Source organism: Podarcis cretensis (genome assembly GCF_951804945.1).
Source record: "Podarcis cretensis genome assembly, chromosome: 4".
NCBI lineage: Eukaryota > Metazoa > Chordata > Lepidosauria > Squamata > Lacertidae > Podarcis > Podarcis cretensis.
The window spans coordinates 70,927,505-71,071,683 of NC_137173.1; the positions used below are offsets into that span (position 1 = coordinate 70,927,505).

The window sequence follows — 144,179 nt, forward strand, 5'->3', positions numbered from 1 at the left end:
TTTCTGATATGCAAAATTGAAATCTTAAGCTTGCTGACCTGGGTTTACTGCTAAACTGACATGTATAAGAAAGCACATAGTTCAAACCACCTTAGCACTCCTGGTTAGAGCTCCACCTGCCCACACTTAAGCAGCCGCGGCTCTCACCTTTTGCATAATACTACTTTTGGAACACGCTGCCTTCACGCTGACCTGAAAACACCCCGAAGTTAAGCGCTATTGTACCTTAGCGCTGCGTTCCCAAATTCATTTACTTGGGATTAAAACCTGTGGGACCTAAAACGCCGCTTACTACTTCCCTGTATCCATGCCCTAGCGTCGACCTGTTATGACTCTTTGGGGTGCTTCTGGTTTATACGACGCAACTCCATTTGAGGCGTGCATTGTGCATTTGTGCATTGTGTGTCGATGGCGAAGCCCCCCCTTTCCCCCTCCTCCAGTGCAGCATTTATTCATTTATTTATCTATCCCCCTCCCCCGCAGCCTCGCCTCCCGAAGGCGCGTTTGCAGCAGCGGCCGCCGAAATGCTAATGGTCCCCATCCTGTGCGCACGCGCGCAGCGAAACCGGACGCCCTTCCAGTTCCTCCCCATCTTGAAATTGCCACCGCGACGCTTAAGCTCCTCGTCTCGGAAAAAGCCGAGCCGCCGGGCAGCGCAGGCACGCATGCGCAGCAAGCCAGCAAACCACCGCTCGGCGTTCCCTTGTCCCCCCCGCTCCCTCCCCAACAATCTGCGGGACGCGAGTGGAACCGCCAGAGGCGCACGCGCACTTCAGAGCCTCTCCGGCCGCCCATCTCCTCGCCGCAGCGCTCCGCCCCCTTTCCCTGGCGCTCTCTTTTATCGCGCTTTCTCTCTCTGCTGTTGGCGGGGGTCGCTGTTGCAGCGCTATGGCCTCGCCCGCTTGCCCTCCTCCTCCTCCTCCGACGTCGCCTCAGCCCGTCACTCACCTCATCTTTGACATGGACGGTCTCCTCCTGGGTGTGTAGCGCGCCGCCCTCCTCTCCCTTTCCCCCTCCACTCTTGCTGCCGGGTATAGTAATAGTAACTGGGACTTAAGCAGTGCGCGCTTCCTCTCGCCGCCGCCGCCGCGGGGCTTGTGGAGAGCTCGGGCGCGTGGCTTTCGGGCTGCCCTTGGCGGCGGGGTCACGGAGCAAAAGTGCAAAGAAGGGCGGCGATATCCCTCCTCATGTGGTGCTTCAGTTCCCCACCCCGCACCCACTTCCCATTTCTTTGGCGCTGGTCTGAAAATGCAGATGAGTAGTGTGTGGACATGCTCACTCTCTCCCCCCCCCCCCCCGCGCGTGCCCAAGTCCAGGAATTTTAATGAATTTGCCCAGGCTGTCGTCGTCCTACTGCATTTATTTAGGGGCTGTGCAAATGCGTCTTGTGCGCGCGCCTATCTAGAGCGTGACTTCCGCAAACAGGAAATCAAAGGAAGGGCAGGTTTTGGAGAACGGTGCTAACGGGGGGGGGGTGGATGGGGATCGCGATAACCCGGTTTGGTCACTTGGGGTGCTTCTTGCATGGTTTTATTTATTTGGGTGGGATTCGGTCACGTGTCCACAAAAGCAGCTTGCACGATTGAGCTGGAATGAAAGGGAGCTGCTCTCTCTTTCCTGCTCCTCGCCTCCCTCTCCAAATCGATCTTTTTATAGCAAAGAAAGGTGATGGGGGTGGGTGGGGAGATAGCACGGGATAACAGTGATTCATGAAGCAGTGCCCTCTCACCTTCCTGCAGACCCTCAGAATGGAGGCTCAACAAAGAGCTGATTTAACGCAAGGTTTGACAAATTAATAAATGCATGATAAACTGGATCCGGAAAGGTGTCACATAATACTTGTTCTGCATTTATAAGAAATCGGCCTTTTAGTGTGTCCGCTCTCACACTTTGGAACTCACTTCCTATTGACCTCAGGCAGCTGCCTTCACTATACTCTTTTCGGCACCTGCTAAAACATCATTGATTATATAGGCCTACTCATAAATGTAGATTGTTGACAAGTGTTTTAATTTGTTTTTAGCTTATTTTCTTTATTTTCTTTTGAATGTTTTTAACTCTTTTTATTGATAATTTTATTCCTTTTGTAAGCTCTTTTGATTTTTTTTAAACAATCTAGCAGCATCTAAATTTTATGAAATAAAATAATAAATAAATGAGTCATCTGGAGGCGACTTTAGACTTTAAATATGGTAGTTTTAGTTCTGCTGAAACGAACAAGACTTTTGATAGCAATTACGTGTCTAGGATTGCAATTCTAAAGGGATACTGTAATCCTATACTGTATTCACTTGTTCACATAAGGTTGTGAAGTAGGCAGCAATGGCAGCTTGTTTCCTGTTATTTGATTATAGAGTTGTAAACAGAAGGATAGTCTTGCATTTGTTTGGTATTGATCACAATGAGAGCGCTTGCTTGAAAAATTTGCAGTTGCGATTAAATGGCCTTCAGGATTGCAATGCTAACCAAGGCATTGGTTCACATTGGGAATAGAATATTAGTGTAATTGTTTGCTGGATGGGACTCCTGTAGTAAGTATGTTGTGCCCATAGAATACACTGAAAACAAGTTTCTCCCCATATATACTTAACATGGAAATATTAGCAAAGCTGTTTGCGGAAGATAGAAATTTTGTATGGCCGATACTTGTCAGTATGTTATTACCCTGTTATTTAGGTAATTTATTGACCCGCTCTAACTTAAGTGGGGTAGCAGCAGTATTGCAACAAAGGAATATTTATTGTACTTGATCATTCATAATTACTACAAGATTTTTACACATTGCATCTGGTTTGAAGGCTGCAGCACATGGTTTACAGATATGGCTTAAAGTTCTCTAAAGTGGTAAATTATAGGGCTAATTCTTGCTGTCCTTTGAAAGACCAGCTGCATTTGGAGCCGGTTTTCCCTTTTGTACATTCTACAATGTATGTTTGTTTTGTGCTTGAGGATATCACCTCAAGTCCAAATAAAAAGCCTTGGGTAAACCCATGTTGGGTGTATAATTACTAGTGATTTGTGAGTACTATTGAAAGACACACATAAATTAATTGGATTGTAATGGGAAACAGTTTTTATTAATTGAATTAAATAGGCAAGGTATTAATTACACAATATTTGCCCAAACAATTTAGGCCATTGATGGAGCTCTTGCCCCTGTGGCCTGGCTGTCCCACCAAAAATGGCCTCCAGGGGCTGGCACAGAGCTGAGCTGCTCCTGTTGACAAGCCTGCTAACATTCTGTGAACATATGACAGCCACCCAGCAATGCTACCTGTCTGACATTTTCCCCACTATCAAAGCAACAACAGGTCAGCTAGCTGTCCTAACTTCTATATGCCACAAGTGATATTTCCTGCCTTTTAATCAGCTCCCTGGCTCTTCATCCACCACCAGCGCATCTGCCAAGTTGTGATGAATTATTAGGCAACCAAGTGCAACTGAGTCCTCCTTGGCCCTGGGAAAGGTGAAAATGTGATGTGTCCAGTGCTAATTAGCTGGTTGATTTTTTTTAAAAAAATCCTTCCAGGTTCCAAATGATATGTCATCTTCATTGCCAGGGATACAAACACAAGGTGGGTGCAAAACTTAAGACAGTAGAAGCGAACAAACAACTTGAAATCTCCCCCTCCTCCTCAGATTTTAATAGCAAAGAGAGTGTCTGTTATTGCCAGACTCTTGCTATAATATAATAATACTCAGTTAAAGTTGTACAAAAAGTGTAGTACTGTACCACCTAAGAATGTCCACAAAATTGACAGCGTTGGACCTCAAATATTGCCCCCTCCCCTGCAAAAGTTTTAAAGGTTAATGTATAATGCCCAAGCCATTCAGCTTCCAGGGGAGAGGCTTCTTCTCATCCCCTGTATCTCAAGCAATCCCATACCACATGGTCAACTGTTCCTTCCAACTCACAGATGTCACAAGAAAAGTGTCAATCTATCTGACATTGAATAAATTACTCCAAAAATGTACAGTGCCATGCCAAAATCCTAAACAGGCCCACTTGTTTCATTTTTAGCTGCTGGTTAAATATCCAGAAAACTCCCCAAAGAAAATTACCTCTCACTTGTGAGATCTGCTTTCCATAATTTTTGATCATCATTCATCCGCTTGACCCAACATTTTACTTTCAGAGAGGACAAAGGCAACAAAGTGTCAAGTCTTTATACCCCAAAGAGTCCTTGGCTATCTGATCTGCTATCTCATTACTAGCAAATGCTACGTGAGTTAGACTTTAACAGAAGTTTAACAGACTCAAAGACCCATTAACTGTAATTCTGAATTCGGCAACCATATTTCCTTTCCCAGATTGCACTTGCATCCCATACTCCTAGTCTCAATCGCCAACAACCAAGACAAGGTGGGACAAGCCCAGTGCCCCACTGGGTCTCACATCCTTAGATTACTAAAAGCCAACTTTTTCTTTGAAAGGTAATATTGTGTTTCAGAATCTTCCCCCCCAAAAAACGTAACAAATTATATTTTATAACCATCACCCTCACCATTGCTATTGAAACTCGATTTGATAGTTGAATCCTAAACATTGGGACATAGAAAAGCTATACTCACCTGTGCATGCCATGGCTTCCAGGACCCATCTGTATATGTTAAACACCATTCATCTCACCAGGAAAAAATATTCTTTATGGTTATTCTTGGACCCTACTGGTCTACAATAACTTTTTACTTCTCAACTCTCAACTCAAATCAAAATCACCCATTCCCACCCATAAAACAAACAACCAGGCATTTGATGAGAAATCTGATTTAGCACCACATTATATCATACCTATACCACAGTCTTTGTATGAATAGCATTAAGTTTCCACAATAAGGACCCTGAGGCAGATACATGTGCCTGACAGCAGTACTCCTTAATAGATTGAAATATACTCAGAGTCGCAAAGTGATTTCATGCTCTTTATTCAGCTCATAGTGGTGAGGAGGAATGAATGGATGTCCCCTCAAAGTATCTGCTTTATATACATTATTTACACAGTGGGCTGCACATGATTGGCTAATTCCGGAATTCTACTGTAAGCCAATCAGGTTGTGGATTCACTTCTATCTGGAGCATGATTGGGTAGTTCCTGCCAACCAATTATACTGCTGCATTGTTCTAGGACCAATCAGACTGCTGCATTCTGAATCCTATTGTTCTAGGACCAATCAGACTGCTGCCTTTTGGATCCTATTGTTCTAGGACCAATCAGACTGCTGCAGTTTGGATCCTATTCAACTCGGTACATAACATAGATATAATAAATGCACACTAGAACATCAGTAGTGTTTTCCTATCCACCATCATGTACTACCTGAAAAGCTCTTCATTGGATTCGGTAACACTTTACATCTATTTATTGTATACAAAATATGCTGTTTCCAAGTGTGTGTGTGTATGAGACTTAGAAATTTGTAACTTGAGACTATATGTATCTGTTTTCCAAAAAAGATTCAATGTAATCCCCTCAGGTAATTTCCCTAGAATGTATTCCCTAGAAAACACCATACCCACAGTTTTGCACAGATATAATTAGAATCCCACAACCCTCTCAATTTCTCCTAACTTACTTAAATCTTCAATTTAATTTCCTCTTGGCCACTTTATCCATCTTGCTATGAACACATTCCTACTGAGTGTGTATGCAGATATTCGTGCATTCTAACAGCCACCAGCACCTCAGTTTTCTCTACATTCTCTATATGCAGTTTCTTATCCTCAGTAATCAAAGCTAAAATACTGGATAACATTCAGTTTCCTTATCTGCCTGTAAAGCAACACAGTTGGTGTATCTATAAAGAGGTTTCCACAAACTTGCCTCCAGCTATATTGTTTAGCCTTCATGAGAACACTTTTAACTATAGCTGTTTGTCATTGGTATTCCATTAAAACTTCCCCTCCAACATATGCCTGACCTTTTAGAAGGCTGCTTTGTGCTCCTTACTGCATTAATCTGTCCACCATGGAATTGTATTCCAGTTACTTCTCCTATTCAGGAGTAGCCTGAAAAGATGCTTCTAGTATACCTTGTACCAATGTTTTCAGAAATCTGCTCAGGACCTTGAAACTCAACTCAAGACCCAACATTGTCCGGTTATTTATGCCTAAATGGTTCTGAACCAGCCTTCTTAAAAATCCACATAGAAACCATGTCTATGCCAATCCTGAATCCCAAACAATGATCATTATTCATATTGGTTTCCTCCACAACTTCCCAAACACACTGAGCCACAATAAACCTTGACACTTTCCTACTCATTCAGTGTATGAATTAACACGGGCTTCCTCAACCTCAGCCCTCCAGATGTTTTGAGACTACAATTCCCATCATCCCTGACCACTGGTCCTGCTAGCTAGGGATCATGGGAGTTGTAGGCCAAAAACATCTGGAGGGCCGAGGTTGAGGAAGCCTGAATTAACACAAAGTTAGGTTGAAATAGTGTTCTTTCTTCCTTCTGTTTGGGGGGTTCTATATTTGAGGAACTGATTTACTGTACTAGTTTTTCCATTTTTATGTACCAAAAATACATTATAAACATAATTAAACCAATATTTATGATGGAGAAATGAGAGTGTTCATAACTGGGGATAGAATGTACCACATGATTCCAAATACACAGACACAATGGGATGCTGTGATGATGACTTAAATATATATCTAAGCAGGTACTAAATAACATATGGATTATTTCAGCCTCTGTTTTGAGCTCTTTGACAACTTCAACCAAGTATCTATTTGTAAGTAGGTAAGATAAGGATTTGATGTTTCTGCAAAATGCGGCGCATCCTGGACTATTCCAGTGTTGTGAAAACCTGTTCGGATGTTCGGATGTTACAGAGAGCTGGTTTCTAGTGAATCTTGTATTAGTGCAAGTGTTGCAGCATATTCTTCAATAAAGAATGTACATTTAACGAAAATATTTGCATACATTAATTAAACAATATGTGCAATGGTTAAAAACAACAACCCCTTTGTTTAAATCCAATGTTGAAGAGAGTGCTATATTGTCAGAGAATGAGATATGCTTTTCACAGATGTTTCCCTTGTGGTTGTGGGAGTGCAGTTTGGATAAATTAGTTATTTAATTTCCTAATATCACTTAATCTTTCTTACTGAATTTATACACACCCAGTGCTTCTCAACTATGATGCTGATTGAAAAGTCCATGTTTTCCATCTTCTCAGTAGCCAGTGTTTGCCTCCCTTTCCCTTTTCTTCAAGCTCAGTCTGCTAGGGGTTCCATAACTGTTTGGCATTTGGTTGCTCTCTGTATTTAAGCTAGCATCTCTCTTTTTCATTCAAACTGATTTCTGATCTTTCCATACTTTTGGACTTGTTTTCCAGACTTGGTGCTGCTCTGTGTTTACACGGACTTCTTTTCATTATAGGGTTTTCTTCCTGAACATCCTGGATAAATATTACATTTCTTATTCTTTGGATACAGGAGAAAAATGTTGCGACCACATTCAAATAAGGAAAAGTCAGATTTCTCTCTTTCTCCCTCCCTCCCTTAGATGAGGCACACTACCCCTAAGATATCGGATTGCACCCTTCTCATTATAATCAATAAGAAGGAACACTGGATTAAATGATTAAAAATCCTTAAACTTTTAGAGCTAAGAAAACATGCTACATCAGCTTCCCACTTTTTGTAAGATTATTAGTGTTTTATTACAAGTGGAAACCTGAATAGTTCTATAATTGCAGAACAAGTCTATCTGAATTCTAATATGCTGTTTTAAAATTCTGTTCAAAGTCTAATTTCTATAATGCATATGCAACAAGATTTAGCTAGGCAGCTTAAAAGCAGAGCACACTTTGCTGTGTAGCACAACGCCAGGGGAGTAGGAATAACTGAATTAAAATTTTGATGTACTGCTGAATAATTTTAAAGAAGAGAAGCTGATCTTTATGTATGTGTGGGCAAGGGAGAAGGGGCGGAAGAAGGAAGGCAAACATTTCCATTCTTAGTAAATACTTGTAGCATAGGTGGTAAGTTACATTTACAAGAGCAGCCCCCAACCGAGGAAAAAATTGTTAGGCTGTACTACAATTAAATTTAACAGCATATCTGTATGTTCACTTTTACTCTGTGGGCTGGCTGGATAAAATGGAATCCCAAGTAAGTGCTGGAGCTTTCCAAAGTTTGCAGCAACATATTTTTGTATAGCACTTGGAGTTTATGGAGTCTCTGGCTAATCTAGACGTTTGAATGGGTCTGTGAAACTGACATTGAAGATTTGGATAGAAAGTAGTATGATGAAATTAGCACTTGCTATATGTGTCTGGCTGCAGAGACCAACATAATGATGCACAGCAACTGCTCTTCTTCAAAATCCCTAAGTGAATGGAAATCTAAATTTCATTTTTTTAATGTTATGAAACATGCTGTCATTCAATCCCATGAAAAATTGGAGGGAATAGTTCTGTCAGTGGTATCAGTGTCAAGCGTCTAGTGGTGAGTAAGTACTAATTATATTTGTTTAGCTATAAACCTCAGCAAAATAGGAAGCAAAATAAACAAACCGGAGTTGAGTCTCAAATTTAGGTCTTAATTTCCTGGCTGTCAGTGTAAATTAAGAAGCACAAAACGTAATATAATGAAAACTATCAAAACATAAAAAACATGCAAAGTTCTTCCTGCAACTAAACTCTGGCAAGTATTTTTCATGGGGACCTTTGTAAAGTGGACACAATAATATAATATAATGGATAACATCTTGTGTGCCAGTTTTACAAAAGGCACAACGATGCTGTTCCAAGGGTAATTTCGTATAGTGGCTATCCAAAAAGCAGAGGGCATGACATTAAATGTTGGTTCTGTGAACACCTTTCTATGTAGAGCTAGAGTAATCAGAACCAGTTTTCTGCTGTCCCTAGTTAATGCATGCATACAAACTAGAGAATCTTGAGGAATGAATAATGAGAAAACCAATTTAGTGCAGGGATAGACAACATGGTCCCTCCAGATGTTGGAATCCCAGTTACTGTCAGCCATAGCTAGCATAAAAAATGGTCAGGGATGATGGGAGTTAGACTCCAGCAACATCTGGAAGGCACCACATTGGCTACCCTAATCTAGCATAAAGACTCACTTAAGTTCTTTAAAGTATTTAGTGTGAACTAGAGACACTGTGAGGAGATGTTATATATTTATTAGTAGTTTTACTGTCTGGCAGTGGTGACTGAAAATTGTTTTGAATGGAGCTATATGCCCTGCCAATGTGCGGAGACCTATCTGTAAAGTGACAGTCTCTGGCAGCATCAATAGTAAATCATTTTTGGAGCCCTGATGATGACAGGTGGGACCATTTGCTTTTAATGTATATTTGAACAATACAAAAGAAAGGTAATTTTGCAAACACGTTACTTTAGCAGGACCCCAAAAGCTTCAGGTAATGTCTGACTAAATCATACTGTGAATATACTTATTAAAATCAAAGTTAGTCATGGGTCACTTATCCATTGATTTTAGTAGGTCAAGTGAGTATAACTTAGTTGGCCAATCTCTAATGAAGCTGATAAAAGGATTGTAGCAGGAGTAATAGAGCACCTGATCAAGTTCTTCTAGTTTCCTGCTTAGAGCTACTTATTCTTAATTGATGTGTCTTTAATGAGCATCAGGAACTCCCCAAGTTCCTTGCCTTCTCAAATTAAAGAAGACCATACCTATTTCTAAGCCCTCTGCATGTTCTGATGGGCATTGCAGAATAGAGGAGTTAGCTTTAAACAATCAGCTGGTAAACCAAGTCAACATTTCTGTACTCCCTAGGGTGGAGAAGAAATTCTGGGCATTAAGAGCTGCTTTGCTTATTGAGCTATTGTGTCTTTTGGTGAAATGTGTAAGTGCTCTATGGTTAAGCTTAGATCTCAGCCTGGCCTTCAAGTTATTAGCTCACTTTTGTTGCCATAGATAATACAAAAAGAACCAGAATGGGAAAAAATTACAGCAGTCTTGTTTACAGAAATAGCTCTCTTCTGCATGTATACTTAATTTGAATTATCCATTTTCTTTTTTCTTTTATCAATACACTTACCCTACTTGACTCAAACGAATAAATTTCATTAGGCCTCTTACTTCTATGGAACTTGTGCTGGAGGCTGTTTAAAAAGGAAATGGATAGCAGTCTTATTGTGTATCGAGTTAGTATGCGTTTCTATGTGGGAGTTTGGTTCCTAGGTGAATTTTCTCCTGCAGCATAGCAAATAGTACCAATTCAGTTTAAGTTCACCTTTCTGTGTAAATTCCTCTTTATTATGCAATTAATCTTGTTAAGCTTTAAAGTAGCAGTCTTCATAAATTGTGTTCCTCATTGTCCTGTACAGGTGGCTGAATAACATAACTGTGTCCCTTTTCCTTATCTTGGAGTGAGGACCTTCTGATCCGCAGGCCAATGTGATGTGCCATATTTTTTGTTTTCAAGGCCTCTTTGCTCTTCTGCCAAGGGCAGGATTCTTTCCAGATCTAGAGCAATAAGCACACCATTGGATGAAGAATAAGTAATGCTTTATTTGCATAAGGTTAACAGATAGCAGCGGGCATACAAAACACAAGTTATAGCATACCAGACAGAAGTCACACACAATCTCCCCTTCAGCTGCCCGGAGCTCCAGCTAGAGCAGTGAGAGAGACCCCAGCCAACAGTCTCACAGCATCTGGTACCTCCATCTGTGAAGAAGCTCTCTGAGCCCCTTCGGCCTACAGCTTTTATAGCCCACTTTAATCTGATTGGTTGCACCTGGTTAGCAGGCATCATTCATGATCAGCCCAGGACAAGGGATGTGACTCAAGAGGAATGCGGAGCAGCTGAGTGTCTCCAACTCAATTCACTACACCTGGGTATCCTCCCCATTAGCCAATCAGCACTTAGAACACAGGGGACCCAGGAAACTCCTGACACAGGTGTGTGAAAAACAAATTATACTACAGTGGTACCTCGGGTTACCTACGCTTCAGGTTACAGACTTCGCTAACTCAGTACCTTGGGTTAAGAACTTTGCTTCAGGATGAGAACAGAAATCGTGCTCCGGTGGCGCGGCAGCAGCAGGAGGCCCCATTAGCTAAAGTGGTGCTTCAGGTTAAGAACAGTTTTAGGTTAAGAACGGACCTCCGGAACTAATTAAGTATTTAACCCGAGGTACCACTGTATCTTAAACCTTAAACCAGGGATGTAAAAGGGAAAGAGACATGTCATCTAACTCCTCAAAATTACAATGGTCTTCCGTGTTTCCTCTACATTTGCTATCTCGAAACAGTTCGTATTTCTCTAATTGTAAGGGATTCCCTTACTTGAAAAAACAGCCAGATTATGCTATGTAGCCTTAATTTTTCTGAAGAGCAACCAGGTAGTTCTGTATCAGAAGTAGAGATGGGAAGACCTGGAAAAACGCCAGAATTCCCCCCCCCCCCAATTTTTCTGGTTTCCCCCCAAGCCTTCCCATCTCTAATCAGAAGATAGTTCTGGTATTTTCCATAAGCATGGGAAATGGAGTTAGTTGACTTTCTGCACTTGTAGCAGAAAATTCAGAGTTACTTTTTAAGCAATGACTGACAAAAACAAAACAAAATGATCAAAAACGTTAGCAGTTCATCCGTCCATGCTGACCTATTTATCAGAGAATGATAGTCCTGGCATGCTGCTTGCCTTGCTGATAACCCTGGGCAAGTGACTTGCTGGAATGGATACAGTGTTTAATGTTCTGAAGAGGCAAACCTTTGTTGCTAATGAGTAACAGCAGCACAACTTGAAATCCCTGATAGCAGTTGGCCCTGCGGCAATGGGGATATATGTAGGGACAAGTAATGTCCAAAGCGGTCCTGGCTTCCGCTGAAATAAAGTGTCAGCCATTGAAAGGGTCGTGACTGCATCAATTTAAGGGGTTTGTAAATCATAGTTTCGCTTTCCTCTGATTTGATTTTGGACTAAGAGGCATATTTCTATACTTCGTGAAGATTTGACAGATTGCCTTACCTGTTTGTTTTTTTAAAGAAATCCGTTGAAGAGTATAGATTTGCAAAGAGACTGTAGTCAGCAGGTGAAAAGAATCAAACAGTAGAAAATGCTGTAATGTAGTATTAAAGCAAATGAAAGGGAATGAACCTAAGCCCCAATCAATAAATAATCTGACCCTCCTCAGTTATGCACTCATGGGCTCTCTTTTTGCTGTAGTTTTTACATTTTGATTTAATCTGAATACATCTCTGAGGGACTTTTCACACATTGCTTTTTTCTTTCTGGTGATTTTAAGCTTACTTTCACCATGACAATCAAAGGCATTAAAACTGACAGTGAAGTTTAACTTGTCCTAACTACAAACATCGACCCTGTACTTAACAAAGTTCTTTGTAACTGAATAAGCCCTTGATTTTCTCTTGGTGTTTACAAATGATGCAATTAAACAGCATAGGTAATTATTTTCAGGTGAGGCATTTTCATTTAATATGATCCAGAATGGGCTATTCAGTCCTTTCACACACACCTTTTCCATCCATAATCATAATTATCTGCCCCTTTACTGTACAGAAAATGCTGTGCATTGCATGTTTCCATAGTTCTCCACCTTGCCATTATGCATATATCTCAGGAAGTAAATAATAAAGTTGCTAATGGCCACCCAGCTATGTTTGCCCACATTGCCACTATTTTTTACACTTTAGCCCTAAGTTGTAGGTATAGCCATCTCTTTGATTTCTTCTAGCTTGTAAAGGGCAGAGCTGAGAAATTTGCTTTGTATGGAGAAGTTACAGTTGTAACTTCTCAGTGTAACACAGTTCTCAGTGGTTCTACCCTGAGAAACGCTTTCTTTTCCTAGCTTTGTGGTTCTGAAACAATACATAGAATCATACAACCATGGAATCTTGGAGTTGGAAGGGACACCAAGCATCATTTAGTTCAACCCCTGCTATTCCGGAATCTCAGCTGAAGCATCCATGACAGATGGCCATCCAATCTCTGCTTAAAAGCCTCCAAGGAAGTGGAGTCCACTATCTCTCATGACAGTCTATTCCACTGCTGAACAGCTCTTACGGTCAGAAAGTTTTTACAAATGTTTAGTCAGAATCTCCTTTCTTGCAATTTGAAGCCATTGGTTTGAGTCCTACCCTCCAGAGCAGGAGAAAACAAGCATGCTCCCTCCTCCATGTGGCAGCCCTTAAGATATTTGAAGATGGCTATCATATCTCCTCTCACTCTCTTTTCCAGGCTAAATACACCCAGCTCCTTCAAGCGCTTCTCAAAAGGCTTTGTTTCGAGACCCCTGATCATCTTGGTTGCCCTCCTCTGCACACGTTCCAGCTTGTCAACATCCTTCTTAAATTGTGGTGCCCAGAATTGGACACAGTATTCCAAGTGTGGTCTGACTAAGGCAGAATAGTGTGCTACTATTACTTTCCTTGATCTGGACACTAAGCTTCTGTTGATGCAACCTAGAATAGCATTAGCTTTTTATTTTGCTGCTGCATCACACTGTTGACTCATGTTAAGCTTGTGGTCCACCAAGACCCCTAGATCCTTTTCACATGTACTGCTAGTGCCCCCCCCAATCCTATATTTGTGCATCTGCTTCTTCCTGCCTAAGTGCAGAACCATACATTTGTCCTTATTGAAATTCATTTTGTTAGCTTGTGTCCAGTTCTCCAATTTGTTAAGGTCATTTTGGATTCTGATTCTGTCTTCTGTAGCATTAGCTACCCCTCCCAGTTTGGTGTCATCTGCAAATTTAATGAGCATCCCCTCAATTCCTTCATGCAAGTCATTTATAAAGATGTTGAACAGCATTGGACCCAGAACAGAACCCTGTGGCATCCCACTTGTCACTTTTTTCAGGATAATGAGGAACCATTAGTGAGTACTCTGGGTTTGGTCAGTCAGCCAAATTAACATTAACAATCTAGCCCACATTTTACCTATCATAGAGGCAATGTGTGAATTGCCTCTTATTATTATTCAATAAATTGGTATACTGCCCTATACCTCTAGATCTCAGGGTGGTTCATAACATAAAATTACAATATAAAAACCAAAAAAATGCATAATAAGAATAAGGACAAAGACAACCCAATTATTTCTCATTCCATAACACATTTAAAAGGGCATCATATGTTAATTAGCCAAAGACCTGGTTAAAGAGGAATGTTAGTTCTTAACTGAACTTTTCATTATCACCATGTTTAATGCATTAATGTTTTATGGTATATGTTAATTTGTTGGTTGTTTATTGAATTTTTAATTGTTCTATTTTTTTTTGCTGAATTATTATATTTTACTCTGGTACCCTAGGATGAAGAGTGGGTTAGAAATGCACCTAACAGATATTTGTGTGGGGTTTTTGTTTTTTTTAATGGACCTTTCAACCTCCATAGGTTAGGCTGAAAGTGAGAGAGGGCATTTAGTATACTACTAAATGCACAATTAGGAACAGTGACATGTGTATATCTTTTTCTAACCTTCAACCCTGAATTGTGCAGGTTGGGAATGCAAGGCCATATGACTCAATCCCACTTCCTTGTAAGAAAAGTTAAGACTAGGGCTTCTGTCTCTTAACTTTTCAGAAGTAAGAAGCTTCTGCTTTCCAAAGCACATATTTGGTAGCAAAAACTAATTGTAATGTAAACCTTGAGACAGTTTTAATACTTTAACCACTGTGTTGCATGGATAAAAAGGTTCACATCTTTTTGTCACTGTTGCAGTCTTTTTGTTTGGGTAGCTCTAATTTTAAGATGTGGTAAATTGAAAGGGGCATAGTAGTACTGCAAGAACCAAGCACATATTCTCTCCTGGCTTTAAAGGGCAAAGGTGTTCTCTCCACTGGCTCATTACAGCAAGCAGCAATAATGCTTCTGTTTCCACAGCCTTCTCAAATACCTGTCTTGGCTTGATGGGTTTGGAACTGTTGGGCTGACAGTCTGCATTGTATGGTGGGAAGGGAAGGCAGAAGTTCATGTTGACAATAGGCTAATTATCTGTGGGCAATTACATTTCATCTCATGCAAGGAGGGATTTTGAATAAATTCTTGAAACAGAATGAGTTGGGTTTAGGCTTAGCCATGCTTAGGAAAGACCCACAGAAATCAGTAGGACTTTAGTTAGTTGTGAGTAACACACTGTTAAGACCATATTCATGGAAGACAATCTTACTTGGCTACGAATGATCGCCAAAGAAGAATACAGTATGTCATAAGCCACACTGATTTCAAAGGGAATGAATTAGTGCCACACACTTTGAATTGTCCCACCAACACAAACATTTCATGTTCTCTGATTGCTATGGGGGGGGGGGGGGAGGGAGGCTTCATTTTACCAGCTCCTTCTAGCATACCTAAATAGTTGAATTCGGCCCCAAAAGTCTACTCTGTACATAACCAATCCTATAACAAAACATCTGATGATCTGAACTTGAAAAGTATCCTCTGGAGCAGGGGTGTGGAATCTCCAGCCTGAAGCCTAATTGGACCTCCCAGTCCTCACCATTTAGCCTGCAAGGCTGTTTTGGCCGAGCCACATCCATCTGTCCTGCTTATGTCACCAGTTGCTTTGCCCAAAGGGGGTTTGCACTGGCAGTCAGTGGCTCAGGACCCCCTCACCCCATATAAACCAACCAGGAATCTGCATTCATCATCTGAGGCCCTTCTTTGTGTATCTCCTCCACGTGAGGTCCAGAGGGTGGTAACACGAGAAGGGGAATGTAGAATTGTGGGATGCTTTCCCCAGTGAGGTTTGTCTGGTGCCTTCCTGATATATCTTAAGGACTTCCTGCCTGTAATGTATAAAGGTGCAGGAATCACAGTGGAAGGTTGCTGAAGTAGGAAATTATAGAGTCATGTCTTAAGTTGTTTTGAAATTTTATTTGACACACACTGAGAAATTCTGGTGATTTGAAATGTCCCCCAGAGTAGAATTAGTTCTTGACAGTAGCAGACAAGCAGAGCTCCACCAGTCTAGTAAATGCAGATAACTTCAGAAGCTATTTGTTGGGAGTATATCTGATAGAGAGTTGTTATAGTAAAGCAAAGCCATAAGGGTTATTCAGCTGGCTGGCTAAAATGAAGCTTATTGATCAGTTACACTGCCCAGTAAATTTTTCTTTGAAGGTTGTTGAATGGTACAGTGTAATGGTTTTGTCTATTGTGGCGATCCAGCTATCATCCATTGAGCCCTTAATCGGACTCCCATTGTAATAAGTACCAGTTAAATCAGATCTATGAATTGGATCCTTTCCCCCCTTTTTCTATACTAAAAAAATGCAGTGATGGCAGAATAATACACCTTTCTGAATTAACTAGCTTGTTTTAAATGCCTCCTCGTACTCTTAAAAATGCTGTTTTGCTTCTTATTACCAAGTGATAAACATCTTAATACAATAGCAGTTTATAAAGGACTTGCTGACACAACATCAAGGATAACCACATGAAACTGTCTGTATTGTAAAAGAAAAAAAAATGCCTTTAGAAGCTTTGAACAAAAATGGTGATTAAAATTATCCTTTATATAGCAGTAGGGAGAACAAAGTAGAAGGTTTTTCCATAATGTTCAGGTATTCTTTCTTTGTATTGTAGACATTTGTTCCTTAGAGTATACTAATATCATCTAGAGCTGCAGTTGGAAAAAGCCCTCACACTGAACAATTTTGTTAATGGAATTTGTTATAATTATTTTGTGCTTCAGTTTCCCATCTCTCTCTGAGAACTGCTGCCTAGAGGCCTAATTAATGGAAATAGATGGCCTATGAGACTCTCATCTTGTTAAGGTTAGGCCAGTAAAAGCTCTGCGTGCCTGTTTTTGAAGCAAAAAAAGTGCCTGCTGTTATTTTTCTTATTTCATTGAGTAATTTTTTGTACTGACTGTTCCCCTCAGGTTATGTTTGCATGCAGATACTAGAGTGGGGCCTCCTTGAAATGGTGGGTACATGCAAAATATTTCTAGAACATTCATTTGGTTTCTGCAAAGGAATGTAGTGCATAATTTGAACTTAGTTGATGGGACCTTTGATCCAACAGGGATTATTGGTAGTAGTATTCAATTTATTACCGGCCCTTCACTAGCAGGTTCCAGGGCAGGTTACCACAATTTAAAAATCAGTATTTAAAAACAGCTAAAAATAATTGCAGTCACGGGAATGGCGTAGTTCTTAAAAACGCACATGCTGGGAGTCAAAGGCCAGAATGAAGATTTATATCTTCCATCATTTGCTGAAAACTGTAGTAAAGGTGCCAGACACACCTATGAGGAAGGAATTCCACAATTTAGGAGCTTTCATAGATAATGCCCTCTTCTGAGCCACCACCCACCCTGAACCTCTAAGAACAGCAGAGCTACCAAGAAGGCCTTCTCTGCCTTCTCTTAATACCTGGTGGGGTCAGTACAGAAAGAAGTGATATTTCAAATATTTGGGGCCTAAGTTGTTTAGGGTATTAAACACTAGTGTGTTTAATGTAGCTGTATATAAGGTTGTGTGAAACAATTGCAATGGCCACTTACTCACTCACATACTCAGAAAAAAGGAAGCCCTTTGCTTCTCGTTCATTATCCAGTTTTCTCTCCTCTTATCCCATGCCTGAGTGCTAAATCTTCTTAAGAGCGTTTGGTGAAGGACTCTCTGCAAGTATATATTGTATACCACATTGTCCTTCCATACATACATGTTGACACTCAAAAGAATATCAACAAGTTAGTAATACGGGATAATTTGTTCTTCTGTTTGCGATCCATTTAAAACATGTCAAGCACATTTTAAAAGTAAGTTTTACTTAAGATAACTTCCAATCATGTAGTAAGTTAGCTGGCTAAAATCTTCCCTTTTTAAAATCACAAGTAATTTCATCTCTCTTTTAAGAATGTATGAATATCATTTATTTATTTTATATATTAAATTTGGGGGAATAGCCTTCCCAATTGGCTAACACGTTTTTTAAAAAACCAAAACATTAGAATAACAAAATTCAGCAATGTCAAATAACTTTCCTACTGCTCTTTGTTAATATTTAAGAGCCAGGTAAAAATACTTCAAATAAAGCTCATCTAAAAGGCTTGGTCAAATAAAAAGAATAAATGTCATATGGGTCTGGAAATGTATTGATATTGTTTTGTCACAAGTTCTTTTTCATCTTAGCTTGATATAATCCCTCCATTGCCTTCCCCAACAACAGTTATAATATGGGTTTTTCTCCAACCTCTGTCAAGATGAAGATAAACATTGAGTTTTTGTCCATCCACTCTATCCTCCTTTGTGCATTGTTATCCAGTGGTTCAAGTGGCTATTTGGTTGGTTTCTGGCTTTTGGTATAGAGTAAGCCTGCAATCTGTGCACATTTAACTTGTGCACATTCAGCTTTACAATAGCTCCCCAGTGTGCTTTGGGCTAGGGCAAATCAGCGCTGTAAGCCTAGCTTTTGAGACTTCTCGCAGTTCTTCTCCTTGTCTTACAGCACCACCGTCTGAATCTAAGTGTTAATATATATCTGTAAAAACTGTGGTCTTGCTTTCCTTTTTCTCACTTGGCTCTTTTTACTTCTGTGTGAAGGTGGATGAATCATTAGTTCCTATTAATCTGAAACTGGTTGTTTTGGCTTGCAGTGTGTGGGGATTGGGTAAGATGATTTTGACGTAGCCAGTTATACATGGGTAGAATGTGCTTCACATTTTATTATTTAAAACATTGTTACACTGCCCTTCATTAAAAGGATTTGAGGGTGGCAATCATTGTGCAATTAAACTATATCCTTAAAGTGATAACTAAATCAAAAGCACCACTGAGGCATTATGGATCTTTTAAAATGACTAATAATCACAGCTTAATATTGGAATCATAGAATTATAGAGTGGGAAAAGGACCGCAAGGCTGATCTAGTTCACCTCCCTGCAGTGCTAAAGAATCCATGATGACTCATCCCCCAAAACCTGAGCTGCAGATCTCATAGCAGAACTTGAAATCAGAGGCAGCTAGTAACAGAAAAGGTCTGCAATGATGAACAAGCTTAGGATCTCTCTCTGGGACCAGAGAGAGGAAAGTTCACCAAACTGCATAAAGGATTTAAGGGACTGAAGCACATGGCTTGTTTGCAATGTGTTACTTTGTTCTTTGGCTACTTTGTAACCAGTATTGTCGTTGTTAGGGGTGTGGTGGGAAATTTTTTATCCTACTGGAAATAATTTTTTTTTTTAAGAATAATTTTTTATTAACCAACCAATCACATCAAATCAAACCAAATTACATAAATTCCAAATTAAACAGCCGAATTTTAAATTTTTGTTGGGGGTACCCATATTTCAAGTTCCGAAGGGATCCAATCAACTTCTTGCTTCTTACTGCTGTTTTAATGTCCACAAATCTAACCTTATGATGTTCACAGTACTATCCAGTCCTTTCTTATTATTTTTCCACATCTCTTGTTGTTATTTTCATATATTTTTCCTTTCTCTTTGTGACCTCTGATAGTCTCCGCAAGCTGGTTAGAACAGTTTGTAATCCTGCATGGATATTATTTTTTTTATCCAGTAGCCATATCCAGACGTTTTCCATATAACATCACTTCCATACATCAAAACAGTCTTAGCGTCATTAATCTTCACCAATCTGCCTCCTTTCTCAAAACCTCTGAGGAGATTCACTAGGAATGCAGTCTGAAAACAAATCCGTTCTTCTTCCCGGCTATAAATCCTTTGGCAAGATGGCGACTCCAAATTAATTGCTGCGCCATTCCCAAAAGCTCTTATTGCTTCTCGGTCTCCATAAAGCATACTTTTGGTTAAAGTTTATCTCCACACAGACCTTAATCATCCTGCTTGGGTCAGTTCAACCGACGGTTCTAATGAGGAGGGGTTCTTGTAAATCACATAGAAGGAAAGTAAAAAAGGTTCCCCCCCCCATTCAGCCCCATTGTCAACATACCCCGCCTTTGGTGTATCTTCATCGTAAAATATTCCTGTTTCTCCAGCCCGTCGTCTTCTTTCGCAGAGGTCACTTAAATTAGCAGACTTCACTCCCCTTCTTCATTTGAAATATGTGCATTTGCTTCTTTTGTAATTAATTATTCCAAATTGCTGCAACTAGTGCGCGATCAGAGACAGCGTCCTGGAGAGCCGAGGTCCACACGGGGGCATTCTGCCTAAGGCCCTCACCCCCTTCTTTCGAATTAGGGGGTGATTTATGGGCACAGCAGGCAAGGGCAGTGTTCCCCATTTCCTTGGGGCAACAAGGGAGGCTGCCTACTCCCATAACAGCCTCTTAATTACCCCGTGTGGGTCGGAGAGATGGTATTGTCGGCCATCTTCCAATGCGCCCCCTAGTGTCCCCCTCAGAAATAAATATTTTTTGTGTGATTTTGTCCCAACCCTCAGATATAAGCTCAGTTGATAACGGTGGTGCAGATAGGCTTAAGGGTTTAAGTCAAAAGTTGAACCTTCATGATACCAGAATCATGACTATCCTTTACCAATGCCCCCTTGCAGAGATGCAAGTATCAAAAAGTTAGCCAAACACCATTGTATACAGTAAAAGTTGTTAAATGAATTAGTGTGAGTACGCTTTAAATATGTGTGATTATGCTTCATATTTTAAGGATTAACTATATAAGAATAATAATTCTCTGCATGAGCCTTCTTGGGACAACAGTTGGTGACAATACTACACTGTTTGAACAACTGAACTCTTGCAATCAGTAGTGAATTACATTTTTAATAAATCAAGCAAACTACTAGCATTTTTTTTTACACCCAACCAATAGTACATAATGTGCATACTGTAGCATCCATTTATAGCAAGTACTTATGCTGTATTGAATAATATGGCAAAAAACTTGTTTGCAGCAGCTAAAGCCTAAAAGAATAGAATACCTGCTCCCCATTAGGATGAGTTATAGATACTTTCATTGAATTATGTTAAGTGGTAATCAAAAAACTTAATTTCAAATCATTGCTTGATTAAATTAGTTGCAATCCTTAGTTGTTGGCAATCACATTATTATTTTTATTTCAGAAGAGATTTATAAAAAAAAAGTGCTGCAATATGTGTAGCTTACACCTGTCTTTTAATATATTGTTGGAGAATTTTGACTCATCATTCAAAGGTTGCTAATTATTTTGAGGTTCCATCCAGTTTAATGGGTTTAAACTACACTCCCAATATATGTGTAGCATGTGCTATAGGAACTTTGAAACAATACTCAGAATTCAGATATGCTTGTTACACTGGGGACAGTTTATCACACAACCCAACAGAGGAAATTAGTGTTAATCATTGTGCCTATTGGGTGTCTCTGGTGTAATTGTTTTAATCTAGCAGAAGATGCTTCTGAACAAATTTCCAAAATTATAGCCCATCTATTTTCAAGCCCAGATTCAGGAGATTCCCCTCCCTTTTCATTATGGGAATTTTGCTTCTATGAATAGGCCTGCATCTAGACTTAATATGAAATCTAGGTTTTATTGTCATTTCTGTGTGATCGTTATTTCTACTATATTTTGGTATATTATTGAAGGGTATAAGAATAGAAAGGAGTCATCCTCAATCTCTTGGTAGATCAGTGATTCCCTGCAACCAAGATAGAAGCAGAACTTTTTCAGCACTAAAAATAAGGATATACATCTTAATTATGTTGCCAGTTCCTTTTCACATAAGCTTGCTGAGAGCATCATGCAGTGCCAAATGAATAATAATAATAATAATAATAATAATAATAATAATAAATTTTATTTATATCCCGCCCTCCCCAGCCGAAGCCGGGCTCAGGGCGGCTAACAACATTAAAACAGTGTGACATTATAAAACATTATAAAAATGAATTAAAATCAAAATTGATGGCAACCATAAACTAAAGCTTTGTAAAGATTGCCAGAGGAGGGGGTCAGGCTGCGCCCTGACCAAATGCCAGGTGGAACAGCTCTGTCTTGCAGGCCCTGCGGAAAGATGTCAAGTCCTGCAGGACCCTTGTCTCTTGTGACAGAGCGTTCCACCAGGTTGGAGCCGCAGCCGAAAAAGCCCTGGCTCTAGTTGAGGCCAGCCTAACCTCTCTGAGGCCTGGGACCCTCAAGGTGTTTTTATTTGAAGATCGTAAGTTCCTCTGTGGGGCATACCAGGAGAGGCGGTCCCGTAGGTACGAGGGCCCTAGGCCGTATAGGGCTTTGAAGGTTAAAACCAGCACCTTAAACCTGATCCTGTACTCCACCGGGAGCCAGTGCAGCTGGTATAGCACCGGATGAATGTGATCTCTAAGCGAGGACCCCGTAAGGAGTCTCGCTGCGGCATTCTGCACCCGCTGGAGTTTCTGGGTCAGTCTCAAGGGCAGCCCCACGTAGAGCGAGTTACAATAATCCAGTCTGGAGGTGACCGTCGCGTGGATCACAGTGGCTAGGTCAGGGCGAGAGAGGTAAGGAGCCAACTGCTTAGCTTGGCGGAGATGAAAAAATGCCGCCTTTGTTGTAGCTGCAATCTGCGCCTCCATGGAGAGGGAGGTATCGAAGATTACACCCAAACTCTTAACGGACGGTGCTGGCACTAATTGCACCCCCGCAAGAGATGGGAGTTGCCCCCTCAGTCCCATGTCGTCCCGCCCCAGCCAGAGGACCTCTGTCTTCGAAGGATTTAACTTCAGCCGGCTCCCACGTAACCATCCAGCCACAGCCTCCAAGCATCTGATCAGTGTGTCTGGGGCCGAGTCCGGGTGGCCGTCCATCAACAAATAGAGTTGGGTGTCATCAGCATACTGATGGCAGCCCAGCCCAAAACTCCGGACAAGCTGGGCGAGGGGGCGCATAAAGATGTTAAAAAGCATCGGGGAGAGTATTGCACCCTGAGGCACACCACACACCAAGGAGTGGCGGGATGACAATTCCCCCCCAAGCGCCACCCTCTGTCCCCGACCAGAGAGAAACGAGCGCAGCCATTGAAGGACTGTGCCCTGGATCCCCACGTCGGCAAGGCGGTGGTCCAGGAGTTCGTGATCGACCATGTCGAAGGCTGCTGACAGGTCTAGAAGAATCAGCAGCCCCGACCCGCCTCGATCCAGCTGCCTGCGGAGATCATCTGTTAGGGCGACCAGAGCCGTCTCGGTCCCATGACCAGCGCGGAAGCCGGACTGGAATGGATCCAGAGCTGATGTTTCATCCAGAAACCTACCAAGCTGTTCAGCAACCGCTCTCTCAATCACCTTACCCAGGAATGGAAGATTCGAAACCGGGCGGTAATTGGATAGATCTAAGGGATCATCTAATGATGTTTTCTTTAAGAGCGGGCGCACCACTGCCTCCTTCAGTTCCCCTGGGAATGTCCCGGTGCCAAGGGACAGATTGATGATATCCCCCAGGGGGGCCCGCACCTCTTCTGGACACGCTCTAATCAGCCAGGACGGGCACGGGTCGAGAGGACAGGTGGTAGGCTTTCCAGCTCGGAGGAATCTGTCTACATCAGCTGGGGATATCCAGTCAAAGTGGTCCAATACTGAACCCGAGGACAGACGAGGGGCCTCCAGTTCCTTTATTGTATCCAAATTGGCAGGGAGGTCATGGCGGAGCAACAAGACCTTCTCCGCAAAAAAGCTCGCAAATGCCTCACAGCTGTGTGTCAAATTGTTATTTAAATTTGGCTGTCCTTCGACAGGGTATGAGTTTGTTTGTTTGTGTATTGCATGCATCATCAGGCTATCAGTCATAGCATCTTTTCCAGCCTAGTCACTAGAATAGTGCTGACTGAGACTTTGTGAGCTTTTGAGGAATCCATGATTCTGATCGCAAAAGTTGGAAAAGTTCAGGGAGAGGATTCAAGAATTGCTGGTTTTTCAGCTGTGATGATAGAGTGAGGCTGAACCCTTCTCTTCCTCCCTCTGCTGCAGCCTGATGTAATGTCTGCTGCCAGATGACAGCTTCTCAGCAGAGCTGATGGTAGCCCTGCACTTCTGTCTTTTCACTCCTCTATCACAATCTGATGTAATGGCTTCTGTGATATGGATCACCCTTCCATTGGGCACTAGCAAACTGACCTGCTGAAACGACCTCAAATGCTTACTGCATGAAATTACTGCAGCTAAAGTCAGGTTCATGATAAGAATGCAGATAAGAATCATGATAAGAATCTAGAAATGTTGAGTTGCGAGCCACTTGGGAGTTGGAAACTCGCATGAAGTAAACAGGTGGTGCTCATGCACTGTTTGTTGTTGCTTATTGTAGATTTTCGATAAATGGATTATAATACAGCAGAGGTGAGGAGAAGATGGGAAGGAAACAGGAAGACAAGCAAATTCAGGAACTAATACTTGTTAAAGTTATATGGCCATTGAGGGAGACAGTTTGAGAAGGGGAAGAGCCAAATGAGACTTCATCTAAGCAGGTCTTCAGCTCTACTGCAGCCAAATGGAATGACTGTTAATGGATTAGTTGGACATGCTTTTTGGGGAAACTATCTTTTTTTCTCCAAGGAAGTATAAGAAATGGTCTACATTGTCAGCATTCAAGGTGATGCTGAAAGTAATGAGATCCTTTGGCATCCAGTGATGTCATTTCATACTTCAAGAACTGGAAACTGACCACTGCCAGCTGCAGTGGTATAATTGAACCCTTACTGGTACATTAAGGCTATGTTAAAAAGAAGTCAAGAATGCTATGGCCAAATGTGCCATGATGATTGACTAATTGATAGCAATGAATCTTCATCACATGAACCAGCGGTGTCAACCTACCTTTGTATTTTTGTGTAAAAGGTAAAGGTAAAGGTACCCCTGCCCGTACGGGCCAGTCTTGACAGACTCTGGGGTTGTGCGCCCATCTCACTTAAGAGGCCAGGGGCCAGCGCTGTCCGGAGACACTTCCGGGTCACGTGGCCAGCGTGACATCGCTGCTCTGGCCAGAGCCAGAGCCGCACACGGAAACGCCGTTTACCTTCCCGCTGGTAAGCGGTCCCTATTTATCTACTTGCACCCGGAGGTGCTTTTGAACTGCTAGGTTGGCAGGCGCTGGGACCGAGCAGCGGGAGCGCACCCCGCCGCAGGGATTCGAACCGCCGACCTTTCGATCGGCAAGCCCTAGGCGCTGAGGCTTTAACCCACAGCGCCACCTGCGTCCCCATTTTTTTTTTTTTTTTTTTGTGTGTGTAGTAGGCCTCAAATTAAAAAAAAAAATTAGACCCCTTAACCTTACTGGGGAACAAGTGCTCAACAACTTTGCTTTTAAGAGCCGCAATAAAACTGTACCATAATGGCTATGTTTGCTTATCTTTTTCGAAACTAATGAATTCAGGAGAAGGTTGGTTCCTTGGGCTGAAACTTTATATGCATGAGTGTGGCCTGAAGAGGACTTACTTGCTCTTAAACCCCCTTGATTATAGGTTATAGGGTTGTAATTGAAATCTAGTCAGATGTAAATGTAACAGTGCCACTGGCAATATAATGCAGACTGTGGCATCTTTTGAAGAACTTTTAAAGTCCCGTTCAAAGGCTTGCAAAATAAATTACTTTATAGTTTAAATAGAATATGTAATGACATCCCTTGAGTACCAGATTTCCTTCTTCATTTGTTATCTTCAGTTCCAAGATAAAGATTACCTCCCAATTAAGGCATTCCTTTTCTTCCACAAATACGTTCCAAACACGTAATTGTGCATTGCAGCCCACAATAGTGTGTTTTGAAAATATGAGGGTTTGCCTTCTATAGCAGTGTGAATGTGAATTTATAATCTTGTTGCCATGTATTTAAGGTTAAAGGTTATGTGGCATCCTGATTTGGGTGGCCTGGCTGTGACCTTAAGTCAGAAGTTATTAGTTTTGCCTGTCAGAAAAGGCTTACATGATGTTCAAGATGAATTTCTTATGGCCAAGAGTTCAAGACCCTATTGTATTGTCTTTTATTCTTGCCAACGTGTTCACCAATAGGAGCGCTGTCTTTTCCCTCCAAGAATGCAACATAATTTGTAATTACGCCCCATTCTGACATCATGCCACTAATATTGTGTGTTTTTTCTTTCCTCAGATACTGAACGTCTTTATACTATTGTGTTCCAAGAAATCTGCAACCGCTTTGGAAAAACCTATACCTGGGATGTAAAATCCTTAGCAATGGGTAAAAAGACACTGGAGGGATTAACGATCATGCGAGATGCCCTGGACCTTCCAATAACCATAGAAGAACTACTGCATGAAAGTAAAACAAAGCAAGAAAAAGTGTTCCCCACAGCTGCATTGATGCCAGGTTGTATTTCCTCTAATCAAATGTGTGTATATCCAATTAAGTCTTGCAGTTTGAATTTGAATAGTTACATTCACAAAATGCTTTTCTCTGGTGCCTGGTTGTTTCCTCATCACCTTGGAAGATTGAACGTTTTTTTTTATTATTATTTCTCAAAAAACCCACTGAGGCGTCTTCTAAGAATAAATAAGATGCACTTTTCAGCAATGCCATCTGTATCTTGCATATGGGAGGGAGAGAACATGTGATATTGTTCTACTTGACAGCTTTGAATGCGTGTATGGTTAGTTGCCGTGTGTTTTTAAGCTGTTGATAGCTGTTTTCACAGGCCTCTCCACACCTTCTGTAGTGTCCCATGGATGCCAAAAACAAAGTTCCACTACCCTCTACCTATTAAAGGGAATACTGTCTTTAGGATGTGTGTCTGTGTTCATTTTCCACATTGTCAGGCATGATACCCCGTCAAGTGCTTTGGCATGTGCATTGGGAGGGGTGACTATTGTTGTACTGCTGGATCACTCTTACTCCCAAAGGAATCTGGGGTGGGGGGTGGGAGGGACCTGCAAAATAGGAAACAGCACAATAAAAGCATTCTAAAAACTTTTAACAACATGTTTTACATTCTCACAATTTATAATCTCAAAGTAACCAGGAACGGTGTCTCTTTCAGCCACCAAATGCCTGGGTGAAAAAGAATGTTTTTAAATTTGCCCTGAATGTTAACATTGAGGGGTTCAGCTCACCACAAATGGGAACCCAACAATGAGAAAGTCCTTTTAAGGGTCAGTGCCAACTGGGCAGAATACAGCGGTAACACAACAAATGTTGGCTGGGTTTTTGCAGAAGCAACAAGAGTGACTTGCATCATTCATGCTTTCTTAAAAACACAGCACAAACTTGGGGGGGGGGGAAGAACTTCAGAGAAGGAGAGTGTCTATTCTCTCTCTTTGTGCTGGGCATTGGAGAAGACAAGTGGTGTAAGTCCTCTTGCCCCTGGCTTCTGCCTCCTGCCATAATATGAGAGACCTGAGCTTTCCTTGCACAAGCTCTCTGCTTATGCCAGAAGACTTGGAAGAAGGAAGGCATCAGTAGTGAGCAAAAAGAATGCCACAGCTAGTATGCGATACTCAAGTTGCTACACCTTTGAATCCACACCATGCATTAATTAGGGGTTGAATAGCTATATTAAGCAAATAAACTACTGCTCTTTCATAAAAAATCAATTTATATATAAAATGAATGCAGATATATTAAGTGTATGTTAAGAAAATTGATGGAATGGGAGCTGCTTCTGTTCTCCCTTTCTGCATGTTTTCCAGTTCATGAAAATGTCTGCATTTGTTTCACTCAGATGTTTCCCCATTCAACTATGCACTCACATGCATAATCACATGGACAAAAATAGGCCATATAGCCTGTTTGTGGATTGACCCCTACATACAAATAATTAACTCTTGTCATATCCAAGAGCCACTCTTCATTACAGAAGAATTGGGAAATCAACAGTATGGAGCATTTATTCTTCTTAATTCCCCATTTATGCAAAGTTTCTACATGCCAGAATCTGAAAGCCAGTGCTATGGCCATTGCTTGCCTTCACTTAAAGAGTCATGCATAATAAAGTAATGTTTTTTGAAAGGTGCAAAAAAGACAATATGCAATAATATCCCTGTATTTGACTTTTTAATGGGAGTTTGTGATGATAATGACGATAATAGAAACAGAAAATACAGAATTTCTGGAATGGTTATTTAAGGCCATTGCACATTCCAAATAGTTTTAAGCTTATTTTACTTTGGTGATGGGAAACCAATATGCAACTCAGCACCTACTAGTCTGCCTCTCTCCAAAATGATGGAAACCTATGCCCCGCCCCCCCCCCCCCCCCCGTCACAGCTTGAACCTGTAATTGTTTTATAAAGTGGTGTTTGGCAAACTACGGGATATAGCAGAGAGCTATACCACAATACTGCCATCATTTCCATGTTTTCTGTTGCTGCTGTTTATTGTGTTCTTCTTCCTAAGCTAGTTAAAAATACAGTTGCTGCTTACTGGATTTTCCACTGGGAATAATGCTTTAATTTATATTGCTTGTTGAAATGTGAGTAACTTTCCAAATGGATGTGTTAATGATTTTCCAAGAACTGCTTTGTTCTACTTTGTCACACATTTTAAAAATGGTGGCTCTCTGCTTTGAGCCTGCAGTTCTAGGGATTTGCATAGAATTGTTGTAGATGAAGACTTTTATTTTTTATTTTTTACTTTAAAAGAAACAGAAGAAATAGATAATTGATTGTGTTCCTGTTGAGAATCCATCTCTGGTACATCTGTTTCTATTTAAGACCAAAACATAATAGATTCTACAGTTTTTACATTTTCTGTTATACTGATGTCTAAATCCCTGGGAGCTATTGCACCACCAAGACACAGTTTTTAATCATCTGTCTTAAGCAGCAGAAAATGACTAAGTGCCTCTTACACGATATTCTCTAGATTGCTAATTTTAGCAGCCCTATCTGATAGGAAATGAAGAGAGACAGAGACAGACAGAGAAAGTAAGTCTGATTGGTCAACAAGTAAGAACATGATGGAAGTTCAATGTTCCCATATTTTGTATAAAAAGGTAAAGGGACCCCTGACCATTAGGTCCAGTCGTGACTGACTCTGGGGTTGTGGCACTCATCTCGCTTTATTGGCTGAGGGAGCCGGCATACAGCTTCTGGGTCCTGTGGCTAGCATGACTAAGCCGCTTCTGGCGAACCAGAGCAGCGCACGGAAACGCCGTTTACCTTCCCGCCGGAGCGGTACCTTTTTATCTACTTGCACTTTGACATACTTTTGAACTGCTAGGTTGGCAGGAGCAGGGACAGAGCAATGGGAGCTCACCCAGTCGCGGGGATTCGAACCACCGACCTTCTGATCAGCAAGTCCTAGGCTCTGTGGTTTAACTCACAGCGCCACCCGCATCCCCATATTTTGTATAGGCCTTCCTATGTAGATATTGTTATTGAACTTATATCCTTCCCTTCCAAAGGAGCCCAGGGCAGCAAACACATCCATGTTTATGTTTTTAAAAAACTTAATAAAACAGTTAACAGTTTTAAAATCCTTTCATACAGTGTTGCCAGGAACAGCATTATTCAGCCACCAAATGCCTGAGTATTTGTCCTGAAATTGATAATGTTGGAGACATATGCACATCACTAGGGAGCGCATGCAGCCACCACCGAAAAGGCCCTGTCATGGGTCAGCGCCAACTGCACAGCGCCTTGTGCCACATTATCTTAACTTAATGTCTGGTCAAAAATTGTGCTAGAGACTAGCTTTTAATATGTTAAAGGCTTTGAATACCCTTTGAGGACTGCTTGCTCAGCCCAGTTGAATCATAAGTAAAGCTAGTAAATGGTGTGTTTTCAAGTGTCGGAAACAAATTACTCCTCTCAATATTATCTCCACTACTGTTTCTCTAGCCGAAAAAATCGACCCTTTACCAAAGTCAGTGCAATGCTGAATATGCCTGTAAGCAAAGTTTCATAGTGATGTTTGCTGTAGCTGGGAGAATCTGAACATTTGAAAAATTAAGCATCAAATGTTAATGCTATAGTGGCAGGATTTGGGGTCACCTGGTGGACTGAAAATACATGACTTGTACACATCTTATGCTCCATGCAATTCAAAGGTGTAAATGTGAGATATAATAAAGGGAAAATATGTGTAAACTAGTATTGTTAACATAACATCAGCTTGTAGAAATTGTTGTAGATCTTTCAGAATATGGCCTTTAAAGGTGTGCCAAATCTACTTTGTTTTTCACTGAAACTTGGAGATCCCCCAACCAGGCCCTTGTGCAAACAATATCCCTTTAAAGAAGAGGCATTATTGTAGCTCTAGTTCTCTAAGGAGATGGGGTACGGTCTGGGAAGAGTCCAAAGGGCTAATTGCAGAAGTCTGGGGTACTGCATTTGTGATCCTACCCCTTCTAGTTATAGTGTGGGATGTGATGCTAGTTTCATAGCCGCTTCCACTGATGCTCCAAACTGATAAATATAGAGCAAGCTATTCTCTTAGCTCATGTTAATCAGAAATCAGTAGGGCCAGATTTAGGTTTGATGAGGCCCTAAGCTACTAAAGGTAATAGGGCCCTTTATATGTCCAGCTGTCCTTTGTCAACAGCAAATTGTCGCTGTTTTTTTGTGTTGAATATATGCTATATGGTAATTTATGGACCTTATAGGTATCTAAATGCCATTTGCACATAACAAAATATGTATGTTATTAAAGTAATTGCTGAACGGAAATGCAATTAAGAAGAAGTATATTAATATTAAATTTTGGGGGGCACCCAAAAGAGTGGGGCCCTAAGCTATAGCTTGTTTAGCTTATACATAAATCTGGCACTGGAAATCAGAATTGCTTTTGTAAAAACAAAACAAAACCAGCTTTCCTTCTTTAAAAAACCGACTGTGTCCGTCCCCACCCCCCTGCAGTGAAATTTAAATTTAATGGAAACATGTTGAAGTCTATTTTGAATCATTGACACATTATAAAAGAAAGTTGGTCAAAAACTGGTTTTTCAAGAAAATGAAAGAGAAACCTGGAAGATCCATGTAAATAGATGAGGTCTGCAATATAATTAGTTTTGATTATTTGTGACTGCTAAGCAAACAAGGCAGCTATTGATTGTTGATCTCATGTTATGCCCAATAACTACAAGCCCTTTCTAGAAATCTCTTGGCACTTGCGTGCTCCTGGATTTGCTCAGAAATCCATGCATGTCAGAATTCAGCTGACCCGACTACCCAGATAGTGCAAAAGGTACATGGGGCCATATGATTAACGTTCTGCATTATGTTCCTAGGTAGTATACAGGATATATTTAGTTGCATACCAATATTCTAAAATTGCTACAGGAGCTAATTAGTATCCATTCTTGGTTGAAAAATAATATTGTGGGAAACTTGACTGGAATCATTTATTTAAAAGGGCATGATTTAAATCAACCCACCCTGGCATTAATCAGTTATGTTTCATCCCCAACAGCTTCACAGATACCACAGCATTTGAGAATACCTTAAATGTTTAACATAGACCCGCTTGACAAGAAAAAAGGTGAAAGGGTTTAAATAAATTCTAAGTGATGTGCAGACTGCATCATTTTTCATGTATGTATCCTGAGGCTTTATGTAGTAATTCTTTTATCCTTTCACCTGGGTTTGTGAAGTCCCAAGTGGAAAGACTGGTAAACATTTGCTAAACTATTGCTGTTTTGAATAAAAGTGATAGTTTTTCTTTCAAAATAACGGTTGGCAAGGAAGTTTAATGACCTCTGTAAAGTGTCACTGCATTAATTATAGTCTGCAGAGAGGGTGAAATGCCTCCTAAACATTCCCCTCCTCCTTTTTAAACAAAAGGGACCTGGATTTTCTACTGTCAAGACATGCAATTGGATTTAAACTTATCTTGCTGTTTTGGAGGGCCCCAGAAAGCATACTGATATGCATTGCAACATTAAAAACAAGGACAGACCAGTTGCTAGAAAAAAGCTTATAATACTAGCATTTCAATAAATTTATATGTCATATTGTTGAGTAGAAGTGGTATATGAATGTGCTGGCTGGTTGACAGACATAATGTATGAAGCAGTGAGTGATTGTAGTGGTTGTGCGAAAGTAGTGGTGAATGAGATTGTGTGAGTGGTTGTGCGAAAAGTTGGTTTGTTGGAATTTTACATTTTGTTGCTGTGTAAAGCTCTTCGACCTTATAGTGATACTGTGTTTAAGTATACGGTTATATTTCAGTTTTTATGTGAATAATTTGACACGGTTTTTATTGTACGTACTGTGTTTATATATGTATTTTATCAATTGCGAACTGCTTCAAGATTTTCAGGTAGCAAGCTGTCTGTATATGGAAATAATACATAAATGAACACACAATTTTGTGCATGCATTGCAGTGTAATACTGTGCATTCCATATCAAAAGAAAGCCCCATTGAATTGAGGAGCCCCATATGTATCCTTAATATCAGAGAATAAATGCAAATACATTGTGGAAAACAAAATATGTAAATAAGAGAATCGTTCTCACCAAAATAATTGCTGCTACTTGAGTTTTTAGCAGACTAGAAAGAGCAGAAGCACCAGGGGGAAAATAAAGTCACAAGAAAAAGTTTAATTTGAGTTATTTTATGTATTTTTCAGAGCTGTCAAATGGAAAATGCTGAATTATTCCTTTCTGAAAGCTTCTATTGTCCCATGAGAAATACTTCAATTCTGTCAGGATTTTTAAAAAAAATACATCTGTGTTCAGAGTTCTAAATTTGGCATGTGACTAATTATTGTTTAAAGTTCTTGAGGTTTATATATTTTGATCCTTTCAGCTTTATTAACTACATCAGACCTACTAAATATGCATTACATCCCTTCCTTTTATTTGTTTTTGTTTGGCCAGAAGTTCATGTATTACAACACAGTTCCTCTTAGTCTACAGATGTCTTCTCTGCATACTATCTTGATTTTATGTAGTATGATGCACTTCGAGGTTTCTATACACCTGCAGGGATGTGCAGTAGAAAACTTTCCTTTTTTACTTTCCTGTTTCATATTCAAAATTGTTTTTGCTATTTCTTTTTTTCATAAAAAAAATCCATCACCTTTTTTAAAAAGTTCAGATTCATTTCATTTGTACTGTGTATTTCTACTTGCTAAACAGAAGCTTAAATCAGCTTGTAGGGATGAAGGTTTCTGTTGCTTTAGAGGTCCTTGGGGGCATTTGCTCCACCAATTTTTGGGCTACAAACTCCCTCCCCCTGTGCAAGTTTATTGAGACAGACTCTCCATTGACTTAGACAGGGATTAACTGATGTATGAGAAATGCAGCCCACCACCAAGGACGTGTTAGGGCAACAGCATTCTTTCGAGGGGGGCACATTTTTCCACCACTAGCAGTCCTGGGGACTACAGAATTATTTTTTTAAAGCCTATGCAAGACTAGAGAGATGGAACTTCTGTGGACAAGGACTAAAATATATGGGTGATGGGTGGTGCAGCCAGTGAGGATGTAACGTCAGTGGCAGAAGATGCAGCCACATGTTTCCCCTCACACAGTTAAAATCCACACAAGGTTGTTGTCGTTTAGTTGTGTCTGACTCTTTGTGACCCCATAGACCAGAGCACACCAGGCACTCTTGTCTTCCACTGCCTCCCGCAGTTTGGTCAAACTCATGTTAGTAGCTTTGAGAACACTTTCCAACCATCTCATCCTCTGTCATCCCCTTCTCCTTGTCCTCTCAATCTTTCCCAACATCAGGGTCTTTTCCAGGGAGTCTTCTCTTATTATGAGGTGGTCAAAGTATTGGAGCCTCAGCTTCATGATCTGCCCTTCCAGTGAGCACTCAGGGCTGATTTCCTTCAGAATGGATAGGTTTGATCTTCTTGCAAGAGTTATACAGAGTTATACAGGAGGCAGCAACGAAAACCATCCCACACAAGGTACAAACACCCAAATAGCTCTATTATCAACCATTAGTCTTTTGATGAAGGCAGGAAAGAGAACTAACTAAATCAAGTTCAGAAGGTGGGGTGAACAACTCCAGTAAATCTAGCTCCTCTGTTTTTGCTCAAACAAGTGTATTTTAACACTTTCATATATATTTTTCTGTTTCACAGGTGTTGAAAAACTAATCCACCATCTACATCAACACAACATACCCATAGCTGTTGCCACCAGCTCATCTCGGGTGACATTTGAAATGAAAACAAGTCGACACAAAGACTTCTTTAATTTATTTCATCATATTGTGTTGGGAGATGACCCTGAAGTGAAGGCTGGCAAGCCAGAGCCTGATGTGTTTTTAGTCTGTGCAAAGAGATTTAACCCTCCTCCGCCTCCAGAAAAGGTAGGAATAATCATAGTAATAAAAGCGGCAGTGTATAATCCCAGGTCATGCTTTGAATTTCATTATTTATATAATATAGTAAGTTCTATGTGAAATTTGATAGCAACTATAAAAAAAACCAAGTGGGAAAGTATTGGCAAAGATTCTATTTCTTCATTGTGTATAAATGTTTGCAGTGCAAATGTGTATCGATTTGCTGCTGTACACTACAAATGAACAGGAGTGTTTTAAGTGTGTCCAATATATTTATAAATCTGGGTGCTAACTGTTTGGACACCGAGTTTTCCACCTGCAACATTTGAGCTCTTGTGTATGAGTGCAAGCAACCTCTTCTAAATGTTCAGAATAGGACATTTTGTAACACGTTTCATGATGTTTTTGTTTTGAGTGTTGAACATGACATTATTTCCGTATGTCCTGTATCTGAAACAGAGTAAAGACATTTGCCTCCTGAGCCCAGCTTTAAAGAAGCAAAATGCAAAATTGGGTTTTCAAATGGGCAACAACTTCATTAGCTGTAACTTTTTAAAGTATTTGTGATTGATTAGATGATAGATACTAAATTTCTGTTCTACAGTGTAGGTTTCAGTTGGCTGAAGGCAATATGGTGCTCTCAACATGGTGGACTCAAAAATCTAATCAGCCCCTTACCATCAGGGCCAGTAGTCAGGGATTTGGGGGGGGGGGGTTAATACAGCAGTATCTAGAGGGCACCAGGCTGGCTATCACTAATTCAAGACGCTGAACCAAGTCTCCTCACCGCTTTCTAGGCAAGTGTTGTCCCTGGTTTGGGGCGTCTTACTTATAGTTGGAACAAGGGAGCCCTATGCATGTCAACCCTGCCCCACAGTGCTTGAAACAGTATGAAGCTTAAGTCTAAAACTCATTTTACTTATTTATATAATCCCTTGAATAGATTGCTTTAGACTAGGGTTTCCCCAAACTTGGATCTCCATTTGTTTTTGGACCACAACCCCCACCATCCCTAGCTAGCAGAACCAGTGGTTAGGGATGATGAGAACAGCTGGAGACCCAAGTTTGGGAAACTCTGCATTAGACCAGAGAGCTGAACTGAACCACTGAATGCAAACTGGCACTAAATAAAGGCATGTTCTCCATTCCAAACCTTTTTATTTATATGCCTCTGGATGCATGGTTTGCAAGCTGTTTATAATGGGCTAACTTGTGCTGCCCTAATGCAACTCTCGTTAGTTGTATCCGTTAAAACTTCCTTACAAATACATTTCCCACTTTAAAATTTAAATCAAGTGCAAGGCTTGGTTTGTAATATGGAATGTTTTCCTCCAATATTTTTCACTGCCTCAGTTTCACAGGAGCTTGTCACTATTGAGTACTAAGAATTAGCAGAAGCTGGCAAATCGTAAACCTAATGCAGGGCACTTCAAGGAAGAAGCAGTTGTCTTACTTGGTAGCAGAGCAGAAATCTGCATTTTCATATGTTCCTTCACTATTTTTACCTTATTCATATTCAGCATAAAACTATACAATTTGTTGTATTCATTCCCATTTTAAAGATAAGAATTGAGGCACTTGGGCTTAAACCATGTGAATATCAGAGTTCTGGATACTCTATTCCAACCCAAAGCAACCTGTGGTATGCTGTGGATGAGCTGAAGAAAATGGCTTTTGAACCATTTTGTGTCCATTTTCAACTTAAAATCTCCCACCTCAAGCTGTTTTTTCACCTATAGGGAATTGATATGAAAACCCCATGTCTTTTCCCCTTGGAGAAAAAAACCATACCAGTTTTGAGCTGTCAGTGCAAAGTTTCTCTCCCCAGTTTGAGACTATTTCCCTTTTCCAATGCAACGCCTCATTCCACAACCAAATGCCCAACAGAAGAGTTATTCAAAGCTTTGCAGGTTATCTTTGTACCTGGCATTGACTTGTGTTTTAAAGCTTGCATTCATCATCATTGTTACTGCTCACACCTCATCCCAAAGCCCAGCAGCTCGCTTACCCAGCTTGGGAAGACAACGTGAGGGCATCGAATGTTGCCAAGGGCCACCAAAAAAGGTCTCAAGGGCCATGTGTTGGACCACCCTGATCTAAACTGACTCTGGAGGCATTTGCAATTTATTTCGATTATAAGACTTTCAGCTACAAAATTCCTCACCTCCAGCTGGCCTGCTTTTTATTTATTTGAGTGGTGGGATGAGATATTGCCTGTATTGAAAGCAATTTAACCATTGGCCTAGGTTCTGTTATATATCCACAATACGTCAGCCATTGTTAAAGCGAAAATATGGTCAACTTTGCCATTCTCTTAGGTGCTAGTGGTGATGTAAGGAAAGAGTTACAATTTGCTTATATTCTTTGGGGTGCCCCTGTCAAGGGGGGTGAATGTGCTTGCGCTCGTCTTGATAATATATCAAGCAGCTGGTAAGGGACTTGATGAAATATGAGGCAGAATACTAAATTACATTTTGTAACCCTCTTCCCCCTCTACGTGATGTGGGTGTGAAAGCATGCCGTGGTTGGTAAAAAAACATTACATTCAGATTAGCAGGTCGCTGGAGATATGCTACTAATTGTTTTAGGGAGCTCATTACATGTATTATCGCATATTATCCATAGGAAGCTGTGGAGAGAGGGTGGGGAAAGCAAAAAGAGAGAAAAAAAGAACATTATTTAATGATAAACTACTCACTGAGTTGTGTTTTTCCTCTTTCCAAGGCCCTTAGCACTTCTGGCATTGCCAGCAGAACAATCATTGAATAGTTAGGTTTAATTTACAGGAATTCTCTCATAAAATGTTTTAAGAGGTGCTCTGGGTTGTGGCAAGCAATGAATTAATCCTCTTCTTTAAAAGATTCAGGGTATTGATCTTCCCTCTATAGTTGAAGTTGCTTTTTTAATCGCCCCAGTGCTTGTCATAACTGCGCATCTCCACAGGTTTAGAACAAAGACCGACTAAAACAAGGAATTGCTCTGTAAGCGTTATTTTTATTGTTCTCTTAATTTATTATTCCAGAGGGGTCTGCAGAAAACTCAGAAAGGCCAAATGCATTTTGTTTTGTTGCCGTAGCCTTTATTTTTAGACCTTTTTAAAAAATAGTGATTTCATATTGCAAAAATTTGCTTTTAAAAGTATCCTGATATTTGGTTTTCCATGTTTCTCTCTTACTTGTCTTCAGTTTATGAGGTGCCAAGGCTATATTTATTATTATTGTTCTATATTACTGTCTCTCAGTTGGCAACAAAGCCGCATACAAGGTATAGTTTATTAACACTAACAAACTATTTATTGCGTAAAGAGGGCAAAGTATCTTATCTTATATTAGTTCAGTAGACAGCAGCCATGAATATAGTGCAATTATAAGCTGATTGTAAATTTGTAATTTATAAAGTACTGTTTGATGGCCAAATGCGTCCTAGGCTTCAGTTTCATGAAACCTGGGAAATTCTCTTTACTATGTACTGTATATATGGGAAAAGCCAGAAAATTTTCATAATGGGATTTGAATAACAACAACAACAACAACAACAACAACAACAATAATTTGAATAGTTGTAATAATAATCACTGAAGAGCCCAGAGATTTTCCTTGTTCCCATTTGTATAATAATACCTGATCCATCAAACCCTTCACCTTAATACTATTATCTGTGAAGCAGATTCAAGCAGAAATGCCATAAGTAATGTGTTTTGGGTGGCTGGTCCCCAGTTATGGAACGTCCTCCTATTCTGGGGCCTCCAAAATCCAAGCTAGAGAAACCTGCTTGTTTGGCCAGGGTTAAATCAGGGAATAAATATCATGGATTTTAAATTATATTAAACTTTATTTAGTTTTGCTGACAGTGTAGAGGTGTTGGTTTTCCCACCCGAACAATTCTTTTGTGTTAGATGAGTTCTAAATATAAAAAAATATATAACAGCACAATTTTAACCATGTCTATGCAGGGGTCACTTTACCTTTACCTTTATGCAGACCTAAATCCTATTGAATTCAATGGGGTTTAATCCAAGTAACTGGGATTAGGATTGGAGCCCCCTTCACTAACTCTAAACCCTACTTTATTCTGCTTGCATTGTTATCCATTATTCAGTTTTTGTGTTTGTATATAGATGTGTACATAAATATCTGGATCTGTATAGTTGTATATGCAAAATATTTGTACAAATCCCGAATCAAGAACTGAAGCAGGGCCACTTAGGAAAGATTTGGGGCTTATCTGAGCTGAAGTGGGATCTTGAGGCAAAGTGCTGCAGAGATTTGTATGTTTTAAAAATGCTGCGTATCGTGAGTCTGAAAAACCGAAACATTTTTTTTCAATCTTACTTTATAAGGAAAACACAGGAGTGAGGGGAGGGAATGCTTTTCAGTGACATAGCATCTAATCAAAGGGACCATATCTTGAATTTTCGCACCATAGAACTTTGGGGAAGGGATGTTAAAGTATGAACTTGTTCTTGTCTGTTCTGTGCTTTTTTTCCCTTCTTTCTAGTTCTGCTGCTCATTTGGAAAATGCTAGATCAGGCTTCCCCAACCTTGGCCCTCCAGCTGTTTTGAGACTACAATTCCCATCATTCCTGACCACTGGTCCTGGTAGCTAGGGCTCATGGAAGTTGTAGGCCAAAAAGAGCTGTAGGGCTGAAGTTGAGGAAGCCTGTGCTAGATAATCAAGTCTCCTGCCTCTGTGTCACATGCCTCTATATCTGCTTGAGTCAAATTAGCTTTGGACTTCTCCTCAACTGGCACCAAGAGTCACAACTAAGTCTAGTCCTCGCTCCCATTCTTCTGAAAATTTACAGATTATTTGCCTCTGCAGCTGTTGAGAAGAGGGTCGATTCCGAGCAGGGAGGCACCCCTGATCTTGGTTGGGAAGGATGGAGGAGATACAAGGAACAGGATCCAGGCTGGGGTTGGTTCCCAGGTCAACCCAGGGTGGGTTATCCCCACCCCACCCCCACACTGTTGGAGCCATGAGATGGATTGTTGCAGCGGGGAGCTGTGCACAGCCTATTAAATTCTGTTTCGCTCTGACTTTGGTGACTTGAAGGGTTAATTTTCTGACTTTTCCTGTTGAAGTCTGTTGTTGATTTTGTGCATAATTGAACATAACTTTGTGGCCATGATTGATTTGATTGATTTTATACTTTAGCTCCTTTTGGAGGAAGGTCAAGTTACAAAATGCCTCAACGAATATTTGCAAGACTTCTATTTGCAAATAGAAAGCCTCTACCAATTCCTAGCCCCGGCCTGTTGACTCCCTGAATTGCCTTATGTCATGCTGTGCTTTGGCGCTAACAGAAGTGCAGCTGCTACCTGCCCCAAAGACCAGCAGAATACGAAAAACACCCCTCTAAGTATCACAGAGCATGAAAGACCTCTCTCAATCAGCAAGTATATGCATGCCAGGGAATGTGGGGGCTGGGTGGGTGGCAACCAAAAAATGTTGATTATTGAAACAAGCAAAAATATATGGATTTTGGTTATGCTGGGTCGCATTTGTGTTGCGTATTTTAGATAATTTTTTCTAAAATTCTATCGAGCTGTTCCTTTCCTAGCAGAGTTGTTAAGATACACACAAGGAAGAAGAGAGACATGAAATGGTTTAAACCACCTCTTTCTAAACAATAAATGTTTTTGAGCAAGGAGAGTGTTGTTTCTCAAAACAGTTTTTAAAAGATCTAAAGTTCCTCTTTCACCCAGTTGTTAAAAACAGAAGCAATCGCTATGACTGATCCTTCGATTCACCATGCGAGACTAGTATGTGATTTTTTGGCTTTGCGTAAAGCGATTACTGGGAAAGCACTTCAGGCTCAATGTCACTCCAAGGATGAAGAAATTCATCTGTGAAAGTTTTATATTCTAATAAAAGGATTTTGGTGTTGGTACAGAACAAAACCTTGGCGTATAAGAATAGTAGCTTTAGGAGCAGAGCAGGTGCTGGAAGAACAAGGGATACCTGTACTTCAGTATAGTTGATATACATGTTCAGTATTCAAAATACTGTGCATGATGTTCTTTAATTGGTGCATGATGACCTAGGGATGGCCTGTGGGTACCTATTTCAATATATCACTTTAGCCTCAATCCTCTGTATGCTTACATAGAAGCAAGAACTTGAGTTGCTTCTGTGATGTAAGAATTGCTATCACTTGGCTTTTTCCCATACTCTGAAAGTTATCTGACACAGATTCCCTGGTTCTATTGATTTCTCTTCCAAGTAGGTATGTTTAGGATTACGTTGTTAATATGCCCTGAAAGCAGGCCTCTAAAATCAGAGTGGATGCTGTATTAGAAATTCTGAAAAATATAATTCAATTTATTTTAATATGTACCTTGTGGATTGCATTGCTTTTGTGTTTGCCATCCCCCTCAGAACTTTCCTATTATAGAAATTGCTTGTTTCAAGAAGAGAAACCTGAGTTTAGCCCCCTTAAAAGACAAGACTGGATGTACTGTTTATAGAGCAATAAATGTGCTAAAATGAACTGCAATTGTGTATGTTCTAAAATTGCTTTTTGTTTTGACAGGTTAATAAATCTCAATTGAAAGTCTGAGTGACTAGAGATATTAAAAGCTTGCATAGTCTGACAAAACAACAATGTTTGCTACTCTTTTTGTGTTTCTTAATAAATACACCACACAATAACGTTTGCATTACTATTTGCAGGGCTTCCGCCTGATTTGCAGTTTTGGTACAGAACACCAGATGACATTAATTGGCAAACTCTCTTAAAAATACTGCTGTTCTTGAACACCCAGATCACACATACTCAGTACAGATGTTCAAATGCTGACCTTCTGTTGACATTATAAGGTCTTTCCAGGATCAGTTGTGTTGTGAACTGTAAAAAAAAAATTAACTCTACCAACCTTTCAGAATTTGACATTACCTGTTCCAAAGGATTTGTTTTTGTCACTGTGTATGCATCTGTAGGAATGGAATTGTAACACATTTTGAGTGGTACAGAAGAATAGATCAGGAGTTTTTATTATTATTAAGGGGGAGATTGCACCAGTGTTATAAAGTTTGCTTCCATTTATGCTTTGCAAGAAGTTGTTTTGTTTGGGGGTGTTTTTTTAGCTACAAACACTTCATTTCCACCAGAAATAGAGCAGCTTGAAAAGGTGAAATAAGAAATGCTATATGTAAGTGGTTTATAGGGTTGTACTGGTGATGATTGCATGCTTAAATTGATTAGATTAATCCAAAGCTTAAAAAAAAATATTAAATAGTGGCGGTGACTAATTGAGAAAGAAGTACTGTTCACACAGTGCTGCATGATTGCTACTAACCTAATATAGCTTTAAAGGAAATTAACTGTGCAACTCTGTACATATCTACTCACAGTTCAATAGACTTGCTCCCAGGTGAGTGTGCATAGGATTTCACCCTTAGCCCAAGGTGTTAAACCAGTATAAGTTTTGCTGATGATTTAGGCACCTCGTATTAAAAAGTGTGATCTAATCACTTGCTTTAACAAGGCCAGTTTCTGTTGCTGCTATTATTTAGAGCATGAGTATACAATCGGTTTCCCCCAGGGGAAATCTTTCTTTGAGATGACATTGCACTGCAGAATATCTGGGGCTGGGAAATGAAACAGATTTATATGTTGGAGACAGAAGTACAGGAAATGCAAAGTTGGTGTTCAGTAAATGTTTCTCCTGTGGTTTTATATTTCCTTGCATAGTGGTACATTTATAAGAATGTGTAATTACAGGACAATGCTGCCTTGTGGTCACCTTGCTCTTAGTCATTTTTGTATCAATTCTGGCCATAGAATAAATCCTAGACAACTGATGTTGTCACTGTGGTCAAAGCTCATGTATCGTTACTATGAAGAATCTTGCTGAATTAACGTATTTTTCGCTCTATAAGATGCACTTTTTCCCTCCTTAAAAGTAAGAGGAAATGTGTGTGTGTCTTATGGAGTGAATGCAGGCTGCGCAGCTATCCCAGAAGCCAGAACAGTGAGAGGGTTCGCTGTGCAGTGATCCCTCTTGTTGTTCTGGCTTCTGGGATTCAGAATATTTTTTTCCTGTTTTCCTCCTCCAAAAACTAGGTGTGTCTTATGGTCTGCTGCATCTTAGTCTTATAGAGTGAAAAATATGGTACTTTGTAGGTAAACTGCACAGTGATACTAGGTTGTGTCATTCTTGTGGAGGACGGTAGCTTTGGTGGTGGGAAACCTCTGCTGGGTTAGCCCAAACAGTGTAAACATCCCTTCTTACACAAAGCAAACCTCAAAAAAAAGCTTCCACATGTGAATCATAGAATCATAGAGTTGGAAGGGATCCTGAGGATAATCTGCAATGCTGGAACTCCCTGCAATGCTGCAGTTGTCCCATAGGGGATTCAAACCAGCAACCTTGGTGTTATCAGCACCAAGCTCTAACCAACTGAGCTTTCCAGCTCATGCTTTGCTTTCTCCTTGAAAAAGCTTATACATAATATTATTTGCTACAAGCTTTAATTGTTTTGTTTCATGTATCGGATTAAATGCACTGCAGCCTGGAAAAGTTTGTTATAAAATGATAAAAATTCCGCCCTTAAATGCTGCTAGAATAACATTTGTTTTTTTAAAAAACAGAAACACTAGCACTGCTCTTTACCTGTATGTAATCATTTTTTGTTAGCCAAAGAATATTTCATTTACTTTGTAAATGTTTTTGAAAACAAGCCTTTTCTGCCCTTTAAGATGGCTAGACATGGTGGTAGAATTAATATATTTCAAGCTTTTGGGGAAAATCTTCCTAGTCGTCTACCTAAAGTGACTGATAATCAAGGCCTGCTTCAATATTCTCCCCTTGTGTGTTTGAAAGTTCCTATCTTTTTTATTATTGGTTAAGAATTTTCATCTTAAATTCTTTTGCACTGTTCAGTTACTTGATATCAAGGGGCATGATTTAGTTTGCTACCCAGACTCATACATGGGACTTGCATATTTGCTGCTTTTGAAGACTCCCTTTAGATTCAGAACACATGGCTATTTAATTTTGGGATTGCTATATGAGAAATGTAAAGCCTCATTGATCTCAGAACTGTTTTTGTAGTTCCAGGGAATCACGTGCCTAATTTCTTTTTTCTCATCCCCTTTTCCACAGCTATTCCTATAATGCTATTGGGAGTAAGGATATTTCCTTGGCAACCTCACGTTTTTGAGGGCTTAAAAAAATAAGGCTAGTCATGTTAATTTTTCCGTCACAGTTTGTTTTAGCAGCTTTTGCACGAACCTGTCAACTCTGATATTTGAGTTTTAATTTGCTCTTCAGAAAATAGTGTTAGTAAAACAGCCTCTCTTGCAACTTCTAATATTTATTCTACCGTTTCCTGCCCAGTTTTCTGCTTGCAATTCAAGATTGTTGAGTTAAAACTTTGTATGATAAGTAGGGTTTTAAATAATGAAAGAAATCATATGCTTTCTTTGTTGCTGGACAGCTTCTCATATTCAACAACATGTCATTTCCTTAATATGTCCTTCTTGAACCCAGACCATCTTCCTTATTGTTGAATTTTCTGGCCTTTGCTGCTACTTCAGTGAATGCTTGTCATCAAGCATCAAACATTCCTTATCTAAGCTAGCTTTTCCCCACCTATATTCGGGAAAATATCCTATCTATATTTGGCCACCATGGGTGGGCGTCCTGAAGAATGACAATGAGAATATGTCTATGTTGATTTTGTATCTCTCTGGGTAGTGTTCGACACAATTCTAGTATCTTCTGGACATAGCTGTCAACTTTTCCCTTTTCTTGCAGGGAATCCTATTCAGAATAAGGGAATTTCCCTTAAAAATAAGTGAAAAGCTATGCTTCTAGATTAAGATAGAAGCTGGGGCCACTGCACTTCACTTCCATTCCAGCCTACAGGAATATTCCTATAGGAGTCCTACTGGTCTTCTCCCACAAGATTTTGGGTGTCACAAGATTGACTTCTATCATAATCCTGTTTAGCATCTACATAAAACCAGAGATGGCGTCTTCCTAGGGATTTTAACTGAGGTACCATTTCCACACTGATAAACTCTACATGAAGATGTGGGTGTTGTGAACAGGTACCTGGAGTCACTAATGAACTGAATCATGTGACTTAATAAACTGATACTCAGTCCAAACAAGACAGAAGTGTTCTTGGTTGGGAGTATCTATGACTGCTAGATTCAGTTCTGCTTATGGCAGGTGGCAAGTGTCTTTCTTTCATTTTTCTTGTTTATGGATTGCTAACTTCCCTTGCTTGGGTAAGATGCTTCTGGGGGTAGCTTTCCAACTCAAAGCACAGCTGAACCTGTTCTTTGGAGATGACCAAACATTCACCTCTTCTCAAGAAGGATCCATCAGGTCCTCTTTTTGACAGTGACAAGCAAGATGCCTTCAAGAAGAGTGGCATGACAACAGTTCTTCCCCATAGTTTGTTTCCAGTACCTGATATTCGCATGTCTCTGAATGCTTCCATTTCACCTCAACAAATGGCATGACACCCATTGCTTTAAGAGTTAAGACCTTTTATCTCCTATTTATTTTGTCCCTTTCGGTAGCTTGCCCTTGTAAATGTTTAAGGAAACTTGTGTCCTTGATCCTGAAAGAAATGCACTTTGTGCCCTTTGTTAATGGCTCACTGACTTCAAACTGGCCGTAAAGGCAGCATAAAATAAATGCACCTATAAAAGAGAATAAGAATTTAATAATCCCCTGCAAGGAAGCAAATCTCTTTTGAGACAAGCAGCTGGGAAGGTCAATAAATAGACTTCGTAATAAGAAAACCCAAAACATTGAAGACTGAACATAATTGTCGTCTAAATGTTAGAGGAGGAAACTAATGAAAATTACACTGCTTTTTAGCACCATGACATTAAAATGATATAAGAATGAATGGAGAAATATGTGAAGGTCAGTCAATATATCTGCAGGAAATCCCATGACTTCCTTGCTGCAAATTTAGATCTAGGCTCCTGGTTCTTCAAGGCCACTTTCCTCATGCACAATAAAATCATATCTAAAAATAAATAAATAATGAAATGCCATAGCTTGGTGTAGTTATAGAAAGGCATTTTGATGCATCTGTTTCAAGGATGAGAAAATAAAATTTTAGAGGGATATAACTTTCTGTATGCACACAACTTTATGTACTTCTTAAACAATATTTCTTTCTGTGTAATATATTCTAATTATGTCTGCAGGCTTGGTGTGTCAAGCATAAGAGCTGATATACTTAGCAGTAAGCATTTTCTGAAGAGCAAGATGTGAATGATGGAGAACAACATTTGTTTATAAATCTCATACTAATATCAGCATGTATTTGTTCAATCTAATTTCCTGCAGGCATTAGAAGGATTCCTCTATGGCAGTTTTTATATGTGCCAGTTCTGTGAATGCTTCATATTTTAAGAATGTTACACTGTCGTTGAATTAGTTCCCACAAAGCAAGCAGAATGTATGAAGCAGTTGTCACCATGCAAACATCGAAAATTTATTCACCTAAACTAGTGGTACTGCCTCTAAGCCATCGCGTTCGAAGGTGCTAACAGTCTTGCAAATTCTGTAAGTGAATTTGGAACTTAAAATAATAGAAACCCAGGGGAGGGGGAAGTTCTCATAAAATGTTAATTATCAGAGGAAAATGTGCAAATTATTTTAAATCAAGTCATGTTTTGTACTGTGTACAGTCTGTCTTTTTCTGAAAGTTTCCTCCACCAAAAACCGGAAAGGGTGGGGGAGAGAGAGAATAAGAGGTTGATCATGGAGGGGGCTTACCCAAAATGCAGACTTCTGAACACACACACACACACACACACACACACTGAACAATGGGAGATGTTTCTTGTGAAAGCTTGAGGTTTTCTGGGAAAGCTGTCAATGTTCTGCTCAAAATTCCAGTGAAGCAAGAGACCAAAAAAGGAACAGTACCTTGGACAGCTCCAAAGGGCCATGCTAAGGTAGCTACAGGATATGTTTTCTCTGTGCAGAAATGGAAACTTGATGTAGGCAGACAAGACCTGGAATGTGGAAGGTTCTGTTTCCTTTGAGAAGCTTGGTTGGTTTGTTAAGGGGCCTTTGACTTCTTCTGTAATCTTTCCCTTCTTAAGGCCAGGGAGACTGAAGTACTGCATCAGCTGTGTTATCTGGCAGGGAGAGCCCTGCAGACAAGACAGTTCCCCCATCAACCCATGCTAGCAGCCTGAACCTTGTCTTGATCAGAGTTTTCAGTTCCTCACTTCAGGGTCCCTGGGTTGTGACATACGTTTTCCAGTATCTTTGTAAGTGGAACAAATGCCCTGATCTTGAGCCCAGGGAGATTTGTTAATTCTTCTTCAGGCCTTCCACACAGTCATCACAAACTGGCCTTCAAATCTTTCCTCCGTTTTAAAAGTAGCTTTTCATCTGCACTCATTTAAAGCAGCACCGTACCGCTTTAAACAGTTAAGGCTTCTCCCAAAGAATCCTGGGAACTGGTAGGTTATCAAGAGAGCTGAGAGTTGTTAGGATATCCCTATTCCCCTCACAGAGTAACAGTTATCAGAGTGGTTTAACAATCAAGTCCCCTTTCCAGAAGACGCTAGGAAATGTAGCTTTGGGAAGGGATAAGAGTAGCTATGACTGGTTCCTGCTGTTGTATCTACCACTGAGCTATATTCTTATCCCCTTTTCAATTCATTTAGGGCATACCCATTACCATTGGACCTCATTGTAGTTCTTCATGAACTGGTCATAAACACTGCCCTGCAGATGTGAATTCCAAGGAAAGAGCAATAGCAAGGCACCTTTCAGAGAAACATATCTGCCCCATATGCTCCTGAGAAACCCCTTTGTTTCCTGAAACACAGTTTGGAAAGCTACTGGCATAATTAAATGTTGACCCAAAAAGTCATAGCAATATTGCAGGGTCTCCTCACACGCAATGTCTCAAATAAATTTGAGAGTGCTGTCTTCTAAGCAATACATGCCAACCATCTGGAAGAATTGGGATAACCTCGTTTGTAATATGACCTCGTTACTTTAGAATCACATCATTTCTATCCAACTGCCACTCAAGAAATACATCCTTTCACTTGATTACATCCCAAATAGACACAATAAAGTTATCATTTCTTCTCCCTCCCTACACCTTTGTAAAAATACATTCTGTGAATTCCTCTGTACCCAAAAAAGCTGCTTATTTTCCCCTCAAAATGGAGTAGTGTTTATGCAACAGCGAATGTTGCCGAGTATTCTAATTAACAGCTCACTGAAGGGCATTCAAGACATGCAAATGTACAGATTTCTATTTCTGTGCTGCTGACTTGTTTTCTTCAAATGATGCTCACCTTAACCTTGCATCTGCGCTACTGCTTAGTTTGTTTTCATGGAGTTTTCCTATTGTATAGTGGCAGTAACTCAATATAGACATCAAAAGAACGATGTGCCTGTGTGCAGTTACCTAAATATCACCTTTATGTAAACATCTGAATATCACAGTAATCCAGCAGTTATGAAACAGTTTTACCTTTCTATGTTTACACATTATGAGTTGATTAGAGGAATTCCTCATTTTTTACTATTGAGGTGTGCATTTTGATATATTGGACTTGAGTTGCTGGCTGAAAGGATTGGCTGTATTCCTGGAGATAAGAGAGCGCAGCAGCTCCAGTGGATGGTCAAAAGGGCAGTGCCACAACAATGGTTCTGTGCAATCTATGGAGCCCCAAATGCACAACAAAAATGTCCTGATTCAGCCAGGCTACATTTTATACATACACGACGGCTATGGACATGGTATATAAAATATCCCCTGACAGTCACATAGATTTCAGCAATAACTTGACAGAGTATACGAAAGAAACAGGTTGAAGTCCTGTAGCCAGCTCAAGGTTTCCACAGCTTACTGTTCTTCAAACTTTAAGCCTTTAAGGTGAAGCCTTCACCTTCTAAGTTGACTCAAGGACTCCACTCACCCCCTTGTTCAACCTTCCACTTTGGGGTTATTTTAGTGGAGCACGCAGCTTCTTTATAGATGCTCTTGGAATCTGACAGGTCCCTTGGCAGTTCTGTGGAAATTGACATCCACCTCCAAAGTCTATAGGATTGTTCCCACAAACTCAAGAGACTGGTTCTGCCCATCTGTATATGAAGCTCTATTTCGGTTGCTCTTGCTATTCCTTCCTTCCTTCCTAATATTCAATCCCTTGTTAGAATGTTCAGGAACACACATTTTGTTTTACAGTGGTACCTCTGGTTACGTACTTAATTCGTTCCAGAAGTCCATTCTTAACCTGAAACTGTTCTTAACCTGAAGCACCGCTTTAGCTAATGGGGCCTCCTGCTGCAGCCGTGCCGCCACCGCGCAATTTCTGTTCTCATCCTGAAGCAAAGTTCTTAACCCGAGGTAATATTTCTGGGTTAGCGGAGTCTGTAACCTGAAGCATATGTAAGCTGAAGCGTATGTAACCTGAGGTACCACTGTATGTGGGTTTACAGACTCCTCTTGGACATGGAGAAAGTTCAGAAACAAACACACACACATATATATACACACACAAACCGAGAGACACACCCTTTGGGGAACCAAAATAAGCAGCATTTTTGTTCTTTTAAAACCTAATTCTTCAGACGCTTTACACAGCAGGAGCCCCAAATTGCAAATATTGTAGCTATTTAAAATTCATTTATTCGTTAGTACTTCAATAGGACTGCTGTTAAGTGGGTCACTCAAACACATTCTCCCTTTTTTCTAGATATTCTGTACATCAAAAGCAGAACTTGAATAATACTAAAGGTTTATCATGACATTACTAAAACTGTGCACTTTGAATTTCCATTTTGTATCTTCTTAAATAATGTACAAATAACTATTTTTGCACATCTTGGCAGCACACAGCTCTTTATTTTTAAATTATCTCAAAACTATCTTAACAGTAACCCAAAGCTCACTCAAATAGCATTTTAATCTATTGTCATATGTCTAGGATTACATAGCCTCCAGCTCCAAAATCATGTGTTGCATCTTTTAGGTTGAAATTTGACCAAATGGAACTGGGCCAAGCATTTTTGTAGTTGCTCTTGAGGAATGAAAAGATACCCAGGCACATGTCTGTACCTTTTGAATAGCAAAACATTGCAAGCAGTTAAAGGAACAAACTTGCATAGCTCTAGATTGAAACAGATTGTATAGGCTCATTTTGAAATTGCTGTTTCCAACGTCGTCGTCTTCTTTTTTTAAAGAATTTTATAGAGAATATTAAACTTCAAACTCCTGATTCTATTTTAGGTAGGAGTGTTCTGAACTATCTCCTCACCAAATATCAAATATAGTCTGTATGTGTGTGGGAGCTTATGGTTTTAACTAGTCATTTAATTGCCCATAGGTTACAGAGCACTGGCATTAAAAAAAATGGTTTTCATAGTGAATATGTGATAAGGAAAGGGCACTGAATAACTTTCTGCAGGAAGATTGTGACTTTGGTGTAATGGCTGGTATCCACAAACTATTTGAGGGGAGATGATCAATAGCTAGACCCACAAATGGTGGTGTATCCACAACGCATATACTGGGTGTTCTACAACTGTGCGCCCATATGAAGTCATACTGTGATGCCTTGCCTGTTGATGTACTCTTAGTTACAGGATCTAGGCAGCTGATTATTTTTGTCTTAATGGAATCCTTGATTTAAAAGGTAAAAAATGCATTTCGACCCTTCCCCTTTTACTTCTCTGGAGTTGGACCCAGCAGAAGATCCAAAAAGTGCTTTGATGACTAGATTGTAGCAGCCCACCTCACGGGGCTCAAGGTGGTATACATGGCTCTTTGTAGAATTGCAGGTGACATAGTAGTCAACTGGTAGGGTACTGCACTAGTAGAATTCACCAATTCCCCACACTTCACTATTTATACAGCTCTTGTTGTAAAGTACTTCAGTGATTAATAGAAAATGATACATACCGTACTATCAGTGTGCTATCATGGTTGGTGAACAAGCTGTATTTTTGATGTTGTGTCCCTGTCAACATATCCTTAGGTCTTCGTATCAGTATAACAAATTTATATAGGTGATGTATGAAATGTACAATTTTTACCTTTTAATCCATGAACTGCAAGGCAGATTGTGGAGTTTATCTGTGAATGGCACCAGGTGCTTTGTCAGTAGGCAGCTAAATGCTAATTTTATTCTCTTTGGACAGTGTTAAAAATTCATAAGGGATAACTTTTTATGCTAAAAGATTACACTATTTGATGCTGTTTTGAACAGGGATGGAAACAGATTATTATTATTATAGCAGCAGCAACAAGAACAAATGTGTCTGGGTGCGGCTTTTTTGTTTATTTCCATTATCACAGATGGTATAAACTTAATGAAAGAAGCTAGCAACTTTTTAAAATTCATTCCCACTGCTTGTGCCAGTGCTTAAATTCATCTTTTTCCAAAGTGTCTTTAAAACTTCTTCAGGTTTAAGACCAATTTTCAGATATGAATCAGCTGGAAGAATTTTCCCCACTGCAAAATTGCTTTGATGCAGTACTTCCAAATTATTGTCATAGCTGCATAGAGATGTTCATTGTGTCTGCACTCTTATCGAAAGCTTAATGGAATGTCTACTATACCTTCTCAGTGTTTATTGGGCCATTCATAAATGGCTTTAAAGACTTGAAGCAGAACAATCTTACTTCCTTAGTAATCTCACTCTTAATTTATTTTAATGCTTTCTAGACAAAAGCTATTCATATCCAGTATCAAGAACAATCTTAGCTTTCATAGCCATCAAACCATGTTATTGAGCTTAATATATATCAGCAGTGTAGCTCTATAGAAAGTAGCTACTAGGCTTATTGAAAAAAGCTGTATGCTCTGTACCTAATTTATGATATCAAGAGTAGTAGTAATAATAAAATGTAAAAATACATTTTTCACTTTTTGAACCAATAAGCCTGATTTCTATAGATCCACGATCCCGCAATTATTGCAGTATATAGTACAATTGCATCTTCGGCACAATTAACTTGCATGATTTCAACCTTGTGCAGTTAAAGCCAGCTGGTTGAAATTAGCAAATTAAATGCTTGCAAGGTGGGGAGCTTACAAGCTCTTTTGGGGCTGGGTTTTCCCAGCACAGAAAGAGCGTCCAAGTTTTCCTCCTTACTTACAAAGCAAGTCCTGATCAGAGTACAGGCTCTGGAATGCTCTTGTGAGATTCTGTGGGAACTCGGATGACCCTGTGAGGTCTTGTGAGAGCATCCCCAAGCCTGCTTGGTATTCCAGCTCCAGAAAATAAGGATGCTCACATGGGGGCAGTTCCAAGGGGCACTTCGAGTATATGTGTTTTGGCATATATGCACCATCCCCTTGCATAAGATGCAATCATATTGTATTCTGTATACCAAAACCATTTTCCCCACCCATTCCCTGGCTTTACATTTACATTTCTAGGCATCTCCTATTGCTTTTTTCAAATTATGAAAAATAATAGCTGTTAATTGTAGCACTCAAGCGGGGCTAGATGAAATCCAGTTAAACTATTGCAGTATTCTTTCCCTCCACAGAAGGACAGCACTGAAAGCTAAGATTATTCTTGATGCTAGATATGAATAACTTGCATAGAAAGCACTAAAATAAAATTAAGAGTCAGATTACTAAGAAAGTAAGATTACTGAGAAAGTAAGATTGTTCTGTTTAAGAGTCTCTTAAGCCATTTATGAATGTCCCAATAAACTAGACACCAACTTTTTCTCATTTTGTTTTCTGTACAGATATCCCATGCATCCCAATGCTGGAAAGAGTTAATATACAGCCTAGCAAAATATTTTTTTAAAGGAAAATAGTGTTTATAAATTGCTGTGGGGAGGAACTACCCTTGCTAGGTTTCACTAGTCATTTTCCCTTCCTTATATCCTCCTGCAGTTGTAAAATGGGAGGTACATAGCTACTAAATTAAATACCTATTTCTGAGTATGCTTTAGCTGCGTAATATATACATTCAAACTCTGTCAATGGTCAGTGATTCTCTTTAGGATTTTACTCTAATTGTCCCACAACTTTATTACAGTGGACCCTTGGGTTATGTTACCTTCGGGTAACTTAACTTTCAGGTTGCCAACATGGCACACCCGGAAGTGTATACTTCCAGGTTTCGCCCCATGCGCAGAAGCACCCTATCGCGCATGCGCAGAAGCAGCGCCTCATGTTGCAGTCTTTTCAGGGTACATAAGGACCCCCGGAATGAATTAAGTTTGTATCTGGAGGGTCCACTGTAATGTTATACTAAGATCTGTAATCAGTGGGTTTACATTCTTGCTTAATCAGTAACCCTATTGTACTGTCACATATTTTTCTTCTTTTATTTTTGTTGTCATTATTTTAGTTCTATTTCAAAATCAAATTCCATGAGACAACTGGAAATTGCAGAGTTTGGAGAAAATGAAGGATAAAGTGCGAGACTGGTTACACTACGCTCAGATTAAAGAAGTTTTTAAAAATGACAAAAAGCTAGGGTTCCAGGTGGAGAAATCGAAGTTGGAAACAGAACTGTTAGAGCCTAAGACTAAGGTATTATCAAGAATGTATAACTTGCTGCTGAAATGGAATACACAAGACGAAATGGTTAAATCGGTTATGATAAAGTGGGCTCAGGATATTGGGCATAATATCATGTTTGAGGACTGGGAAAGGTTGTGGACCACTGGGCTGAACTTCACTGCATGTAATGCTCTGAAGGAAAATGTAATGAAAATGATATATAGATGGTACATGACCCCAGTTAAACTTGCCAAAATATACCATTTGTCTGATAATAAATGTTGGAAATGTAAAGAACATGAAGGAACATTCTTTCACCTCTGGTGGACTTGCCCTAGAGTGAAGGCCTTTTGGGAAATGATATATAATGAGTTGAAAAAGGTATTTAAGTATACCTTCACTAAGAAACCAGAGGCCTTCCTTCTGGGCATTGTCGGCCAGAAGGTGTTAAAGAAGGACCGAACATTTTTTATGTATGCAACAACGGCAGCAAGGATACTCATCGCCAAGAGCTGGAAAACTCAAGATCTACCCACACTGGAAGAGTGGCAGATGCAACTGATGGACTATATGCAACTGGCCGAGATGACTGGCAGAATCCGAGACCTGGGAGAAGAGAGGGTCGAAGAAGACTGGAAGAAATTCAAGATTTATCTACAAAAGTATTGTAATTTGGTTGAAGGCTAAGAAGGATGCTAGATCATAATTAATTGCCTACCATTGAATTAGATTTGAAATTGACGATAAGTGAGATTGAGGGAAATATAAAATTTGTGGAGAATAGATCAAACTAATTGAACAAAATTTAAGAATATAAACAAGATGATAAATTGCTGGGAAAAATTTATAACGATGTAAGTGGGAGTGGGAGACGTGAGGGAGTCCAAAGAAGTTCTGGAAAATGTGTTATGATTCATGTTATATTGTTTATTATTTTTGCATTTTGTATTTTAAAAAAATCCTAATAAATATTTACAAAATCAAATTCCATGTTTTAAAAACTGGTGTGGGGTTTTGCCACTTGTCACCTGTGAGTGCCAGTGTGCCACCAGTATTTCTTGTGAAAGTTCTCAGTAAATATCTTCTCAGAATTCACAGTGCATGAGAGACTGTTTGCTCCTGCTGAGGTCCCATTTGCACAGGCTCAGTCTCTTCTACATGTCTCAAACCTCTTTAAACATGCTCTCATTTCATTGGATGCAAAATCAGACACCCACCTCCCTTCCATTCTGAGCAAAGGCTGGGTGAATCAGTGCAGCAGTGGTTTATGTAGGCAACTTTTTGCTGCTAATGAAAAAAACCACAAACAGCATTTTGTTTTCTTGACTTTCTTCTGCTCTTTTTGACTTGGCAGCTATTTTGTGTTACGCCACACCCGTAACACTTTCTAAATGTGCTCACTGCCCCAGAAAGCTTGGGGACTCCTATTTTAATCAATAGATGCTTTACTCGTTTTATAGCGCCACTAGATGTTGCATTTTCAACTGCAATAGAATCTGCTTTGGAGGTGGAAAGATTTTATCAACAAGAAAAACTCAGAACATATAGACTAGCTGAGAAAAATATATGCGGCTGCATACATACTTATAGCACTCCGTCCTGAACCCCTGGCCTACCTGGCAGCAAGTCGGTATGCTAAGTCCAAAGTTCAAAATCTGAGGTTTGATCCAAAGTCAAAAGGTCAGGGAACAAGGTTCAGAGTCAATTCAAGTAACCAAGTCTGAAGTCTAGCAGGCAGGATACAGTTCAGAGTCAAACCTGAAAAGCCTAACTTTTGTGTAGATTGAATGTTGTGGCACACAACAGGACAGGACAAATCTATGACAAAGTGTCAGGGATGGAATTAGCTGCTCAGCACACCTTCTGTCTCCTCAAAATCTGTTCCAGGAAGCATTGGAGGTGCTGCAGTGGCAGCAGGGAGAATTGGCAGAACTTGTGTCCCTCTCCATTCCAGTGACAGAAGCCTCAGTTGGAGCAAAGAACCTATGTGGGGACATATTTGATAATGATGCTTAACTGTCTTGGCTCTGTGCTTTGTTGTTATAAGAAAAAATGTTATTAGACCCAACTGTTATTCTTACAATAGACAAAGGAGTCATGTTGGATTCAGGTACAGAGAAAGAAAACAACAACAAACAAAATATATCAGTCTTTTTGAGGGGCAAAGTGGCATTCCAGCTTGCACTTTTAATAACTGCTGGAGTATTCTCATATCCTTGGATTTAATATATTAATAGGGAGGGGAAAAGGGCAGTTGGTCATCACTGTGAGTCCATTTTTTTTTTAGTGACCTCTGCAAGACTCCCATCATTTGATTCAAAATACTGCTGGGATGTTGACAATAGGTGTCAGTACCAGTAAAAACTGAAGGAAGATTAGGTACATTTATTTGTTGCAGCATTAAAGCCACCATAATTATGGGTCATTTTCCCAGCTTATTGGTAATTAAGTGTTTTAATTGCCTCCGGTTCCAAAGAATTAGTTAAGCTTTTCCATTATGCATATTGCATTCCACAGTCATTGTCGTTTTTCATACAATAAGCTTAATGACATCATAGAAGTCAATTAGATCTTTCAAGGGGATGTACTGAAGTATATTTATTTATACCGTGTGGATTAAAGAAAAAGTTTCTGAACAGCCTTGATAATGGTGTTTTGTGCAACGCAGAAGGATCTAAAGGCCAAGTATGTCAGAGTTGTTCCCTTTTCTGCTTTCTGAATGCAGTGGGAAATTGAAGAGTGTGGATTTATGTCTCAGACTAGCTAGATTGTTCACAAAGCCCACAGACAAGAGAGCTCTTCCAGAATTTTACAGCAGCTGTTCAGAGCCTAGCAATGTTGTTGGGTTCTTATTACTGGCAATACCAACAGTCAGTAGTCTCTGACTGAAAGAATATTAAGGCATTATCACAAGGAATTCTTCCATTATTTCCAGCGGTGTTGGTAGGGAGGGTTGGCATTTGTAATTCAAATTAAAACCCTACATTACCCAGAATGTATGTTAATATTTTAAAATTAATATTTGCCAGTGGCTAATTTGAGATATTTTAAAAGCATTCTTAGTATCTCTTGTGAAAATGTCTTTAATCTTCAACTTGAAATGAAAACTAAGTAAGAGAATTTAGTGAAAATGAAAAGATGCTTTGTGAAGGGAGAAGTTAAGAAGTTGAAAAGAATTCATATTAGCAGATTGTAAGGTATTGTGTCTCAGGTGTATTTTTTAAAAAGACTTCTTTAGAAATCAATTTCATTTCATTGTTGTTCGCTGATATATTGATGGACACAAGAGGCCAGGCCCTAGATGGATAAGGCACAAATAAATGTGCTGTGTGCAGTTTTGGGGCTGATAACCGCTGTTGGGATAGCTCAGTCAGTAGAGAATGAGTCTTAATCTCTGATTACTCTTAATCTCTGGGTTTTGGGTTCCAGCCCCATGTTGGACAAAAGATTATTGAATTGCAGAGTGTTGGACTAGTTGACCCTTGTGGTTCATTCCAGCCCTACAGTTATATAACTCTACAACTCTATAGCATTTATATCCATTTAGATGCATACTTTTGAAACCTGATGATTAAGAAATGTGTTGGTATGGGTCTGGCCTTTTTCTTCTGTTTCTCGTATTGTAATCTGAGCATGAGCAAAAGAAGCACTTGTCTGAGAGTGCCAAGTTATGGCAGGGAACAGGAAATGCCTGGAGAAGAGATGTGATGGTCTTGGGTTCTGCTTAGAAACAGGTGACATTAAATAATTTCCTGAGAGTTTTGTCAACTGAGACTAATAGCAAGAGCACCTAGAGCACCCTTCTGCAACATGATGTCTTCCAGATGTTTTGGACTTCAATTTCCATCCTAAGAGCATAAGAAGAACCTACTGGATCAGGCCAGTGACCTATCTAGTCCAAAAACATCCTGTTTTCACAGTGGCCAACCAGATGCTTGTAGGAAACCTGCAAGCACAAGAGCATTTTCGATAACTGGTATTCAGAGGCAGAACATAGTCCTCACCGCTAGTATCCATTGATAGCCTATTCCTCCATGAATTTTCCTAGTCCTCTTTTAAAGCCATCCAAGTTGGTGGCCATCATTGTCTCCTGTGGAAGGGGGTTCCACCATCCCTGACTATTGGACACATTGGCCGGTGGCTGAAGGGAGCTGAAATTCAAATCTCAAAGGTACCAGGCTGCGGAAGACTGGCTTAGATACTTGAGAGTTCCTGGGGAACACCTTAGCAAGACTGAACCTTGATAAGTCCATGTAAAAAGATTGGGCATTAAATGAAGTGGTTGTAAATAGCATGAGGACATCTCCATCCATATCCTTCAAACTTCATTTCTTTTATGCCTCTCTCGTTCCCCCTCAGCAGCTCCAGTTGTAGTTTCCACAGGTTTTCTAGATGTTGGGCTAAAACCATGTTTGAGCAATATGGGAGATATATATTTTATGGTCATGGCTGGGTCAGAAATTCATGCACCTTTTAAGTGAAACTCTGCCATACTATGACTTGATTAAGTAGACATAGCCACCATATGGTAACCACTGGTGGGGCAGGGGGAGCACACCGCCCCAGCACCATTGGGGAGGGGGGTACCATTGCAGCTGCCCCCCCACGGACATGCGCCGCGCACCCCCCACTGTGCCGGACCATGCAGCTTCACCACTGATAGTAACCTCACCAACTGGAGGATAAAGTATTATTTCCAAAGATGGTGAACTAAAATCCTCTTTATTCTCTATTCAGTATCTTCGGCTGTTTGGAGTGCATGCTTCTAAATTCCTTTGTGCTTCTCTGATTAGCCATCTCCTTGGTATGTTTCATTACTTAAAGCCATGTCCTTGTATTTTCAACATGTGCTCAGATTTGTATTGCCAGCCAAACTCAGAGACAAGTCAGTATTGAGTCATCCTCAAAGTTTGCATGGAAATTCATCAGTTTTGATTTGCAAAATTCTGTTTCCCCTAGTGTCGCTGCCAGGAATCACCATTATACTTTAAAATCAAATAGATTTATAGCTGCAGTTTTGTTTAACTGTATGCTGCTGTTCTCAGTTACTGAGCATATTCTACTCCTAGTTTGAACCTCTGGAAATTTTAGACCTGGGTGATAGAAGCAAAGCTTGCTTCCTTCCTCCCTCCCTCCCTCCCTCCCTCCCTCCCTCCCTCCCTTCCTTCCAACATGTTTACATGAGCACAAGCTTAAGGGCCAGATTCTAGCTGGATAGACTCTGATAGGCATCCAACTCAGAGGAATTGAATTTTGTCCAGTGCTGGCCCTGCCTTATTATGGTCTGCAAATGAACAGATTGCTGCATCCCTACAGCAGGCTGCACAATCACTGGAGCTAGGTTGTTGCAGGTTCACCTGTGATACAGCATTCATGAAAACAGAAGATTCATTGTGCCGTGGCTTTGTAGAAGCATAAGGAATCTTTTAATGGCAGGGGGCACGATTGTTCCTTCAGACATCCTATTACCCGTTTAGCAATGCCGTTCAGAAGTGTGGCTTCCCTGTTGGGGAGAATGCTTGCCCCGAATACATATGGATTCTAATCAGTGTCCCAGATGTCCTCTTCCTTTTCTCCAAGAATTTTTTATATGAATAATTAGTCACAATGGGGACAATTTACAGTCTGCAAGGAAAACACTTCTTACATTTATTCACAAAGGAGTCAATTTAAAGTCTGTGAGGGAAATGCCGTGTTTCTTAATTTTGATCCAGGACTAAAATACTTTCATGTATCAGTATTTTGCATCCTTAAGGGTACTGTTGACTGTGCCACATTAGGCTGTGGAAAGGAAAAGGCAAATAGTTATCAATGAGAACAGAACACCCTTTTAGCAATGCACAGATACAGACAAACATCCTACCAAACCACTAAATGGGCAAGCTTGAATTCTAGATGTTGGTTTGATTACTAATTTATTAAGGAATTCAGTATTTAAGGGAATATTATAAAGCTTTTAGAAACTTCCTCATTTAAGTGAAATTAATTACTGCTTAATATATTACACCTTTATGTACTGATATATTTAACACCTGACCTAATTAATTTGTTCTATAAAATCAATGTGAGGCGAACCACCAGAGTTCCTTAGATGCCTTCTGAACAAGGTTATCAATTTATCTATCATCTCATGCATTACTTGCCTTCCAAATAGGAGCTTAGAGCAGTGTACTTCGAGCTAGCCTATTTTTCTCAGCAGCCCTGCACAATAGGTAAGGCTGAGGGATGCTGACTATAGATGTTCAAAGCGCTTGTGCATGGCTCCCCCCACCCCAGTTTGCTTTCTCTTTTTGTGCTCTTTTCTTGCAAGCACTAAAACCAGAATTGGGGAACTGAAACCAATGCCCCCCCCCCAACAAAAATACATTTCAACACATGAAGAAATGGTTTCTGATAGACTTCTACATCTTATGCAAACCTTCCACAAGATGGTTGACCAAATGCATTTGTTGGTTTCTATTATTTTTTTCAAGAAATCAGAAGAAAAATAGACACTGAAATCTTGTCACATTGAGATGAAACGTCTATTAATATGGAATTTTTTGCTTCAGATTGGAGTATGCAATGGTAGCTAAACTGTTGTATTAATAAACCATAAGTGTGTAGTAAGTTTTACTGAAATATTTGCCTTGCATTTTCAATTTATAAATTCAGAGTTAGCACTTAAATTGTTTTATTCTGACCTTTTCTTTCTACACTCCTAACACATCATTTGAGACAAAGTGTAGACCAAGAGATGCTGTTCTCTTATGGTGATATAAATCTCTAATATTTACAACTTAACTGAAGCGGGAGGATATAGAACAGTGATATTTTAGTAACAAAATGAGCTCATTTAATTTTCACAATACAGGTCTGATGTGTATTTATTGCTTAATAAAGAATTGGTTCCCTATTAAAGAATAAGAATGACTGAAATAAAATGTCATCATCCCCCCTTAAAATTTGTATCTGGTTGAGAACTGAGGAATACATAAGTAAACAAATAAGAAATATTTCGGCTATAATGTTCTTGTTTTGTAATGACAACAATAATGCACAGTTCTAGCCACGGCACTGCAATAATGTTGTGTGAAATAGCTGCTTGTCTTACTGGATCAAATGTTTTTATGGTGAAATCTGTCATAATTGCCCATGAACACCATTGAGTGTGGAGGCTGCAGTCAGAGTCAGCAACGTAATTGGCACAAGAGCCTGGAGAAATGGGTCAGTGCTTCTGACTGTTAACCAGAAGGTTGGTGGTTTGAGCCCACCCAGGGATAGCTGTGGACAGGATTCCTATATTGCAGCTGGTTGGGCTAGATGACCCTTCTGTCTCTACGATTCTATGATGAACTGGCATGTAGGAGCTGGCACATTAATGAGCTTTGAAGGAAGTTGTTCACCCAAATGAGTCTGAAGGACTTTACTCGCTGCCTTTCCCTGCTTCTCCTGGATCATTGCCTGCAGCTGAGAAAAGAAGGAGAGCCTGTTGGATCGGGCCAATGGCCCATCTAGTCCTGTATCCTGTTCTAACGATGACCAGCCACATGCCTTTGAGATATCTATAAGCAGGACCTAAGCACAACATCACTATCCCCTCCTACATTTTTCAGCCACTGATATTTAGAAACATGCTGCGTCTGACCATGAAGGCAAAGCATAGCCATCATGGCTAGTAGCTAATGATAGCTTTATGCTCCGTGATTTTGTCCAATCCTCCTTTAAAGCCATCCAAGCTGATGGCCATCATCGTGACTGCATTCAGACACCATTTTCCCAATGTTTCCTTAGCGGATAATTTCCATTTTTGGAAATCTGGAAATTTTAGTGCTCATTTCCATGTTAATTGCTTCCCAAAGGAATCTGTTTGCAACCTGTTTAAGAAGGAAAATTGCAGGATGAAATTGGGGGCAGTATCTTGGCATATAGTTCTTTCCATGGGTGAATCATGGGGAAAGAAGAAGCACAAAAAGTGGTGACTTTTTGAATGATGTCCGCTTTTGTGTCATACTACGGCCACTAAACGTTAATGAAATTAAGTGTGACATTGCGGTATATTGATCAAAAAGCCACAGTTCCACAATTCAACAGGCAATTCCATAGGTTAACTATGCACTTGTGTGAAGAAGTCTCTTTTGGTGTATATGCATATGTTTAAAAATGCATTCTTAAACTACTGGTATTTTCTAAGTAAAGTATTCCCTGAAGACTCAAAAAATATGTGTATATGACATAGGAATTAAAGCCAAATAATTTCATTTGCTGTATATACGCAGAATCAATTTTCTGATTATGGTACTGTTTTCTTTCTACTTCTCAGTGTCTTGTCTTTGAAGATGCCCCCAATGGAGTCAAGGCATCACTGACAGCGGGAATGCAAGTGGTGATGATTCCAGATGAAAACCTAAACAAAGATCTTACGAAAGAAGCAACTCTAGTACTCAAGTCGATGGCTGATTTCAAACCAGAATTGTTCAGTTTACCACCATTTGATTGAGAATAGTTTAATTTTTAAAACATTTTAATTTAGCCATATTGATTTCAGGGGGAAAAGGCTTTTTAGACTATTGTAATCATATGTTCTACTGTTATTATTAGACTGCTGAAAATAAATCTCATTTATTAAAATTGCACAGATGGAAAGATTGTACACCAGACCCCTTGCCCTTGAAACTTAAAGCCACTTAGATGGGAACTCAAAAGGCCCACCCAGTACTAAACACAGGAGGTAGATTTTCAGAGGGATTGCAGCATATCAGCTGTGATCGCGAAGAAATGTATCTCACCCAGACAGCAGTTAGCCTTAGGCACAAAGCTCTCATTGGTGCCAGTCATTGGGATCTTGAAAATCCTCATAGGCCATCATGGAGTTAGGGATTGGCTGGGCAACTATTTCCATTCTGATTAGGTCTCATTGGCACTCAATTATTGGTCTAGCCCATCTGTTCAGACTCATTCTGTCCCACTGTACACATTTTGCCTGCCCTTTTTACATTAAGTGCACATTGTTCAGTGCTCTTCATCTGTAAAATATTCAGTTTGTACACATCTTTTACATAAATTATGTACTTTTGTGCACAGAAAATGCATTGCAAAATCTGGAGAAGTGCATAATCTGACTGGGCGTTCCGATCCACCCGCAAGTTCAGGTGTGTCAAGTTGGGTTGGACCATTCCAAAAAACAAAACAAGAAACCAGATCAATTACTCCCTCATCCCTAAAAGCAGTATAGAGAAAAGCAGTATATGCAGGTTCCTTTACTGTGTCTAAATGGGCCTCGAATTATGTCTTGTTTTTTTTTCTGCCTTGCTTAAAATTCCGCATTTCTATAATGTTCTGGCTTCATCTTGATTGGGGGATATTATGTACTATAAGCCCATGATACAAATTCTGTTGCAAAATTCTTACTTGCCTGGATCAAAGCCAGACAAACAGGTTGTAAGACTGCAGGCAGGACTCTGCTAATTTGAACGTTTCTTTCAAAGTAATTGTTTTAGTTGTGTGGTTATAATTCCTTTATACAGTTGCTACCAGCCCAACAGAATATTCTCTTGTCGTTGTCTTTGCTTGCACAGACTGGCCATGTTCCTTTGCTGTTCTGTTTTTATTTTCATTGTGCTTTTTCCTTCCCCAGCAGTGCCAATGGTAGAGAAAACGTCTCTTGCTAGCTTCAGGATCCCTCTGCTAAGTGCCAAAACAGTTCTACTTCTCCTCCTCCCTTTTTATCTTGATTAACCTTGTCTGGTGACTTCGTGATTGCATCATTTGTTCAGATTCAGTTTGCTGGGTGATGTTTTCATTGTTGCCTTTTCTGGTGCTTTGATCAGAACTGCACCATCCTCACATGTCTTGAGATGGCATCTGCAATGTTGCCCATGGAAAACAGAATTGTATGTACCTAGCACTGACCCGTATTCAAATTCTTTATCAGGAAAAAGCAAATAATTGGATTTAAATAAATTCTTCTGATCAAGGTGTTTGCATTTTTGTTTTTGTTTTTCTTTTCTGTAATTCCATTTCTGCTATCCCGGAGAGAATGAACAGTGAACCAGGTAGAGTGGTGAGGGCCACTTCCTGGATATCCTGCTCTGGATTTTTAAAGGTTCACCTGATACCACCCACATGTTCTCAAGCTTATTGCTAAAGAAAAGGAGGCATTTTTTTTTTTAAAGAGGGGTGAAGAATTGTGGATTTTATGATGTTACAATATTGTGCCTTATACCAAATCACAAAGTGTGATCATCTCAACTGAAAACTTATACCTAAAGTACCCTAAAGCTTATACATTTGTTTTCTCGCCTACATGATTATAGGCTACTTGGTCAGTACTATTTGGAGAGAGTCTTTAAAGACTCCCTCAAGGCAAATCTAAAAAAAAATGTACCATATTTTTCACTCTATAAAACGCACCAGACCACAAGACACACCTAGTTTTTGGAGGAGGAAAACAAGAAAAAAAATATTCTGAATTTCAGAAGCCAGAACAGCAAGAGGGATTGCAGCGCAGTGAAAGCAGCAATCCCTCCTGCTGTTCTGGCTTCTGGGATAGCTGCGCAGCCTGCATTCACTCCATAAGACGCACACAAATTTCCCCTTACTTTTTAGGAGGGAAAAAGTGAGTCTTATAGAGCAAAAAATGTGGTACTTTAAACACCGACAATTGGGAAACACTGGTCTGCAAGCACTCCAGTTGGAGGACAGCCTTTACCAAAGGTGTCATGGGCTTTGAAGAAGCACAAACTCATGATGTAAGGGAGAATCGTGCTAAGAGGAAGGCACGCTTGGCAAACCCTCACTGTGATCAACTCCCACCCAGAAACCTATGTCCCCACTGTGGAAGGACATGCGGATCCAGAATTGGCCTGCACAGTCTCTTATGGACTCACTGTTAAAACCATGTTCATGGAAGGCAATCCTACTCAGCTACGAGTGATCGCCAAGGAAGAAGAAGAAGACTATTTGGAATGGTGCACCCAATGCCACTCTGAGTCCACAGAGCTGAGATTTGTAGCACAGTGAAACTCAAGTGTTATCCATTAGACCAGTGGTTCCCAAACCTTTTAAGTGGTCTTACTAATTTTTCTGTCCGTTGCAGCAATTATAGCACACTGTGCTAGATGCTGTATAATATAACACTCTTTTTACACCCATAATATGGACCACTTGAATGAAGCTCCTGCATTAGGCTATAGTTCAGGAGAATGTATCTTGAGTGCTATTTTTATAGAAAAAGGGGTGCTGGAACTCACCATCAACACCTCCCTTGTTCTCTTATAATAGCAATGGCTGCCACCTCAGAGATGCTAGAACTGAGTTCTTGTGAGTTCCATCGGGGGGGGGGGGGGGGAGTCCTGGGTATCTTCATGTTGGAATGTTTTGTACTGCTTGATGCTTAATGGACATCAGTCCCTCAGTTTTTCAGAAATTCTTGAATTCAAATTTTCTTTTGGGCCCATTAACCATGCATTACCTAGGACAATTTGCCTTTAATGGAGCTATTTATATCACACCTTTATGTAGCTATTTATATAGCTTTACACAGCCTTCTGCATCTTAATTCCTCCAAGTCTGGTAATGGAATCCTTTGCAATGTGTGCATCCATACCGTTTTCTACTGAGGAGGGTCCTTTCAGATCTGCTAGGTGCAGGATTGGAAAGAAGGTCACCCTTGCTCCTAACTTCACATCCTGAAGGAAAAAGAAGTACTCACAGCCCTAAGAACACTCCTGTTTTTTAAACAAGGCTGCATTTAGGAAGTAGCATGCAAAACAGTGCCTTCTTTGCAGCATAGAATAAAGAAGTAAACCTGAAATGGAGAATGCAAGTTGAAAAAGTCTCAATGAAAAAGAAACATCCCTTAAATAGGTTCTATTATTTCATAGTATTATTGTACAATCTTACGGATTTCCTAAGTGCGGCCAGTCCCTTGCCAAAAGCAAGGTTTTCAGTCAGTACTGATGGGCAGCTTGGGTTCATGCTGGGCTGCAAATGAAGAATGGAAAGAATTGGGAGTACGGTCGTACCTTGGTTTTCAAACAGCTTAGTTCTCAAACGTTTTGGCTCCTGAACGCCGCAAACCTGGAAGTGACTGTTGCGGTTTGCAAACTATTTTTGGAAGCCGAATGTCCAACAGGGCTTCTGCAGCTTCTGATTGGCTGTAGGAGCTTCCTGCAGCCAATCAGAAGTCATGCTTTTGTTTCCAAACATTTGGGAAGTTGAACAGATTTCCGGAACGGATTACGTTCGGCTTCCAAGGTACGACTGTACACTCAAGAGGACTGCTAATTCTTTCCTTTGAATTTGGGTTATCTGACACCATGGTGATGTCAGGTGATTGGAGGTGAGAGGCCCGAGCCACCTACAGAAGAGGTCTGTGGTGGGGGATGAGGGCGTGAGCTCAGGATGTAGCCTGCTGGCTGTATTCTGTTCCCTACCCCTGATATAGGTGATGAAACACTGCCTCTTCTGCCCCCCGTACAAATTTGTTTTCTTATGGAATAGTGGACTTCTCTTACTGATATTAAAATACAGTGGTACCTCAGTTTAAGAACAGTCCTGTTTATGAACTATTCAGTTTATGAACTCCACAAAACTGGAAGTAGTGTTCCTGTTTGTGAACTTTACCTCAGTCTACAAACGGAAGCTGAACAGTGGAAGGGCACCGGTGGCGGGAGGCCTCATTAGGGAAAGTGTGCCTCGGTTTAAGAACAGATTTTGTTTAAGAATAGACTTCAGGAACAGATTAAATTTGTTAACCGAGGTACCACTGTAATTTTATAATCCTAATGTCCTTCTCAGCAGTAATTATCCACAATCTGATTATTCCAACAAAACAGTCTTTGAGTTCCTCAGAAGATTCTCTCTCTCTCTCTCTCTCTCTCTCTCATCCCCCGACACATCCTAATCAATTGGGAACAATTCTTGTTCACTGTATGTGACCAGCTAAGTATTGGAAGGCTGATTTCACATAGAGGGATTCTTGTTTTAGCCAGTATTAATTCAAAGAAAGCATTCCACTCAAATTTCAACTTTTTGTGTTGCCAGGCACAGGAATTGAATCACACTTTTCATCCATTAGCTAATGTCACTATCTGGAGAAAGCTTTCAAGTGTAAAACAGGTGCCTCTTGGGATCTCTTTCCTCCATAATTGCTTGAGTCCAACTGGGGACTTATTAAGTGGAACAAACTCTAATAAGCCAGAATTAATAAATTTACCATTTACTATGACTGGAATGCAACAGCCAGGGCATGTCTCATTTATGAACTTTTCCCAAATGAATGATTACAAAGGTATTGTAAATCTTTAGCAAATACATTCTCAATTTGTTAAATATTAGCTGTTACACACAAGAATTGCAAGGTCACCACCATACACTGCCTACAGTCAGTGTGTTCTGAATTGACCCTTGAAATGTATCAGTAACTTCTTTCTTCCCTAACATGATACACATGACAGTTATGAGGAAATCTCTTCTACCGTCGTACCTTGCTTTGTGGCCGGATCTGTTCCAGAACCCCATCCACAAGCCGAAAAGGACGCAGGGTAAAGCAGTGTACACTTTTGTGCATGCACGAAGCACGATTTAGCGCTTCTGCGCATGTGCAAGCGGCAAACTCGGAAGTACCTGTTCCAGTACTTCCGGGTTTGCTGCTGACGTTTGCTAGAATGGACGCTAGACAAGGCGGACGTTCGCAGAGGTATTACTGTACTTGGAGCTATCTCTTACTTTGTTCTTTATAAACTAAATATTTATATAACACCATAATCAAATTCAAAGGCAGTTTACAATATTTTATTAGGTTTTCCTTAAAGGTCATGATGTGTGGAGCACAGTTTGATTAATAATCAATCTACGGGGGAAATGGATTCATTACTTGGGCATCTGAGAATCTTCTGAATAAATTCTCAATGAACCTAACCTCCAGACCTCTCAGACACCTGATGCCTTCAGCATGCTCATTCACATAAGGGTGACAGCCTCATAAAATTAGAAATGGTGTGACTTGTGCTTATACATATGGTATAGTGTAGAGCAGAGCTGGGGAACCTGTGGCCCCCAATGTTAATTGGCATTCATCATCCATCAATGCCAGCCAACAGAGTCAATAGTGGTGATGGGAACTGTAGTTTAACAACATCTGGAGAACCACAGATCCCCCCATTCCTAGGCTAGAGAGTCATATTGGGAAAGGGGTTTCTGTCCGTTGCCTTTCAACAGAAAATCCCCCCAGAGCATTGTAGGGCTGGGAGTTCCTCTGCTCTACTTTCAGCTCTGTAAAATATTGGTGAGAATCAGCACCCAAAGAATGGCTTCTATGTGAGAAGACTAATAATATTGTTGGCCTTAAGATACAAGAGTGGGCATGCAATAGGTTAAGATGCAGCCAACACAAGACCATCCCTGACAAGCTCATAATGATTGCGATGATGATTGTGGGCTGTTCTTCTGTACTATAATCTCTTGTATCAACAGAGAAACCTAATCCTATTAAAGCCTGTGAATCCAAACCTGACCTGTGAATCCAGATGGCAAGCAAACACATTGCCCATATGTTTGATTTCACTACTTTTCCATGAAAAATCTTTCAGAGAATGAGCTGCCAGTTACAGCGAAACATTGGGGAGTTGTTCTCTAGGAAGATTCTACCTTGACACATTGAAACCTGTAATATTTCATAAACTAGCATTTACGAAAGGAGTGTCATCACCATATATATATTTTCTGCCTCCATTAAAATGTGGGGCCGGGGCCGGGGTAGACACTACTTTCTAAGTCCAGATGCTCCAAAATGTTTGCAACAAAGGAGCCACACAGCATATTAACTACAGAATCTAGTTTTCTGCATGCAATCCCATTCCTTGTGCAGGAACTTAACTAACTTCTGAGACCCTCCTGGTGGTCCCTGTGTAGGGTGAAGTATCCAGTGAGGGGTTTGGAAAAGGGCCTTTTTGGTGATGGCTCCACTTCTGTGAAATTCTCTCTCCACCGAGGTATCTCTGGACTCATATACACACACATTATATATATATATATATATATATATATATATATATATACCCATAGGAGGAGTGGGGTGTGTGTGTGAAGATTTGCTAATTGATTTATTTTCACAGATACATACAGAAGTGAGGAACTTTTCTTGAGTAGCCAGTCATTTTCACAATTCTGTTGAACTGCAATTAATGGTTTTAGGTTTTAAACTGCTGTACAACTGCCATGATATTTTATGAGGGATGGTCTATAAATACTTTTATAAATAAATGTAATGCAGCATTTTTCTGTTTGTTGGAGTTGCAGAACTGTGGTGCTTTTTAAAAGTTATACTTGATTTTCATTGTATTATATTTTTATTGATGTAAACCAATGTTGACCTTATTAGCGAAGGGCAATATATAAAACTTAGTGATTTAATTAAATAGTTTGCATACAGGGACCCTTCTAATTCTATTCTTAAATAGTGTATTACAATGGCTTTACACTGGATTAAAGCCCTGATCTTCCAGGTCTGAGTTCCATACTCCAACCATTACATCACACTGCCGCACAGTGATTGCAGAGTTTGTGTATGTTGCCCAGACAGTTTCTCTGGTTTGCAAATGTGACCTATAGGCACAGAAATGTTTCTGCCCCCTTGAGGGTGATGTGCTGAGTTTGGAAGTGGGAAAACCAGGTTAAAATCCCTTCTCTTTTATAAAGCATCGTTGGTGGCCTTGGGCATGGATCAGTTTCTTTCCACTCATGTCATTGTAGAATTGAAATGCACCTCTCTTAGTGTCTTCTTGGAGGATCAGACTGAAGCAGGGCATCAAAACGCCTCTTGAGTTGTGATGGGGATTCCCACTCCCAGCTGCTCCACCCGGAAGCGTAAGGGCTGCCAGTAAAAGCAGATGAGTCTGCCCGCCAATGTTCCGAACCAAGCTCGTCAATTGTAGGACAAGAGTTCAACAGCTAGACTCAGAATTTAATTTCGTATTTCAAAAGAAATGGCAAGGAAGGAATCCTGAAAGGAGTCATCTAAAGGTCAGAACCATATATATACTTTTACCACTGAACCATCAGTGATGAGGTGGGGGTTGAGGATCTTCTTGTTCATTCTTCGAGAGCCTGCCTTTCTGGGAAAATAGCATTTAGAAATCACAGCAGACAGTTGCCACCGCTTTCTTCCCATCCAGGCTTCACTGGCTTATATTGCTAGGTATTTGATTCAGTTATGAAGTAGAGCAGGGCTGGAAAGTAAGCAAGTTATCCCACCCCCATTCCACAACAGCCCATCTTCCACCAATACTACCCCAATCTGAAATTAAGTGCAAAAATTATGGCTTGAATTAAAATATTTTTAAAATAAAAATATTTTCTGTATCTATATACTTTGAACCATATGTTCAAAGTTGCATCATTAATGAGTTACTGTTATGGAGACTGGGAATTCTTTGGAAGTACAATATTTCTGAGCAGAATAGATGTACTAATCATTCTGGAGCATTATGGATTTGGGTTCTTTTCCCTTGGCACAGGAAGGGAGGGCTATTATGTAAAGGCATGCTTTTAGGGTGTGTGTTCAGGTTGAAATCTAATTATATGTCTCCATTTTTATTTTTATTTTTTTGGGGGGAGGGGTGTAGAAAGGTGAGTAAAAGGGAGCTTGTACAATGAGCTAAAATGCACCTGAGCTGTAATCTAAATTGCTTGTCCTGTATCATATGATAACCTTTTGGAACATGCAGGGGAATTATGTCTTCAAGTCTCTCCACTGATACCTTGGGCAATATCCAGAACACTGTCTGTGCCCATGAGCGATGTGCTGCACTGGGTTATTGACTTTCTGAAGTTTGACTGAAACAGCAGAAACTTGCAGGCTGTGACATGTAGTCATTCTTCTACATATAAACATTCCCAACAGGCTTCAAGCATGGAAGTGAGAGACAATAATTTTGGAACATGAGATGTTACTTTTACTATTTCATTTACCTTTGATTCTGTGCTGATTCAATAGGAAGGGCTATTTGCCAGTTTATGCTATTTTAACATCATCTGAATTGGTAATTTAGTGATTGCTGGTTGGTGGGTTGTGAAGTTCACATGAGACCTTTCTATTGGGACTCTAACTACCTGTTCATCAAACCTTGGTGGTCATGATGTACCTTTCTGAAGACACAGACAGATACATTGGAGGCAGCAGAAAATGTATGCAGGTAAATGACCCCCACTCCTCCAAAAAATCTCATGGAAGCTGCATAGCTGAGCACACATACTGCACCGCATTCTCATTTAAAGTTCTAAATGAACCGTCTGAGAACATCCTGTGAATTTGCTACCCTCTAGGGAGGACTTCAGGTTCCTTAGACTAATTGATGATTTATGAGACGTATGAAACATACATAGTGCATTATATCTGTGACGGATTAGCTTTTTCATCACTAATGATCCTTCTGCCTGGGCTAACAGCTGAGGTTTGTCATTGAATATATTCAGAGGAAGGGAGAAATGCAATGCAGATCATAAGGAACGAATAAGAGAGTCAGGAGAAATGTGTTCAATAAATAGGAATAACAGCTGCAAAATGAGAGAAGCAAAAACAAATGAACAAACTCCAAAATAAGTGCTGCCAACTTGTAAGAGGCGTTCTTATGAATATGGAAACAAAAACTCAAGATTGCTTGCTAATAGATGTAGAAAAAAGAAATCAAAAACAAAAGTGCATAGAATCACAAAAAAGATGGTAGCAAAACATTTTCATCAAAAGATATATGTTCTGAATGTTCTGCTTTTTATTTCAATCATTATACTTCGCATAGTCAAAATAGTTAAGACAATAAATTCTTAGCAGACTTATCTCTGACAACTTAGTCAAAGTTGTCAGCAGTGAACAACAATTTCTTGATAGCCCTATTTACCTAAAAGAAATTGAGGCCACCTTTAAAAACCTGAAACTACACAAAACTCCTTGACCTGATGGTTTTAGCTCCGGATTCTACAAAAGATTCAAGGATATATTAATGCCTTACATACTCCATCTCTTTAATGATAGATTAAAAGAAACTGAAATTCCCAGAACCTGGTTTCTCTCTAGAATAGTTACTATACTTATAAAGTCCTCAAAAAGATGTTATCCTTTCAACCATCAAGAAGGATGATTACAAGGATAATTACAAATCAGGATTACAAGATATTTACTTTTCTGCTAGCCAATTGTATAAAACACTTATTGAAGAAATTGGTTGCCCTGCATGAGGCTGGCTTTGTTTCATGCCAATACATAATGGACCCAATTAGATATTGTTAAATGTCATTGAAAATAGGAAAGGGGAAAAAAGGGTCCTCTATAACAGACATTCTCAAGGCCCTTGACTGCCTTGAGTGGAATTTTTTAGATACCAGGGTGTATTGATACCAAGAAATCTCAGTAAATTATATCGTTAAAATTACTCCCTAGTCTGGCAAACAAGATCTTAGGTGGGGTAGAATCACTTTTGCTCTCTTATCATAGTCACATTGACAATTCCTCCAAAGCTAATGTACCTATTCCAAACCCCCTTCCAGTCTGCTTTGTTTTTAAAATTGAATGGAAAATATAACAACAGACAAGCAAAACTTGTAAGAGGCCTTGAATATTGCCTTGAGAAACAGTGACTTCAGCTATCTTCATATTATAGGTCTCTGTACTCTTGAGTCACCATAAACAGAGGTTGTTCTATGGCACATACCTAAAGTTGCTTAAGTGGTTGACAACTGTGAATAAATATGAGCTTGTAAAACTTTATATTTTAGTAAGCATGGAAGAAACAATGGCCCTTCAAGATCAATAGGACAGAGAGAATGGAGTGGTATGCTTACAAATCGTGTTTCCATGATGACGATTGTGCTGTTATCTACCTACATGAATGTGGGTGCCTCCATTAGCTCTTATTGTTGGTTAAGATTCCTTGTCCTCATGTTATTTTGCTTTGTTTTTATTTGGAAGGCTCTGTGAAATAATTTTAAGGGTGCGCTTCAAAGGCCAATATGAGTCATCTCCACCTTCTTATACACAATCATGTGAACTTATCAGCACCCATGCTTGAGCACAGAAGCCAAGTAACCTCTCCCTTGTCTTGCCAATAAAATCACAGGTACATGATATCAAGAGGTTTCATCAAGGACACTTTGCAGGATTTCAGAGAAGATTTTCTCTTCTACTTTTCATCAGGACCCCGAAGGTGTTGGCTAAACTAAAACAAATAGTGACTCTACAGCATATAGGATTCTCAAGATCTCCAAGTCTACCTCACGGGTTATCTCACACAAATGTAATTTGCCACATCCACATTTATGTTGGGGTGGTGGTGGTGGAAATGATGTTGCTCAGTTTATTAGCCGTCACATCATCTGATGCTTTTTCATAACTTACAATATGGAAGACGAGGGAAGGAATAGTGAAGAGAGCGTTCAAGAGATTTTGCAACTTCTGGAGCAGAATTTATTTTTGTCTTTATTTGCAGGTGCAGGAGGCCCCCCTCTTCATAACTGGAAAAATGGTGTGAAATCAGAAGATCAGCGGTTCGCATCCCCACAACAGGGTGAGCTCCCATTGCTTGGTCCCAGCTCCTGCCCACCTAGCAGTTCAAAAGCACGTCAAAGTCCAAGTAGATAAATAGGTACCACTCTGGTGGGAAGGTAAATGGCGTTTCTGTGCGCTGCTCTGGTTCGCCAGAAGCGGCTTAGTCATGCTGGCCACATGACCCGGAAGCTGCCTGCGGACAAACGCCGGCCCCCTTGGCCTATAGAGTGAGATGAGTACCACAACCCCAGCGTCGTCCGCAACTGGACCTAACGGTCAGGGGTACCTTTACCTTTACCTTTAAGCCTGCTTCACATGTTAGGGTTCTTCTATGAACATTTGAAAAATGTGTGGACTACAGCAATGTTCTTGCCATCTTCTGATCGAAACATACATCTGCAGTGCGTGCCTATACATTTGATGGGTTCCACATGAAGTGGGTGAAAGGATGCACCTGCTATTGGTTATGGGTGAAGAAAGAAGATGTCCTGGGAAGTAATTATTGGCTCTCTAGTCAAGATAAGGAGAGGGCTTTCTCTTTAGTATGTGGCCTGCATTTAGTGAAGGGGTATGGTGCCTAAAGAATGTCCTGTATCCATGGTAAATATATAGTTCAAATATAACTTGGGGTAACAGACCCTTTGTTGGTTCATTATAGAAAGGAGATAATTACCATGCTTGTCATATCTCAGCAAATTCATGGGATGTCTGATTCTGCAGTTTGTAACTTAAGGCATGACAGTGTGGGCTGGCGGAGCTGATTACTGGGGAATTTATACTAGTGATTTCCTTTTTTCCTCTTCTTGCTAAGATACTAATTTGGAAGGATTAAAAATAGCCATTTTCTTCGCATGCATTGTCTTTCCATTTTGGTATCCTTGAGAGAGGATTCCCCTTTTTGCTTGAACCTTTTCAAGTAGCAAAGATTTCGCCTCCTCCTTTTGCTAATTAACAACTGGTAATGACGGTGCAACACATGTACACATTAGCATTTCTAGCCTACTTTTTCCTCCTCATTATTAAAAAAATAAAAATAAAAGGAGGTATCTTAAGTTAATTGAATGTTTACACTGTATTTTGGACATGTTAAGTACTTAAGAAGTGCTAAGTATTATTTTCCTTTGATCACAGCTACTTGATTTCTTTTCTTTCTGTGACTACAACTTTGCATGTGTGTCTACTAGTAGATGTGTGGAGAACAAAAGAACAAGAGAAGGTCCAACGAACAAGAAATTCAGGGCTCCAGAAATTTAATTTCTCACTTGCTAGCCCTTCAGGTATACTTTGCCATATTGTGACAAATCTAATTTACAGTATTCATAATTTTTATCATGTACACCCTCCAAAGATCTCAAGGTGGCATAGGTGATTCACTCCAACCCCTTTCATTTTTTTTCTTATAATTTTTTTTCTTATAATTTTTCTTATAATTTTTTTTGAGGTTTTTAAAATTAGAAGAAAATGAAAGATTTATGAAAATAAATTATGAAAGTGAAGAGGGGGAGAGAAGCAACCAGAATAAAAGCCTTATGAAGCATTAGTGCAGACATGGAACATGATGAGAGCATAAACATTGTTGTGGTTTCACAAATTCTACGTATTTGAAAAAGAAAATGCCACAGTCATTACCAATACACCGAGTGCATGGTGGAGCAAACAAAAATGTTGATCTTAATTCCCTTGCTTTTGTATCATATGTACCTCATATGAATAGAGATATAGTAAGAATAAAATCTGATAACAAACAGAAAATAAAAAAGCATGGGTGTTTTGTATCTTGGTGATGATCTTTTCATATAACCCATACTGTAGCATGTGGAGGGCATACCATCCATCCATTTGCGTTCTTAGTCATAAACTCTCATCCCTTGTCATTTTATCCTGACAACAGTTTATTGAGATAGGTTAGGTTAAGTGACAGTGGGCATCACAGCTGATTGTCAGGAGTGGTTGGTGGTGCAGCAGCCTCCTGCGCATGCTCTCAGTCCAACAGTCAGCTGTGGAAGTGAACCAAACAAACAGGAGAATGCTGGGCTGGGAGCTGTACTGGAGGGGACACACTCAACTAGCAGTAGTATAAAGGTATGGAGGGCAGAGCATTCAGTATGGGTTCCAAGCAGGAAGAGAGCAAAGGGCAGGGAAGGAACAACAGAAGAATGGGTAAAGAGGTAGGCTATGGGCAAGACTTGCTGCAGTGGGAGAGGAAGAAAAAGGCAGCAATTCCGGTGCTAGCTACCTCAGTGGCAAATCAAGGAGGGAAAGGGTTAACTGAAGAAAGAGCAAGGTCACTTAGCATCTGGTGAGGTCACTTCACATCTAATAGTAGGCATCAGGCTCATCATTTAAGCTCATAACCAGCTAGAACAATTTTTTGGAAGGGTGCTGTGATGTTAACATAAGAGAGTGCTGGAGGTGAAATAGTTAAACAGGTTACCCAATCAGAACCCAGGGAGGTGGAGTCAGAGGAACTATAAAATCAGCTCCGGAAGGGGTGAAGGGGGAGTTCATTGGGTGTTTGGTTGGAGTGGGAGTGAATTGGGATAAAGTCTGTGGGTAAGTTGAGTTAGTGTAGCGAAATAAGCTGAGTCAGGAACAGTTTGGGGCAAGGAAGACAAGTAAATATCTGAGAGGTGGTTTAGTGAGTGAGAGCAGGAAGTTATAGGTCTGGATAGGCACCCTATGATTGTAATTGACTGATACCGTTTATGAAACCACACGCTTGTTAAACTGCAATAAATAAACCGAAGTTTATGTTCCAATTTAACCCTGACTGAACTCAGTATTGTACCAGGTAGGGCCTGGGTGGTGGCAGCGAGAAATAAAGTGGTGGCACAGGGATCAATAGACGGTGAAACACCCGGGGACCCTGTGTGATCGACACAGGTGCTACCAGTAGATGCTATTGTTTTAAATAAGAAGAGAGGATGAAGTAATCACACTCAAAACCCAACATGACGGTTTCTGAGAAGGTTCAGATAATAAGTCTTTATGCCTCATTTTGAAATGGTTCATATAGTTGTTATTGTATACTGTACAGAGGTTTGTTCACAGTGCAGCTGTAACCTTCCTTAAAAGCCCCAACTTTCCCCTTATTTCCTCCTTGACTAAAATTCAGATAGCTCAATCATTTCCCTGAGGTGTTCATCCAATATGGTTGTTTCCCTATCTCAATTTACTGTGGAAACCAGGCTTCTTGTTGTTTCTTTTTATTTTCTAAAATAAGCATGCCCTCCAAATACATAAATCATGCCAGTGGTTCTCTTCTCTGTAATATCTTGTCAGAGCAGAGGAACAGAGAAGTATATTCCAAAGATGGAAGCAAAAGTCCTTTTTGAAATGCTCAAATTTCCATTGGCATCAGTTTATGCTGTGTGTAACCAAGTGTTTTTATGTTTCTACTTCTGGAGTGTGTGAGAAAAATACTGCTATTCCTTCCAGTTTTGAGTACATCCATATTTATCAGATCTGTGCCTTCCTTTATGTAGCATGTTATTTTTGAGAAGCACATCATTGTTTTTCTTTACTTGTTCATTTTCTGTTGAAGAACAGAATTCCATCAAGATCCTAATTGGCTCATGATTCTTGCTTGTTAATAAACCCAAATCTTCCTGTATTCTGAAGTTCCAAAAGCTTCTTTTTTCCCATCTGACATAACTTTTTTCTCTTTCTATGGTATGGTGATAGTGCGTAAACAAGGCCTTCTGAGGACCTCTTCATTGTTCTCCCAGGAGTTTCTCACAATGGTTACACAAATAAAATCTCATCTGTCCCTGAGCATGCAGACCTCTTCACTTTATTAATAATACCTTTCTATTTACTGCTGATCAAATTGGCTTATACTCAATAGGATGCCTTTCTCTTCTTTGTATGTGCTAAAGTGTTTTTAGACATTTCCCAGCAACAATGGGAGAATCTAAATATAATGTTGTGGTGATGCACTCCACTTCCCAAACTCAATACTGTATAAGTGTTCCATCAATTGCAGAGTTTTGTTCTTTGTCTTTATTTTCTATTTCTGTTTTGATTTCTTTTTTAGATTCTAAACTACTTTGGAAGGGATTCTACAGAATTTGATTATGGATTTCCCCAGTAAATCCGTTCTGTGATAGTTTATGATACATGTACACTTTGACTCAAGTGGCAATGTCTATGCCCATAGTAGGAGTGTGGTCACCAAAATACACATTTTTCTAACTCCCCAAATATGCATTTTTGTCTGTTATTTTCACCAAAGTATTCAGTTTTAATGTAGACTTTCCCCTAATATACACATTTTTGGTACACATTATTTGGAGAACAGCACCACAAACTCAGAGAAAAGTGAATTTCAAAGGATAGCTGTGTGCCAGTTTACATATTGTTTTAGAAAGTGTGAATTAGGATGTTTCAAATTAAAATGTGAACCAAACAAAATTCCTCTCCTATTTCTCATTGTTAGTGTTGTGCTTGTTATACTCTAGACTGCATCCTTTGTTTTAGCATTATTTCTTCCAAGAGCATTATTTCTTCCAAGCAGTTCCATAAAATGCAAAGCAAGTTATTGGAGCTGTAATATGCTTTAAGGTCATGCCATTGCCCAGGGCAATGTTTAAAGAGATTTCACTCTATGGGTCAGCTTGCATATAACTTTCAAGTGCATTCTAGGACACAATTTCTCCAGGGTAAACATCTTTATGATTTGTGTCTACATTACAGTGCTTCTTATATCAAGTGCTTTGGCAATTTAATTTTCTGATGTACATCATTCAGTCAGCGACAAACAGCAGAGGGAGAGCAGTGGATGATATTCAGATGCATATGAATAGATAAGTTTTTTTGTGTTGTTTAATTAGTCTTTGTCAGAAGTTCAGCAAATTAAAATTAAACTGTGATCTTGAAAGCACTGTAGGCTGGAACTAAACATGATGGTATACAAGCATCTGGCACCAAAAATAGCAGCTGTGTGTTTGGTTTCCCCATTCTTCCATAATGTCTGGTACACATACTCATGTTCAGATGTCATAACATTGTGTGCTGTGCCACATTCTTTTAGTAGCCAATGATTTAAAATGGGCTGGAGAAGCACACAAACAAAGATAATTTGTATTAGAGAAAATGATTGAGGAGACACAGCTTATGTTTTCATCACCAGCTGCGTGTAGATGTAATATCTAATTCGGCCTTCAAAATCTAAGCAAATCACAAATCTGGGATTCTGTTTTGTCTTTGCACATACATGTGCTTTTCACTCTTCTTTCCTTGTTAAAATAAAAGGAAGAAATCTTACCCAAATGTCCGTAGAATGTCTGTGAAAGAATGTTCAATAGACTTTATTTATGTATAAGAAATATTTGTATGTTGCTATTTATAGAAATGTATCACAACAATAGAACTTTAAACCTTACATTAAAGAAGTTTAAACTAGACATCAGTAAACTATTGTGGAAAGGTGTATTCTTAATTGCCTGCCTAGGCCTGGCAGAATAGAAAGGTTTCCTGCATTGGCAGAAAAGAAATGTTTTCAGCAGGTGTTTAAGGGCAGTCCCAGATAGAGCACATCACAACAGTCTAGCTTTTAAGTTATCAACATCTATACCACAGCAGTTAGGCTATCCCTGTTCTGGAATGGCCACAGTTGGTGAACCAGATGGATACCAGATTTCTACATCTGTCTGATGATAATTTGTTGTGGAGTCCAATGGGCATTCCATCATTCTCATTTATATATATATATATAAAATCTGTATTTAATTCTTTCTGAATGATGATAGTGACACTTAAACAGTTTCTCTCTATTGGTTTTTAAGTATGTAACTTCTGGAAGATCACGTCTCAAAGTGGGACAAATGGTACCAAAATACAATAGCTTCTTTTCTTTTCTCAGTCCATAGAATACTAGGGTTCTTCAGCCTCAAGCAAAATTTAAAACTATTTCAGAATTGAAGAGAAAACATCTATGTTCACCTTTACTAATCCTTCACAACATCTGTTTAGTTGAACAGTAAGCCTGACCTATAAGGGAAACTTAGTAACACCTTTCTTGTTAAAGCATGGATTTTGGTTCAAATAAAACCTTTAAAACTTCTTGCACTTCCAGAAAAAGGTTTGTTATGTGTTTTATTGCCTGTAAAAGGCCAAGGAAGAGTAGAAGAAATAAAAATAAATGTGAAAAAGGGACCATTCTTTCTTCTGCTTTATCAGAGTGGCCCATTAGCTCACTCTGTTTTGACAGCTGAAAATGGGGGGTGATTTTTTACGGGTAAGGGAGGCCACTTTGCTCCAAAAGCAGATCAGCAGGGATGCTTACGCTACAAAATAGAGGCTCTAAAATGTTAGCTGCTACTTCTGTTACTATTAACATCCACCATCAATGGCGGATGAAGACAGTAAAAAGATTCATTGAGAAATGTTGTTTCCCAAAGCAAAAATGTCAGAAATTGGGTAGGCAATCCTTTAGACTCTAAAGCAAAGTTCAAAATGCATGAAACAGACAGGAATGTATAATATCTGAGGCACTGAGAAAAAATTGTTTGGCTGTTTCTGTATCTTATCTGATACTTTGAGTATTCTTTTAATAATAGATTCTGCAGCCAGCAGTGGTACTTTTTAACTATGGTGATGTTTGCAATTGATGTCATATTATGCTCAGTCATGAAGACAACTGCCAATGTAGAAATGAAATACAGAGCACAATTCAGATGGTTCAGGTGCTGTTTATTTACTTTGAAGAGTTAGGCACACATTTATATTTCTCCCATTGAAACCAGCAAAACTTTAAAAGAGGTTAACTTTGGTTGGATTTAGCCCTCATTGGTCTATTTAGCCAAATACAGTCTATACTTACTAGGAGTGGATCTCTGGGGTTTCAGGCATGGGGCATCTCTCTGGAGATGTTAGGGGTTGAAACTGGGACCTTCTGCATGCAAAGCAAATGTTCTACCACTGAGCTACAACAGTTTCCTTATGAGAGATAATCCATTACTTGCTTGCACAATCACTACATGTAGTGATGTGTGAAATCTGCATAAAGGGAAAAGCACTTTTGCATTACTATAGTTAAATAAAACATTAAAACTATTCAGATACAAGGCAGGTGTTATCTCATCATGAGCCACTGCTTCAGAAATGACTCGCACACAAATCAATGAATTTGATGTGCACATTTCAGCAACATGCAGAATAGGTCACAAGGTTTAAAGGGGAACCTAAGAAGAAATGGAGGCAGTGAGAGATTTTACTTTCTTGGGCTCCATGATCACTGCAGGTGGTGACAGCAGTCACAAAATTAAAAGACACCTGCTTCTTGGGAGAAAAGCAATGACAAAGCTAGACAGCATCTTAAAAAGCAGAGACATCACCTTGCCAAGAAAGATCCGTATAGTTAAAGCTATGGTTTTCCCAGTAGTGATGTATGGAAGTGAGAGCTGAACCATCAAGAAGTCTGATCACCGAAGAATTGATGCTTTTGAATTATGGTGCTGGAGGAGACTCTTGAGAGTCCCATGGACTGCAAGAAGATCAAACCTATCCATTCTTAAGGAAATCAGTCCTGAGTGCTCACTGGAAGGACAGATCCTGAAGCTGAGACTCCAATACTTTGGCCACCTCATGAGAAGAGAAGACTCCCTGGAAAAGACCCTGATGTTGGGAAAGATTGAGGGAGAAGGGGATGACAGAGGACGAGATGGTTGGACAGTGTTCTCGAAGCTACGAACATGAGTGACCAAACTGTGGGAGGCAGTGGAAGACAGGAGTGCCTGGCGTGCTCTGGTCCATGGGGTCACAAAGAGTCAGACACGACTAAACAACAACAAAAGTGATACATCAGATATAGAGAAAAAGGCTGAGTGCGTTGGTTTTCTCCACAGCCTAACAATATTTAAACTACAGTGTTGTTGCTATAGTAATGGAAACAGCAGTGGCCCTTTTTCATTTCAGATTTGGCACTGTGTTGTTTTCTTCTGGCTGGGCAATATGAAAAATGATTTTGGCAACAGATTGCAGCATGCACACCCAGTATGTTTGCCTACAGTTCTAATCTTCCACACAAGAAAATGAGGAGGAGTTTCACATAGCAATGAAGCATGTCACCATCTCCTTCCCATTCTGTGGCCATGACAAGTGTGCAGTGGTGCCCTAGGCTTTCCCACACCAATGTTCTGCTCCACCCCACATTTACTCCTTCTCCAAGTGACAGTTGCGTGTGGATGGAGGCTTGAATACAAGGAAGTTGCAGGAAGAAGTGGACCTTGGCTTGCAGTATCTAACCATAGGTATAATTGAACCCATAAGCTGCCATCTCTGGAAGAGGGGCAATTTTATCAGTCTGGCCAAGAGTTGCAACATGTTTTCAGACCTTGGAATCCACAGGAATTTCCTAACTTGGAGCAGAGGCACATTTAGGGGAGTGCAACCAATTCACCCATAGTGGGTGCCGAGTTGAGAAAGTGCCACAGGGGGCACTACAACAATGATGTAGAATGGAAGGCAAGAGGTGAGGGGCCACCAAATTTTGGCTTCACATGGAGCACCGCTGGAACTGGAGAGCCCAAAGTCCGCCACAGCTTAGGTTCTCAAAAGGAGATGGTACTGGGAAGCAGCAAGGTCCTGGGGGGCACTTCCACTTTACAGCTTAGTATTCTGTTGTCACTGGCATGGATCCAAAAAATATTGGAGATCAAATGGAAATAATTCAAGGAGATCGAAGATGGGAATGCTATTTCAGTCTTTCCCTCACACTATGGCTCTATAGCATTGCTAGCAGCGGGGATGGAATGTTGGACTAGATCAGCCTTTCTCAACCTGTGGGTCCCTGGATGTTGTTGAACTACAACTCCCATAACCCCTAGCTAGCAAGGCCAGAGCTCAGGGATGATGGGAGTTGTAGTCCAACAACATCTGGGGACCCACAGGTTGAGAACCGCTGGACTAGATGATGCTTGAGGTCCCTTTCTTCTCTACTATAAATCTATACTCTAAACTGAAGATTGAGCTATTTGGAAGTGCCTATGCAGGTGTCTTTACAGCATTAAGGGACTGTTTGGCCATTTGACTATTCTGCAATGCCTTGCATTTGTAAATAAAGTAACACCTCATTTATCTGGACCACAACTATATTCCTTTTATGTACCAGATGTGGGCTTATGTACACCTACTTCTGTTTAGCTCTGTAGTTTTTATGTCCTTATGCACTGTTGACATACTTGGGTACTGAAATTAGAGATTCTGCTCTACTGTTTTTATTGTCCTACCATTTTATTTTATATTTGTAGATTAAATAGAGATGGAGGGAACACTGCATCAGAATACAGCAAGGCTGAGCTAACCCGTAATTTTAACTTTATGGAAGGGGAAAAAATGTTTCATAAACAAGGAATGCAGGTCCTCATTTTCATTATTTACCAGAAGCAAGTTTCAGTGGTAAACAAGCTGTGTGCATCCCATGTGTGACTTCCCTCAAATAATCCTGGGAACTATAGCTCTGTGAGAGGTAAACTATAGTTCCCAGGATTTTTCTTTAAATGTGCTATTTATATATTATCCTAGGCTGCATTATAAGAAAGGGAGGGGTATGAACTTTATTATTATTAATAAGAAATAATAATAACTGAATAATTAATGCATTGTGTGTACATAGCCATAGTCTATCATGTTAGCCTGTATGTTGTTTAGTCGTGTCCGACTCTTCGTGACCCCATGGACCAGAGCACGCCAGGCACTCCTGTCTTCCACTGTCTCCCGCAGTTTGGTCACACTCATACTGGTAGCTTCGAGAACACTATCCAACCATCTCGTCCTCTGTCATCCCCTTCTCCTTGTGCCCTCAATCTTTCCCAACATCAGGGTCTTTTCCAGGGAGTCTTCTCTTCTCATGAGGTGGCCAAAGTATTGGAGTCTCAGCTTCAGGATCTGTCCTTCCAGTGAGCACCTTCCAGGCCTGATTTCCTGTATAGTTAGCCTGTATAGTAGCACATAAAACACTGGGCTGGATCCAGAAATTAGTCACACTTCGGTCCCCTTGAAATAAATTAGTCATGTCTAATGTACAGATCATTTATTACAGTGGGGACTTGATGCAGTTAATGGACAGAGCAATCCACAGGTCCTGGAACAGAGATTATGTGGTAGAGAAAATTTCCACTTCCTATAGTCTGCTGGTTTTTAGTCCCCCACGTCTCTTTCTTGCCAAGGTCGTTTAAGGTGTACTGAGTTTGGGAGTGGCCTTTTATTTCTTTGGAATGTGGAGGAAGAAAGAGGTGCAGGATTCTCTGGATCCATGGCCTCCTCTAGAATTGTCCCATTTCAGGGTCCACCACAGTCCGTGTTTCCCTTCATGGGAGAACAACAGTGGTGGAGATTTCTGCTGCCTGTCATGAGCCAGGAGTCAGCTTCACCTGCTGAACAGCATCCTGAAGGGGAAGAAGGTGGAGTGACCCTGCCTGCAGCTGTCCGGCATTCAAGGACACAGAGGAGAAGGAGCTGATGAGAACCACCCGGCTCCAGCCTCCTCAAGAAGAGCTTCCAGCAGTAGCCAAATAACAAGGCTTGTAGTTCCTGGCGCTACCTTGCTGCTTCCTACTCGTCTTGATCCCATGATCATTGGATTCCCTGACCCTTGGACCATCTGACCACATGGATTGCTGTTCACCTGACCCTAGGACAGGACCTGACTTCGGATGCAGACCCTGCCTCTAGGCAAATACACCTCAGAGACTGGTTGGCTGGACTCCCACTCCACTGAGCTCTGCACATTGTGGCTCAGCAATGAGACTATGACACTGCCCCTCCAGGGCAGTGTTAGCTGCCTTTGTTGTGTTGTTATTTTATTGTGTTATTTTTATGTTAGCTGCCTTTGTTGTAAACCGCCCTGCAGTTATTTCACAGGACGGTATATAATTCATCTAAATAAATGAATATACAAAGAGGTTCTATTTTTAGCCATCATGGCCAAGACTCCTGAGTTCTATGAGCATAAGAGTATACTTTTGCTGGTGTTCTGAACATAGAGTAATCCAATAACATTCATTTACGCTAAGTTCTAGTGTTTCAAGACAGGAAAGAGAGAAAATATTTTCTCTCTGTTGTAAATAGAGCAATTTGCTGGTTTGCAATCAGCTTCATTGTGATCTGGGGCTTGGTACTTCCTGCAACATGAATGAATTTCACTTGAATTACATACACAATATGACACATGGGTGTCATTGCCTAAGGATAATTTAGAACATGTGAACTGCACAACATAATATTAGGTGACGAGCAGAAGAGAAGCAGTGCGTATAGAGATTATACACTAGACCAAAATATCCAGAGCAGGGATATCATGGATATTTTCCTTTTTTTCTTTTAATCCTTTTTTTTTTTTACCCTTTCCCACTTAGAAATTAGGCAACATTTCAGCTAAAAATCCAGTTTGTTTCCTTATGTGTTTTTTTTTTTTTTTAAAAAAAAAAATTGTTCTGGAGTTTTGACTTTTGTGGAGAGGATAAAATAACCTAATTCAGTGTAGAAGCAAGTGGCTGGTCCCAAGAGACTGTGATAAGATTATATCCTGCCTTGCTGGAAACATACTGATCCCAATCCAAAGAATGGAATTCCTACTGAAGTCTGTGAAAGAATATAGTTGCAAGTAACATTCATTTCAATATTTCATATGATTTCGATGGAACATTATGTTGCTTAATACTGCAGCCAAAGTGTAAATGACTTCCACAAGAAGATTTCCAAAGACTTGGGCTGCATTCAGATAGCATTTCATACCATTTTCCTGCTATCTCCTTGCTTGATAATGTCAACATTTTATGTTATTCTTCACACAACATAAAAGCTACTTCTGGAAAACTGGTGGAATCTAGCGGAAGCTTAGCATTCATTTCTGTGTTATTTGCTTCCAGAAAAAATCCATTTGCAGCCCCATTAACCCAGAAAATTGCAGGAGTTTTGCATTGTAATTTCAATTGATGAAATTTGGGGTGGTATCCCGGCATACAGTTCCTTCCCACTATTTAAAATTTAGCACAACATGGCAGTATATCGATCAAAAAGCCACAGTCCCACAAATAATGCAATGTAAAAGGAATGTGGGATAGATGCGCTAGCATTATAACTGGGAGAACTGATACAGTAATCCTCAAATCTGAATGTACCCTCAGATTTCAATTCCATACCAATGGCAACTCTCTAACTAAGGTGAAAGAATAAGAGGCATTATTGATGGATTACATATTTCTGTTCAGAAAAGCAAAACTCAGCACAGGGATGGACCATGGATATGACACCCTGTCCAAGGTCGAAATTTGACGTGCCCCCCAATAATTTCTGGTTTTTATGCTATGCTTCATGTTTTTAAGATTCTGTAAGCCACAGAGAGATGCTTTACATAGCACACAATAAATAAACTAAATACATAATTGAAGACATAGTGATTGTGTAGTTATGTGTTAAAACCCCCAACACCATAAAGAAGAATGTTAAATTTCCCAAAATGTACAGTAGCTGTAATCTCATATTCCTTGTTTTCAAAGTATGAATGGAGGCACAATTAACTCCCTTTGGTGTACACATGCAGAGGTACTTGTGGGGCAGCAGCGGCAGGATTTGAATAACTGTCCTACGCTTGCTTTTTACATCCGTATCCAGGCTTCTCCCATGAATTCAAGAAGTAACACAAGCTCCAATGTGAAAAAGGCAATAAGGTTAATGAATGTAGATTTTGCTGCCTTTGAAAGCAGGAGTGAATTGGACCTATCAAGGCTTCTGTGTGTAAATTACCCTCATGCATATTCAGTATAGTTGCAAAGACTAGCCATGGTTTCTCACAAATTGTGTTAAGAATAGATGCCTGAATAGCTTGACACAACTTCAAACTATGTATAAATTGCATATTCAAATCCATAATCTGATTCACTTAATTTAAGTGGGGTTTTTTAAGTGTTGGGTTGTGCATGTGCTTCCCTTTTTATGCTACCTATTAATAATGTCATTTGAACTACTGTTATTAAGATGTTACTCTACACTGCAGAATCTACAGGCTAAATAAGAAATTGGTAGGTGAAATAATTACTAATTTTAGTCTTCAGACTGACATGACTAATTTTAAACTGGTAATCAAATTCTAAAAATTTCTACAAATTATATAGCTAGTACATTTAATGGGGTAAATGCCCTTCCTTGGGTGGGGAATGTATTATAGGGCTTTAAACAAAAAAATGTTCCCTTTCTGTACTAAATAGGTGGAAGGAAGTTGCTACCATTGTTAAATTTTCAGTTTGTGACTATGTCGTTTGCAAACTTACTGTGTGGTTTATGGGATTTTTCTCAGTTTCTATGAGACAAGGCATGTGATGATTTTTAGTGACAATTCAGTATATTCAAGTACATGTGGAACTGAAATTGTGGTGCAGATCATCACTGAGGTTTATTTGGATAAAAGGTAGTCATTTTTCTCGGGAGATAATCCCTGCCAATGAGGAATCATGTAGCCAGCATGTCGTGTGGCCACACAACCAATTATATTTGGATATTTGATGACTTCTCTGATGGCAGATGTGTTCAGTTATCTGCCCATACACAGTGTGGGGAAGAAAAAGCATATCCCAGATACCAGTATAACCAAGCCAACATTCCCTGTTTCATTGAGCACTGTGTTTGAGCTCTGTTAAAACTGGAGAAATGTTTCCTCTTCCACAAACATTTTCATACTTTGAGTAATTGCAGAGAAGTGGGATGCTTGATAGGAGTTTGTAAAAATGTCAGCAAACATCAGGCCCCCATTCGGGCTCTCCTTTATGCCCCAACTAGAGCTATTTGACTTATTACCACAAGTTCTTTCAGGAAGTAATCTGTTGTTTTGCCAGAGCAAAATGATTACATGCAACGCATATTCATTTCATTTACTAAGCAATTTAGCACAGCTCTGGTTAAAGAGTTTTTCCTATTCAGACCAAATTTAATCTTGTACTTCTATGCAAGTTTAATCACACATCAGTTACTTTGAGCTGCCGTCCTCTTTTAATGAATATCAAACACCTTTTAGACACTGAGTGCTACTACCTAAAAATGAAACTGTTCTCTCCCACCTCCCCTGGCATTTTCCTTTGGATGATACCTTTTATTATCATCCCTGAAAAATGCTTCCAAAAAACAAAATAAAAAATCAACCTTCAATAATTAGTTCTCCCTTTAACTAAAATTGATTCAGATTTGACTCTGCTATTCACTTTGACTCTTTTCAGGCAGCTCTTATGAGAGTGAAGAGGGGAGTGGGGAGAACCTGAGCATAGAATACATTTAATTTTCTTTTTATCAGCATGAGAACAGACCTCAGCGCAGTGCAGAGCATATGGAAGGCACGTAGTTTGATGGCTCTGGGTCGGAGGACATTTTAAAAGTATGTTATGACAGACATGCAAAAATAGACTGCTCTAAATGCAGCCCTTCGAATGGCCTCTGTGCTACAACTGACATAAGGGAGGCCTTTCTTTAATTGCTATCCATCACGCCACCATTGATTAAGCAGTTTATTTTTCATCCTATGGGAGCACATAGATGAACATTTGCATTTTAATGCCTGCAGGAAACAATCATGAATGTAACTAGTTACCTGGAGACATGCACACATTTGGTGTGACACTACTTCACATGCATTAATTGGGAAAGCTCCTGCCTAGAAATGTTCTTGTATCAATCGAAGGTAAGCAGTGATGAACATTGCTGACTTGTGTCCCGGGCATAGGGGCAGTGGCCGGTTTCCCTTTTGCATTGCAATTAAAGCTCCCCGGAATAATTTGCCAGAAATCTCAGCGCTGTCAAGCTACATCCTTCTAGACATTCATCTGCTTGGGGAAATGAAGGGCGAGGGGTGGGGGGGTGGAGAAGCCCTTCTAATCCAAAGCCAAATACAGAGAAAGGAGGTAGTTTTACTGTCTATCAAAAGAACCAAGATAGTTTGGGAATTAGAGAGGTTTTTTTAAAAAAAAAAAATCTTGTCTATTTTGTGAATTCTTCATCAAAATAGCACCATTTAGCACTGGGAGCTGCTGTACTGGTTAGGAAACACATGTGTTCCTAGGAAATCTAGCCTATGGTGCATTTGGATGTGATGTATACACAGACTTGGTTCTTCTGGAGACCTTTTGCGGCAGGTACCTCAGAGTGATTTCTGCCCTCAGGTTGCATAAAGGAGAGAGTAATGTTTTTCTCTGACAAAAGCATTTTGCTCTGGCGAATTACCTTTCTTTGTTGTATTTTGCTAAATGCCCCATTTCTCCTTTCCGCGAACCTTTCATATGACCTGGTTCTTAGTAAACAGAAGAGTAGAATGATTTATTTTAGCCCTATTTAGGAGTTCAAATTCCCCATGTGATTGGTATTGTGTGCAAAGATAATCATGCCAGCTCCACTTTTCTGTCAGCAGTCCCCTCGTCCCCCATGAGATGGAGGGCTAAATGTAGAGCTAGGCCCCTTTTTGTACGCCTCACATGATTTATAAACACTGATATGTTTCCGGGGTTTTCAATTGTATATGAAGGCTCCATGAAGAGAAAAAGCTCTCTTCTCAACACATGGAGACCAGAGGGCTTATCACTGCACTCCTCTTAATGCTTGAAGCTGAATACCTGAAGAGGATTATCATTGTAATCAGGGCATAAAGCTTTAATTGTATTCACCAGGCCAGGCAAGGGTAACTGGATCTGGTGGGCAGGCTGGGCCCAGATTTCCCTACCTCCACCTTGTGAGTCAGGTTTGACAAGTGGATAGGGCTGCCCACCTGTAGGTCCCCCGATTTTACAATAATGGCAGACAACCCATTTTCATCTGCACAATTTGACATTAAACTGTGTGGAATGAATAGCACTTTGAAGCCCCAGCAACCAAATTGCCGGGGCTTCAAAGCACTGCATAGGTACTTATCAGCTGATTGCTGGGGTGCGCAAAGAGGACAGAGAGCTATGCATAGGAATGTGCAGGTGTAACTCCTTTTTTTGGCTCAAACACATCTTTATCTGCCTGGTATCCTAATATCTCAGGCATAGGGCATGTGGGCAAGGCTTGGCCAAAATAACCTCTTTGGCCAAATTGGGAGACATTTTGTTAGCTGGCTTTCTGCAAAAGTTGTTGCCTGTGTTTAATCTTTGAAAGCTTTGATTCAAAATTGTAGCATATCAGGGTCTAACCTCTTGACAACACCATTAGAGAGGTGAACTTAGAATGGACATGGTCTGAAGCATCTCTGACATATATTTGCAAAACACTTATTTAAGAAAAAGCTGATTCTTCACATTTTCCCATCAAGCAAACTCGATGTGAAAAAGACTTTGTTCTTCTTTGTTTATTACTCTGAATGAGGTAATTGGTGTGACCTTCTTGGAGTTGTGGTTAGGCAGCATCAAGCATACTTCAGAATATTTATGCTTTGTGACACTTAAAATACAAGGCTACGACTTGAGGAAGCAGCAGACTCACATGCAATTGGTACCTTTTATGAGTAAGATTGAAAGGGATGTGTGAAATGTGGGGGAAAGTAATCATTTTTATCTGTCAGGAAAGAGACAGTTAACAAAATCATATCAGGATTCCTAGTCCCCCCCTCTATTACATGAGAAAGAGTAAATTGTTATTTCAAAGCTTTTTCTTGAAAAGGCCAAGCTAAACAACAACAACAACAAAACAAAACACCAACCCCTGCTTGATTTTAAATATTTCTATTCAAATAGAAAGACTTGAACTTTTGGCTTTGTTATTGTCATTGGGTATGAGGGGGGCATTTCTATCCCTCCTCCCAATGTATTTTCTACAGCCTTCTCAGCCATTTTAATAGGTTTGGCTAGGGGTGGGCCATGAACATGGCTGCTTCTAGATACATGAACTAGGGGATAGAGATAAAATGGTAGGATTAGCGGAAGTGCAGATTAAAATAAGGCTCTGCCCAGTTCCCTGGATCAGGAATCTTGGAGATGCACAGAAGCTGTTGCTTCAACAAGAAGCTTCTCAGACTGGGAGTTAAGTATAGAATCTGATGGCTCCACCCCTTCCTTCTTGGCTCTTGGCCAGGATCTGGGCAGGTACTTCCATGTTCTTCTCTCTCCTCCTGAGGAGCCAGACATGCAGCTGGTCACTTCAGCAGTGGTGCTGAAGCTCCTGCCCCACTTGTCTCCTCCTTTGCTCCTGTGTGCCTGGGGAGACAAGGGGAGCAGTGTATGGGCCAGTAATGGGTAGCTGGTGTGGTAAGGCCCAATGCTAGGAGGGGTGCCTGTCTTTTCAGGGTCACTGGCAATGTAGAGATGTGTTGCAGTGTCCTCTTCGCTCTGCTTCTCCCCCGCCTCCAATGAGATCTCAGGTTCCCAATGTGGGAAGGACTAAATTATAATTTCTAACCAGCTTTTATATACAGTATTTCTCTTGTGGAATGAGGAATGCCTACTTTCATTGCAGCTTCACACATAGAAGTGGAAATTTATGCCTTACTCGCTTGCATACCTTTAAATGGCCACAAACGACATGTCTGGGGCCCACAACCTCTAGGGCCTGCCTAAAGGACAACATCTGCTTTGAATTTTGGTTGTTTGAGCTCCCTAAGTTCAAATCTGAGACAGGTTCAGGCAGAGTCTCATGCCATCTCTATCCCTAACCAATTTAGGCTGTAACCACACATATGCTTAAAGAGCCACCTCTTCGCCTCTTCTGATTTTCAGACAACCCAACTGACCCCTACTTCTATTTTCCTGCATATTTATTGCTTTGCCCCACAGAAAAGCAAACCATCGATGCCCTTTGAAGTCTGCTTTTCACGATCCTTCAGGGTACTGAGGGAGAGGTGCGTGTTAAAAAGCAAACTATCTAATTTTCCACTTGTCTGCTAAAAGGTTCACACAGTGCTGACTTAGCAGCCATTAGCAAACCAAGATCACAATTTAACATAAGGACCCCTATTCAAAGAGTGACTGACAAAAGTGATTCTCCCTCCACCAACCCCATTTTTCAAAGAACTAAAGAGTATCTTGAGGAGAGAAATAATTCAAGCTTAGGTTACAATGGATGCATTTCAAAAGTAGTGCTTTGTATGATGAGAGAACAGCAGAATTATTTTTCATTAGGTCTCAGGTCTGATCCATCATTTTCATTTGCCCCATAATAGTGGGAGAAGGTTCTCATAGGCCACTGCTTTAGATTTCTCCTTTTTCTTTCACTACATAAATTCTCAACTGAAACAGCAGCAATAGGACAGATATAACACACAAACACACAAGCGCAATCCTATGTTTGCGGTAAGACTTATTCCATAGTAGATGTGTTTTAAAACTGCACCCAAAGTTTAAAAGTGGCATTCATAATAAACTTTCATTTTGAAGTGAAACTGTTGTTTCTTTGTTTACCAGATTAATAACCTGCTTTTAAAGAGACAACCTTAATACAACGGCTTGCAAATATATATTGAAACATAACCAATAACATATTTAATTCAAAGCATCTAGTTCATGATGATTCTAACAGCTGGGACAACAAATAGCTCAAAAATTCATTCATCCAGTTCATTTTGTAAATCACTAGCTTTGAGTATTCAAAGCATTTTACAACCATTTTTATTAGCAGTGTTTCTTAATAAACACTTTAAATTATATATATTTAAACTGAAAACCCTCCACTGAAGTGAGAATGCACAATAAGCTCTATATCCTGCCTTTGCAAACATAACTTTATCAAATTTTGAGCATTTAAAGAACCAGATCCAAATATAAGTTAGAATAACTTCAAAATTCAAAGTCACCAAATTTGTTCAGGGAAGGAGAAATTTTCAACAATTTTTCATGGATGAGGCTCATCATCGGCAAGGGAACGGCTGCAGTTTCTTTTACCCCAAGGCCTTTGTCTATTTTTTGTTGCTGTTGCTACTTCAGATTTGTGCTATTCCAGGACATGGCGGTAGTAGGAGTGGTGGAGGAGGAAGAGGTAGTTTTTACCACCACCACCCCAATACACACTTCCCCCCAAAAAGTGATAGAGAATTATTGGATAAAATGCTTCAAAGTGGCTGGTTCTTTCTAGCAGGGCTGAGGGAAAAAAATTAAAATCTCAAAGCATTTTTCAGTGAAGAAAAAAAAAAGACTTCTGAGAAGTTTTAGCTCATTTCTACTTATAAATCTAGGAGTGCTAAAAAAGAAAGAATGATTCAGCACCGGCAAGCTGTGAGAGAGAGGCGCGTGCACACACACACACACACACTGACCTGTTTAATGTCTCCTTGCTTAGATAATTAGAAAATTGCCACTGGAATATTAAATAGCCAATGTTCCACCATTACCACTTAGTCAACAGTTAATCTCACCATTAGTTTCTAAAAGGGATAGTTCTTCACATCAATTTAGCCTGTACTTTGGTGCAGGGTTGGGAAGGAAATAATCTTAGCTGATACAGTATTCTTAAGTGGCAAGCCTCAGCATTTGAAGTGTTACTTAAAGAACACCTCTTTGTTCCATTAAGTGTCTTGCGCTGCCATAGCTGCTCCACAATTAGTCTGGCACTGCCCTTGGTCCCCCCCCCTTTTTAGTGTATTGTTAGATGATGTTAATGTGGGATGGCTTCATCGTTGCCCCATCTTCAAGTGGTTTGTGAAAGGATTGAGGCGAACAGTGCTGCCAGTGGGACTTTGTCTGTGCTTTTGCACCACTGAAATACCCCCAACTGGCACACTATGCAGTCTTTGGAACCATATAAGCTCAGACCCTTTTGCATTTCTTTGCATGTAACCGGTTGAAAAGACTCAATATTGTGTTTCTCTTCAGAAATGTGGGCTAGTCCTATGATTTCAAATGGCTGTCATACCATCATGTCCTGTTTTTGTGCTATCCATTTTAACTGGCAGATGTTGCATCTAACGGGGCTCCGCCTTGCAATTATTTCAGGGTTCTTTTCCTTTGATTCCATTGCTGCCCTTGCTTAAGGTCTCAGGGTTGACAACTTTATGGTGAAATGGATCCTTATTCCCCAAAGGTGTGGTCAATTTCTAGAGGGTATTTTTCTTCTTGTTCTTGTTTAGTCATTTGGTCATGTCCGACTCTTCGTGACCCCATGGACCAGAGCACACCAGGCACTCCTGTCTTCCACTGCCTCCTGCAGTTTGGTCAAACTCATACTGGTAGCTTCGAGAACACTGTCCAGCCATCTCATCCTCTGTCGTCCCCTTCTCCTTGTGCCCTCCATCTTTCCCAACATCAGGGTCTTTTCCAGGGAGTCATCTCTTCTCATGAGGTGGCCAATGTATTGGAGCCTCAGCTTCAGGATCTGTCCTTCCAGTGAGCACTCACTTCTAGTGAGCACTCAAGTATTTTCCTTAGCTGATACTTATTTCCAAGGCCAAGATTTGGCTTGGTTATTCTCCTAAATTGGTTTGATTCTTGTAGTAATGATAGAAAACATCTTATCCATGGTGGCGGTGGCGGTAGTAGTGCTGCTGGTGATAATGATCTTATTCTCTTTGACAAAAGGTTTTTGGCCAGTTTGTAGTGCATATATAGTTTTTTCCCCTGCTGTTGTTTCAACTGGCACCATCCTAGAACACTCATATGACAGCTCTGATAATTTGCTTTTGCCCATAGTGATTACGTATGACTCCAGATGAGAACTAATGAACATTCGTTCAGTTCCAATCATTTTTGTTTCCAAAGGTGACAGCATGTGTGCTGTGCACACCTTGTTGAATCTAAAGATATTTTAAAGTGAGGCAAAATAGGATGCAAGAGGCTTCATGCTAAATTTCTCATTAACTGCCTGGTGTGAAAACAGCCTTAAGGATGCTTCAAAGAAGTGGATACCTCTTGGAATGCAAGCTGGGCAACAGGTTCTCCTAAGTTCCACCATCTATCACAATCCATGTCTAGCAGATGATAGATTGCTCTCACCCAAAGGGCTCCTGTTCCTGATTAAATGTGTGATGTGCATGTTTCAACAGCATGTAATTGTTCAGGAAGGAGCTTAGGAACTGACTCGGGGTTTCCACCATCTCCTGCCTCCATTCTCATTCTGCTCAAAAAAACATAAACAGACTCTGGATGTGGTTTCAAAGCTTCCTGTTCCATCTTTAGGCCTCCAGTGGCCTCCTTTCAAGTGTATTATAGTATATTACTCAATGGAGGCAACTGTCACAGAATTACAATTACACAGAGTTTGCATTCTAGTACAAGGCGACAAGCTATCCATCAGAAGTCAAAGGTTACTTGATTTATTCCACCATCAGACATGCCCTCATTAAAAGCCACTTTGCTTTCCAGGTGCCTTTCTCCATCAGACTGAAACTCAGCAGCGTGGAGGTGAAAGCAAGTTAAAAAGGAAACCTTTATGCAAATGCCACATTTTACTTGCAAATTATTAAGGACAATTATCTATCATGTGTCAGGAAAAAAGGAGATTACTTATGCAGAAAAAGCAAATAATGAATAATTACTATATCCAACTATCATGAGAAATGCTAAGAATTATTTCTCTATAAAATGGATTCCAGGCTTTCTCCCCGTTCTTATCTAAAAATCCAAAGGTGCCAATCAAAACAACACATTCCATGTCTTTTTTGGAATACCCCAATAATAGCTTGGACATTAAAGACAGTGAAGGGAAATTGACTTTCTTGTATTTCAAGCATATTTAACCTTGCTTTCCCAGCACAGGTTCAAAATAGTGATTTTAAGTACCGTATTTTTTGCTCTATAGGACGCACCGGACCATAGGATGCACCTTGTTTTAGAGTGGGAGAACAAGGGGGGAAACTCTTCACCTCTCTGCGCAGTGCCTCCTGCCGCTTCGCTGAAGGGGCGCTGTGCAGAGAGGGGGAGATTTTTTTTCTTGTTCTCCCCCTCTAAAACAAGGTGCGTCCTATGGTACAGTGCGTCCTATAGAGCAAAAAATATGATACCCTGCAAACTGCATGTCCCATGGCTCCTTAAGTCTGGGGTGCTGCTGCTCATCCTCATGACAGCATCCTGCAGGAAAGGACAAATGGAACATGTTTGACATCCTTACCAAATACTCAGGTGCCATGGAAAACTCTGTGTCCCAGGGTCCCAGGCACCCTGAGATGCTGCAAATTCCAGTATTCCTTGACCCTGAAGGTAGTGGAACTGCTACAGACAGGCCTGTCCATCCCTGCAGCCACCAACCAACTGTAGCAGATGAACTGGCAAGTAAGGTGGATCAATGTGAGCTCTTTACAAGACAGGCCTGAGCTTCAGGTTGTCACAAATTCTCCAGTTCACCATGACAAGCCTCCAGTTTTGATCTTCGTTGCCACTTGTTGGTAGTTGGCTAGAGTTATGACTCTCTGTTGCTGATTGATGAACAAAAGAATAGTTATTCTGTACAGCGTTACACGATTGGCATCTTTTACTTAACCAGTTTGAAACATGGAGCCCCAAAGGCCCTCGACACAGTGACTAATTTTTACACTGTACTATTGTGATGAATATCATGGTTAAGGATCCTTTAGGGTGGCAAATATACTGTTAAGCTCAGGAATGGTATGCTTAGTGCAAACAGGAGCCAAGTATCTCTTACTGTCAACATAATCAATTCCAGTCTAGACGATGACGCATCTCCCACCTATACTGATCTTTGAATCTAGTTTCAGAACTGCACCTTTGCTTCCAGTAGAAGGCTTAGTTTTACCTTGTTCTTTGTTTGGAGGTGGATCATGCTATTAGACTTGGAGGATTACTGTCAGAAGCAGACAGTGGTACAAGGCGAGGAAGATTAGGTAGCAAACGGTTTATTTCACTTTTTGACATTTTCTGAGAGGGAAGCTGTGAACTGCTAGTGTTAGGTGATGTTAAATCACTCTCAGTAACACAAAGCTTACTTCTGTCTTTTGTTAAAAAAAGACTTGTCTTTCAGAACCTCTCATCCTCTTTTGCATAAATCAACATGCATAATTATCATCAGTGGCACCTAATGACTGATTGTGCGCTTTCCCCTGATTCCAGAAAAGATGCTTCATTTTAAAGGTAAAGGGTAAAGAAACCCCTGACAATTAAGTCCAGTCGCGAACGACTCTCGGGTTGTGGCGCTTATTTCGCTTTACTGGCCAAGGGAGCCGGCGTTTGTCTGCTTCTGCAGACAGTTTTTCTGGGTCATGTGGCCAGAATGACTAAGCTGCTTCTGGGAAAACCAGAGCAGCGCACGGAAACACCATTTACCTTCCCGCCAGAGCTGTACCTATTTATCTACTTGCACTGCGTACTTTCAAACTGCTAGGTTGGCAGGAGCTGGGACAGAGGAATGGGAGCTCACCCCATTGTGGGGATTTGAACCGCTGACCTTTCGATCGGCAAGCCCAAGAGGCTCAGTGGTTTAACCCACAGCACCACCTGCGTCCCTTATGAATCATTTTAGATCAAGTTTAAAGTTGTAACGGTTCTCACTGTAAATCCATATTATGTGTCCAACATGTTTTCCTCATTGCATTACAATAAATGGTCAGTGATAAAGATAACCTTAAGTGGAAATACTTATTAAACTATGGATTCCCCACCCCTTCCTAGTACAGCGTCCTTTCAAATGCAATATTTTCTCTGGATTTATGCTATGATTGTTTTAAGTAATAGCCGAAGCTGTTTAAATAGGATTTCTTGTGTCTGCATGTTTTGCCATTTCACATGCAAACAGTAATGGTTATTGACACGTGGAGATGTTTTTAACCCACAGAAAGTGGGAGCCTCATTGGGTTTATGACAGAGATTTCTGCCTCTTAGAAGACTATGTGATAGAATTATGTTAATAAAGCTTGGAGACAAAGAAAGAAAGAAAAAAGGGAAATCCATTCCTAGTCATACATGCTGGATATCCTACTGGGTTGTACTAGATAGGATTTTTAGAGCTTGTCACTAAGTAATCCTATCAGTCTGCTTCCCTAGGAGCATGACAGAGCACTCTAATGTTCAATTGCCATTCACTCGGCATGTGGCTAAGGAACCTGAATGTAGGCAGCAGTAGAATTAAAATGTCAGTCTTGAAACCTCTATGTGTGTCAATAGACACAGAATAAAATCCCCCAGAATCATCGTGATGACTCTCGCATCATTCCATGCTTTCAGCAGAGAATGCATGAAATACTATCCGCCAGTTGCTTCACATGTCTTGTAAAGACCCATCTTTCCCTGACTCATAAAATTGGACCTCAGTATTACTGGATTTTTGTTTTTATAGCACAAATTTGTTGTTTTTGAATGCTGTATTTTTGTACACCAGGTTGAGATTTTTTATTTATGTGTGTACTGCGTTTATACCCAACCTTTGCACTTCTGCCTGCTGTGCTTTCAGCAGCTGTGCTTTCAGCAGGGTGTTCTGCATTACAGTGGTACCTTGGGTTATGTCCTTAATTCGTTCCAGAGGTCTGTTCTTAACCTGAAACTGTTCTTAACCTGAAGCACCACTTTAGCTAATAGGGCCTTCCGCTGCTGCCATGCCGCTGGAGCATGATTTCTGTTCTCATCCTGAAGCAAAGTTCTTAACCCGAGGACTGAGATAAATTGTATCTGCTGTGCCCGTATTTTATACAGTTTCTATATGATGTTTGTTTGTTAATGTGTGGTGTGCTATGCCTAATAAAGGATTTTGAATTGAACCCGAGGTACTATTTCTGGGTTAGCGGAGTCTGTAACCTGAAGCATATGAAACCTGAAGTGTATGTAACCCGAGGTACCACTGTACGGTATGGTGGCAATCTGTACTTAAGTTGTTTGAGTGTGTTTTTTAAGATATTTTTATTGGGTCTAATAATACACAAGAATTAACAGAACTTATTTTGGGGGAAAACAGTTTTGGAGTTTGATAATATTCACTTCAAATTTATGTTTTCCATAACCTCGGCCACATGAAATGATTAGGAAATGTATTGATGGGAGTTATGATGTGACCCTGCAGCTGAGCAAATCTCACTGACCGTTGTGACTAGCCAAATGGACAATCATTACATAAAGGAGTGAAAATCCTGGCAGTTTTCCAGGCACCACACAGCTTGATAATGCATAAGTTGCAGAAATATGCAGTGCTGTGCATTCACAGGAGCCGTGACAACAACCATGTTCCAATGTATGTATTTTACCATTGATTTTGCGTTAGGGAAAATGATAGCAAACACAATGCATTTCACAATATATTCCAGCTTGAACATGAGATATAAAATAGGTTAGTAGAGACAGTTGCTGTCTTGATTTTAAAAAATAAACTGCAATGTTGATGGAATATAAAGGTCAGAACTGCACCGTCTGCCATCCTACACAACTTCTGAAACCTACATTTCTTGGTGCTGCAACACAAAGGAATGTGCAGGCAACTTTAAATGACCTTTACAGGTGGACATCAAAGGAGTAAAGGGATTCCTAAAGGAGGATGGTGAGATTACAGGTAAGCTGAACAATTTCTATCTGTATTTGCTACAGAAGGAGTAGTGGGCATGAGTGAGTGGGATGGAACCTGCCATTATGCCACTAAATGCCAATTCCTAGGGAGCAAAAGCAGGAGAGGGCTGTCATCTGTATGCCTTGTTTGTGGGCTTGCTATGGTATTTGGTTGAGCAGCATGGCCAGTAACTATTACTATTACCGATACCTATTTTTTTCAGATGGACATTGAAGAAACTGAATCTAATAGAGGTGGTAAGGCATGAAGTTATAGTTAAGAAATCACTTAATACTTGAGTGCTTAAAGAACTCAGAAGTGAAGTACTGTTGCCACTAAAATTTATCTCTTTAACAGAGTACAAAGTAGCAAACATAGCTCTGGAATCAGCAGGAGGAAGTTAGAGGCCATTTAGCTAAATGTGTGTTTCAGGTAACTTGTTAGAAAATATTAATAAAGATGGAATTATTGGGCATATTTAGCTTATATCCAGGGCTGAATGTGAATCCAGTGTCAAAAGCAAGTTCTGCTTGCAGCAGGACCTGGCTGCAATGGGAGGCTCCCAAGAGAAGCCGGTGTGGTGTAGTGGTTAAGAGGGGTAGACTCATAATCTGGTGAACCGGGTTCGCATCTCCGCTCCTCCACATGCAGCTGCTGGGTGACCTTGGACTAGTCACACTTCTCTGAAGTCTCTCAGCCCCACTCACCTCAGAGTGTTTGTTGTGGGGGAGGAAGGGAAAGGAGAATGTTGGCCGCTTTGAGACTCCTTCGGGTAGTGATAAAGCGGGATATCAAATACAAGAGAAACCATAAATGGCAAGGTTCCTAGTTGGTGCCTAATTTAAAAGTCACTGAACGTAAACCCTGCTTACAGAAGAATAATTGGGAGTGCACTGTAAAGCTCCTGATTGTTTCTTTGCAGCTATGGCTGTACCTGGTTATATAGGCAGAAACAATATGCCCCTGAATATCAGTTGCTTAGGGAGGTTTATGGCTTCCATTCTATGCTTGTGGACTTCTCAAAGGCATCTGAATGGACCAGGTAGTTTTCATTCTAATCTATATACTAAGGACTTCTGGACTGTTTAATCTCCTTGTTTGCCTTTAAGATTGGAGCTCTTTTTTTAAAAAAAAAAATTATCATTTGTTTTAAAGGTTTAAACGCTATTTTCCCCCAAAGCAGAAAAGAATACAATATAGCAAAGCAATCTCTGACACCCGCCTTTACTAATAGCAACATTTAAAAAACTAACACAAATCTACTAACGTCATTATTTTTTTAAAAAATCAACACTTTTTGGAAACAGCTGCCAACATGAAAACAGCATTAAAAAATAAAGCAAAAAATAAGCCGGCAAAGAAAAGATCCAGCCAAGTTTTGCTTGCTGCCTTAAAACAATAGAGCAGGGATGGGAAACATGTGGCCCTCCCTTTGTTGTCGGCCTATAACTCCCATCAGCCCCTGGGTGACATGGCCAGTGGTCAGGGAGGATGGGAGCAGCATCTGGAGAGTCACAGCATACTAATCTCTTCAGTAGAGTATTCTGGCCTGATGGAACTCGGTTGGTAGAATGTTCATATCGTGCTCAATCCAACAAGAAAACCTGCAGATGATCCAGATATCAAAGTAAATGGTTTTCCTCAGATCAGCCTTCATCTTGGGCACCCTTCACCAACCTGGAAGTCTCTAGATGTTTTGGGCTACATCTCCCATCAGCCCCAGCCAGCAAAGGCTGATCTTGGGAAACAACTTTCCTTTCTACTGGCTGCACTGCTGTTGATTCTCAGGAGGCCAACACATCTGTGATGATTGGAAGAAGGACTTCTTGTGTACTACTGCTAGACTCTGCAAGCAATTTAAGTCATCACAGTGAGTTCTCCGACCAAACGTGCGTCCATCTAGTGACACTCCTACATGCACTGGGAAATATCTCCTTTTAATAATCTGAGAACTAAGTGGCTAACAATTCACTGCTCCTTTGCAGCATCTAAAATCAGCTGCCTGAGGTGGTGGCCTCACTCTGCCTCATGGTAGAGCTGGACCTGAGGGTCAGTATAGTATTTCCCACTGAACTTTCCAAGAGCAATGCAAGGTGCACTTTTCATCAAAGTATTCAAGGCTAGCTAAGGTGGAGCTAGTTAGTTTTATCAGCTGTGGCAATTTTCAGTGCTCAGATATACTTCATATAGGATCTTTTTTTTAAAGTAATAGTAATAAGTATGAGATGTTTGTTTCATTTGTTGTTTATATGGTTGTATATGGTGGCGTTGCTTTCACAAGCATGTGAAAAGATGATATACAAATTGATTTCATAAAATCAATTGAGGTTTGACAGAAGGGGACTCAAAGACGCTCATAGTATGCTTCACTATGTCACCAGAAAGAACTAAGCTAAAGAAGACTCTACAATAGGGATGGAGAGCATCAGCTCTGCATGCAGAAGACACCAGGTTCAATCCCTGGCATCTCCAGGTGGTGCTGGGAAACCCTAGAGAGATGTTGCCAGGCCTTGTAAACAGTACGGAGCTGAATGGAACATTGGTTTATGGAACAGTGTCCTCTTTTCCTATGAGGTTAGGTTCATTATCTCATTTCAATCCACCTCTCAGGCATCAAAGCAGCTTACAGGAAGATTGATATGGCCATCAGATGTTGTACACATGGGGAGAAAATGGCAGCCCTCTTGATCTCTGCTCATTAGGCTTTCATATTGTCACTAATCTCTTCAGCCTTCTATACTTAATTGAGACAATCACTCACTCCAATAAGCAAGGCATATGTCTCATTCCCATGCCCCCTTAGCAGGTATCTGTGACAACTCTTGTTCCAGTAAATGATGCTGCAATTAGAACACTGCTGAGGAACTAGTTGTGGCTGAAGACCTTTGGACAAGTAGAGCTCAGGCCACACAGCAGAGAGGTTGGACATCAACAGCTGTGATTTCTGAGGGTTTCAAAATGTGCAGACGCTTTCATGAGTACAGGAGGATTCCCTGCTGCAGACAATAACCCTGTAACACCTAGTGAACAACGGAGATGGGTAGGGTGGGTTTATTATCTCCTCACAAGCCCTGTTGAAATTGAATAGGTTCAAATGAGTCCAAGTTCAGTTCTTTCAAGATGTGCTCCTCTAAATTGAAGTGTTCCACACCCAAGGGAATGTCAAGATTATTTCACCTGCTTTATTTACTAGATTATTTATTCCACAACATTCATCCACCTCTTGACTGTAAAAGAAACCTCTCAAAGAGGTTTACAAAAAGATCAGACTTGAAAATTATAACCATCTTTTAAAACATACAAAAGTTAAAATACTAAAACAGATCTTCTTTAGACTAAGCTAAGCCGAAATCCCTGAAACTGAATCCAGGATTTTTCTCTGGTCTCTTAGAAATGGCTTTACTGGAGCCCTCCCAAGTCTCTCTCAAAATGAAATGCCCTTTATAACATACCTAGGACAGGTTGTTGGATTCCAGCTCACATCAGCCCCAGCCAGCATGGCCAATAGTCAGGGATGGTGGCAGTGGTAGTTCAACAACATCTGGAAGATACCAGGTTAGCCATTCCTAGAGTAGATTGTCTTCTGGTCTGAAATGGGTTGGGCAGCAGTGGCAAGGATTCTCTTCTAAGACTGTGTGATTTAATGGTCGTTCCTGGAAAGGGGCACCAATAGCTCTTAAATAAAATGCTCTTCATAATTAATTTATTAGTAGTAGTATTAATTAGCATTATTATTTAATTTATATACTGCTTAATGCCAAAATAAGCTTCTAAGCAGTTTGCAAGTGTGGCCTTAAATGTACCTTCCTATTACTCTGAGACTATACCATTAATGTCATTTCATTGTTAGGGATGATGAGGAAGCCAAGCCAATATTCAAAGGAGCTGCCTGTCTGTAGGCTAAGGGCGTAGGGGGAAAACAACTGGCTTCACACAAGCATCTTATGGACCACTGCAATAGAATGTTGAACTAGATGGGCCACTGTCCTGCTACAGCAGGCTCTTATTATGTTACTGCCTTACTGCTGTTACTAGGACTGCTTAGAACCTTATTTTGGCAGTAAGCAGTATATAAATTAAATAATGCCAACTAACAACAATAGTTAATAACTAACTATTATTAACAATAACAAAAATTTTATTAGAGATATATTCTCTAGAAGAGAAACTGTTTTATGGATCAAGAACGTATCAAAACCAGTCCAGATGGCTTTTTGTGTGCCTTCTATCTGCATTTCCTGTTTGTCTTCTCAAGCCGCGGTAGTATTCCATTTAAAGAAAATGACAGGGCAGCCTACAAATGATAAGCGTTTTGAGGCAAACTATCAAGACATACCTACTGATTTTCCTGTCATATAAGCAGCATTTGCTTAATACTAATAAACTGATTTATCTGATCAGGCTCCAAGTTCCACCAAGTGGAATGTTAACAGCATGCCTGTGGTTTGCTCCTGTTTATGAGAGAGCAGCAGGTGTTTCTAATCCGGTTCATTATTACATCCCGTACAACCTCCTCAGACCTCCTATGTGATTGCAAAAAACACACACAAAACACACACACACACACACACACACACACAAAACAGGTTACAGAGTGTACTGAAAACTTTTCAATGTTATCCTATTTGGCACTCCATGTGGATTAATACAAAAGGTTGCCCTTGTCAGACTTCAGCAGCACAATGTACCACAGTGTGTTAGGGAACGGAATATATTGAACACCCTGGTGCATGATTTCCCCCTTCTCATCACAGCAAAAGCCGCAAATTCTATTGTTTAATCAGCGGGACAGGTATAATAGCTTTAAATGATGCAGAATCATCCCCTTGTATATCTAACGTTGAAGCTGGGGATGTATCCAAGTGGCAATTTTAGGATTTTGATCTCAAACCCCAATTCATGTTCCCTGGTGTTCAAAGCTCTCTGAATTGCTACTTTTCGCTGAGCCTGTGGTTAGAGCCTAGTTGACAAAAGTTTTGGCTTCAACTTCTAGACACTAAAAACGCTTAGGAATATTTGGGTCTGAAATACTGATCTGCATTCATTTGCTGTTCCTAGGTTGTTGTTTCTGGGTTTTTGTTTTTGTGGTGGGTTTTTTTTTTTTTTGGATTATTGAAATCTCCAAGCAGAGCAGGGATAAATAAAAACTTGTGATGTTCTAGCAAGGTTGAGCACTTGCTCATTTGTTCAGATGACTCTTTGTTGAGGTGCTTTGTATAAAGGATGTTTGTCCTCTCCTTAGGATTCCTAGTAGCAAAGGCTTCTCACTGGGGGGGGGGGGAATTGTCTTAGTGGCTAAAGTTCACACCATATTTTGTATCTCTGCCTTGACATGGCTAGGAGGTGGGGGGAGGAGAGGGGAAACATTCACTTATTAGGAGTCAAATATAAATGCCAACATTCTCTCCCAGGAGGGTTTTTATCTTCTCAGAGGAGGAAAGATATATATGGCTCTGTTTCCCATTGTTTAGATGGTGGGATGCCTAGGTGGAACGGGGAGAGGAACCGATGGTAATGAACCCTTGGAGGAACTAGTCTGGAGGTTAAGGAGCTCTGTATGGTTGTGAAAAATGCACATGAGGTTTTAAGTATGTATTTTTGTATATGCTAGGTTGAAACTTCTGTATCCTTACAATTCTGTTGTGCATGAGAGGAATTTATGTTGTGCATGAGAGGAAAAGCTGGAACAGAGAAGTGGGGTTTGGTCTGATGAGTGAATTATCTTTGCACTATACCAATTTTGGACCTGATCTTTGGAATCCATTTCTCAAGCCTCGCCCCCCTCCCCCCCCCGTGTTTCATAGCAGTTATGCCAAAATGTATAGGTGCAAGTTAGCAGTAAGCATCCCAGAAGTCTGCAGTCTCAAACACCCCTTGGCCACTTTGAAAGTTAGGCAAGCACAACAAAAACCATGCAACCCATCCTTGAAAATTTCATTATATTTTTTCCTTATGAATTGATGGCAAATGGTTGTGTTAAGTACTACTACTGATGATGATGATGATGATGATCTTTTCAGCACAGTACTAAATCCATGATACTTTCAATGCATCTGACACCAAGTTGCTTGTTCAAATGGGTAATATACGTATGCTTGCTTTGTTCTAATGATACTTCAGTTTGACGGAGAAGTTTGGTTGTGCTTGCAGTTCAATGTGTAACTACCTAATTTTTAAACTAGCTGTCCTTGAAAATTTACACTTCTTTGAATTTTTTTTCATAAAGTTCTCAAATCAAACAATATGTACAAAATGCATGTGTTAGGGGGAAATATGCAAAAAATGCATATATTGCTGAAAATAATATACAGAAATGCAACAAATCTTCCACATGAATGAATGCAAAAATATATTAGGAAAAATGCTTGCAAAAATGTATACATTACTCAAAATAGCATAAATGTGTAGATTAGGAGAAATTCACACTAAAATGCTGACAAAGGTTCTTGAAGATATTTTTAAAATTGAAAATTGCTGTGGAAATGTGGAGAATTGAATTTAAGATTGGAAAAATGACCTCAACCCTAATCATGGCATTTCCATTTCCATTCACAATATTTACATTGTTGATACAGCAATACAACCAGAAGTGAAAGATGCATGTGAGAAAGTAATGATTTATGTAGCCTTTAAAAAATCAAAGCCTGTGTTACATTTTTACTACAAGAGAAACACAAATGAATAATTAAAGGAAATTGATAATATTGAATGAATTGACACACACCAAACTAAGCAAAAAAACTTAATTGTCAGCTGGATTTCCATTCACTGCTTTGGAAAGGGAAGGGGAAATTAAAGACTGTAGTTAATCTTTTATAAACTCAGCAGCCCAAAATTGTGCTTTGTAACATTGAGAACCTTGTTATTTGAAGGTATTCATGAGCTGTTTTTTTTTAAAATGCACCCTAGAAAGACACACAAAAAAATCCATTCACCATCAATTCAATTAACTGCTTTAAATGCTTGTTGCTTGGAAACAATGTTTGATTATGGTTCATTCCTAAAATACCTAACATATGTGACAATATTCTGATGCTGCCTATCTTGTAAATGTGGTCTTGCCAAAAATACTTTCTTTTGAGATTTGAGCTGGTACTATGTAGATTTTCTTAGATGTACACCTTTAATACCCATCATTAAAGTGTGAGGTAAACATTTATGGGTTAGATTTTCTTTTGTATTGACAAACAGTTCCTTCTTTTTAAAATATTTAAACAATAGAAATATATTTACAATTGAATTGGGTATATAGAAATATTATCATTTATTTGTCAGGATTTATAGCCTGCTATTCAGCATGTTCCCAGGGTGGTGTCATGGGCCCCACTGTTCAAAACTGACAATTGGCCTGACTATGTCTCCCCTATCTCTGGCACATTCTGTTCCATCTCGACAAATCCAGCAGGGGTTTTTTTTGTTTGTAGTTTTTTGGCCCTGTGGCAGAATGATAAACTTATTGACCCTGAAGTAACAAAAATAAAAAGCTGACAACAAAGCCATGACTATGTTATAGTTAAGATATTCTGAGGAATCAGAAAGACTTGCAGTTAACCTTGTTAAGAAGAAAGGGTTAAGAATAAGCTAACCAATTGGACCTGTTCCCAGAATAGAAAGTCAAAGGAAGCAAAGAGCAGTATAAGTGGGAGATGAGGGATGGAAGATAGATGACAATTGGAACTGTCAAAATGGAGGAGACATCAGGCTTTGCTTTGAGCATAGGCTGGTTGGACTAATGGAAAAACGGACTGTATATGTATTGTTCTGATTTTGGGGGTGTCAGTCTGGATGAAACCTTGTTTCCACTTCCAAAGCTGGGATCTTGGTTCTGTGAGGGTGAAATCTAAAAGGAGCAGCTTGCCAAAGCAATTCCTCTTTCAGGTTAATGGCATGGGCTGGCTACTTAAGTAGGATGATTTAGCATAACCCAATAAGTTGTTCTGTCCCATAGAACAAATGGGTGGGCCTTTCCCTCACGCCTCTCACCCAGCTGCTACATAGGAGAACAACAGCAGATATATGTGCGAGTGAGCTGGAAGTAGCTGAAGACACAGACACATGCTCTGCTCTGTGCTGACCTTTTGGGTTCTCCTGGAAATCTAAGAAGAAGCAGGATCTATGGAGCTTTTGATGCTGTAGGCCCTTCCATCCTGTTGCCAAGTTGTGTATATGTGTAAATAAAGCCATTTATCTGAAAGACACCACAGTATCTTCTGACCTTCATTCTAAGGAAACCAAACCTGGAAAAAAATGCATGGAACCCCTGGTATCTCTTACTGCTCAGAGACTTGTGTGGCATGTAGCAGGATCTTTCAGATCTATTAGAGGGGTTCTGGGTAAGAGCATGTGAATTACAAGAAGAATAGATTCAAATATTTTTGAACACCTGTGAATTATTTTCAGTTTTGTTTTGGCACTGAAGCACAGCATATCCATATGCCTGTAGGCATGTATGAATATATATATATATATATATATATATATATATATATATATATATGTGTGTGTGTGTGTGTGTGTGTGTGTGTGTATGTGTGTATGTATGCATATATGTATGTAAAGTTAAAGGGACCCCTGACCGTTAGGTCCAGTCACGGACAACTCTGGGGTTGCGGCACTCATCTCACTTTACTGGCCAAGGGAGCCAGCGTACAGCTTCTGGGTCATGTGGGCAGCATGACTAAGCCGCTTTTAGCGAAACCAGAGCAGCGCACGGAAACGCTGTTTACCTTCCCGCTGGAGAGGTTCCTGTTTATCTACTTGCACTTTGATGTGCTTTTGAACTGCTAGGTTGGCAGGAGCATGGACCGATCAATGGGACTTCACCCCGTCGCGGGGATTCATACTGCCGACCTTCTGATCCGCAAGCCCTAGGCTCTGTGGTTTAGACCACATCGCCACCTGCATCCCATATGTGTGTGTGTGTGTGTGTGTGTATGAATGAAATAAGGGTTTGTTAAGATCTTTTATTTTCATCCTGCCTCTCACTTTCTAAAATTTATCTGTGGATGAAACCTCATGGAGAAGTGTCCTGTGTCTTCACAGCTTCTCATGGGCAAAAGGTTGCATAGACTCTGGGCTCCTGAGGGTCTTTTCGTTCTCAATTTCAGCTTACCTCGGATCAGATCAGATTGGATTGAAGTCCTGAAAGCAGAATACGAAGAATGATGCTGCAGTGACCAAGAAGAAAAATGTCTGTGTATGTGAATAGTTTAACTCTGAATGTAAAAACTGACAGAACAATGACTGGAAAAACCCATTAAAATCACCACAACCAGGTTCACCGATTCCAAACACAAGTGACAAAGGTGCCAACCTGCAGAAAATCTTGGAGGTGGCCACCCCTAATTATTTTATTGGGGCAAAGGGCCCAGGGCCCAGAGAGGTAGTAACTATGGTGCAAAGTTACTTCTACAAACTGTCAAGCCATATATTTGGATCTATATGATTAAACCTCTGTCACACTATGGTTGTAGTAGAAATGGAAACGTTTTGGTGCAAAGGTGAAACACAAATGCTTTGTTACATAGTATTTTAGTGAAAGATACTAGGAGCAGTATGAGATTTACTTTTAGTCCGTTAACTTCAAAGTTAGATGAAAGGATAGAAAACAAGTATTAATCTGTTTTTGCAGTCTTCTTCTCTGCCAGGTTGTGTCTTTTGGGTGTCATTTATAAAGCAAGGAAGACAGTGAAAAATGAAAACTTTACAATTGGTCCTTCCTGACCCTCTTGAATGCTATTATTTCTGTCTTGGAATGATCCACTATGTATCTGCTGAAAGATGATCTTGAGCTGAAAAGTAGGAAAAGAATGAAATTTCAGGAATGGCTGAAGATGAATCTGAATTCTAGCTGTTTTATCATAATGCAACACATGTTCAGGAGTATGGGCAAGGTGACCATTGCAGCAGCCATAACAGGAGCATTCTTCAGGTTTTGAAGGTAGCAAAAATGGAGGCACATGGCTTACAGACTATTTTATTTCCCTATGAAAAGCACCTCACTTGGGGTAATTTTTCACACTACCATGAAACAGCATTGGGGCAGATGTTAAGGCAATGGGGTCAGAGACAATACAACCCCCATTGCCATAACAACCGGAAGAACCTTCTCTTGCCTGTGTGCATTTCGTTCTGAAAGAATGTGGATGAGCTTCACAGAAAGGATTTTTCACTTAGCAGTGCTCAAGGTTAGTCTTAATGGAGTCTCAAAAGTTTTCACTGATGCAGAATCAGTACAGTAATTTCTTTTGGCTAATGAAACTAAGGAAATGGAAACCTTCACCTCATGCATCAGTGAGGAAAAAGGAAATAACAATTAGAGTTCTGCAGAGCAGAAGACACTTGTTATCTGTCTAGTTGGTAAGTACTTTGGATTCTGCCAGATATGCCATTATTTCTGAAGGAAGGGGAACAATGTTTTATCTGCCCTTATTTTTGGTAGAACATCTCAGTATTGATCATATATGAACTCATTTTCTCACTGTGGATACATATAGTCAAAATCCATATAGCTGTGGTATGACAAGGTTAAAGTGCATAAGGCTTTTAAAAATCATATTGTCAGAAGAACATTGTTTAATGTCTGAACAAGATATAAAGACTTACTTGAAAATAAAACCCCAAGGTGGTTATCACCTCAATATGGAGGCCAATTGGCCAAAATATTGGGAGATTTTGGAACAGGAAGGTGACAAATTGAAATTGCAGAGTTTCGAGAAATTAAAGGATAAAGTGCGAGATTGGCTTCATTATTTTCAAATAAGGGAGGCTTATAATCTAGATAAAAAAAATTGGTTTCCAGGTGTAAAAATCAAAACTAGAAACAGAATTGTTAGAATCCAAAGCTAAGACACTATCAAAAATGTATAATCTTCTGCTGAAATGGAACACTGAAGATGAAATGGTAAAATCTGCTATGATAAAATGGGCACAAGATATCGGCCATAACATTATGTTTGCTGACTGGGAACAGTTGTGGACCACAGGTATGAAATTCACGGCATGTAATGCCTTAAGAGAGAATATTATGAAAATGATATACAGGTGGTACATGACCCCAGTCAAGCTTGCAAAAATCTATCATCTGCCCGATAATAAATGTTGGAAATGTAAAGAGACTGAAGGTACATTCTTTCACCTCTGGTGGACGTGCCCAAAGATTAAGGCTTTCTGGGAAATGATCTATAATGAATTGAAAAAGGTATTTAAATATACCTTCTTGAAGAAACCAGAGGCCTTTCTCTTGGGTATGGTCGGCCAAGGGGTGTTAAAGAAGGACAGAACTTTTTTTATGTATGCTACAGCAGCAGCAAGAATACTCATCGCAAAGCATTGGAAGACACAAGATCTACCCACCTTGGAAGAATGGCAGATGCAAGTAATGGACTATATGGAATTGGATGAAATGACTGGCAGAATCCGAGACCAGGGAGAAGAGTCGGTGGAAGAAGATTGGAAGAAATTCAAAATCTACCTACAGAAACACTGCAAAATTATTGAATGTTAATGACGTTGGAATGAAATGAAGTGGTTCTAGTAATAGGGTAAAATAAGAATAGGCAAGAAGGGATGGATTTTGGTTGAAAATTTGAAGTTAAAATATGTGATGATAAATAATTAAGGGTAAAATATGAGGTTATGAATTTGTTGAATAAATATTTAAATAGAATACAAAAAGGGAGGTGTGAGGAAGTCACGAAAATAAGTAAATGAATGTAAGATATTATAAAAGAGGGATATTTTAGATTTTATTTTATTTTCTTTTTATGTTGAATTTTGGTTTTTGTATTTTTGTATTTTTTTTGTGTGTGTGTCATTATTTTGTAACTCTTTTTTGTTAAAAATTTAATAAATATTATTAAAAAATAATAATAGTCAAAATCCATATAGAAGTGGGAGGTGTTAGGAGGCTTGAGGAAACCATGAGCTTTTTAGATGAGTGAAAAAATCTTTAAGGGGGGAACTAAGAGGAGACATCCCCCAACACAGCCCAATAAACATTGTGCATGTTCAGTGGATATGGAATACTGAATGTTTGCAGAGTGGGATGACAGAAAATTGGGGGGAGGGGAAATTTAATGGAACATCTTGGAGAGTAATGGCTGCTGCCTTGGAACCCTAAACAGAATTTCACGCCTCAACATTTTGTTGCACATCCCAATGGTTTTTTATTCATATATGGACTCAGGAACAGGAATTTTCCAATTATGAGATTCTGGGGTTTTTTGGCCATTTTGTCTGCTAAAAGTACAATATCTGGCAACATTTTCTCAACCTGGGAAATATTTGTTTTGGACTGCACAAAACTGGGAGGAGGGGGGGGGACGAAACATGATATAAATAACCAGTTTTAGGGAGCAAGTAGTGTGAACTGCACTGTAACAAGTACTACTTATATGAATTATACTGTGAATTTTAAAATGGAAAATAATTGGTGTACGGTTGAAGTGTTGGGAGATTATGCAAAAGTCACAATACATTACCTCCAGTATCAGAGAGATGGTGTCTCAGAATACCAGTTGCTGAGAATCACAGGTGAGGGAGACTAAGAGAGTGCTGTTGCACCCAGAGCCTGCTTGTGGGCCCTCCATAGCCTTTTGGTTGGCCAATGTGGGAACAAGTTGCTGGGCTTGATGGGCATTTGGTGTGATCTAGCAGAGCTCTTCTTAGATTCTTATGTTCACCGTATGACTGGCTTTGCATATCATAAATACGACAGGGAAACACAAGGAGCTTGTTCTGAATGCACTTTACGTGCCCTGCTTGATAAGATGTGCAAGCTGTGTTCCCATTCAGTACCTGTGAACCCTGTAATATTGTTCCTGTAAATGCCACCGGAAGGATGGCCAGGACAAATCCAGGTTGCTTGACTTCCTGTGAACCTGGTTCATTATAGCACCTGAGCCTACCTGCTAAATCTTTTATTTAAGGGGTTTCTGATAAATGTAAAACTTAGATCAGGGTCTCTGAAGGCAAACGCCTGAATTAGAAATTGAAGGAAAAGGCACATGCAGTGGGACTGGGAATACTTTAGTAAGTTTGACCAAAATGAATGGCTAGTTTGATCAGTTATGGGCAGCCATGAAGGGCTGTCATAGAATACTTGTGAGTGCTACAGAGTCATTTCTGAAGAAAACTTGCGGTAATTGACTCACTGATTTGTACGGATGGGAGAATCTGTCATTTTCGGTTTCACTTGGTTTCCCATTTCTCTACTCTTAAGTTCATTTCTTCATATTTTCACAATAGTTTCCTTTTTTTCTTGTTTTGAAAACCTCATGAAAATTCATTAGCCTTTAAGTTCTATTTTTTCCTAATATGCATATTTTTGTATGCATTTTTGCATAATATATACATTTTTTGCAAGCAATTTCCTATAATATAATAAAGTTTTGGATGTTATTTTCACCAATATGTGCATTTTTAGGCACACATTACTTAGCATATACATTTTTGTCCACATTGCTTGAGAGAAGAACTGCATTGCAAAATTCAGAAAGTGTGAATTTTGAAGGGCAACTGTGTTTTGATGTGTCTATTGTTTCACAAACCATAAATTAGGTAGATTCCCTACTGATGTAGCCAGCGGAGGAAAGGAAAGAACTTGCAGTAAATATAGCACAACAGAATATTGTCATGTATGAGTTGGGTGCAGTCACCTGAGGACACAGACTAAATGCATAGCAAAGCTCAAGAGAAAGGGACTCCCTTGGAGAAACCTTGTAACTCCCATTGTGGTCCTTCCTTCATACATACAGTTGGTTTCGTTACCTTATGAGGGGATAGCAGCTGGAATGAACATGCTAGCTCCACCCCCACTGCTGTTCTGCTCAGCTTCTAACTCATGAAAGATGAACCTCTGCAGGCAGGAGGTTTTGTATCCACAGGTCACCCTTCAGTTTCTGATTTTCCAGGGTCTGCAATGCATGGGGAGTCTCCATAGTTACATAAAGCTGCTCCTTGCAGATGGCCCCCTTCCACAAGAAACAGTGGCACTGGATGGAGTTTGTGCACCCAGCCCCACTGACCACCTTGTGGTTTAATTAACCTTTCAGTGTCACACCAAAGAAGGGTTTCCATTTGCTACTTTTTAAGTATCCATTCAAGTTGTCTGATCCAGATGCTATTAACACCCCTTCCAAGTAAGTCCATTGGATTTTGAAACATAATCTGCACCCTTACAGAAGAGCAAAGCATCTTAGGGGGAGAAAATCATCTGAAGGACAAGCATTTCAATGCTTAATGGGTAATAAGCATTATTCAGTCTCTCTCTTCCCTTAAGGACATGGAGAGCCCTTTGCTTGTCTGGTTGTACATTTCTCTGAAGTATGCAATTTATGGAATGAATGTCAGATCTAATGACTACAAACCTAAGCAAACATGATGGAAAAGGGCAACCAAGAGGTTATCTGAGAAGTGAACGATCAAGGCTAAGCAGCAAAGACTGTATTTTAATATATGGTGCTTAGTTGCAATATATACTTGAAACATCTTTCTGCCAGTAACAAGTCACTAGGTTAGTGGCAGGTCATAAGGAAATGATGCACATAATGCTAAAGCTATCAGTGACTGTTACCCATGATGGCTGTGCTTCGTCTCCATGGTTGGAAGTGTACACTTCTGAATACCAGTTGCTGGAAACTGCAGGGGAGGAGAGCTTTGTTATGCTCAGGTCTTGCTTGTGGGTTTCCCACAGGCATCATGCTGGCCATAGTGAGAGCAAGACTCTGGACTAGATGGGCCATTAGCCTGACCCAGTAGGCTCTTCTTATGTTCCTCTGTTAGTTTTTAGTTGATCTCTCCCGTCACCCTTTTTTCCCAAGCACCTATGTCTACATCTGAAAAGTTATTTATAATTAATTGATGACATAACAGGATTTATGCTTCTGAAAAAATATTTGGGCAGAGTTTTGTATTGGTTCCAAAATCAGAATGACATTTGTTTGAGTGATATTGGTCCTATTGCATTGGTACTTTATGAAGCAACACTGGTTGTGGTGAAGCAAGACATCAACGCATTCCTGAATGCGTTTTCTCTGGTTTCCTTTGTAATAAGTTTGCTCATCTTTCCTGGTGGGCTGCATTGAGGCTAGGCATCCAGGTTCCTGTCGTGATCTGGCAGGGATGGGAATTGATGCCCCCCTTGTTGCCGTCCTGGCAACATCACCAGCGCTGGGTGGGGCTCCACCCAGGCGAGGCCCCACTGACCAATCAATGCCGGTTGGTAGCATGGCTGTGAGAGATTTAAACCATGGTGCAGCCGGAGAGCCCTCCTTTCTCACGCTTTGCCAGATCTCCCAACCCACCCACCCTCTTTTTCTCCTTTGCTTTGAAATGACTTTGCTATGAACAAACATCATACTGACATATTGTTCGTGCTGGGTAGGCATTTCTCCCATTTGGCAAATTGGCACCAGCCATTTGGTTTTGTCTACCTTGTAGCAATCATCACAACTTTGTGAGTTTAGGCACAAAGCCTTTGTTTGGATGGAGGGAAGTTTGCAGCCTCCACCTGCCCCTCCTCATTAAGGGTATTCTGTTAAAGGGATCTGGGGGTGTGGATTCTGTCCGATGCCCAGACATAGGCTAGGGCCATGCCACAACCCCAACAGGGATCCCTCGGGGTGGGGGGCTGATTTGATTTAAGTCATATTGGTGATTTACCCTTAGATGGACTCCCTGCAGGTGGGCAGGAGTTGAGATACAGCCTGGTTTCACTCAATGCCTAAGCCAAACAGCTCACATCTATAACCAATAAAGCTGTGGCCTATTTGAACCCATAAACCTAAATACTCGTGTTCGTGTGTTTATTATCCACTAGGGAACTGCAGGTCACAAGGCCTTGGCACACAACTTTAAAGCAATGCAAAATAAGTCAGACATATAAGCCCATGCTATCAAAAATGATGAGTATTTTACACTAAGACTGGTATTAGCCTTTAATTTATGAAGTTACATCTAGAAATTAAATATAAAAATGGCTTGTATTTATTTAAATGACATTTGTGTTACTTTTTAGGATCACAGAACCCCTCAAAGCAGCTGTTAATAGAAGAATCACGGACAAAACCGATAAAGCAATGTGTACTAACTCCATGGTTAAAATCAATGCATAATTTAAAATTCTTTAAATGTAAAAGCAAATGTAGCAACAGATGGTAACATCCTCATAAAATCACCAAACCAGCTCCACCAGTTCCCAACACAAGACCAGTATCCACATTAACAGGCAGTCCCAATGTGCCTTATCTAAAGCAGATATAAAAAGAAATATCTTTAGGACTTGCTCAAAAGAAATCCCAGAGCAAGCTACATTCTTGAGGAAATAAGTTCCATATTCTCTTTAGCAGGAAATATTTTGAGCTAAGGAACTAGCCTATATTAGAAGTTTTTTGGTTTTTTGGTATAGATTTCACAGATAAATCTCTCTCTCTCTCTCTCTCTCTCTCTCTCTCTCTCTCTGTGTGTGTGTGTGTGTGTGTGTGTGTAAAGGAAGAAACCCTAGGCCAGCTAGTAGCTATGATCTGTAAGGAAGCCAAGTATTTATCACTGCAGATGGGGGGGCACCTCTTATACAGAACTATATTAAAAATTGATTGAAGTATATATTGGAGGCTTTACTGCTCCTTAGAGAGAATACCTAAAGCAGGTTTTAAAATGGTTTGTTGCATAATTGAGAACTTACCTAGCAATCTTCAGGGTTGGTTTGTTCTTTTAAGATGTCAAATGGCAGAAACCTGAGTGCTAAACCCAGATGCCCCACTATTGAGGAGACTGTTTCGCTTCCACAGTTAGTAGGGACTAGAGATTGCGTTGTTATTTTTGTATGAAATACTGTGCATACAACCCAGCCAGCATGAAATGTCTTCCAATGTCTTCCGATGAAAAATGGTTAGTCAGCCAAATTATTATGCTATACATGCATACGTGCATGCCCCATAATGATTTAGAAAATATCCAACATGGCTCACATAATCTTCAAATGCAAACTATGATTTAAAGCAGGGTTGAAGCATTACCAAAGCACCTCATTATAGCAGGGTTTTTTTTCCCAGACGGAACTTGCTGGAACCTCTCAGGTAGGTGCCATTGTAAGAGAACAAGGGAGGTGTCCATGGTGAGCTGCTATTATTGTTGTTGTTGTTGTTATTATTATTATTATTATTAGTAGTAGTAGTAGTAGTAGTAGTATACCACCCTATACCCACAAGTCTCAGGGCAGCTCACAATATAAAATCAGAATATAAAACTACAAAACACACAATCAAAATAAAAACAAACCCAATAACCCCCCCATGGCATTTGCCTCCTAGGTGGGTCATAAGGAAAGGGTTAAAATGAGTGTGATGTGATTGGCCAGTGGAAACTGATAGGAGGAGTTAGGGTTAGAGGGAGAGTTGTGTGAAAGTTCGTTGAGAGTTGGAAGTTGAAGAAGGAAGAGGGAGGAATAGTCTGTGGGTTGGTCGAGTTGTGTGGTGAAAGAGTGAGAGGAACTATTAGGTGGAGTCAGATAGATAGATAGTTGGGATAATCAGTTTGAAGTTGTTAGGAACGAATAGGACAGTTAAGGAACTAAGAATAAGAAACTGCCAAGAAAAAATAACTGAAACCATAAGCTTGTTCATGCCTATAAAATAAACTTGATTATTTGTTAATGTTAACAACTGTCTGGACTCCGTATGTACCCGTAAGAAAAGGGTTGGTGGCAGCGAAGAAAGCAACTACAGTGGTGGCACAGGGTCAATAGACCGTCAAACGTCCTGGGGCCCTGTGTGATCGCCAAACACATTTTAAAAGGGCATATGATATCAACCAACCAAAGGCCTGGTTAAAGAGGAATGTTTTTGCCTAAAGATGTACAGTGAAGCTGCCAGGCAAACGACCCTGCAGAGAACATCCCACAGTTGAGGAGCCATGCAGAAAAGGCCCGTTCTCATGTGACACCCTCCAGACCTCTCATGGAGTTCTGGCAACTCTTTTTCTAGAAGAATTGACTTGCGAGGTGGTGTGTTGTTCAATAAGAGATTGAGTGTTCGGGTGGGTGGGGAGGTAAGGTAAAGGTAAAGGTACCCCTGCCCGTATGGGCCAGTCTTGACAGACTCTGGGGTTGTGCGCCCATCTCACTTAAGAGGCCAGGGGCCAGCGCTGTCCGGAGACACTTCCGGGTCACGTGGCCAGCGTGACATCGCTGCTCTGGCGAGCCAGAGCCGCACATGGAAACGCCGTTTACCTTCCCGCTGGTAAGCGGTCCCTATTTATCTACTTGCACCCGGAGGTGCTTTCGAACTGCTAGGTTGGCAGGCGCTGGGACCGAGCAGCGGGAGCGCACCCCGCCGCAGGGATTCGAACCGCCGACCTTTCGATCGGCAAGTCCTGGGCGCTGAGGCTTTAACCCACAGCGCCACCTGCGTCCCTGGGGGTGGGGAGGTAGGCTCGTTTAATTTCATTGTACACAGCTTGTACAATGACAATAAAAGTATTATTATTATTATTATTATTATTATTAAGAATAGCACTGCATTATAGTATCATTAAACTATAACCCAATCAACTAAAATAGATTTCAAAAGTGCACTGGAGTAGGTATTTTCAAATAAAAAGAAAAAGGGTTCTGCATAATGTGGAGGAAGTGGACAGAGGGAAGTGTTTTCTCCTTTCATAATACTAGAAGCCAGGTCATCCTACGAAGCTGAATACTGGAAGATTCAGTCCATATAAAAGGAGGTGGTACTTCACACAGTGCATAGTTAAACTATGCAATCCACACTCACGAGATGTAATGATAGCCACCAATTTGGACGGCTTCAAAAGAGCATTAGACAACTCCCTGAGAATAAGGGTACCGGTGGCTTGTAGCTAAAATAGCTATGTTTTACATCCCTGGTCCTGGGATGCTTTAGACCTCTCCTGGCCCAAATCAGCATCAATTAGGCCTTGAAGCAAATTAGCAATCAATGTGCTTACTTCTTCCAGAGAAATCAATGGAACTTAAATGTACCTACCCATCTTTGCAATAGTGATTGTCAAAATGCTGGCAAATATTTTCAAATGGTTTTCAAAGCTAGAACATTTTATGTGAATATTACAGAGCAGAGTAAATTTTGTGCAGCCCCCCCCCCCCCCGGTCTTAATGTATTCTCCCTTTCTCTAAAATGGATCTTCCTTCACACTGGGAGCGGAAGGCAAAAAGGAGAGATAAGAGAGGGGGAGCCTTTTTTCTTGTTGACAGTATTATACAGTACTGTATTTCACCAGCTAGCTGGTTGTCATGCAGCAGTGTTATTGTTTTTTAAAATCAAAAAGCAAAAGCAAGGGGGAAAGGGCTAGCTCTATAAAAAGATGTCCCCATATAAATAAGGCTGGTGACTAATACTTAAAAGTACATAGAAAATGAAATGAATGGAAAACAAACAATTGCTATTACATAAAAGGTTGACATTATTACCCATGGCAACGTATTAGTGCCAAGCATAAAAGATTCCAGAACTGCTTGACATCTTCTCTATATCTGTCTTGTTCCTAAAACTTGTTGGCTTTCCTTTCACAATTTGGTTTTGAACATAAGCACTAGTTTTGATAATGGTTACAGTCTTGTAAGCATTTCCTTTGAATCTATGGTGTGGATATGACTGGGCCTACCAGATGCCAGTCTGGAGATCTTACCTGCAGCATTAAATGAATTTTGAGAGAACTAATGGCAAGAAAAGAAAGAATTAAGCAGCCTTCCTTCTCTTCTATGCCCTGTTGCAGTCTCAGGCTGTTCTTTGCTATTCGTTTTAAGCCCTCAGATCATGGGGATATTAGGCATACAGTACATCTCTAATGTGATGTTTGTTTGCCTCATATGCCCATGTGATATACATATACATACACACATGCATTTTCTATTATACATATACAAGCAAAATTAAAACAGAAACATATAATCGCCTTTGACTTCCCTCCTCCCCACTCTGGATCTTAATATAAAGATTTTTCCTTCTGCATCTCTTTCATAACTCTATTCTTATAAATTCTTTATCATTCCATAGTTCAAATTTTTGCTAAAAGTTTTCTGTCAATTCTACCAATGTGTGTAATTGTTTACAATAGTTTTTCAAATACAGTCGTACCACGGGTTAAGTACTTAATTCGTTCCGGAGGTCCGTTCTTAAGCTGAAACTGTTCTTAACCTGAGGTACCACTTTAGCTAATGGGGCCTCCTGCTGCCACCGTGCCAACAGAGCACGATTTCTGTTCTCATCCTGAAGCAAAGTTCTTAACCCGAGGTAATATTTCTGGGTTAGCAGAGTCTGTAATCTGAAGCATATGTAACCTGAAGCGTATGTAATCCGAGGTACCACTGTAGATTAGAAACTTTCCCCATTCTTTATTAAAGACCGTCTCTTCCTGGTTTCTAATTCTTCCTGTAAATTTTGTCATCTCACAGCATAGTTCATCAATTTTATCTGCCACTTTTCCTTGGTCGGGGTTGTACCATCTTTCCATTTCTGGGCTAACAGAATCCACACAGCGTACATGAATAGTTTCATCTGGTCCTTTGGGCCTATAATACCTAAAAGAAAAGCTTCTGGTTTCTTAGGAAAATTTATTTTCAACATTTTTTTCAATTCATTTCCCAGAAATCTTTTATTATCTTACATGACCACCATATGTGATAAAAAGTACCCTGTACCTTTACATTTCCAGCATGTTTTAGACTTCGATTTATACATTTTAGCTAATTTAAAAGGTAAAAGGTAAAGGTACCCCTGCCCGTACGGGCCAGTCTTGACAGACTCTGGGGTTGTGCGCCCATCTCACTCAAGAGGCCAGGGGCCAGCGCTGTCCGGAGACACTTCCGGGTCACGTGGCCAGCGTGACATCGCTGCTCTGGCGAGCCAGAGCCGCACACGGAAACGCCGTTTACCTTCCCGCTGGTAAGCGGTCCCTATTTATCTACTTGCACCCAGAGGTGCTTTCGAACTGCTAGGTTGGCAGGCGCTGGGACCGAGCAGCGGGAGCGCACCCCGCCGCAGGGATTCGAACCGCCGACCTTTCGATCGGCAAGTCCTAGGCGCTGAGGCTTTAACCCACAGCACCACCTGCGTCTTTAGCTAATTTACTAGGAGTTAAATACCAACAATACATCATTTCATATAGTTCTCCTTCAAAGTAAAACAAGCTGTAAATTTTAATCCTGTTGTCCATAGTCTCTCCTAGGCTGCTAATTCAATATTATAACCAAAATCCTTCTCCCGGTGGATCATAACCGATTTGAGCTGTTCGTCTTTTGTTTGCCAGTCTAATAAAAGTTTATACATTTTAGAAATTAACTTTTCTAACAAATCCCTTTCAAACTGGGAGGTTTCATTTAAAAACCCTTCTTTTGTCCAACTTAAACACTTCATTCAGTTGGTGATATTGTAACCCATCAGTTACCAATTCCCTTATATCTTCAGACCTCCTTAATTTTAAATCTTAATCTGCTTCTATTAATAATTCTTAATATGTTGCCCAGTCATTTCTCATACCCCCCCCCCCCCCGATATTGCTTCAAGTGGAGAGAGCCACCAGGTATTTTGTGTTTCTTTTTTTTTTTTTTTTTTTTGGTATTTATCCCATACTTCATACACCAGTTTCCTTTTAACATAATTCAAAAAAGCTTTATGAACTTTAACCTTGTCATAGCACAAATAGGCATGCCAGCCAAATCTGTTATTGTGTTCTTCAAGATCTAATATGGAACCGTTTTCCAATGACATCCATTCCTTTAACCAGCAAAGACAAGATGCCTCAAAATATAATTTCAGATCTGGTAAGGAGAATCCACCTCTTTCGCATCTGTCAATAATTTACATTTTATTCTTGGTTTCTTCGCCTGCCAGATAAATCTAGTGATATCTTTCTGCCATTCTTCAAAGCATCTTGTATTGCTGATACAAGTGCTGTTTGAAACAGAAATAACATTTTGGTAGCATATTCATTTTTATCACAGATATTCTCCCCATCAGTGGCAAGTTCATCCTTCCCCAAATTTCTAGGTTCTTCTTAAGCTCTCTCCAAACTTTTACATAATTATCTTTAAAAATATTTATATTCCTCGAAGTTAACCACACTCCTAAAAATTTGATTTTCTTTTCAATCACTAACCCCTGTTCATAATTGTAGGTCATTTTTTATCTAGTCTTAATACTTATCACCATAATTTTTTGTCATATTTTCCACCACATTTTTTGTCATATTTTCACCATAATTTTTGCCTTATTTTGTAAAGTTTGAAACCTGCTTACCTCTACAAAGTCAAAAAATTGTTCTAAAATCCTTGGTATACTGACCACAGGTTCATGGTCTTTTCTCAATTGTTTGCTTTCAGCTGTGTTTTCTTTACCGATTCCTCAAGCCCCTGTGATTTCATCTTCAACTCTTGTATTGATTTTTCTAATTCTGAGGTCTTGGTTGTTAATTATTTCAGCTGTCCTGATAGAACTTCCACCTGTTTGATATTCTGCTCTATTTTTTCTTCTACCCTTTTGGCACTGGTTTTTACCTGCTTTTAAACATTCATGATGGGTTCTGCTATGTCTACTTTACCTTCTCCCTCCAGAAGAGAACCCCTCCTTTTCTGAGATTGGGATACAGTGGTACCTTGGGTTACAGACGCTTCAGGTTACAAACACTTCAGGTTACAGACTCCACTAACTCAGAAATAGTACCTCGGGTTAAGAACTTTGCTTCAGGATGAGAACAGAAATCGCACGGGGGCAGCAGCAGCGGGAGGCCCCATTAGCTAAAGTGGTACCTCAGGTTAAGAACAGGTTCAGGTTAAGAACGGACCACTGAAACGAATTAAGTTCTTAAACCAAGGTAACACTGTATAGTTGTTGGCATATTCCCATGTGCTTTGGGCACCCCATCATGCTAGAAGAAGTCAGGGGCATGCGGGCAACCGTCACCTACTGTGAATTTGTCACATGTTTGAAGGGGCTCTGAACAAGTAATGACTTAATGTACATAGATCCTGCAAACAAGCAGGATTCTTTGTCCCAGGATTCCATCTCACATAAAAGACATGTATGTTGGCATGCATGTAGAGCCTGTTGTGTGCCAAATGAACAGATGGTGGAATAGCAGCCACAGAGAATGTCATCAGACAATGTGGGGATAGCTCACAAGGTCCTGGGACTGACTGAATGTGTGAGGAAGCTCAGCTGAACCCCCAACAGCAGGAATGGTGAACCTCAGGCCAGGGGGTCACATATGGTCAGCCAGACCTCCTGTTTGGCTCTTGGGACTCTTTCTAGGACACGTCCCTCACCAGCCCTATACTGCATCCACCTTGAGTGTTTTTGCCCAGCTGGGATGTGTATTGAATTCTGGCAATTCTTCTTGCTTGTCTGGATGAAGGATAGAAGGCTGTGCTAGTGGGAAGAAACTAGTCTACTGCAGAAAGGTAAAATTTGCATTTGTTATTCTTTCTGCTTTTGGCTCTGGCCCTGCCTACCAGTGGCATATGATCCCCGACAGATTACTTGTGAGAGAATGTGGCCGTCAGTCTGAAAAAAACGTTTCCTTCCCCTACTCTACAGTTAGGTAAAGGTAAAGGGACCCCTGACCATTAGGTCATGTCATGACTGACTCTGGGGTTGTGGCGCTCATCTCACTTTATTGGCAGAGGGAGCTGGCGTACAGCTTCTGGGTCATGTGACCAGCATGACTAAGCCACTTCTGGCGAACCAGGGCAGCGCACAGAAACACTGTTTACCTTCCTGCCGGAGCGGTACCTATTTATCTACTTGCACTGTGTGCTTTCAAACTGCTAGGTTGGCAGGAGCTAGGACAGAGCAACGGGAGCTCATCCCGTCGCAGGGATTCGAAAAGCCGACATTCTGATTGGCAAGTCCTAGGCTCTGTGGTTTAACCCACAGCGCCACCCACATCCTTCCTACAGTTATGTACCAGACTGGTAATACATATTCCAATGCAGCGGTAAGGAATGTTCCCTCAGCAGTAATCTGTCAGGAGTCATATGCTGACAGCAGGACAGGCCCAGAGTTGTGTGGCTGTGACAACACATCCACTCTCTCTGTCTCCTCACCCACTCAGCAGGCTGCCAGAGGAGAGGCAGATTGCTCTTGTTAGGGGTCTGAATTGGTTACTGGAAGAGGTTTTACCCCCCTTTCAATCTTACAACACCCCATCCATTTTGGCTTACTGAATTTCCCACCCATCTTAACTCCATCCAGTTCCCCCCATCCATATGAAGCTCAGACAAAGACCACAGGTTCCTCTTAATGGGTGCATTAAGAGGATTTTCATGTACCCATGCTACTGCCCTTACGGTATAACCAGAGTCTGGTATGGGTTTAATGTGGCCACCCTTGCACCATTTCTGAAGCTCTCATCTGGAGCAATCAAGTTAAATGTTTTAGATTGAGCTACACAATGTGAATTTTTCGCAGGCAGCTTGCATCCCAAAATATACTTCTGCTGCTGTTTTGCAGCCTTCAGAAATGTTTTTATTCACATAGCTGAGTGAATATGTTTACTTATACTTGCGGAGAGCCATAGTAGGTATGGGGATAATATATTAAAAAGTAGCAGAAGCAGATGCAGAGCTGGCATGGCTTATTATGTTTCCTGCAATTATATGTGATGGCTCTGCAACATGATTATATCTGGTTGTCCTCTTCTGAGTTACTTTGGTTTGCATAATTTTATTTGTCTCCCAGTTCCAAAGGTTGCTATCAGATTACAGTACATCCCACGAGCATCTTGTAATTAATTTATCATAAAACCAAAGACTTTCCACAAGCATCTGATTTCCAAAGTGGATCATGCAGCGCTTATACGGAAGTAAAAGGGTGGAATGAAGAGCAACGAATCCCTGATTTTCCTCCTGCTCTTGTTTGTTGGCAGTCTTATTTTTGCCACTATTAAAATTATTCAGGTGAATGCTCTTCAGATTACATATGAGGTAATGGTCTATTTCTATTCGATGTCACTTTGGCATGTGTATTCTAGTGAGTCTATCCTGTCCTGTTTCTACCTTAATTTGTTATGTGAAATAATATTTTTTTTTTTTAAAAAAAAACCCCACAGAAATGGAATTTAAATAAACATTTAAATTGCATGCACAAGTATTTTGAAATGCATTTGTGTGTATGCACCAAGAGCACCCAGGAAGTGTGGAAGATGGTGGACATAACTGAACTGTCATTCACACATTCATCTAGGAAGTGTGGATCAGACTACGTAGTAACAGAACTTACAACGATAGAGTTCTTCAAGCATCTATTGTTATATAGGGACCAAAATCTGAGGTGATGAGCTATCCAAAACATATCCTGAGAGCTATTTCTTGCTTATTGACCTCACTGTCCTCCAGCATTAGGACAGGGTAAACATGGATGCTTTATGGTAGGGATGGTGAATTCTGTGTGCCTCCAGATGTTGTGCTCCAACTCCCATCAGCCCCAGCCAACATGTGGCTAGTGGTCAAGGATGAGGGGAGTTGAAGTGCAACAACATATGACATGGGCAAGAGTTTCTCCATTTCTGCTTGGTGACCCTCAAATTTATCATTTCCCTTTGAAGATGAATTTTCAATATTATTTTCTGATCTTTATCAAATGTATGAGAAGATATTCAAGTTGACTTTGCTAACATGGGAGTGATGTAATAAAGGGCTATTGTCAGGTCCTGTCTCATGCACAGACTGTTTGCCTCATATTATTTGTGTAAGGAATGCACTTCTGTCTCAGTACTGTTTTAATATTGGCAGTGAATAAAATTGCTTCATACTGAAAGACAATAGCAGTTCACTTACACTCTACAAATAATATATTCATCCCCCAGTCCCTAGTTTAAACTGGAGATAATTTCCTGTTGATTACAAAAACAAATAGCCCAAAAAGTTGTTATCTCATTTCCTGGTGCTAAATCATACAGGCAGCTAATAAATCTCTGTTCTGTGTTAAATGGAACAGGATTATTTATGAAGCAACAGAAGTTGGACTTTTCTTCTAATAATTGCCAGTTCTGAAACTCCTCTGGTATGGAAGAAGGAATGAATAGAGCTGTGCTTTTTGTGATATGAGCATTCATATGGTGATATATGTGAGTGCTGCTGGATTTTGTAAAAATGACAGGTGCCGAGATTTAAGTCGCCTTAGACATCATGTCCTCTGACCCAGGCGATATGATGGAAATGGCTGTAGACTATCAGTGATGCTAAAAAGCATCCAGCGTTTGTGCAAAGGCACTTGCTTTACTTCACACATCCCGGAGTTGGTCAGACATGCAACAGCACATTCAGTTTGTAACTTAAAGGTTAATTCAGTTGTCAGTAAGTGAACCTGCCAGGATGGGGTGATAGAGGTGCTGCTTGAGAGTCAGTGTGATGTAGTGGTTAAGAGCAGTAGTCTCGTAATCCGGTGAACTGGGTTCGCGTCTCCGCTCCTCCACATGCAGCTGCTGGGTGACCTTGGGCCAGTCGCACTTCTCTGAAGTCCCTCAGCCCCACTCACCTCACAGAGTGTTTGTTGTGGGAGAGGAAGGGAAAGGAGAATGTTAGCCGCTTTGAGACTCCTTAGGGTAGTGATAAAGCAGGATATCAAATCCAAACTCCTCCTCCTCCTCCTCCTCCTCTTCTTCTTTTTCTTCTTCGAGGTTGGTAAAATGACATGACCCTTAGCAAGATAGCATATGCTCTGCCTGTGTAGCTGCAAGGAAGTCTTCCTCTGGATGTTTGATTGAATCTAATCTTGTTTTCAACAAGACCTGCCCCTCAAAGATAACCACATATGTTTCTTTCAGCTCAAGTTATATACTATGTTGTTTTTGTTCAGTAAAGTGTTATCGGTGTCAAGGGAGTGGCTCGTTTCACTAACTCAGCTTGCTACCAGGTAGTGAGTTTCTTGAATGAAAACAAAACCAAGGAATATTTGGTGAAAGGCAGACCAAAATAGGCACCTTTCTTTACTTCCGCTGTGCAGCAGGACAGCACCTCAAGTGAAAACCCAAAGGTACTGCCCTGAACAAGGAAATTAACAAGTTTTTTGGTATACATTTCCATAACTAGCAAATAATTAACAAACTGTACCAAAGCCTGGGACATCCTGAGACATTGTATTTGTTATAAATACAGTACTTGTTATAAAGCAGCTTAACCTCTGCTACATATCTGCTTCTGCCAAATTTACCTATGCACATAGCACATATGGATCAAGCTGCATATAGATCAAGTTGACTGGGCAAGTAAACAACCTTCAGTCAGTCAGTTTTATTGCACATAGCCAAAGGCTGCTGCAATGTACACAGAATCATTCAACAGTTAAAAGGAAATATGCTGGATTAATACAAAAAACTTAAAACATTTATATTATCCAAACATTACCTACTCTAAACAGAGCTATAGAAGTACCTTAATATACAGGTCAAGACGTTAAACAATAAAATTAATAGGCTAAAATCACCACATGGCCACTAATATATTAAAAATAATGTTAATTAATACAATGTACAATTATATTTGGAGTTTAGTGATAAAGACTATAGCTTGATGTAGGTAGGGTCAAATAAATTCATCTCCTTTACAGTTGGTGCCTATGTTGGCTATATAATTTGCTCTAATTTTCCTAGCGGCAGTTGCAAAGAGTGCTACACACCAGGTCACATACTTATCTATGTCTGTGAGGAGATATAAAATGATGTCAGAGGGGTTCTGGCCAGGGGACCTTGTCATTATAGGTGCTAAAAATCATTCTCTTGCTTCATTATATAAGGGGCAGTGCAATATATAATGCATAAGGTCCTTTACTTCAGGACATCCACTAATGCAAACACGTTCATTTGTTGGTATGCCTCTGTGTCTCCCATCTCTATAAGCAGAGTTTATTGTATTTAATCGTAACTCTGTGAAAGCTTTCTGTAAAAAAGTTGTACAAAAGTCAGTTCATTAAAATAAGGCGGTTCCCTCACTGCGAGAGGCCAGGTTACAGGGAACCAGGCAGAGGGCCTTCTCGGTAGTGGCGCCCGCCCTGTGGAACGCCCTCCCATCAGATATCAAAGCGATAAACATCTACCTGACATTCAGAAGATATCTGAAGGCAGCCCTGTTCAGGGAAGTTTTTAATATGTGACATTTTAGTGTATCTTTCATCTTTGTTGGAAGCCGCCCAGAGTGGCTGGGGAAACCCAGCCAGATGGGCGGGGTACAAATAAATTATTATTATTATTATTATTATTATTATTATTATTATTATTATTATTATTAAATGGGGCGCATGTAGATGTGTACATAGAGTTTAGGTCGTTTTTAATTGTCACTGCCCTTATGGTTCGTTTTAAAATATTTTTCTGGGAATATAAGGGAAGTTCTTTGATCTCGGTCACTGAGAGATCATATTTGCCCATCAGATGGGCAGCGTGATGTACCCAGTTTTTAAGGGGTAATCCATTCAAGAGCTCAATCAGGCATTTTTTTGGTAGCCTAGTGTTGTCCATCTGTTGAATTCTAAACCAGTACAGAGGATTCTTTTATCTATTTGGCTCTCTATACTCAATATGCGAGTTTCCAACCTGATCATGGCAGATTGCACATCTTTGGGTAAACCTAAAAGGACTCTTAAAAAATAATTCTGTGGGGGTTCCAAACCAGAGACCTTTGAGGTACCCCAAACCTCTGCACCATATAAAATCTGGACCATTGATTTTGCATTATACACAGATAGAGCTGGGTTAACCAGATTTCCACCTTTACAAACAACAAATTTCAAAATAGCTTTTGCTGATTTAAAGGCTTGCAATTTAATATTTGATAGCTGTATATTCCAAGATGCCATTTCTGAATAAACCAATCCCAGATATGTAAACGTATTTACTTGGTTTATGATGTGTTCATCCAGGTGCCAAACATGCTTTTTAGGGCACTTCCCAAATACAATGACCTGTGTCTTATCGTAGCTTATAAAGCATTCCTCATGCAATATGAACTTAATTTCACAAGCAGCTGCCTCAGGCCCACCTGGGTTCTAGATACAAGTACTAGGTCATCAGCACACATTAAGACTGAGAGTTTTTGGTCGAGATTTGTGACAGGGACAAACTGTAGGCCTTCCAGTTCTTTAACCATGTTATTAATATAAAAATTAAACAAGAAAGGCACCAAAATGCATCCCTGTTTGACTCCAGTAATGGTCTTAATTCTAGTAGTAAGATGGCCGGCCAGATCCACCTTTACTTGTATCGATGTGTCAGTATACAATGTTTTGATGAGAAATAATAGACGACGGTCTATATTTGTCTTTTCCAATTTCTGCCACAATGCGTGTCTTGGGACCGTATCAAAAGCTGACTTTAGATTGTTAAAAGGGACATATAGTTTTTGCTTCAAATTATGGATGTATTTACATAGCAGAAAGTTCAATTCAAAGCACTGGTCCAATGTGGATTTCCCTCTTTGGAAACATTCCTGGACTACAGTCCTGGTATCTGCAGAGCTCCAAAGCCTGCTTGCTAAATCATCACCATCTTTGAACCCCAACCTTCAGTCAGTACAGTAAACAAAAGCAAGCAAACTTTGGTTCTAAATTAATCCAGCTGATATAAGATATTGCTTCAGAAGGTGGGGTTCTTCTCTGCAGCTTCACAGGTATGTAGACAGTGAAGAGTGGCAGGCTCTGCCCATCAGACACTTTTGCCATGTTGGCTTCTACTCCCCCCACCTCAGCAACTGCCAGCACAACTGGGGAGGGGGGGGGGCATGTCCTAAAGACCCTGGCTGCAACCAATACTGATACCTTTGTTAAACCTACTAATAATGAATAATTCCAATATACATAGATTTAGCTCCATTTTGGTTTCTAGACATACACCCCAGTCCTGAGGTGTGCAAGACCATAGCACTCTTGTAGATCCTCTGCCTGATCTCTGGGTGGCAAGAGGTTTTTTCCTACTGAATTCAAGTGCCACCAGAGTGGGAAGAAGATATTTATACAAAGTGCAGCCACAGATGAGTGGCTTGATGCTGGGGTTTTCTTGGACAGTGTGTGTTGAGAGACTTCTAATGCACACATTCTGAGCACTCCATGGTACATGCAGTTGAGACAATTTGCATATGGAAACCTGCAACGAAGAAATAATAATTGGTTGCCTTTTCTTAAATGCATGTCATCCAGAATACATGACCAAAGTGTGTGGGATAGCAAATCGCTAAGACATAATATTTTATTTATTATAAAAAATAATTAGAAATATTTCTATACTACATCTTGTTAAAAGTCAAGATGGTGTATAGCAAAACAATTCACAACTAGATAAAAATTCAATAAAAACAATTAAAAATTCAGAATTACAATTTTCAGTAGTATTGAATTTTACAATGCAAGGCTAGGCAAGTTGCTCACAAGTAAGACCCACTGAGTTGAATGGAACTTATTTTCAGGAAGTATACCTATAGACCCCAAGTGTCTATTTCAAATATCCCCCCCAAAGGGATATTTTATTTATTTTTAAAAATATATAGGTTCAGCATTTCATGGACTTAAATCACAGAGTTGTCATTCACTGTATTCTGGGAAGGAGGAATTATACATGTCCTTTTATGTTTAAAATAATTGTTCACTTTTTAACTATAGGGTTCCTACAAATAGATTTTCTTTTGCCCATTCCCCAGTGAAAGACAGATACAGTGTTCTCCTTTTCCTTGAATACAGAATGCACAAATAACCAGACCACTGGAAAGATTTATGATTAAAATATAAATTTTTCATAATGCTTGATAATCTCTCCACTGAACCTCTTCTCCCAAGAGAGTAAGGTATCACGCTGAGATAAGTGGTCTGCTTACTTTTGTAACAATGGCATATAGCCAGTGGCTAACCCTTACAATTCCTTTACCCCAGCTCATTTTGAAACTTTCAGCCAGTTTTGGAAGAGGGTGGATATCTATAGCATCCAGCATGGAAGAGAGAGAAATGCACTATGGCCACAGCACACACTCAGTTACATCTGGGTTCTGCTTGTTAGAAGAGGCCATCTGCCTGCCTCTGGAACCCAGCTAGAACTCAGGGAGACACTGAATGAGTCTTCTACCTCTTCCATGCAGGATACTGTCTAGCGGTTGCCCCTGGTGCATGTGCTCCTTCTTGTCCCTCCCCCCTTAATCTGAGCCTGGAAATATGGCCAAACATTAGTATTTATCAAATTCAAAAACTTAGAGCAGCACTAAGGGATTGGTAATGCATGCAAAACAACAAAGATATCCAGAAGTACAAAATTCCCCACTTTCTGCAAAGTTGAGATGGATCATTTTTTCTCTCAGCCTCACAGTTAATCCAATGGTGCAGTTAGCTGTGTGTTCCACACAGAGGCAAATCTTTGTAGAGCACTGCAATACAGTGGTACCTCTGGTTAAGAACTTAATTCGTTCTTAACCTGAAACTGTTCTTAACCTGAAGCAACACTTTAGCTAATGGGGCCTCCCGCTGCCGCCACGCCGCTGCCACACCGCCGCCATGCAATTTCTGTTCTCGTCCTGAAGCAAAGTTCTTAACCCGAGGTACTATTTCTGGGTTAGCAGAGTCTGTAACCTGAAGCGTCTGTAACCCAAGGTACCACTGTATTTACTGCTTCAGCAGCTGGGTGCATTGCAGTCCTCCTACCAGATGGTGGCAGTGAAAGAGTTCCTTTTGCCTTCTGCAGCTTTAGTGAATAGGAAGTTCAATCCAAGATGCTGATTCAACAAACAACTTTCCTTCCCTAGGAGTTATTTCAGACACAGGAGCAGGGACGGACTTCAGTCTTTCAAATTTCAGCGGTGCCCTGTGCAAGGCCCAAATTTGGTGCCCTCAACTCTCACCTTCCCTTCTGCTGAATTCAATATGTCATAGTTGCAACACCTTGCATGATTAAGGAGTACAGGAGCAGGCCAAGAAGTTCAGAAGTGGACAGAAGTGATGATGCCCCAATAAGTTTTGCCACCCCTCCTGGCAAGCTTCAAAGATGAGGCATGGTACACATACTTGTGAGACTCTCTTGCATTGCTAGAGTGTTGGGCTTGCAAACATACATTTTGTTAGGAAGGTAGATCTGCTCCCTTTTGCATGAGAGGACTCTCATCTCTGCCACTGGTCTTCCCATTCCCAAAACTGACTTGGGTGAAGAGGAAGGAGCATTGGTGTGGAGAGCTTTAGCAGTGAAAGAGATATTATTTTCATAGCCTAAACATGCCTGGATTCTTACAAGCATGCCTAGAAGGTTCCATTGCCACCAGGGAGTACAGGAAATCATATAATGCCCTTTTTCTGCTTACCCTGATGGGAATGATAAGTAAGTCTCAGCATTTTTCTTTTGAGAAAATGGCTTTTTATAATTTCCACTCGAAAAGACAGAAGTATGTCATAGATAGCCATAGAATGCCGAGATGCTTAGAATACTCCCAAGTAGCTCTCTCACTTGCATTTCATTTCTTCGCTGGTCAAAAATAGCAAAAAGAACATTTATTGACGCAACATTGCAGAGAATATTTGTGCATTTGTGAAGCTCTTTGATAGCTTTTTCTCTTTTTTTGGAAAAGGTGTTGTAAGGGCACCTTACAATACACAGGTTTTTTATGCTAGAAAGCAAGGACACTGCAATGAAAAGAAACTGTAAATGAGGTCAGCTTTCAGATAATGTTTTCAAGACCTTTCTTAGTTCTTCCAACCTTATTTAGAATTTGCTCACTGTGTGCATCTTGAACTGCTGAGTTTAAAGAAAATTCAACGTAATATAGTAGATGCTCCACTGTGGGAATCTACGGAACTGTGCTGCTTTTTGACTTTTTTTTTACTTCAGTAATATAATATTTGAGAACAAAGGTCTCTGCTTCAGAGAGATGATAAAAAAAAAACCCTCAAGAGCCATATGAAACACAAATTGGCTAAAATGGAAAGCAAATAAATATATATTGGTGCATTACCAATGCCAAAAAAAGCACAGGAGTCCAATATGGGGCAACTTTCCTGCTCAAACCCCACTGGTGGCTGAAAGATAACTGTTCCTGGCAAGCTTGAGATTATTACCTGTGAGAATATGTGATTGTCTTAAAATGTATTCAACGGTTTTAAATAGGTTTATTCTATTTTTAATTGTATTGTTTTGGTGTTTTCCACCTTGGGTTCCTTTGGGAAGGAAGGGCTAGAAATACAATAAATAAATATATTATAAAATAAAATAAATGCTAAATTTCACAAGACACAATGCCCGATGACAATAAATTTTGAACATTGCATTTTGGGGACTCTAACATGGTAACCAGTTGCCTGCCATGCTGCTCCACCAATCAGCATGGGGAGAGCAGAGAGCGGTACTAGTGGGTGTTGCTTCTGACTGGACAGGGTCCCATCACCAGCACCATGCTGAGGGCCTGCTAAAATCTTCTGGAATTCATGATTCCAGCTGTGTCTGTCATCATATGTAGTTCAACTTTCATCTCCCATAGCACATGGTATAATACCCGAAGGATTAAAGTTAGTCCATTAGCAATGTTTCTTATTTGTCTCTCTTTTTGCTCCCAAATTGGACAAAGGCAAGTTTAAACCACACGTAAACAGAAACAGATGGGGCGAGATCTGCTATGACCTCTGAGTGGAATCTCTCGCACACCAACAAAACAATAGAAATGATATCCTCTTTGCGTCAAGCAATGTTCGCTGCCACAAACTGTGCTGCACATTCGGATCTTTTCATTCTTTAATGACAATTTCCCAGCTGACAATCTTTTTCTCGGATGACAAACTGTTTCAGCTGGCTTCTCAACCAATAAAATAATGGTGCAATTCCTTTACAGAAACAATATAGCCACAATGTGTGCCTGCAATTCTCTCTCTCTTTTTTAAAAAAAGAGGAAAGGAGAGAGACTGATTCAGTTAGTGAAGCATAAAAGAAGGAAAAACAATGGCAGAACACATGCAGAAAGAGCCTGAAAGGAAACAGTAGTGTTATAGTTTGAGGGTGCTAGACACCCCACATTCCTGGATTGAGCAAATGTTAGAATTTAATGAATGCTCAGAGGGTGAAAACTAAATGTCAGTCACTGGATTAAAATATAAGCCAGGCCAGCTTCCTGTGTCAGGAAATTGCCTGGGAGGGGAGCCATTAAGAAAGAGCAAGGGAAGGTAATGAGCCATTTGGAAAGCCAAAGAGAGGGGGCTCTCTGCAAGACAGCAAATGGAAGGGGGCCCTCCCTCAACTCAGAGTTTAGTTTGGAAGACAAAGCAAAGCTTAAAAGTGGGGTTTTAAAGTTGGTTGTGAGGTGACCTAGGGAGAAAGGTTGCAGTCTGTAAAAGTCAGCAAGCTGCAGAGAGTCAGAACCATGGTTGGTGTTTGTTTGAATCCAAGGCTTCAGCTATGGAAAAAGCAAGACCTTCTTGGGGTGTCAATGCTGTGACCCCCTCCATCATAGGCTCAGCTTGTATATACAGTGGAACTTCAGTTTTCGAACGTCTCAGCTGGTGAACATTTCGGAAGCCGTACACCGAAAACCCGGAAGTGAATGCTTCCGTTTTCAAACGTGCCTTGGAAGTCAAACAGCTTCCAAGACGCCGTTCTTAATTTTCACCATAGACTTTGCCGATAGCCCTTTGATCCTTGATTTTTAACGTTTCGGAAGTTGAATGGTCTTCCAGAATGGATAACGTTAGAAAACCGAGGCTCCACTGTATGCCATAAAGATACCACAGTCTCTGCTGTGCCTCATTCCCAAAAGGAAACATAGACCCTGCGTAAGTGCACCTGGAACTCCTGGAAAAATCTTGCTCAAGGGGCTGGATTCTGCACCACTCACTCAGGGAGTCAGTTTAACCCCTAATGCTTAGTCGACCACACAACAGTGGGACCTTTCTTGGCTACTTCCTGGAGGGGCCCCAGCAGCTGGGCTGGGAGGGGGGAGGAGAGAGAGCATTGGACAGCAGCTGTGCTCTCAGATCACTGATCCATGTTCCATGCTTAGGGAACCCCACAAAAATTCCTGTAGCCAATAAATTTGTTGCCTCTCTTCACCCATTTCTGCTCTGTGGCACCCATTATTCTGTTCCTGAGGTCACAGCATCTTGTGTGGGGTGCAGAATAAAAGCTGTAACTATTGTCACAACATTGAAATGTTTACATAGATGCTTAACAGTTTCAAGACCTAAAGTTTAGTCATAAACAGTAAACTAATGCAAACTTGTCTTATTAATAAATATACAATAAAACACTCCACTGATACTTCATAATAATGTCCAACAATAAAATAATCAGATAAAAGCAAAAGCAATACATCTCCAAAACTAAATCTTGATCCTAGCAGCAAGCCCTGCAACCTGCTTAAATGCGCCGCAGCTTGAGAATATGTATATATACATATTGTACTGTATCCATTTGGAATGAATTGCTTGCTTTTAACTTAGCATCACATAGACATCCATTAAAAATTCCATACAAAGTTTATCAGCATGTTATTGTTAAGTTTGCAAATGGCAATCTTATAATTTGCATGACAATGGCACTGTGCATCTGCATTTGTTCAAAACAAGAATTTACTTCATTTCAGATGGTGAAGCATTTGAAACTTGTCAAAGTTTCTATTCATTGACATCAGAAGTGTGTGCGAGTGCACATATTTAAATTTTGTGTTTCACATTGCTCAGAGATCCTGTGTTAAAGTTTGGTTGTCAAACTATTCTCTGTCTTGTAGTGGGCTTATAGGCATATGTTTCTGTGGTGGTGATGGCTTTCTTTCTAGGATAAATTTCAACCAAAGTCTTATCCAGAAGTATCTCAAACAGTACAGCACTGACACATTTATAGCGATCTTGACTAGCACTGGATTTCTTGTGACCTGTGCATTTTGTCTAGATAAGAATGGAATTGCCCTGTTGTGAAAATCCCAATCATCACAGTGGGCAAGCATGGAACTTCTTAGTATCTTCAGTATCTATGCTTCCTGGTTTGCTATGGCATATGTTTCCCTTGAACTCAGGGGTGTGGTATCTTTCTAAGCTCAAGGGCTGAGTTTCCTTCTCAGTAATCTTCTGAGAGTCATATGCAAGTGGTAGGCAGGGCCAGAGAGGAAGTGAGTGGAGCTGCAAGTGTAGATGTTACCTTTGTTTAGTAGGCTAGTTTCTACACACCCCTCTCTTCTTGTCATCCAGACAAGCAAAAGGCATTATCCAAGATCAAGGACATATTTCAGCCAGGAAGGCAAACATGTTTGGGGTATGAAGTAGGGTGAGTGATAATGTATAGCCTGGTTAGAGCAGTGTGGCTTAGGGAAGAGGCCCATGTGCCTGATAGAAATAATTGGAATTGGCTCCAGGATTTGGGGTTGCCTACTCCTGCATGTAAAACAGGAGTCTTCCTTCTTGTTTATATGTGTAGAAGCTGATTTTTACAGCTGCACAAACTGGGGAGGAAATGGAAGGGTTTATTGCTTTGGTGATATATCAGCCTCATATAGCCAACATGCTTAACTTGAATTGATGCATGAAGGGGTTAAGACTATAGAGTAAGCTGTGCTGCCAGGCTTAAGTAGGTGGCACCCCCTCACCTTGGGAGGAAAGGTTACCAAACACTTTGCTCTTCCTCTTTTCCATCATGTAACCAACCAGTTAAGATATCTAGGCTGGTTGCTTCGAGACCAGACCATGTGGTTTCAGCAAGCCATCTTTGTGTTTCTACAAATAATTTCTACAAATTTCTACAAATAATTTAGAAACACTTGCCAGTTTTGAAACTGTTGTCCTTGCTGCTCTGTGAGAAAGCACACAAATCTGACCTTTGAAGAGTTTGTAAGTAAACCACTTACCAAACTTAGGGTCCCTTTCTATGCTAAGGAAAAGTGGAAAATTTTGAAGCGAATATTTTGAAGCGAAATTTTTGAAGAGAATATTTTAAAGGTCTAGGTAAAGGTAAAGGGACCCCTGACCATTAGGTCCAGTCGTGACCGACTCTGGGGTTGTGGCGCTCATCTCGCTTTATTGGCCGAGGGAGCCGGCGTACATCTTCTGGGTCATGTGGCCAGCATGACTAAGCCGCTTCTGGCAAACCAGAGCAGTGCAAGGAAATGCCGTTTACCTTCCTGCCGGATCGGTACCTATTTATCTACTTGCACTTTGACGTGCTTTTGAACTGCTAGGTGGGCAGGAGCAGGGACCGAGCAACGGGAGCTCACCTCGTCGTGGGGATTCGAACCGCTGACCTTCTGATCGGCAAGTCCTAGGCTCTGTGGTTTAACCCACAGCACCACCCGCGTCCCTTTTAAAGGTCTAGTGGACTATATTTCCATGCTTTACTTTGCTGCATGTTTTGTGATTTTAAATCTTTGCTGGGGCTCTCTCACCAAAGAGTATGTGCCCCAGGAATTCTCCTTTTATTCTTTTAACCAAATTACCCCAAAACACCAACAAAAGTGACAGACAAATCCTCTCTCTCTCTCTCTCTCTCTCTCTCTCTCTCTCTCTCATTGTGTGTGTGTGTCTGTGTGTGAAGGAAAACACCAGATAGCCCAGATTCTTCATTCCTTTTCCTAGAGAGTGTGCTTTAGAAATTGCTCAAATGGAAGTTGTTTACTATGTGTCACAGCAGTGCTATATTTAACCTGGGGTGGCTGGCTTTTGTTTTGTTGTCAAATAAAAATCGAAGACATGAAAGCTTAGAAAAGTGGGCAGAATCTTGTTAAAAAGTGTCCACCACAGTGGCAGATGCAGAGGTGGAGAAAGGTCTAGGTGGCTTACTTGTTTATATACACAAGGCCATTAAATGTCCAGGGAACAAAAGGCTTTCCTTTTCTCTCTCTCTCCCCCCCATCACTCTCTGAAGCATTGCAGGGCAGCATTACATTAAATTAGCTTCTGTGTACATATTCTTCTGGGGACTAATCAAACAGAGCCCATGTCTCTAGGATCAAACAACTAATCTTTGCAGCTTTGTCAGACTGCTGACTCTCCCATCAATCACACCACAGACTTCGGAAAAGTGTGAGATTCTGCTGAATAGCAATCTGTTCTGGACTGCGATGAACCTCTTTTGCTAGCAAACCTACAGTAGGAATACAGGAGACACACCCTAAAATGTTGCTTGCATGCAGCTGCTGAACGTGATGAGTGCAAAACAAAACCGGGGACAGGGGCGTTAGATATTTTAGAAAAGTAGAAAATGCTAATCATTTTTTTATTCTTTTTCTGAAACCGAAGTAATTGACTACTGGAACTGCTTGTGTTGTGAGTATTGATCAGTGACAGTTAGAGGCGTTCTTCACTATCACTCGTCCTGTGAGGCCTAATTAACAAAGGCTGGCTTGCTGAATTAGATAAAGCTCAGTGTTCGCTGAAATTAATGTGATGCTGTCTGAGCATCCTTCACCTAATAGGGGAAAATCAAGTTTAAGTGGAGGAAAAGAGGAAAGTCCTGTTAAGAGCTAAAACAATTGTGACTAGAATGGAAGTGGATTAATACAAGAACTTTGCATGGGCAAACTTTTTTTTTTTTTTTAAAAAAGAGGAATGTGGGATGCTCTGTTTTGTCTCCTGATACTTCTAATGATGCCTTTATTATTAGGAAGTAGGAAGACATCCTTTCTACTCTTCTAAACTAGCTTCTTCGTGCAAATGCATCTTTTCTATGTTGAACCTTTGCAGTATGTTTACGGATACAAGTTAAAGGGAGTAGAAGAGAGAATTGGCATTCTCTGCACCATCTTGCATTATGCAGTGGATAGACCAGGCCACCTGGCTGCAAATTTGTAACTGTGCTTTCAATGCATTAAAGGTCTACTTTGTGCATTGCTAGTGGGATATGAAGATAAAAGAACTTTGACATTAAGGATCAGCAGTGATGTAGGGATGGGAAAAATAAGTTTATTTCCAGTCCTTGTCCCTTTTGCCTGAAGTCACCCAGAAATCCGTTTCATCTCATTTCTTCAAACAAATTTAATCTGCACCAAAAATAGCATGTAAATGCATGTTTCTAAATGCGTAGATGCATTTATTTATTTATTTATTTAGAGCTAGGAACTGCAACAGTACTTTTAGGAAGTGCCAAAGCCAGTATTCCATTCCACACATTGCTTTGGGAGGTACAGATCAGGTCAGCTGGTCTGAGGTCATGGAGCTCCATCAAGTTTGCAGAAGTTCAAATATGAGGTTGCTCACAGTTATTACACTGGGAGTGTAAATCGGAATTCTAATTTCATACACAAATCAAAACTGATATCTTCTCAGTATGGCAACAAATATATATATATATATATATATATATAATAACACCATATGCCACAGCTAAAAAAAACCCAAAAACCCAACAAGACAAAATTAAGTAATAAGCATTGAGAGAAAGAATTAACGATAATGAGTCATGAAAATAGCACTCCTATACAAGTTGTTCTATAATCATCATTTGGTTATGTAAAATACCTACTAAGTGTTTTTTGGTCCTTAATTATTTGAATATCACCTTGTTTGAAATATTTCTCACAGTTCAGATTCTGATTTGTTTAAGGGGTGGAATTCTATCATTGGCTGCAGCAATGACACATTGGCTGTCACAAGATGTGGAGATGGTGGATTAATGTATCATGACTGTTATACTCCCTCCTAGATCTGAGATAACATGAATTCTAGTTGCTGGGGAACAACAGTAGAAGAGGGCTATATTGCACTCTATATTGCTGGACTAGATAGATCAAGTGAGGAACTTTATTTCCAATCTAGGAGGGCTACATTTCCTTCTGGGCAATATTCTGAGGTGGGTGGTGGGTGAGGCCAGAGCCACAAGCAGAGCAGCAAGTGAAAATTTTACCTTGATGGAATAGGCTAGTTTCTCTGCACACTCGCCCATCCCTCTTATCTGTCATCCATCCAAAAAGCAAGAGGTGTTATAATAGTTTAGGGATCCATTCCAAAAACACTTAGGGGGTAAAGCAGGGCCAATAAGGGGGAATGGCCTGAGGAGAGTCCCAAGAGTCAAATAGAGAGGCCTTTACTTTGTCCCATCTTCTTGCATTTTCATGATCACTTTATGCAATTTAGAAATAGACCACCATCTGGAGGACTGCAAGGAGATAAAACCTCAAAGTTCCTCATGTGAATGCTCAAGCTGCTGCTTGAATTATGTACAGTTGGTTCTGTGAAACACATTTCTGCATGTGGACCATCCCTTTTCTTGTACTTTTAATTTTTCCTTATATAAGTTTCCTGAATTTGTTTTTGCAGAAAGAAAGGAGCTGTTCCTTATTCAGAAGTCTTTCCCTTCAAGCAGAATAGATTATCTAGTTTATGGCCAAAACAAATCCCTAGTTATCCCAGGACAGCATTGTAAAAGGGAAAAAAAATTGCATATCATGGAACATTTGGTTCTTTTGAGAGTACCTGGTAATGAGGCAAGTTACATAGATGTTTAACTTCAGCTAATACCATGGGAGTCATTCAGGTTCTGTTCCTTGAAAAATATACTACATTGATGCATTGGCATAGGAACGATCCAGATGTCAGCTACCAAATGATCACAATTATCACATAAACTTCATTTTTGTGCGATCATTTATCAGCATTGCGTTTCTGTGGGATGCGAAGTGGGTTTTGATCAATATGAAGAGATCAGCTTGCTTAGCATTGATTGATTAAGCAAATCGTTAGGATGATGATAAGAAGTTACAGCTGACACCAATCACTCTGTAATTGCCTGATGGAGTTAAGATCTTTCTGATAGGGCCACTAACACACCACAGGACGGTAATGTATAGCTTCTGTGATCACTAGATGACATATGATTATAGAGGTTATTAAGGCATGTGTCTAGAAGGCACAAGTAAGGGGGGGGGAATGGAATGGAAGATTTTTTTTTACACACACCCTGTATGAGTGCAGGTAAAACCAAACATGTACAGCAAAAAATATTGTGGTAAAACACGCTTAGTTCACTTTTTAAAAACCATTTTCATTGGCTTTTCCTCCTTTAAAAAGGAGCCAATTACTCCTTTATTGCCACTGAGCAATAAAGAGGACATAGATTCAGACTTATTCAGCAATCTGTTGTGATATACTCTCCATTTAGGGGAAAATATTCACACTTCATTCCAGTTCACATTTTTCACAGGACCTCCTCCCCTTTGGAAAAGCAGTTTCCCTCCTAACGTAGAATGCTATCATCTTGTGCTGAATTTGGTAGCTTTTTAGGTACTGACACCTAGACAGTGGTTCATAAAAAGCACTGGTAGTTTAGGGGAAAGGCATTGTGTTTATATTCTCAAATATGAGGTTACAGTGTTCAAATGAGAATTTGATATTGGCTTTGTATTTGCTGGATGGTGTATTTCTTCCTTCATTTTGAACCAAGGCCTTCTCTACAAATTATGATGAAAAATAGAGAATTTTGGCTTCAGACCAGTAACTCTAGGTCACTGGTCAAACATCTGCTTTGCATGCAGAAGGTCCTTGGTTCAATCCCTGGATGTCAGGGACTGGCTGGATGAAGAAGAGTGGTGGGAGCTGCCCACTCAAGAGGAGGGCACAGAAGATGACGATTGAGATCCTGGATCCTGGTGGTGGGATACCGGCCACACCTCAGAGGCGGGGACAAGCTGGGAGGTCCTAGAAGCAGGAAGCATGAGGGATCATGGAGAGGCAGAAGCAGGCCAGTGGCCCAGCCCAGGCAGGGTGAGGAGGTTTCCAGTTTGGATGCAGGCTCTGATAGAGGCAACAGAGAGGGGCAGGACCCTGCATCTCCCCCACAGCACCAACAGCCTCTGAGCTGAAGGCTCTCCAACACCACTGACTCACAGAAGGATGTTACATGTAGCTGAGCAATGGGCCATATGGGCACAGAGAGAGGCTCCAGCTGCTTACCGTAGCAGAAGATTACAGGGGAGGTGCTCTGACTCAGATAGCTAGAGAGTGAAGGAGTGGCTGCACACCAGTTCAAGCAACTTCTTCATGAGGTGGGTTGCCTTGTATTTTCCCCCCTTTCCCTAATAAAGAAACTAACTGTGTTAGCCTCGCTTCTCCATCTCAGACCTGTGACTGACCTGATTATCATGTCAGGCCCTTGACACTGGCATCTCCAGGTATGGTTGGGAAAGACTTGCATTATGAAATCTTGGAGAGCTGTTGTCAATCAACATCAGTCAGTACTGAGCTAGATGGACCAATTAAGCAGTTTCTTATGTTCCATGTAGAATATTCTCTTTTTATTTATTTATTTATTTAAATTTTATTAACATATAAAACACATACATATACATTTACACAATACACATACACAACACACTACCTTAGTTTCATAACATAAAACATACGTACATTACCCTATATAATACCTACCTATACTGTACATATCAACATATCAACACACCTACCCCACATGGACACCCACCAAGTGACTTGACTTCCAGCCATTCTTGTTACGCTACTTTATTTTTCCAATTAGCTTAAATGCATTTCATTGTTTCTTTAATCTCTTCTTCTATCTTTACTGTCCTTTCACTCAATATCTGTCAGAAATTCTACTTTTCCCACATAAATTTTGATGTATTCCTTAAAGATAGCCCACTCCTTATTCACTTTTTGTACCATATCTCCTCTTATCCTTCCTGTTAGTTCGGCAATATGGAAGTATTCCATCATTTTAGATAACCAGTCTGTTTTAGTTGGGGTGCTGCTACTTTTCCAGTTTTTGGCAATCAATAACCTTGCCACCGTAGCTGCATACATAAATATTGGTCTGACCATTCTTTTTATTTCCTCTGACATGATACCTAGGAGAAAGGATTCTGGGGTTTTTTCAAATGAAAATCTAAACATCTTTTTCAGTTCGTTATAGATATTTTCCCAGAATCCCACTATCTCTTTGCACTCCCACCACATATGTAGAAAGGTTCCTGCCCCATTGTTGCATCTCCAACATACATCACTACAGTTTTTATACATTTTTGCCAGTCTGACCGGGGTCAGGTACCATCTGTATTGCATTTTCATTACATTCTCTCTTAAATTATAGCATGCCATAAATTTGATATCTCTTTTCCACAGCCTTTCCCATTGGCTCATCATAATATTTTCCCCTAAATCCTGGGTCCACTTTACCATCACTGTCTTCACTTGTTCCTTCCACATAGAATATTTTCATGTGGCGGGAGTGGATGAGACCCTTGAATGAAAATGGCATCAAAATCCATATGCGTGAACTCATGACTGTTCAAGATTTATTGGCACCTGGTGGAAAAGCCCACAAGCACTTGTTCCCACTCCCACTGCAGATATGTAACTGATGAAGCCAGACCGCTTCATCAGTTATTGCAGCTGTAGTCTGCCGCTATGCTGCTCTCAGTTACATTTACATGGAGGAATGTTTCTTCCCACACCACATGGCCTCTCCTGCTTACCAAGACCAGTGATGTTGGACTGGGTAGACTGAATTCTTTTTAGCAACTTGTGCAGTGCCCTGAGATCGAAAGGCAGGATGAAATGATTTTATAAACACATAAAGTGTCATCATGCAGATGGTGGTGGTGTCTGTTGCTTACAAACAGCTATGACTATCACAAGGGAGAACAAGATACATGTATGTATATCAATATATAAATGATTATCCATAGTAGAATGTTGGGGTTCCTCTGTGTCATATCACCCCTTCTTTTGACTTTTCCCAGAACTCTCTGTTTGGTGGTAACATGCCAAAACAGGGCTGATGGAGATATCTCCGCAGAACACCCTTATTAATGAGTGAATAAGAATGATTTGGCAGTGTCAATTCAGCAATGCATGATTTCACAGGATCAAGGCAATATTCAGATATAAACAGGAGCCCTTGTTGTAAGCATGTGAGAATGAAATTCTGGAGCCTTCCCTATGGAAATGAGAGTAGGAGGCTGGCTAGTAAACAGCCAAAGAATGCCAGCCTTGGCCTAATCTCTCCCCCTCCCCTTTATATTTTTTAGTTCAACTTAAGTTCACTGATTTGTGTGGGGAGCGGCTCAAGCCAGCAGTGACAGCCTAGCATTCTAAGAGGGGGTGCTAATACTCTTATGACACAGTGACATCCAAAGCAGTAGGAAAGTGCTTCGAGTGACAGGTGGCATTCTCTTTGTTACCCTGCCTTGCACATGTCTCTGACATCTCTTCATGGACACAGCAGGGCTTTGATTCCTCAGTGTTTTGTATTCATGCCCTTTCCACAGCGCTGCCACAGATCTCCAGAATGCTTGGAATTGCAGAAATTCAAAGCATCTAGTTACAAGGGAAAATGATAAATTGTTGATTAAAAAAAATGGATGTGGTCAGGCAGTGGAAACAATACAGCTCTCTCTTGGGTTCTGGGAAGAATGCAGAAACTCACATGGGATTTTTTATTTTATTTTTCTTAATGATTTCGGTGCTGTTGTCTTCCAGTTTTTCCGACTCTTCTAGGGACATTTTCTGCACTTAAGAGTAGTCTTCAAAAAGAAAAGAGGAGATTGTAAGGAGCAGAGGTCACAAACATACTCTTTCCCCAGCCCAGTGATATCGCTTAATACTGCAAGTGTCATTGTGCCACACTCTAGTTCAGGAGCTGGTTTTAGTATTCAGAGCGCTAATTCATTTTGTTGCTGGCAGCGCTGCATTAATGATCAAGCTACGACAATGAACACTGTCTGCATAACAAATGTGCCTTTCTCAAGCTGCAGTAAATACAAAGTGATTAACATGGAATCGCTGCTCATGCAAACTGCCTCTCTCTGCCTTTTAAAAAGATACCAGGTGCTTTTTTAAAAAAATAAAAATAAAAATTAACCCCCTGCAAATTGTCACATTTCCTTGGGAGCAGGCTGGTATTCTTCTCTTTGCTTTCCACTAAAAGAATAAAATAAATGCATCCATTATTTCAATGGAGTTACCTTCCGGTCTTCTTTCGCCGACTCTGGTATGCTCTCTTTGGAAGGCTGCCTTTACTACATTGGATGCAAATGATTATTAATACTCTGTTCCTTGCTTCTGACATTTACCAAGGCAGAATCATCAAACAGAACTAAATCACGTCATGCTCCTTCTGGCTAGCCTAATCCTGCCCTTCTATTTGAGCTAATGGGAGGATGGGGCGGAGGCGGCCGGGGGTGGGGGAGAGAAATCAGAGCAGGTCCATGTTGCCGTTTTTAAAAGCCTTTACATTTAAGGATCACCAGGTGGTGGTCATGATGGCGATGCACTTTTAGCATGCGCCAAGCAAGCTCCGATTTTGGATGCTCGGACCTGAAGGAAGCAAATATGCGGAGAGAGTCAGCCGCATTTCCCCCTTCTTTCCTCTCTTAATCATGGCATTGAAGTTCTGGGCAATGTCAGTGTATTATGAAAAGATGGGATTATGCTATTCTTAGAGGCAGAGACACTGTGACGGTTCACTTGTCAGGCAGTTTTCCATTCCACATCATTTCTAGCGAATCTTTATTGAGGAAGCCCCCCGTTTGAAACGTAAAAGAAGGCTGCGGGGAGGGGGAGGGGGAGGGGACAGTAACCCTCTATTAAGCAGTTGGATATGGCTGTCTCTCAGCCACTCTATGCTCTGAAGCAATGCTGTTCACATCCTTATTGCCATCTCATTATAATGTGCCAAAAGCTTAGTCTCTCTGCTCCAGAGCAGCCTTTTAAAGACAGAGCTTTATTGGAAGAAGCGTCATTCAAAAAAGAAAAGGGGAAGGGGGGGGGAAGCTCTAGTATTTTTCTTTTTTCTTTTCCCTTCCTTTTATTCTACTAAGGCACTGCTGAAGTGATTTATTACTTATATGTGCTTTTTAAGGTCTGGAATCTTTCCTCATTTAGACATAAATATAAGGCACTTTTTAATAAGCTGGCAATCAAGGGCTGCCTAGATGGTAGAACTCCTTTGCCTTCATCCCAGCCAGTTGAATGAAATTTCACTTAAAGATGTATTACAGTCCAAACTGTCAGCACTAAGCAAACAGCCTAAATGGAATAGATTTACCTCTAACAATGAGAGGTTCTGAATTTCTGTGAGCTTGTGCATCACACGCATCATGGACATATTTGGGGATTCCCACACCCACAATGAAGAATTGTCAAACCAAAACAAGAAGAAAGGGTGTTCAGTTCTATGGATTTGCAATCCGTGCAGTGTCTGTCAGGAAGATTCAGGGTTGATTCAAAGGCTTGTGAGAATGAAGTTTCAGCGCATGTGTGAATGAAATCATGTGGTTCAATAATCCCATAACCCTGAGCAGACATTTCATAACACATCAGTTCATGCATGCTACTTTTTAGCAACGGGTCCATTTGCTCACGCTTGACGATGGTGAGCTTTCCTCACAAAAGTGTCCCAAAGCATCCCACAAAAACAACAAAACTATAACAAACAGCTAATAAAAACCTGAAAACGCAACTATACAATATCCTTGTTGTCTCGTAGCTCAGTCGGTACAGCATGAGATTCTTTATCTCAGGGCTGTGGGTTCAAGCCCTGCATAGCGCAAAATATTCCTGAATTCCAGGGGTACCCCTTGGGGTACCCCTTGGGGTACCTTCCAACTTGGCAATTCTATATAAAAAAAGAATGGGCCCAAAATAATATGTGGGATTTTTTCCTTGGTTCAATGTGTTTTGAATTAAGCCTGAGGAAGTTCTCCACCAATTTCCTCCCCTGCTATCCATCTTTCTGAAACATCATCTTGTGAAGGGGTGAGGACCACTGGGCTGCAGGACTGCTAACAGTGGATGCCTCAACGTTTGGCCATTCCCCTGAGATGTACACCAGTTACCATTTACAATGGAAGCATTTGTGACCTGTT

At 40.3% G+C, this 144,179-nt stretch overlaps 1 protein-coding gene across 1 annotated transcript; it reads left to right on the forward strand.

Annotated features, from left to right (window-relative positions):
• The first annotated feature begins 812 nt into the window (after nt 1-812).
• On the forward strand, nt 813-62,482 carry PUDP (pseudouridine 5'-phosphatase). Its single transcript, XM_079973077.1, has 4 exons — nt 813-979; nt 25,957-26,175; nt 33,841-34,070; nt 60,830-62,482. Exons 1-4 carry the CDS (start codon nt 889-891, stop codon nt 61,004-61,006), a joined length of 717 nt encoding a protein of 238 aa, XP_079829203.1. The 5' UTR covers nt 813-888; the 3' UTR covers nt 61,007-62,482.
• Nucleotides 62,483-144,179: the final 81,697 nt, after the last annotated feature.

Excerpts from the sequence above, each read along its gene's own strand:
- PUDP (XM_079973077.1), top strand. The coding sequence starts at position 889 with ATGGCCTCGCCCGCTTGCCCTCCTCCTCCTCCTCCGACGTCGCCTCAG. Across the intron at positions 980-25,956 it reads CATGGACGGTCTCCTCCTGG|ATACTGAACGTCTTTATACT; the intron begins GTGTGTAGCGCG and ends TTCTTTCCTCAG. Across the intron at positions 26,176-33,840 it reads CACAGCTGCATTGATGCCAG|GTGTTGAAAAACTAATCCAC; the intron begins GTTGTATTTCCT and ends TCTGTTTCACAG.